Genomic DNA, 144,179 nt, shown 5'->3' with positions numbered 1-144,179 from the left:
ATAGGGAATCACAATTGTGATAAGATATCACGAATGTTGTTACATAGGAGCTGGTTTCTGCCTAAGGCTGACGACCTTCGTGATAGGGGGTCACAATTGTGATAAGCTATCAAACTATTTCCTGCCTGATATACTAAAGTAAAATAGGCATAACTCTTTGCTCTGATATTAGATTAGGGTAAAATTGGTATCGTTGGAAATATAATTAAAATATATTTTATTTGATATATACTAATACACCTTGTTCATAATATACAACAACTTAGGGTCGATTGAAATTGACCCAAGCTTTGACGTTCACTAAAACTTGAATAATAGGAAAGCTTTCAACTTGTAATTGAGTTAGGGAATCTCTATGATCTAAATTCATGCTCAAATAGGTTCCCACACTACATAATTTATTAACACACTAAATTTACATAGGATTCGAGGCTTTTGAAACATCTACATATAGGAATGACAGATTTTCATTCTAGTCCAAAATATGGGGCATTACAATATCTCCTCCTTGTGAACATTCATCCTCGAATGAGACTGACTGATAGGGGATAAAGACAACTGATGTGAGTACTAAGCATGAATGATTGAACGTGATTTCATGGATGACATGACTGAAAACTAAGCATACCATACTGAGCATGAATATTTGATGCTTGGGTAGCTGATTTATGAATGTAGGATTGAGTGTTACGATAAACTGAGTTTCTCAAATTGAGAATGCATATCTGATGCATAACTAATAAGTTGAATCCATGCATATTTGATGCATGATTATATGGCTGACATAATACGTGAATGCATAACTGAAAGAATTGGTAAGATGATCACGCATATCTGATGCGGGAATACATAACTGAACTGACTCATGAACATGTAATGGTAAAGATACAAAGTTTGAACTGAAAAATGAGCATGGAACTAAATACCAAGTTTTCTACTGATATCTGAACATAATAATGAGTAAGATCAAAGAAGAATGCTACCATGAACTGAAAATACTGATGAGTCTGAGATTGATTAATCAATATGTATGAGTGGAAACATAAGAACATAACTGAATTTGGACCTTGACTTATGAACTGAACTGAGCCTGTAATGCATGACATGGATAGTGTATCATATCATAGACTAAACTAAGCTATTGAATACATGGCTTACTGCTGAGTATCGAAGCTAGAGGGTTGGCTTATAAGTGACAGTTCCTCCAAGATAGATTCATCAAAGAAAATGGCATGTTTAAATCATGAAAGTTTAGGGCCTACAATGTATCTCCTCCTTGGGAAAGTATGTCCTTTGAAAAATGCTAAAATTTACAAAGATACTGGGACGATGCTCAAGGCTCCTAGGTACGAAATCATGACTAATTATCATAGATCTGAAACTGAAGCATGATGCACAAATGCATAGACATACTGACATATCTGATTAACTGAGTAACTGGTAATAGAATACTGGGTATGTAAGGCTGAATTATACTTAATCTGAATAGCTGGGCTGAAGCCATAATGTATTATGAATATGAGAAGGGACCAACTAAGTAACATGAGATGATTGATCATGAATTTCATGAAAGCTATATTATCTGAAAATGTAGGACCAAACGTATTGCATGATTTGGAAACATTACATAGACTAAGGTATTAAAATTCCTATAATTGAATAGCTGGTAACTGTATGCTATGTCTGGCAAGATTGAAACTGAACTGAATTTTCTAATATGATTACTGAACTAAAGTTGACATTAGAACTAAGACTGTGACTGGGATCTATACTGGAACTAAATGTTGGGTTCTGATAACTGAATACTGAAACTAAGGTTTTGACTGATACTCATGTGCTTAATTCTGAGACTGAGCACTAATTACTCAGTGTTGAGTACTGAAGCTGTAACTGAGATGGCAACTGAGTTATGATAGTTGCATAATGAAGGCTGACATAAGTCAAGGGTCTGAATATACATTCACACTCTGAACTTTCCAAAGTTCTAAATAATACCTCTTGCTATCCCTTTGCTTGCATACTAATAGGATATTCAAGCCTATCTTCGTATCTACAACCTCGTATAAAATATGCATCCAATTATTTTCTCTTAACATGAAACTTTAACTCTCTCTCATCTAAGCAATTTCTCAACACTTCACTATTCTCTTAAAGAGAGCTCATGAATGGTTAAATTAAGAGAACTTGAAACATGAATGAATACTAACTGAACTTGACACATGACTGAAACTTGAGAAATATAATATCAATAACATGGATTTACCATAAAGGTATGAACTGAGTATATACATAATATAGACTGAATTTATCTGATCAGTGAGGGCATAACATAAGTCATGGAAACTGAGTATATTGGGGAGCATGATACGTGTACATGAGTCATGATCTGCATGGCCTGATTCTGGAATTTCTGAGTTTATGAAATATGATTTGTAACACTGAGTGATCCAGAACTGAACTCCCTATACTGGGAAATGAAAGCACACATAATTCTATGGAATGCATGTGAACATAAGCTATATCCATGGAATCTGAGATATAAAGCAAGCATAGGAACTATGCTGACTGAGTATGGAGCTTTACGCAGAGATAAGGATGGTTTGAGAATTTTCTTCCCTAACTGCATTTCTGTACATACTGGCACTACTACTGGAATCTGAGAGCCAGACTTGGTTACTTAATCTATTATATCTCCCTTACATTGAAGCCATCATCATAAGTCTGCGAGCACTAAACTAATCTCTAAACTGAAATGCAATCGTCATAACATACCTATACTATGATAAATACATGCTCACCTGACTAAACACATAATGTGCCTCTGTTTTCTCAGATACTACTAATATCACATTCATACCTTCATGCTTAATTTTAAGTCAATAAACTTAAGTTTCTAACTCACACTATTCAAGCCTACTGATTTATTATAGCACAACTATTCCCATGAATACATAATCTATTCAATCTGTATATCGTATCCCAACTTGTTTGCTGCTAAAATCCAGGGTTTATGCTTCTAACTCTAGGTCAAATGCTATCAAAAGATTTTGATAAGGGATTTGATAGAAAATTTAAATCTAGGTTTGAGAACGAGTTCTTATGATCATAAATGAGATCCGAACAACTTTGGAACATAACTTAATAGATGGGATACTGTCTGAGAAATCCATATCGTTAGAACTTAAGCTTCACTATTTCTGTTACCTTAAAAGTAACGTAAAGATGACATGAGGGGAGCATGATGTGAAACTACATGGGTTCCTTAGAGAACCTTGCTATAGCACGATTTGAGACATGAAAGAAGGAAAATTGTTCCTAAAACATTTCATAGCCTCCTGCACATACCATGTTGAACCTTAGGCTCTAATACCATGTTTGTAACACCCCAATTTTCTGAACCAAAATGCTACACGGTGCTGATGACCCTAAAGGACCACAAGCTAACCCATGACTGGCATCTGTACCTGTATACTGCATAATATAACTTTAAAATATGGAAAACATGTACTGAAAGACAGTAAGGTTCAACTGAACAAACATCTAATAAGAATAATATCTAAAAATGGTATAACAATACCAAAAAATTCTATAATAACTGTCTGATATGCTGTAGTCTGAAAGCCTCTAAACTGTCTGAGTAAGGATTTGATGGAACATATCTCCAACTAACTCCATCTAACAACTGAAATAAACTGAAATGATAAATGAAGTAATAATCATATAGTCCTCGAATGAAAAGGACTCACTGCAACTCTAAATAATGGAATGCTACTGCTGATCAAGAGCTCATGCCTCTGAACCTATGGTGTAACATTAGAGAAAACACCATAGCGCAATTGCTTCAGTACATCTGAATGTACTGAGTATACGAGTGAGGTAAGCTAAATACAAAGGGTTATATGCATGAACAATATATATGGATATGAATGTTAGAATACATAAATGCATACGTAACTGTAATTGAACTCGTAGAGATACCGACTACTGAGTTTGAATATTGACAACATGAATTTACTGATACTGGGATACTGAAAAATTAAGTTTATTGATATTGATATTAAATCACTAATAAGTGATGGATCTAATACTATATTACTAAATATTGAGAGACTGATATTCCATTACTGATAAGGAATAATTATTTTGGACAGTTTGAATCATGAAGAACTGGTCTGATTGACTGTATCTGTCAGTCCTGATATACTAAAATCTGAAGAACTATCTGAGTTCTTTTAATGAGACTGAGACTACAACTGAGATTGTGGGAAGTAGTTGTCTAATTGACATTCCCCAATAATACATATAGCTAAGTTGGGGTCCAATCTCTACCCCAACTAGAGGGGTGTCAATACCACACTACGAGTAAGGACAGCTGTGAGTGACCCTTATCTGGCAGGTACTCAAATGAGAATGGTGGGAACCCTAAATTGAAAGGTTAATCCACCTCATCAACCCTAATCTTACAGGTTAAGATGTCTTACCCTACGCTGGCTACGTAGTTCTACAACATAAGGATGACTGCTAAGAATCACACCCTAATATGGTAGGTGAGTTCCCATCCGTGGGTTCACTCGGTGCTAACTTTTACTCCCATCTAAAGATTTTGAACATGAATAACTGAAATGAGTTGATTCTAAGTTTACTGAGTTTCATAGCTGATGAAATATATTGCTGTATAAGGATTTATAGAGAGTACTATAGTTACTGATATTTTACTTGGAATACTATAGAATTCTACTTTCTATCTGAATAAGGCTGACTCTACTAGCTGATGAGGTTACTGAGGTTTTGAACTTAATACTATTGATATATGATAACTAGCTGAGAATACTACTCTTTCTGAGTATTGAGTTCATGAGACTTCTAAGAGTACTGAATTATGAAGATTATTGAAGTTACTAAGATCCCTAGAATTTCTGTAACTTTCGATATCACTAAGTACTGAGCTTAGTGAGATTAACTGAGATTTACTTCGATTAACTGGGTTACTGAACTTTCCTGAGTCATATGACTGACTGAGTTCTATAGAACATGGAATGACTGAGAGTATCATGAATCATGACATGGCTCAAGGCATACAACTATAGTTTTCAGGTACGAGTACCCCCAGGACTCGATGTAATGAAACTGACTCACACATGACACAACTTCATCACAAGATCAGAGTCCACAATTCACAAAATCATAAGTAGGGGATATTATACTTTATGTATTTATTCAACATCTCAAACATGGCAGGGGAAAGCATGGATATATTTCATGTGCATAATTCATATCTCCATTATCATACATGCTCCATACCACAACAAAAACAACACATTAATAGCATGGAAATCCATATTGAAGTGTATAGCTAACATATACTTGTTGTTTATATATCATGGAATCATGTAAATATGAATTTGTAGCATCCTAGGCATTTTATCAAATACCTTACATGCATTCTCTAAGGCATAGGTTGATTTCATACTTTCACCATATCAAACCACCCAAAGTTTGTGTCTTTTAACAAATTACCACATATATTCCATGAAAATACCTGTAGATATCATCTTGAAACCTTAGCAATAATCATCAACCAGTACATGCTCCTATCACAACACAAAGTTTACAAAATAACATTTAGAAGCATGATTCTTGAGCTCTATGAACTAATTGAATCCATAGATGAACACTACGCATACCTTAGAAAGAAACCTTGATGATTTGCTGGAGAGTTCTTGAATTGGGAAACTTAATTCTCGATTATCTTTGAAAAAGGCTTGAATCTTGCTTTTGTGAGATGAGTTTGATGGAAACCCTAATCTTTTGGTTAAGAGTTTAAGAGAGAGTTTTTAAGATGCTTAACTAAAGAAAAATGGGAAAAATTATGCCTCTTTAGGGTTATAAGTCATGGAAGGTGAAGGAAAAGACCAAAATACCCTTATGAAATAATTTCCCAGTTGCTGAAAATCATAGCTGGCGACCTTCATGATAGGGCATCACAAATGTGATAAGCTATCATGAATGTTGTCACTTAGGGTCTGGTTTATGCCTAAGGATGATGACCTTCGTGATAGGGCATCACAATTGTGATAAGCTATCATAAATGTTGTCGCTTACGAGCTAGTTTCTTCCTAAGGCTGACGACCTTCATGATAGGGCATCACAATTGTGTTAAGCTATCACGAATGTCGTTACACTGTTTCCAGCCTAATATGCTAGAGTAAAATAAGAATAACTCTTTTCTCTGATATCATAATTAGGAAAAATTTGTATCGTTGTAAAGATAATTCGAAGATATTTTATTTGATATATAGTAAGCCACCTAGTTCGTCATATACAATGAGTTATGGTCGATTGAAGTTGACCCATGTTTTGAAATTCACTAAAACTTGAATGATAGAAAAGCTTTCAACTTGTACTTGAGTTAGGGAACCTATATAATCTAAATTCATAATCAAATAGGTTCCCACACTACATAATTTATTAACACACTAAATTTACATAGGATTCAAGGCTTTTAAAATGTCTACGCGTAGGAATGACAGATTTTCATTCTAGTCCAAAATATGGGTTATTACAGTATTATTTGCCCATAATACACAAAACAATAAATGTAAAACCCCTCCCTTTTTCAATAACAATTATCCAAGCTTCTTCTCTCAAGACCTCAAGGTTTCAAGCTTTAATTTCAAGATTTCTTCAAGAATTTGTTCAATTAAGGTATGTGGGGCTTTGAACAAGGTAAATCTTTCATCCCTGAGGCCAAAAGTATGATTTTCAAGTTGAATTTATATGTTTTAAGTTAGGGTTCATTCCCAAATCTTTATGTATTGAAAGTATAGCATTATCTTCTAATTAAAGGGACTAAAGAGCATAAGACTTGTGCTTATTCATGTTTTAAACTACCACCTCTATACTTTTTTTTGAATTACATTATTTTGATTAAAAATTGTTATTCTCCTTAATTTAATGTTTCCCCATGCTTAAATAAACTTATTATACACAAGTATTGAATTGACCAATGTGTGAGGTTTTTGTAATATGGCTTTACATTACTGTTTAAAGAGTTGTGATCATATTTTATTAATCATTCAGTGCTGGCAGGTTATAAATACCCGATACTACATGTTTATTTATGTTTAAGACTTTTCAAGAAATGAGTTAGTCCACCTACGATTTGATTATTAAACTCAGTTTTTTATGATCTTGTCGAGAACTATGACTTTACATGTTTATAATTACTTAAGAATCTGTATGCATTGTTGTTTACAAAATACAATGACCTCAGCTTATCAATTATCAGTGTATGCACCTGTTAGTATTTTAGTTATGGTTACGAGTAGGATTAAGCACCGTATGGGAAGTGTGCAGGTTTAAGGGCCTCTCCATAAATTGTTTCTTATTGCTAAATATACTCTTAGTTTAGTTATAGCTCCAGTTTGGGTTCTATTCCGATGGCAAGGACAGAAAAATCCTTCTTAATGTGGGTCGGATATTGGACTCCATGATAGCTCACATCGTTTATGGCAGTTGCACAATAGTTCCCACAGTTTAAGTCAGTATTCAATTTATCTCTGTTATGGTTTTCTTGAATAAGTAATAATATTTTAGTAATTATTTAATTAGTTTTACAGATTATTCATAATATTCTAATCATGTCAATATATATTATACTTGGTCTTACAGTATTAATTTTACTTGTTCATGTTTTCATGCTCAGTACCTATACATGGGCCTCAGTTTAGTTTTACATGTTTAGCTTTACATATAGTATTAATGTTTTACCACTTCCCAGCCTTAGTTCTACTTCTCTACAAAAGTGATAATTTAAGAAACTAAGTGTAGTGCTTCACCTGCTTATTAGCTTATGTTTGTTACTTATGTTTTAAGATACTTCAACTTTCAGTTGATTTATGTCTCTTGATGAGTCTACTTGTATTTAGCATCCATGTGTTATGTTTATGCGCCTAATTAGTTTTACTTATTGCATTCACCCTAACTTACTCAATACATTCAGAAATACTAATTAGTATATATGTCTATGTGCCACATTATCTCATAATGTAGGTACTAGTTGTAGCCTACACATTAGGCAGTTTGTAGCTTCCAGCCAGTAGGTGATGAGTTCTCTTAGTTCGAGAATCTTCAGTCAATTATATTTCATGTACTTTATTTGGATTATTCTTATGTATTTGTTAGTTGTAGTTGGAAGCATGTCCCAGCCATCTATAATCAGTATAGTAGAGGCTTCATAGATAGTTAATTAGAGTCATTACATGTAGTTTATGTTTCGTTCTTCAATGTTATTACGATTTAAATTTTATCAGTATTATACTTATCTAGATTTCCTTATGATCATGTTTCCTCTCTATAAATATAGTCTTAATACAATTTAAATTAGATGCTCAAGCAATATGCCAGTTAATAAGTTAGCTTGGGATCACTTGTTGTTCCAAGCGTTGTGTTAATACTAGGGATTAGTCTTGGGTCGTGAAAAACAAGTTATTAGAGCATAGAGTTTAAGTGTCCTAGGGTGTCTATGAAGCCGTGTTAGTAGAGTCTTATAGAACGGTATAGAGATATCTGTAATTTTCTTTGAGAGGTTATAAGGCTGTGAAGAAATATTTCCCTTCTTTCATGTCTTAGATCATGTTGTATCAAGGTTCTCTATGAAACTTATATAGATTCTCATCATACTCCATTCATGTCAACTCTTTCTGATTTTCAAGGTAACAGAAATAGTGAAGCTTAAATTCCTATTGACAGAGTTTTCTCAAATAGTCCCCACAGCCAATTATGGGATTGTATGCAGGCTAAAAAGTATCCCATCAGTGCTTTTAATTTTTAAAGATTAAAAGATTACATTCATGATCATGAAATTACGCACTAAGCCAACGTTAGATGTGCCCTCAGATCCATTTTCAGAATCCTATGACAGCATATGATCTATAGTTAGAAGCAGGAACCCAAAAGTTTTTACAACAGTAAAGTGGGGATAGTATCATTTGAATTTAATAGATTACTTATCCATGACGCTAGTTGTATGAAAGTGGATCAATTATCTTGAAACAATGTACGCAAGAAGTTATGTTTGTTGAATTAATGTTAAGTGTTATGATGTGGGTGTAATCTAGTGGTGTACCTAAGGTGATATGAGAATATAGTATTTCTATGTTTTTGAAATGTGTGTACTTAGATGGAACCTTGAGTTTTTAAGTGCGAATGAGTCTAGAAGTATAGCATATGATATTCTCACCAGCTAAGTTATAGGTTATTATTGTTGATGTTGGATGTTTAGGTGTAATGTTAATTCTTATGGTTTAGGAAAAAATAAAGTTTAGAGATATGATACTAGTATGCTATGAAGGAAGTTATTATGGTTCATTATGGGTTTGGGGATATCCATGTTATGTGTTAGAATATAAGTTTGAATCTTTAATGATTACGCTAATAGAAGGAAGAGTTGAAATTCTTAATGGTGTGAACTCATGGTATGGGAATACTTCTTAAAATTCTAAGTTAGTTAGTGTTTAAGTTATTATATGGTGATTGTTGAGCCGTTAGAAAGATAAGTATTGTACATCAGAAGGACTAGCAATAGGCTTTACACTTTCAGATATTTAAGGGATAGTTTATTATTAATGTGTATTGTTATTTCTTAGGCCCTAGAGTAAAGTGGTTTTAGTTTATTTTAGAGTTTATTAAGGGTTCACGGACTTAAAATGATGGCTTAAAGCTAAGGGGGAGATGATAGAATAAGAAACCAAGTAATGATCTCAGATTCTAGTAGTGATACCAATATCTTGTAGAATAGTAGTAAGGATGGATCATACCAAAACCATTCTTATCTCACTACAATGTTTTGTACTTCAGATATCATAATATCTATTAATGCCTTACATGTCAGCTCCATGATCATAGCACATATTCATGCACTTTTTATAGAATCATATACAGTTCTGATTACTAGTATGACGAGTTCCAATTCACTCTGTAGTATGAATCATATTCCATGAATTTATGAACTCTGAACTTAGGTCATCGAACTCATGACTCATTTACCCATGTTTTACAATATGTTTAGTTCCAGGTACTCATGCTATACTCCTAATCATCAGCAAAAAATTTAGATTATGTTATGTATATCCTTAGTTTAGATCTCTTTAATGATTCCATGTCATAGATATTTTATTCCTTAAGACTTAGTTAAGTGTCAAAATTATGCATCATATTCTTTTATGCTTTTGGTATTTATGTTGTAATCTTTCAGTGACCTCTCCTTAATGGTAAGATAGTCGTAATGAACAATTATTGATTAATTTTTTAGGTGGGAGAGAGTAAATATTTCTCATTCAGAAAAGATTATTGTAAGCTTATTTTAGTTAAGGCTATAATGGTGAAGTAAGATTAAGGCTAAGCTTTTGGTATATGTCATGGTTAGTTGAAAAATTTTGTGTGTTTTTTCTTGGGGAGAGTGTATGGAAGTTATTATTTACAAAATGAGTTAGAGAATGTTGTAGAAATCCAAAGTGGGTTGGTGACCAAAAGTTTATATGTGGATATAATGATAGGCTTGAATGTTATGTTAGTATATAAGTGGATGGGTGCATTGTGTGCTAGTGAATTTCTAGTAAGAGATTAAATTCAGTTGTTGAAGTGGTAAGAGGAATTATTTTTGAAATGACACATATGAAACACACATATAGTATTGAATTCATGGTTTACAATTTATTATGATGTTATGTGTTGTACCTTGTGATTTTAAGCTAGGCTTGAACATGGCAAGAGTATGTAGTTCAACTCAAACTTTGGCTAGAGTAGTTATATTTCCCTATGTAATGATTATAAGTTGAATTAAATGAGCATAGTATTCAAATATACAAGTATGTTTGATGGAGTAGTTTAGAAGTATGGCTAAGCTTGAAAGTTAGAAGCTGCTTTGACTAAGGCCTAGTAAGTTTTATAGTCCTATGTTCAATGTTATAGAGTTATAGCCATGTTACAATTCCTTATTCCGATATCTAATTCAGATCATGAAGAGAATTCTTTGCTCTCTAATCTTATTAGAGCTTTTTAGAAAGAGTGTTAAGGAAATACCCCAGTTGAGTATTAGCTTTAAGTATAATTCAGTTCCTACAGCCAGCAACTTAGTGTAGAAGTGAGAAAGATAAGTTCCTATGGTTTTCCATCTTTCCATCTTATCTTACTATCCGTAGATTAATGAATATGTCTATTCCATGAATTAATTTTTTTGCATATACGCAAATTATCAATTTTGTTCAGTCCATGCATCATATCTATGATTCAGATACTATATCATGATTAAGTTAATCAGTGTTCAACGCATGATATTAGTTTTCCAAGAATTGCAGCTCAGACATTGCGATACCTATTGTACGGCCTTAATATCGTTATCTCATGATTTGTGCATGCATACTATACTTGGTGATGCCATGAAAACCTTTCTTTTGATTCCTATATGTGCTTTGTTGAGGAACAATTGCTAATGTGAAGTTACATACTTTATTCCATCCTTAGTAACTTTTGTAATTTTATCGTATCAATTATCTCCTCGTATTTCAATATGTATGTTCATATCATGACATTCGAAGTGAGCTCAAAACTCTCAGGATGAATCAACTTCTTATAACAAATATAGTAGAGTCATCTAAGAAATCAGTTTCATGATGATAGTTATAATGTTTCTTCCCAGCTATATACTTCATTACCAGACATATCATGTGTAGATTATTGCATACTTCTAAGTCCAACACGTTCATATCCATCAGTCGAGGACAAATGATTTCAATTTGAAGATAATTTAACACCCCACATTTTTAGGCTAGACATTGAACTGTCATTCCTACATGTATAAAACATTCATAGAACTGTCATGATCTTTTTCCTAGTGTGTGAAGTGCTTATGGGGTGAAAACATTCATAGAAATCACTTAGAGCAAAGTTGAACTAAGAGTCTTTGATTCGACCAAATTTTAGTATTTGAATCTACAATGGTTGATTTGAACATGTATAATTTTTTACTTATGTGGAATTTTGTAGTTCAAATCCCTCCAATTGATGGATAATTGAGTAACCTTTCATATGATACAAATATTTTCTTAATCTAATACCCGAGCAAAAAATTATGACCATTTTCCTGAGAAACAGTAAGCCTCCATGATAAGCCCATGACGCATTGGTCTCTCCCCCAAAATAAGGTGCACGGTGCATTGGTCTGTTCCTCGGAATAAGGGTCGTGATGCAGAGTTTATTCCCGCATTGGTTCAGCTTCTTAATGGGAAAGGGGTAATTTGGTCCTTTCTTTTCAACCCCAATCATCACAAACACGATTTATAACATTACAAAGTTAATTATTTGCCCATTATCCTCAAAACAACTCACGTGAAAACCCTTCCATTTCCCAAGAATAATAATTCAATCTTCTTCTCTCAAGAATTAAAGGATTGATGCTTCAATTTTAAGATTACTTTATGTATTCATTCAATTAAGGTATGTAAGGTTTTGAACAAGGTTAGTATTTCATCCTTGTGCCTAAAAATGTGATTTTGAAGTTGAAGTTATATGATTTAAGTTAGGGTTCATTCCAAAATCCTTATGTGTTTAAAGCATAGCATTATCATGTGGTTTCAGGGACTAATAAGCATAACAATTTTAATTATTCATGTTTTACACTACAAGCTTGATATTTCTTTTTTAATTTCATTATTCTGATGAAAAGTTGTTATTCTCCTAAATTTAATAGGTCTGCATTCTTAAATTCACTTATTATACTCATGTATTGAATAATCCAATGTATTGGGTCTCTGAAATTGGGCTTTGCATTACTGTTTTAAGAGTTGTGATCGTATTTTAGTAATAATTCAGTATTGGTTGTTTATGAACACCCAATATCAATATGTTTACTTACGTCTCAAACTTTTTAAGTAATGAGTTAGTCCACCCATGAATTTATTGTTAAACTCAGTTTGTTATGATCTTATAGTGCACTATCAAGTTACATGTTTATAACTACTTCAGAATCTGTTTGCAGTGTTGTTTTCAAAATACCATGACCTGAGCTTAATAGTTATCAATGCATGCACCATTTAGTATTTCAGTGTCTTTCAGTTGGGTGTAGGATTTAACATCAAAAGGGAAGTGTTGGTTCACCTCATCCTACTTCCCTAGACACTACGTGCCAACACAGGTTTTAGGGGCCTCTCCAGAGAATGTTTCTGATTGCTCAATATGTGTTTAGTTTAGTGATCGGTCTAGTTCAGGTTCTATTCTGATGGAAAGGATAGAACATCCCTCCTCAAGGTGGTTCAAACGTTCGACTCTATGATAGCTTACATGTTTTATGTCGGTTACATAATAGCTCCCACAATTTTAGTCAGTATTCAATTTATTTCAGTTCAGGTTTGCTTGATCAAGTATTAAGATTTTAGTAATAATTCAGTCAGTTTTATAGATTATTCATGTTATTCATATCATGTTAATACATGCTATACTTGGCCATGCATTCGCAATTTTACTAGTTCATGTTTTCATACTCAGCACCTATACATGATCCTCAATTTAGTTTTACAGCATGTTCAGCTCTATATGAGATTTACATACAATATTTCATGTTTTACCACTTCCAAGATTTAGTTCTACCTACTCTACAAAAGTGAAGATTGAAGAAACTAAGTGTAGTGATTCACCAGCTTATCACATTATTTTGTTACTTATGTTTTAAGATACTTCAACTTTTAGTTGACTTCAGTCTCTTGGTGAGTCTACTTGCACTTAGAATGCATGTTATAGGATTCTGTACCTAATCATTTTTACTTATTTCATTCACCCCCACATACTCAGTACATTCCAAAGTACTGATCCATATATGTGCAAATGTGCTACATTATCTCATAATGTAAGTATTAGTTTTAGCCTACATACTAGAGAGTTTACAGCTTCCAGCCCGCAGGTGATGAGTTCGCCTATCTAGAGAATCTCCAGTCAGTTGTGGTTCATGTAGTTTATTTGGATTATTCATATGTATTTATTAGTTGTAGTTGCAGGCATGTCCCAACTATTTTTAGTTAGTACAATAGATTTTTCATAGGTAGTTAGTTAGAGTCATTATATGTAATTCAAGTTTCTTTCTTCAGTTTCATCATGATGTAAATTTTATCATCATTACACTTATTTATATTTCCTTATGATCATGTTTCGACATTACAAATTTAGTTTTTATACAATATTAATCAGTTCCTCAAGCAGTGTGCCAGTTCATAGGTAAGCTTGGGATCACTTGTGGTTCCAAGGACCGTGTCACAACTAGGGTGTAGTCTTGGGTCGTTACAATTAATGAATGAACTACTAGATTTTATATTCCATTTGGTTTAATGTTTGCTCCTAAAATGACTACTTGAATTTAATGAATATGGCTTGATAATTCTTACATGAATAATCCATGGATTGGTATTAAGACATGATATAATTGTTGAAACCAATGTTTCATACCTACTTTTGATTTAGTGTAACACCCCAAAAATTTAAGCAAGGGCTAAATGCATGCTTCATGTACATGTAGGATTAACCATCAAGTTTTGACAGTATAAGAAGGGATTTGTCCATGTAGCAAGGGCATAAGTACCCCTTAGCCCGTAAACAAGACAAAAACTTCCTTATCGGTTGATTCCTCATGAAATGATCAGCTTCAAATGAGCATAAACTCTATATTCTAAATAATCTTTGAGCTCTATACCCACCAGGTGATACATATTTGAATTATATTTCGAACACATCTAGTTTCTCCTTAATCTGATATCAAGTTTAAAATTTATGACTATTTCAGTGAAGCACTATCCTAAAGTGAGGTGTCACAAGCCAAACCATGATCGTGGTTACATTTTACAATCATACAATGATTACATCTAATTGAGAAAACCCCTACATATGCAAGTTGATAAGTATACCTTCCAACCACAAGAGGGAACCACAAACGTGATTTGAAACCATGATCCTAGGCACGATCGTAAGTCCCATATATGAAATAGATTGAATCTTTGTACCTATGAACCAAGGCACGACTGTAGATAGATCCCATGTTTGTACTAAGGCTTATATGATCATGTTCATAGGCTCATATGACCATATCAAGATCCCAACCACAATGACAACTCATGATCGTAGGTTGTTCCCATGATCACGGAAAGGTCTCGTACATCCCTTCTAGTAGCTTCACATTTGAATTTTAGAGGGGCACATCAGTCTTTTTTTCTCTTTAAAATAAAAACTAAGTTATGTAGGTTATTTAAAGGCTGATTATTCTGGTTAATATTTCTATAAATCCTCATTAATCAGTAAAATATCTGACACAGTTTTAAATAGAAAAGAAAAGAGGATTTCTTTCCCCAAGGCAGAGCTAGGGTTAATTTTCTTCAGTTTTCCAATTTATAGATGTTCTTCAAAGTTCTCATCTTTGAGTATGTGGGATTTCATCAGTGGGTATCCTTTCATCCATTGAGTCCCAAATTTGACCCAAATCCTATATTTTGTTGCTTCTTCAAAATTTAGGGTTTATGGATATTATCGAATTCCTTAATACCTGTTAGTGAGTCCATTCTTTGTCATTAATTGTAGTGTTATCACATTTCCATTATCAAAAACCCAAATTACATTGTTAAATAAAAAAATTTTAGACTGGTGCTATTAAATTCCTTAATTTTTCCCAGATTATGAACTGGCTTAATAGTTGCATTCTTTATAGATGGTTTGTCATGAACACCCGATGACCTAGGATTTTATGCATATAATTATGAGTAATATATCCTACTATTTACATGTTTTGAATGATTTTAGATATTGTATTTGTTTTCATTCCCCAGATTATTATTATCATTGAGCATTGTAGTTGTCAGTGTCATTAAGTTAGGAGTATCTTTTAGCACCATACATATGGAGGAATGAAAGCTTAGCTATTACTTAGGTTGAGACCTTTAGTAGAAGTTGTTAAATGCTAGAATTATGGTGCTACCATAGGTTTTAAATGATCACCAATCAGGTTAGGCTTGCTAGTTTTATTTTTCAGACATCAGCCTAGTAGATTTATATCTGTCAGGGTTTGTACACTTGTCAAAGTATTGATCACCCTTCTAATTGGGGTTACTAGTTGGACCCCATTTAGCTTTGAGTGGTGTATGTTGATTATATTTATCCTCCACACATCATAGTCTACAGTTTGGATTCAACTAATTGCATGACCTTGAATTTAGTTTTTCAATGTATTGCATAGAAGATATTCATTACTTGTCTTGCATAGGTTTATCAGTTTACATGCATCAAGTTCAGCTGATATTAGTTAGTTCCTATTCCACATACTCGTTAATTTCAAAGTACTAATCGCATACTTTCTTTGTGATATACTGTCTTATAATATATGTTTTGATGCTTAGCACCTAAATTGCACTCACCATTATCTCATACCGCATTAATAGTAGAACTTTAGTGAGTCCTCATAATTCAAGGGCTATGTAATGCCTCGAATCTGTTACCTGGAATGCTACACGGTGCTCATGACCACTAAGGATTACAAGAGAACCCCTAACTGATATTTGTAACTGAATATTGTATAACATCATGTAAAATATGGATATAATAGAGTGAAACATGCCATAAGGTTCAAAATGGATAAAACATAATATCTGAGAGTACAATTTATCAAGACCAAAACATGAACTGAAATAAACTGTCTGAACATACTGTAGTCTGAATAGCCTCTAACTAACTGAACTGTCTAAATAAAGAGTTGATGGGACATATCCCCAACTAACTTTATCTGCTGAAAGAGTAAAATAAATAATAATATCATCCTCGAATGATGAGGTCTAACTACAAAATTTGGCTGGTGAAATTGTGAGTGCTACTGATGCTCTAGTAATTGTGCTTCTAGACCAATGGTATAAAACACCATAGTGCAAATGAATAATTATGATTGAATGTACTGATATGCATGTGAGATTGGCTGAATACAGAGGGTTTAAATACATAAACAATACTAACTGAATATATAACATGAACATGAGAATACAAGCATGAATAAATGACTATAACTAAATTCGTGATTATACTGACTACTAAGTCTGAATACTGATAACATGAGTTACTAATAACTGATACTGAGTGATAGTATGTAATAATCTAGGTTTTGATGGAACTAGCTAAGTTTTGTACTATTCTGAGTAGACAATATCTGATAATCCTAAATTCTATAGAATTATCGAAGTTATATTACGAAGACTGAGACTAAAACTGTAACTGTGGGACATAGTAATCTAACCAATATTCCCCAAATAAAGTAATATAGATGACTTAGGGCCTAATCTGTAATCCTAATTGGAAAGGTGTCAATACTGTGCCAGCGGTAAGGACAAGCTGTGAGTGACCCTTAACTGGCAGGTACACAAATGAGAACGGTAGGAACCCTCAAATAGCAGGTAAGCCACCTTATCAACCCTCAACTGACAGGTTAGATGTCTCAACCTACATTGGCTACGTAGTTATGGAATGCAAGTACTACTTCTAAGAATCACACCCTCTACTGGCAGGTGAGCTCCCATCCTTGGGTTCTCTCGATGCTAAATCCTTCTCCCATCTGAATAGACACTAAAAATTATTAACTAAGTTCCTTTGACTGATGGAATACTACTGAGATTACTCAACTATTGAGCTTTCCTGAGTCACATGACTGACTGAGTTCTATAGACCATGCTAGACTGAGAGTATCGTGAAAACATGACACTGGCTCTAGGAACACAACTAAGTTGTCTTGGAAAAGTACCCCAAGGACATGTTTAAAGGAAACTAACAAGTCATGATGTTCTTAAATAAATGACCAACATCAACAATCATCAATATAATAAGTTGGGGATTTCATGAAGCACATGGTTATCATAAACTTGTACATAGTAGAAAGGAATATAATAAGTATCATAATTTCATACTCTAACATCATAAGCATTCTAACAAACATCTACATTGCAAATCAATAGCATGAGAATCATTTGAACATAAGGGTAAGACATTTATTTATCATATGGGTTACAATTAAGCTATAATACACAATTTCTATCCTCTTAGACATTTTATCAAATATCTTTCATGCACAACATAGCACATAGGTGTAATAATCAAATTACACATTATAAGTAACTCAATTCATGGATTTCAAATATTATGCTAAGGTATTTTTATGAAAAACATGTAAAGATTCCAACTTGGGAATCGTACAACAAGATAAACATGGTTACAAAATAACCCACAACATAAACATCATAATTTATGATTTGAAATAGAGTTCTTGAGCTTTATGGATGAACGAAATCCGTAAATCAACACTATGCATACCTTGGATAGAAGATTCTTCAAAATAAATGTTGAAATCCTTGAAGTTGGATCCTCTATTGGAAACCCTAAGCTTTTTCTGGATTGATTTGAGAGAGAAACCACTATAATTTGGGTGGAATAGGGTTGAATTACATTTTTATGACTTATATAAGCATGGAAAATTGACCCTTTTGCCCTTTAGGACATGATTATTTAATGACTAAAAACTGGGTGTCGATGCTACAAGAGATGTGGTGTGTTGATGATGCGATGTGATACTCGACGCATCATGCCATGATTACATCGAGCCTCAAAAGTTTTTGATATGGCAGCCTGCACAAATTTAAACCCACATGATTGGTGACGCGGCATGCCAAGATCGCGTTGGTCCACTGTTTTGGGGACTCCGAACATTACCTAAACATATTTCAAAAAATCCAAAACTTGTTTGGAAACACCTATTGACCTTCCTAATCATGAATTAATAAAAATACTGGCCATTAAATGACATTAAGATGGTTAAATGACATTTCCAACTTTTGCAGGCCAAAATAGGCTAAGTCTGGGAACTTGGTTAGAATTTTCTAAGTCTGGGACCGCTTGATAAGCTTAAAGGACTGAATTAAGCTCAAAATTTTTGCAGGGTCCTACAATATCTCCCCCTTCGGAATATTCATCGACAAATAATACTGACTGAGAGGGGAAAAGAGATAAAATGATGTATATACTGAACATGAGCAACTGAAACATGATTCCACGACTGATATGAATAATAACTGAATAAACCACACTGAACATGCATATTTGATCCATGTGTAACTGATTCATGAATGCATGACTGAGTGTGCTAATGAACAGAGTTTCTCATAATAAGAATGCATATCTGATGCATGATTGTATGGCTGACCTTATACATGAATTCATGACTAAATATTCAATGGTATTTAGTACCAAGTTTATGATGGAATTCTGAACATGAACTAAATACCATGTTGTAACTTAAATCTAAACATGAACTAGATACCAAGTTGTAACTCAAATCTGAACATGAAACTTACAAACTTAAGAACTTTTACCTAGAGCCAGATCTGACGTAGCGGAGAAGAGGTGAGGGTACTTGGTTTGCATGTCTTCTTCGTCTTCCCAATTAGCTGCCTCAATAGACTGATTTCACCAAAGAACTTTGACTAGAGGGACTTTTTTGTTTGTCAGTCTACAATTCCGATAGTCAAGAATTTCGACTGGAAGCTTTTCATAAGAGAGGCCGTTCTGAACATCTATGCTATTAATAAGGACTACAACTATTGGGTCAACTATGCACTTCTTGAGCAAAGAGACAAGGAAGAGTGGATGAACTGAAGATAGATTTGAAGGCAATTCGAGCTCATAAGCTACCTTGCAAAAGCATATGAGAATTTTAAAGGGACCAGCATATCAGGTACTAAGCTTTCCCTTTTTATCGAACCGCTTTACACCCTTCATGGGAGAGATCTTTAGATAAACATAATCACTAATCTCAAACTTTAGATCCTTTTTGTGCATATCTGCATAAGACTTCTGTCGGCTCTGTGTTGCCCAAAGTCTTTCTCTAATCAACTGAACTTTTTCTAAGGAATAGAATACTAAGTCAGGTCCTAGGACTACTACCTCCCTAACTTCGAACCTACTGATTGGAGATCTATATCTTCTAATATTCAACGCTTTGAATGGAGCCATCCTAATACTTCAATGATAGCTGTTGTTGTATGCAAACTCAATCAAAGGAAAGTGGTTATCCCAACTACCCTTGAAATCAACTGCACACGCCCTTAGCATATCTTCTAAAATTTGAATGGTCCTTTCTGCTTGACCATATATCTGAGGATGAAAGGCTGTACAAAGCTAAAATTAGATACCAAGATACTTTTGGAATTCTTTCCATAACTCTGAGGTGACTGGGTACCTCTATCTGAGATAATAGATAACAGAACACTATGCATTCTGAACAACTCTCTGATGTATAGTTTTTCATAATACTCGGCCAAATAAATACTATAGATTGAAAGAAAATGAGCTGATTTGGTTATCCTGTCAATAATAAACCAAACTAAATCATCCTGATAATGAGTACGAGGCAACCCCATCACAAAGAGACAATGTTCACTTCTTCCCACTTCCGAGTTGGAATATTGAATTACTGCCTGGACCAACTAGGCTTCTGATGTTGTATCTTAACATGTTGACATATAGAGGACTTAGCCAAAAACTCTATAATATCTCTCTTCATCCCACTCCACCAATAGATCTCCCGCAAGTTACAGTATATCTTAGTGGCCCCTAGATGAATAAAGTAGCATGCACTATTCGCTTTTGCAAGAATTTGTTGCCTCAAGTCATCTACACCTGGCACATAAAGATGACCTTGACAATTATAAATAGCATCTTCCCTTTGGGAGAAAACCTCTACATTCTAATCCTTGGCTAACTCTTTAGACATGACAAGACTGGGATCTCTATCTTGCTTTTCTTTCACCTCTGAAACTAGAGATGATTCTGAACTACTCTGAACCCATATGTCACTTTACTCTGAATCGACTAAGTGAATGCCTAGTCAATCAAGCTAATGTATTTCCTGAGCTAACTTCTTCTTACTGTCCTAAACATGAGAAACACTACCCATAGACATTCTATTGGGAGCGTCGGCCATAATATTGGCCTTGCCTAGATGATAAATAACACTTATGTCATAATCTTTCAAGAGCTCTATCCACCTTCTCTAATGAAGATTGAGATCTTTCTGAGAAAAAACATACTGAAGGCTTTTATGATCTTTGAAAACATCTACATGAACTACATATAGATAATGCCTCCAAATTTTCAAGGCAAATACTATGGCTGCTAACTCAAGATCCTGAGTTGGATAATTCTTCTCATGGGAATTAAGTTACCTGGAGTAGTAGCTTATGACATTACCATGCTACATGAAGACACAACCCAAACCTACTATGGATGCATCATAATATACTACGAACCCATTTGGACCATTTGGAAAAGCTAAGATCGGAGTTGAGGTGAGTCGAGTCTTCAACTCCTGAAAACTTATCTCGAAAGGATCTGAACACTGAAACTTAACTTTCTTCTAAGAAAAACTTGACATAGGGGATGAAATAGGGGAGAATCCCCTTACCAAACCATATGTAATATCATGCCAAACCCAAGAAACTCTAGATAACTGATGGAGAGATAAGTCTGGACCAGTTTCTTACTTCTTCACTCTTTCGAGGATCAAAACTAATGCCATCACTAGTAATTATATGATTGAGGAATGCTACTAATCTTAGCCAAAATTTGCACTTACTAAATTTGGCGAACAATTGATGATCTCTGAGAGTGTGAAGCACGATTCTGAGATGGTCTGCATGATCATTCTCACTGTGGTAATAGACAAGTATATCATCTATAAATACTATGACAAACATGTCCAAGTACAGCATGGACACATGGCTCATCAAGTCCGTGAAAGCTACTGGGGCATTGCTAAGACCAAAGGACATGACTAGGAATTCAAAGTGACCATATCGAGAACAGAAAGTTGTTTTTGAAATGTCATATTCTCTGATTTTGAGCTGATGATAGCCTAATCTATGGTCTATCTTAGAGAAATAGTGGGCACCCTGAAGTTGGTCAAATAAGTCATCAATTCTTAAAAGTGGATAGTTGTTCTTGATCGTGACTTTATTGAGCTGACGGTAATTAATGCACATTCTGAGAGAGCCATCTTTCTTTCACACGAATAAGATTGGCGCACCCCACGGGGAAACACTTCGTTTGATGAATCCCTTATCTAAGAGGTCCTTCAACTATTTTCTCAATTCTTTGATTTCTACTGGTGCCATTCTATATGGCGTAGTAGATATCGTCTGAGTATCTGGAAGATGATCATTGCTGAGGTCTATTTTCCTTTCGGGAGGAATTCTAAGAAGATCTTCAGTAAATACATCTGAATATTCATTGACGACTGGGAATTAGTCAAGGTTTGGAGTTCAAAACTAGAGACCTTAGCATGAACAAGATGATTGACACATCCCTTAGATATTATTTTTCATGCCCGAAGGTAGGAAATAAGTTGAGCTCTAAAAGCTGAAGTATTACCCCTCTACTCCAGGACAGGTTCATTTGAAAACAAAAACTAGAAAATTATATTTCTACAGTCGACTATGTCTTAGAACGAATAAAGCCAATCCATGTTGAGAATGACATCAAAATCAGTCATCTCTAATTTGACTAAATCTACAGAGGTGACTTTCTGAAAAATTATAATTGGACAATTCTTGTATATCCGTCGGGATATGATGGTTTTACCTACTGGGGTATAAACTGAGAAGGGCTCTGCTAGAATCTTTGGACTGACTTTGAAATCAACTACTATATAAGGAGTAATAAAAGGCAAGGAATCTCCTGGATCTAGGAAAGCATAAACATGCAAAGGAAAAATATGTAATGTACCAGTAACGACATTAGGAGAATTTTCCTAATCTTATCGGTACTGGATAGCATAAAGATAGTTTGGGTTTTGCACACTAGTAGCACTACAAAAGGCACCCTGCTGATTGGACAATCAGATGGAGCTGAGGAATGGTTTTGCTTATCCGGGAACCTATTTTAGGACAATTACTAACACTGTGGCCTGGCTTGCCACATCAAAAACAAATATTGTTTCCAACTCTGCAAAAACCGTGATGGTGTATGCCATGAGTCTGACAAAGAGGATTAGTTTGGGCATTGCTAACGCTGCCTTGAGACTTAGATCCGGGCACCCTATCTCTATTACCATCCCTAAACATAGGAGCTGGAGCACTGGCTAAAGAAGGATCTAGAACTGATGACTTAGGATAAAACTGAGAACGGTTTCCTCCCTCTGAATTAGGCTGAGCAATGTTGAAACTACCTATCCTTGATCTCTTATTCTTCTTCTCCCTCATCTTAATATTTTTCTCTTTTATCTGTTGGGCAAAAGTCATAAACCTGGCTATGTTCATGTTACTATTCAATATCGCGGACTTGCACTCCTTGACCACACTATCGTTCACCCCAAAAACAAACTTACTCCTCTTGGCCCTTCTATCTGCAACCACATGAGGAGCATATCTGGCTAATTGGGTAAACTTAGAATAATTCTCTTTTACTGTCATGTTGCCTTACTTGAGTTTTATAAATTCTAACACCTTAGCTTCTCTCAGCTCTAGGGGAAAGAATCTATCTTATAATGCGGTGACAAACTTCTTCCAATCTATGGATCCTGCATCAAATGACCTCTCTGATTTCCACATCTTTACCCAAGTGTGAGCAATATCCTACAACTAATATACAGCTAGTTCAACACTATCTATAGCTGACACCACTATTATATCTGTAACCTTCTGAACCTGTCAAGGAATTCCTGAGGATCCTCTTCTGACTTAGATCCTAAAAAGAATGGAGGATTCATTTGGGTAAAGTACAAAATCCAGGCTGCAGCTGAATTAGCCACTGGGTTGCCTAGAATGATAGATGGTCACTTATTCTGAGCATAAACTCATTGATCAAGAGTAGTGAATGCAGATCTAAACTCTACATGAGAGACATACTCACCCAAAGAATATTTGGGCTGACGGGCTGACTGATTCCCAGTTCTTTTACTGGGAGGCATGTTCTGTAAATAGAAGAGAAAGGGATTAAACTAAGAGAGCAACTTGAGATAATGCTCATTGGCATGACATAAATACTAAAAAATTAGAAACTACTCCGAAATATCTTATAGCCTCTCATACATAAGTGTGGTGCACAACACACCCATGTACAAGACTCTACTAGATATGGCTTTCAGACTTCCTAGGATACTATCGAACCTTAGGCTCTGATACCAAGTTTGTAACGCCCCAAATCTGGTACCCAGAATGCTACACGATGCTTATGACCCCAAAGGATTACAAGATAACCCATGACTGATATCTGTACCTGAATACTGTACAATATCATGTAAAATACAAAAATAATAGACTAAAACATGCCATAAGGTTCAAAATGGATAAAACATAATATCTAATAGTATGGTAACATGAACTGAAAAAAACTATCTGAACATACTATAGTCTAAAATGCCTCTAACTGACTAAACTGTCTGAATAAGGAATTGATGGGATATGTCCCCAACTAACTCTATCTACTAAACTAGTGAAATAAATAGTAATATCGTCCCCGAATGATGAGAAATCAATGCTAAATCTGGCTGCTAAAATTTGGAGTGCTACTAATACTCTGGAACTCGTGCTTCTAGACCTATGGAATAAAATATCATAGTGCAAATACATCAGTACGATTGAATGTATTGGTAAACATATGAGGTAGGCTGAATGTGGAAGGTTCAAATGCATGAACAATGCTAGCTAACTATATAACATGAATGTTAGAATACATGCATCAATAAATATTTGTAACTAAATTCATAATGATACTGACTACTGAATATGAATACTAATAACATGAGTTACTAATAACAGATTCTGAGCTATATGGGTTAAGACATGTATTTATTACATGGGTTATAACAGCTTACATGCATAACATAGGGCATAGGTGTACTCATCAATTTACACATCATAAAAAACTCAATTCATGGATTCCAACTTGCATACTAACATAGTTTTATGAAAAACACATAAAGATTCCAACTTGGGAATCGTACAACAAGATAAAAATAGTAACAAAAAAACCAACAACATAAACTACATGATTTATATTTTGAAATAAGGTTTTTGAGCTTTATGTATGAAAGGAATCCATAAATAAAAACTATTCATACCTTGGATGGAAGATTCTTGTAAATAAATAGTTAAATTCTTGAAATTGGATCCTCAATTAGAAAACCTAACCTTTTTTTTGATGGATTAGAGAGAGAAACCCGTATAATTTTTGTGAAATAGGGATTAATTACATGTTTGTGACTTATATACTGGTGTGAAATTAACCCTTTTTCCCTTGAGGACACGATCATTTAATGACTAAAAATTGGGTGTCGATGCTACAAGCGACGTGGTGTATTGATGGCTGCGATGCGATACTCAAAACATTTCACCCTGATCGCATCAAGCCTCAAAAGTTTTAACACTGGCAGGCTGCACAAATGTTGACTAACGTGATTGGCGATGCAGTACACCAAGATCGTGTTGGTTCACCATTTTGGGGACTCCAAACATTATCTAAACATGTTTCAAAAAATTCCAAAAATGTTTGGGAAAACCTATTGACCTTCCTAATCATGAATTAATGAAAATACGGGCCATTAAAGGACATTAAGATGTCGAAATAAGATTGCCAACTTTCGAAAGCCAAAATAGGCTATGTCTGGGACTAAATGTATATCAGAAGTTTTGCGGGGTCCTACAATATCTCCCTCTTGAGAACATTTGTTCTCGAATAATACTGACTGAGAATGGAGAAGAGATAAAATAAAGTACATACTGATCATGAGCAACTGAAACATGATTCTATGACTGAAATGACTGATAACTGAATACATATTACTGAGCATGCATATCTGATGCATGTGTTACTAATTCATGAATGCATGACTGAGTGTTTTAATGAACTGAGTTTCTCACAATGAGAATGCATATCTGATGTATGATTGTATGACTAAACTGATACACGAATGCATGACTAAATATTCAATGGTATTTAGTACCAAGTTTATAATGGAATTCTGAACATGAACTAGATACCAAGTTGTAACTGAAATCTAAATATGAAACTTAAAAGCTTAAGGAGAACTACTACCTAGATCTAGATCTGAGTTAGTGGAGAAAAAGTGAGGGTACTTGGTTCACATGTCTTCTTCTTCTTCCCAATTAGCACCCTCCACAGACTGATTCTGCCAAAGAACTTTGACTAGATGGAATTCTTTGTTCCTCTGTCTACAAGTTTTATAGTCAAGAATTTTGAATAGAATCTCTTCATAAAAGAGGCCGTTCTGAACATCTATGCTTTAAATAGGGACAACAACTGCTGGGTCAACTATACATTTCTTGAGCAAAGAGATATGAAAGACTGGATGAACTAAGGTTAGATCTGAAGGCAATTCTATCTTAGAAGCTACCTTGCCAAAGCAACTGAGAATTTGGAAGGGACAGGCATATCAGTGACTAAGCTTTTCCTTCTTACCGAACCACTTCAGTCCTTTTATTCGAGAGATCTTTAGATAAACATAATCACCAATCTTGAATACGAGATCCTTTCTATGCATATCTGCATAAGACTTCTGTCGACTCTGGGCAGCCCGAAGTCTTTCTCTGAGCAACTGGACTTTTCCTAAGGCATCGAATACTAAGTCAGGCCCTAGGACTGTGGCCTCACTAACTTTTAACCAACCGATTAGAGATCTACATCTCCTAACATTGAACGCTTTTAAAGGAGCTATCCAAATACTATAATGGTACTTGTTGTTTTATGCAAACTAAATCAAAGGCAGGTGGTCATCCCAACTACCCTTGAAATCAACTACACACGCCCTTAGTATATCTTCTAAAGTCTGAATGGTACTTTTTGCTTGACTATCTGTCTAAGGATGAATAGACATACTAAGATGAACTTGGGTACCCAGACCCTTTTGGAATGCTTTCCATAAATGAGACGTGAACTAGGTACCGCTATTTGGGATAATTGGTAACAAAACACCGTGTAATTTCACCAACTCTCTGATGTATAGTTTGGCACAATCCTCAGCCGAATAAGAGGTATAGACTTGAAGAAAATGAGTTGATTAGGTCATCCTTTCTATAATGACCCAAACTAAATTATGTTGATAATGAGTACGAGGCAACCCCATCATGAAGTCTATGTCCACTTATTCCCACTTCCAAGTAGGAATATTGAACTACTGCATAGACCCACTAGGCTTCTAATGCTCTATCTTAACCTACTGATATGTAGAGTACTTATCCACAAACTCTGGAGTATCACTCTTTATCCCACTCCACCAATAGATCTCCTACAAGTTGTAGTACATCTTATTGGCCCCTAGATAAATAGAGTAGCGTGCTTTATTCACTTCTATAAGAATTTGTTGCCTCAATTCATCTACACCTGGCATACAAAGACTACCCTAACAATTCAAAACACCATCTTCCCCTTGAGAGAAAACCTCTACATTCTGATCATTGGCTAAATCATTAGACATAAAAAGACGGGGATATCTATCTTGCCTTTCTTTCACCTCTAAAACTAGAGATAGTTCTGAACTACTCTTAACTCATAAGTCACTCTCCTCTAAATAAACTAAGAGAGCTCCTAGTCTATCAAGATCATTGATTTACTGAGCTAACTTAGCTTATTGTCCTTAACATGAGCAACACTACCCATAAACAGTCTACTGGGTACGTTGGCCACAACATTGGCCTTGCCTGAATGATAAAGGACACTCATGTAATAATCTTTCAAGAGCACTAACTACCTTCTTTGAAAAAGTATGAGATCCTTCTGAGAAAAAACATACTGAAGCCTCTTATGATCTGTGAACATGTCTACATAAACTACATATAGATAATGCCTCTAAATTTTCTAGGCAAATACAATGGCTGCTAACTTAGGATCATGAGTAGGATAATTCAATTCATGGGGTTTAAGATTCATGAAGGCGTAGGCTATGACCTTACCATGCTTCAAAAGGATACAAACCAAACCTACTCTGGATACATGATAATACAATATAAACCTATCTGGACAATCTAGAAGAGCTTAGACTGGAGTTGAGGTTAGTCGACTCTTCAACTCTTAAAAAATTTCTCGCAAGGATCTGACCACTGAAACATAACTTTCTTCTGAAAAAAACTTTAAACAATAGATGAAATAGAAGAGAATCCCTCAACAAACCATTTGTAGTAGCCAGCCAAACCCAAGAAACTCCTGATAACCAATGGAGAGACAGGTTTAGGCTAATTTCTTACTGTTTTAGTCTTCTGAGGATTAATCCTAATGCCATCATAGAAAATTATATGACCAAGGAATGCTATTGATCTTAGCCAAAATTTGCACTTACTAAATTTGCCGAACAACTGATGATATTTGAGTGTGTGAAGTATGATTATGAGATGATCTGCATGATCACGCTCACTGCGGGAATAGAAATATATATCATCTATGAAACCTATGATGAACATGTCTAAGTACATCTTGAACACATGGTTCATCAAGTCCATGAAAGATGCTGGAGCATTTTTAAGACCAAAGGACATGACTAGGATATGGAAGTGTCCATAACAAGAATGGAAGACTATTTTTGAAATGTTACATTCTCTGAATTTAAGCTGATGATAGCATAATCTATGGTCGATCTTAGAGAAATAGTTGGAACCCTAAAATTGGTCAAATATTTCATTGATTTTGGGAAGTGGATACTTGTTCTTGACCATGACTTTATTGAGCTAATGGTAATCAATGCTTATTCTATGAGAACAATTTTTATTTTAGACAAAGAAGACTGGTGCACCCCACGGTTAAACACTGGGTCTGATGAATCCCTTATCTAAGAGGTCCTTCAACTTTTCTTTCAATTCTTGGAGTTCGGTTGGTGCCATTATGTATGGAGGAATAGATATCAGCTGAGTAACTAGAAGAAAATCTTTGTCAATGTCTATTTTCCTTTCGGGAGGAATTCCTAGAAGATTTTTGGTAAAAATATCTGAATATTCATTCACGACTGGGAATTAGTCAAGGTTTGGAGTTTCGGAGCTAGAGTCCTTAAAATGAACAAGGTGATAGACACATTCCTTAGATATCATTTTTCATGCCCAAAGGTAGGAAACAAGCTGACCTCAGAAAGCTGAAGTATTACCTCTCCACTCTAGAATAGGTTCATTCGAAAAGTGAAATTAGACAATTATGATTCGGTAGTCGACTATAGCGTAGGAAGAATAAAGCAAATCCATTTCGAGAATAACATCAAAATCAATCATCTCTAATTTGACTAAATCTGTGGAGGTGACTTTCTAAAATATTATAATCGGACAGTTCATGTATATCCGTCAAGCTATGATGGTTTTACCCACTAGGGTAGAAACTGAGAAGGGCTCTACTAGAATCTCAGGACTGACTACGAAATCAACTACAATATAAAGAGTAACAAAAGATAAGGAGCCTCCTGGATCTAGTAAAGAATAAACATGAAAGTGAAAATTCTGTAATGTACCAGTAACAACATTAAGAGAATTTTCCTGATCTTATTGGGGATGGAGAGCATAAAGACTTTTGGGGTGTTGCCCACTAGTAGCACTAGAAGTGATACCTTACTGATTTGGGCAATCAGATAGAACTGAGGAATGGTTCTACTAATCTAGGAACCTATCTGAGAATAATCTCTGAGATTGTGGCCTTGCTTTCCATATTCAAATCAAATATTGTTGCCAGCTATGCAAAAACCCTGATGGTGTTTGCCATAAGTAAAACAAAGATGATTATTTCAGGCATTGCTAACGCTTCCCTGAGACTTAGACCCTGGTGCCCTATCTCTATGACCATCCCTGAACAGAGGATCTAGAGCACTGGATGAAGAAGGATCTAGAACTGATGACTTAGTATGAATCTAAGAACGGTTTTTTCCCTGTAAATTAGGCTGAACAAAGTTGAAACTACCTATCCTTGCTCTCTTATTCTACTTCTCCCTCATGTTAATCTTTTGTTCTTCCATCTACTGAGCATGATTCATAAGCCTGGCTATGTTCATGTCACTATTCAACAACATGGACATGCACTCATTGACCACACTATCATTCACCCTAAAAACAAACTAACTCATCTTGGCCCTACTATCTGCAACCACATAAGGAGTATGTCTAGCTAATTTAGTAAACTTAAGAGAATACTCTTTCATCGTCATGTTGCCCTACCTGAGGTTGATAAATTCTAAAACCTTAGCTTCTCGCAGCTTTAAGGGAAAGAATCTATCTAAGAATGCAGTGACAAACTCCTCCTATTTTATGGATCCTGCATCAAATGACCTCTATGACTTCCACTTCTTTACACAAGTATGAGCAACATCTTAAAGCTAATATACAGATAGCATATCACTCTCAATAGCTGACACCACCATTATGTTTGCAACCTTCTGAACCTGTCAAGGAATTCTTAAGGATCCTCTTCTGACTTAGACCCTAAATAGGATGGAGGATTCATTCGGGTGAAGTACTTAATCCTGGTCGTAACTGAATTGGCCACTGGTTTGGCCACAACGACAACTGGTCATTCATTCTGAGCAGCAACTAACTGAGCAAGAGTAGTGAATATAGCTCTAAACTTTGAATGAGAGATATGCTCACCTAAAGGATATTTGCGCTGAGGGGCTGACTGATTCCCAATTCTCTTCTTGAGAGGAATGTTCTATAAATTGAGCAGAAAGGGATTAAACTGAGAGATTAACTTGAGATTATCCTCGCTGGCGAGACATGAGTACTGATAATTAGGAAAATCTTCCTAAACATCTTATAGCCTCCTTTACATAAGTGTGGCGCATAACACACCCATGTACAAGACTCTACTGGATGTGGCTTTCAGACTTCCTAGAATATTATTGAACCTTAGGTTCTAATATTATATTTGTTACTCCCCAAATCTGGTACCTAGGAGGTTACACGGTGCTCATGACCCCAAAGGATCATAAGCTAACCCATGACTTATATCTTTACCTGAATGCTATATAACATCATGTAAAATGCAAATTTAATAGACTGAAGCATGCCATAAGGTTCAAAATGGATAAAACATAATATCTGAGAGTATGGTATATCAATACTAAAACATGAACTGAAATAATCTGTCTGAACATAATATAGTCTAAAAAGCCTCTAACTGATTAAACTGTCTAAATTTGGAGTTGAAGGGACATGTCCCCAACTAACTTCATCTACTAAAACCTAAACTAAAATAGTGAAATAAATAATAATATCACCCTTGAATGATTAGGAATCACTGCTAAATTTAGCTGCTGAAATTTAGAGTGCTACTAATGCTCCGGAACTCGTGCTTCTGGACCTATGGTATAGAACACCGTAGTGCAAATATATTAGTATGATTGATGTACTAGAATAGATGTGAGTTAGGCTGAATACAGGGGGTTTAAATATATGAACAATGCTAATTGACTATATAACATGAACGTGAGACTAGATGCATCAATAAATGTTTGTAACTGAATTCGTAATGATACTGACTACTGAATCTTAATACTGATAACATGAGTTACTAATAATTGATACAGAGTGACTGTATCTAGCATTCTAGGTTCTGATAGAACTAGCTGCATTCTGTACTATTTAGAGTTGACTGTATATAACATTCCTGAAATCTATAGTACTATCTGAGTTCTATTACTAAGACTGAGACTGAAACTGTAACATTGAGAAATAGTCATCTAACCGACCTTCCCCAAATAAAGAAATATAGCTGAGTTGGATTCCAATCTGTAACCCCAATTTAAAGGGTATCAATATCGTGCCACCGGTAAGGACAAGTTGTAAGTGACCCTCAACTGGCAGGTACTTAAATGAGAATGGCTGGAACCCTCAACTGGAAGGTAATCTATCTCATCAACCCTTAACTGGCAGGATAGATGTCTCAACCTATGCTAGCTATGTAGTTCTGGAATGCAAGGATTACTTATAAGAATCACACCATCTACTGGCAGGTCAGTTCCCATCCTTGGGTTCACTAGATGCTAAATCCTACTCCTACCTGAATAAACACTGAAAATGATTAACTAAGTTGAACTGGACCAATTTAGCTGAGTTCCATTAACTGAGGGAATACTACTGAAATTACTATATTTCTGAGCTTTCCTGAGTAACATGACTGACTGAGTTCAATTGACCATGCCTTGACTGAGAGTATCATGAAAACAAGACCCTAACTCTCGGCACATAGAAGAGTTTTCGGGTACAAGTACCCCCCAGGACTCGATAGAAAGAAACTGACAAGGCATGACGTCCTTCAATATATGACCAACATCAATAATCCCCAATATAAAAAGTTGGGGATTTCATGAAGCACATGATTATCATAAACTTGTACATGATAGCAATGCATATAATAAGTATCATAATTTCATACTCTAACATCAGGAGCATTCCAACAAATATCTACATTCCACATCAATAGCATGGGACTTATTTGAACATAAGGGTAAGACATGCATTTATCATATAGGTTACAACTAATCTATAACACATAATTTCTATCCTCTTAGGAATTTTACTAAACACCTTACATGCAAAAATTAGTTCATAGCTGTAATCATGAAATTACACATCATAAATAACTCAATTCATGGATTTCAACATACATGCCAATGTAGTTTCGAAAAACACTTAAAGATTCTAACTTGGGAATCATACAATAAGATAAACACAGTTACAAAACAACCCACAGCATATAAATCATGATTGATAATTTGAAATAGGGTTATTGAGCTTTTTCTATAAAAGGAATCCATAAATCAACCCTATGGATACCTTGGATTGAATATTCTTGAAAATAAATGGTCCAATTCTTGAAATTGGATACCCTAAGCTTGTTCTTGATGAATTTGAGAGGGAAACCACTGTAATTTGGGTGAAATAGGGCTGAATTATATTTTTGTAACTAATAAAGGTGTGGGAAATTGACCCTTTTTCCCTTGAGGATGCGGTCATTTAATGACTAAAAATTGGGTATCGATGCTAGAAGCGACGCGGTGTGTTGATGGCTGCGACATGATACTCGATGCATTGCACCATGATCGCATCAAGCTTTAAAATTTTTGGCTCTGGCAGCCTGCACAATTCTAACCATCGTGATTAGCGACGCGGTGTGCTAAGATCTCGTTGGTCCACTATTTTGGGACTCTAAACATGATGTAAATATGTTCCAAAATATTCTAAAATTTTCCAAGAAAAACTATTGACCTTCCTAATCTTAAATTAATGAAAATAATGGCCATTAAAGGGCGTTAAGATGGCGAGATCAGATTGCCAACTTTTGAAGGCAAAAATAGGCTCCACCTGGGAACATGGTTAGTTTTTTCTAACTCTAGGACCCTTTGGGAAGCTTAAAGGACTGAATTAAGCTTAGAAGTTTCACAGGGTCTTACAAGCTATTATTAGTATTTCTTTTTTTCTTTAGTTTTTAGACAATTAGAATTAGTTAGGGGCATGTCTCAGCAACTAGTTTGAGTAGAGGCTTTTGGGCATACAATAAGATGTTCAACTTTTGGTTTTATACTCAAATGTTACTATTGATTTTCTTGTGAATATTTATTTTATCATTTAGTTTAGCTTCCACATATGTTTTATCATCAATTATTTTAAGTATTCTTAGTGTTACGCCTAGCCATGGGTTATCTTGGTGTTAGTTCTGACTCGAAGCATTATTTTATGAGTATGAGGTAGCCTAAGGTTGCAACAAACTCTGTATCATAGCATCATATTTAAAACATCCTTGGGTGTCTAAAAGATGAATTAAATAGGGTTTAATTGTGGGGTGTAAAGCACACCACACTTATGACTGAGAGGCTATGAAACATTTGAGAAAAAGTTTCACTTACTTTATGTTCATATCAGGTGATAGAGTGTGACATCTATTAAAACCTTCTTAAAATGCATTCTCTAATTGTTTAAATAATATGCCTCTATACGGAACTATTGGAAGGAGGAGTGGAAAAGATGATGGGTTAAGAATTAGCAAGCACCACTACTACCTCCAAAAAAAGCTCTGAATGAACAATTCTCCTATGAAAAATTTAGGACAACTTTTATAACCTTAGCCTAGTCTATGACCAACAAGAATAACAACCCGACTATTGCCCTAGTAAACTCAATGGTGAAATAAAAATAACAAGAGTGAGACTACACTCAGATAAACCTTCAAGTGTTATTTGGGTCTATGTTTGAAGAGAATACATATGAAATATCGGATAGTATTTATAAATTTATGGAGATAATGAGTGTTACCCCGACTAAAATTTCTAACCTAGCCACTTATCAGTTGGAAGTACTGGCTCACACCTAGTATAAATAATAGAATGAGAATATGGGTGGATATATAGAAAAAATTTAGTGGGAAAATTTTGTTGTTTTAGTTTTAGATAGGTTCTTCCCACTTGAGCTAAGGGAGGCCAAGCTGAGGGATCCATAAAAATAAAATAGGGTAACATGAGCATGATGGATCATTCTCTAAATTTTATTTAGTTGGCAAGGTATACCCGACTGTGGTTGCAGATTCTAGGGCCCATATGAGCAAGTTTGTGTGTGGTGTTTTTGAGGATGTGCTCAAAGAGAGTAGGACAGTTATTTTTGTGAAGGAGATGGACATATCCAGGCTGATCATATATGCTTAACAAATAGAGGAAGAGAAATCTAAGATTAAGGAAATGGAAAGTAAAAAATCTAGAATAGGTAGTTTTATTTTCTCTCAATAGAGATTAAATCATGGAAATTAGTTTCAGTTCCTCATAAAATCTCTATTTGCAGCACACTTTTTTTTCTAGAGCCCTAGTTCCCATGTTCAAGTAAGATAATCAAGATAGAGAAACAAGATTTATGTCTCAGGGTAGTGTGAGTAGTCTTTGAACTAACCCAGTATGCAAGAAATGTGGTTCAAACCATAAAGGTGAGTGTATGGATGGAATTGATGTTTTCTTTGGGTATGGAATACTAATCCACAGACTGAGGAATTATTCAGTGAATTCTCATAAAGGTATGTATGACCGTCAATAGAGTTAGTTCAACTCTTCAGCAGCTCTAGCAGGCTACCTAACTTAGTAGGTTGAATCATATAGTGTATCTTGAAAACAATTTTAGAAAAAATTCTATGACCTTCAGAGTCTATAGGATCAAGAAGGTTCTCCTGATATAGTCACGGGTACAATACATGTCTTTCATATTCATTTTAATGCATTATCAAATCTTGGAACCATACTTTTTTTTGTAACTCCCTATGTAGCAGTAGGCTTCAGTTATAGTCCTGAAACTCTTTTAGAACTTTTCACAGTCTCTACTCCTGTAAGTGACTCAGTCATAGCTAGATAAGTATATAGAAATTGCCTACTCATACTTTCCGAAAGTCACCTCAATTGATCTAATAGATTCATACATTGTACATTTTGATTTCTTTCTTGAAATGTATTGGCTAGACTTTTGTTATGCCTATATTAATTGTAGAAAGAGAGTAGTCCAATTCTAGTTGCCAAATAAACTAATTCTAGAGTAGAATGGTAGTACCTCAATTCTTATGGGTCTGTTCATCTCTTATCTTAGGGATAAAAATTTGAATTCCAAAGGTTTTATTAATCATCTTGTTTAGGTTAAGGATTTTAAATTCAAAGCCCTAACCCTTGGGTTAGTTCCAATCGTAAACAAATTTTTAGAAATATTTCATAAATTTCTACCCTAAATTCTTCTTAAATGGGAAATTGAATTTGAAATACATGTCCTTAAAAATACCCAACCTATTTCAACCCTACCCTAAAGAATAGCTCCAGACAAACTTAAACAGTTGAAGGAATAACTCATGGACCGTCTTCTAAGAATCATATAAAAAGGTATGCAGATGTTGATTCTTGAGTTCCTTCCACCCAAAAAGTTCAAGAATCCTTTTCTAAATTTAAAGATTTTATATTTATGAGTTTTCATGATTCATGTGAATTGAAATTGAAGTTCATGTGACTATTGAGTTTTAATTCATGATTTAGACTACAAATTTCTAGAGTAGATTCTAGTATGTGATGAATTGTATGATGTTCATGATAAACCCTCTTCAAATTATATGATATTGATGTATTCATGATAATAAAGTATATAATATATGGTATAAACAAAGAATGCTCCCCATATGTTTGATAGAATGCCTAACTAAATAGAATAGTGCCCTCTTTAGTATGTTAAGCATGAAATCCGCAATTATGTGATAACTAGTGCATGCCAAGCATTTGTTGAAATGCCTTAATGAATGTATTATGATAAGTTGCATGCATTACTATCCATGTGTATTCTTTGTTTAACAACTATAAGGTATTAGTATGTATTCCCTATACATTTACATGTTTATGACATACAAGTTATTGATGAGATATTGTATTGATCATATTGTGAATGAAAGTCCATGGTCATGATACGCAAGTGTGGTCCTATCTTATTTATTTATTCTATCGAGTCCTGAGGGTATTTATACTCAAAAATTTAGCTATGTGTCTAGAGCCGATTCAGTCTCAAGATAATTTCAGTCGTTATATGATCAGTAGAATTCATCCAGTACAGAACTTAAGAAAATTCAGTAATCTTAGTACTAGTTCAATCCAGTCTCAGTATCAGTCTAACCCAATTTCTTATTTAGTTTGGACAGCAGTAGTATTCAGTATTCAGTTCAGATTTTAGTAAAGCTTAGTAAGTTAAATAAATCAATAGCATTCCATCATAAATTAGTATTCAGAAGTATTCTATCAAATAATGGAATTAAGTAAACTCAGTCATATTAGTGAAGTGAAATAATCAGTAACAGATTCAGCTCAGTCTAGAACAGTCTATGAATCAGTTCAGTATCTATTCAGTTGGGAGTAGGATTCAGCACCAAGAGAGGGCAGGGATGATGGCTGCCCCATTATTTTAGGAAGAGTCGTTAATAAGAATCCCTGTACTCCAAAACTGCGTAGCCAACACATGATGAGCAGTCACCCATCATATTAATCTTGACTACCTCTTCAGAGTCACCCATTATATTAGGCTTTTCTCCAACCAGGTGTCACCCATTATATTGGGAATGACATCTTGGGTTCAGAGAGAAGTGTCTTTACTTGTGGCACGGTACTGACACCCTTCTATCTGGGGTTATAAGTTAGACCCCAAAGAAGCTAAAAGGGTCATATTGGTTAGATGACTACCTCCCACAGTCTAAGTTTCAGATTCAATCTTAGTAATAGAATAAAGTTGAGAATTCACCCATTATACTAGGCGTGACTACCTTTCAGAGATCACTTATTATATAGGCTTTATCTTAGATTTAGATAATCATATTCGTTATCAGTAGACTCAGAGGTCACCTATTATACAGGATTGATCTCAAATTTAGTTTATTAAGTATTAGGTATCATTACCAATAAACTTAGAGGTCACCCATTATATAGGCTTGATCTCAGATATAATAAATCAGTATCAACATAAGTAAGATTAGATATCAATATCAAAAGACTAAGTTATTCTGTCTCTCAGTATTAGTAAAATCAGACATAAGTACTAGTTGACTCAGTCATCAGTAAGATGGGATTCTGAAAGCAGTATTTAGAGTTCGTATTCCGTGTTACTTCAATTCCAGTTTTGGTTTGTGCATTCACTCATATGTCCTCATTCAGTACTCTCATGTTCTTCAGTTAAGCTATGTTCATGAAAAAGCCCTTGTATTTAGCCTTACCTCATCTAGCATACTAGTATATTAAATGTACTAGTGCATAATTTTATTTTATACTATGGTGTCTTATACCATAGGTTCTGAAGTACGACATCCAAAGCAACCTTAGGAGTCCAAACTCAGTTGATAGCAATAGGCGTATTAGTGAGTCCTCTTCATTAGAGGATGATCCTTATTTTAATATGGCATTAGACTCAATTTTTTTTTAGTATACGAAGGTAGTAAGGAATATGTCCCATCAACTCCACAGTTCAAACAAGTTTAGAGTCTTTTCAGACGGATGTATTAGTATTCAATTTTCAGTATTGAGCATTTTTATATATTTAAACCTTATGGAAAGTTTCCACTAGTTTCCTGCATCTATTTAGTATATTATGCAGTGCTCAAGTATAGATATTAAAAAAGGGTTAGCTTGTGGTCCTTCGGGATCATGAGCACCATGTGGCATTTTGGTTCTAGAAAATCAAGGCATTACAAATGGGTATGACTTAGAGGGTATTGGTCATATATTTGGATATGGGTCGTATGGTTTGTGTTTTTCCATCACTTAATCTGAGACTTAGTAACTAAAGTTGGATCTAAGTACAAGTGGCTCACCATGAGCCTTAAGATGTGTATGAGTCGTACCATCGACTCGTATTGTAGACTGTGCTCAAACATCCTTTGGTTTTATTTTGCCAGGAATATGGTTTAGGGTTTCTAATCATATCTGTTAGGTATGACTGGTTTAGGTAAGTTATTTACTGGACAGTATTGGGTGCAAGGGTGGGGTTGAGGGTATGAGTGGTACCCTTGGGGGGTATAACTGGTATGGATAGTCTTACCATACGACTGGGATTTTAAGTAATTTAAGTTACATGTAATTTTGACATTTCCCTACTAAACCACTAAGACCCCACAACATATATCTCTATTGGGATATGATTTACCATATTATTCTAATCTTAAATAATTAGAAACACTCTCTAATTCACTCTAAGGCTCTACGGTAATGATAGTCTCGGATTTTGTCTAGATGATCAATTTGGGTCTTGTTTGGGTGATTTATCTCCATCACTTTCTTAATATAAGGAATGTACTCCTCCCTTATTATTAGTTCAAACTAAATTCATACTTTGTACAATGTTTCATGGAATTAATATTGTATGGTTTTAGGGTTTTCAAATATATGTTAGGGTTTAGGTATTAGATTGTTGGTTATGGTTTTCCCATATTTTGAATATGTAATAACACTCTTTGATGGTGGTTTGGACAATTGGTTGCATGAGAATGGTTAATTGGTAATTGGAATTGGTTTTGGAAACATGATGCTCCCACAATATTTGATAATATGCCTTTGATAATGCTTTTACTATATTATTGGACTTTTAATGGAACTATTGCGTAGTATGGTTTGGTAATGAAACCATAAATGGCATAAATGGTTTAAATAGTTTAGAATGGTTAAATGGAGTATGGTCATCATGGTTGTTACTAATTAAACATTTTTGTAGGTTATAAGGGATTCCACCAAGTAAACATGTTAATAAACAACATATGGGGTACACAGTATTCCCCCAAGAAAACCTAATAAAGGAACACTTATGGGATACACGGGATTCCCTCTAGTAACCTTGATAATGTAATCTACGGGTACATGGGAATCCCTTCGCAAAAAGGATGACTAGGGACATTGCTTGCAAGATATAGTCGGTATGATGATAGTACTACTTATAGCCTAGGTTAGCAATAATGGAAATGAGGTTTTGTTAGATGTTAATGGTTATAATTAGGCAATAATGGTGGTGTGTGATATCTAATCATGAAGGTTCGAGTCCAAAGGTCAAACACTGGAAACTTATATTTGCCAACATGAGTGTGTAGTGCCTCAAGAACCTATCCCGAGATATCACACGGTTCTTAAGGCCACACGTGGCCTAAAGCTAAACCCTCTAAGCCCGTCATCACTTTCAGAACTCACCATAACACTAATCATTTTAAAATAGGGAAGAATAATTATGTCATGAGCATACTCTGATACAAAGAAATACTATCCTATACAAACAAAATACTAAAAGCACTGTAAATACTTGTACTCTAGTCTGACCAAGCCTCTACTACAAAAACTGAGGAGCCATTGGGGCAGATCCCTAACTGACTTGCCTGAACTGAAAAGAAACAACCATCTTGTGATACCTCGAAAAAAATTTCCATTAAGATCTTGGACGAAAATATGTTGAATTCTGTTCTTTATCATGACTAATAATTTTTATATGTGGAATTTCTTGATATGCGATCCATCACCGCGTAGAGCATCGAATAAGATTTCCAATGATATGTGGATCATCAAAAACAAACACTCGAGCGATGATTTATGATCATTCTGATCTAACCATGAATAGTGGTAAACAGTAAATGTGCAAGAAAAAAATTACTGAGGCCAGATGACATTTAGGGTCAACTTCAAATAACCATAACTCCTTGTACATAATGATCTGGGTAGGCTACTATATATCAAAAGAAATATCTGAAAGTCCTCTTTCTAATGAAATGGTTTCATCCAATTTGTCCATCAGATCAACAAGTTATGGTCGATCTACTTCAGTCTATCAAAATAGTCCATCAAAGGACAGGTTTGACATTATTTGATTTTTAAGGGTATTTTGGTCATTCCCACTCCAATCCATCTGGGTAAACCATGGATTTAAGTCTATTAAGAGCATTCAATAGGGCTCCAAATTGATTTGGGATTCGAGTTGATCATGTTAAAGGCTTTGAGAAGCACCCTTTATTTTCGTGAATAAAGTTTCGGAGTCGGGAGTTCATATTTATCTTCCATTTTTAGGTATGTAATGCTTTGAACAAGATTATCCTTTCGATCTTGTGCCTGGTATTTTTGTTGAACTACATTGACATGAGATTTTACATATTTTACCATGAATTGTAAATATGGTTTTATATCTTATATTATTGTCCATGAGCTATGGGATTATGTCATCCGATATGTGTATGATGTTGAGATAGAATTATGTCCAAAAAGTATTTGATTATGAGAGTGTGATGATTTAATTTGTTAAGCACACTATTTCCTTATCATGAATTTATAATTGATATTGGAAATTGTATATCCCTACTATAGGTTGATGTCTCAAGTGCCTTTAAATGAGAGTTGGATGGCAAATTGAGAAATGTTGATATCAAAGTAGCAATGAGTCTTGGTATTTTTCGGATGGTTTTTATGAGTTAAATTGTTAAAAACATTAGGTATTGAGTCTTCATATCCTTGTCCAAATATCCAGTCGATTATGGTTCAATGCATTGATACCTTGTTGATGTTGAGGAAGTTTAAAATGTTGAAGTTGATGTGTTGAGTTAGGAATCCACAAATTGATATGATTTGATAAATGAGAAAGAGATTTGATTTGGTCTTTATGATAGACCCTTGTGATGTTGTGGTGGATTTTCTAATGCGTTCTGAGCTTGTCGGGGAGTAGTACTTAGGAACGATAGGGAAATTTTGTATTTTCCCAAACCTATGTACCACCGTAGAAAAGAGTATGACACTCCCACCAACAGGGGTTTCAAACATTGGTATTCCGCGTAGCTCACGTTGGGTTATAGGTTATAGGAAACTCCCCTGTCTATAAGAGTCAAGTTTATTGAAATCCTGAGTCATTGTGAGTTTTGATATGGTAAGTCAAGTTGCCTATGATGAACTATAATGATTTATGAGGTTTTTCTCCTATATTTCTTATCTAAGATATTATGAGTTGCATGATTTAATGTCACTCAAGCCAGGTGTGTCATTATGGTCCTATGTACGTTTTTATGAAATTTATGATATCATTTATATTTTGCATGTGCCCCCACATATTCAGTATGTATCTTGTGTTGACCCACATATTTCTCTATGGGATATATTCTTACCATGATGTAGGTTCAGGTACTTAGCCATAGTCACGACTGTGATATTCGAGTGCCTCATCTACGTTCCTTTAATGGTGAGTCTTCATGGTTTGAGGACCAAGATGCTAGTTTTGGTGCTATTGTTTTATGATCCCTTTGGTCTGTTGAGTCAGTTGGTTGTTTGTCCCAATGGCTCATTCATTTTGTTGTATAGAGGCTATGTCAGACTAGTGTATTATCTGGTTGGTCTGTGTATAGACAATGCATATATGTATAGTGTAATGATATTCTGTGCCATGTACGATGTGATATGATATGTACTTATATATCTATCTATAGCATAGCGGGTATGTTGTTTTGTTTGAACCCAAGGGTAGTGTGTTGGCTTAAAGGGTTAGCTTGAGGCTACGTGTAGCCTTGGGCATCGTGTGGCATCTCGGGATGATAGTTCGGGGCATTAAAAACTTGGTATCAGAGCCTAAGATTGTGAAGAGTCCTAAGGAGTCTGACAAGCCGCGTTACGTAGAGTCTTGAGCATCGGTGTGTAGCGTGCTACACCTATGATCAAGAGGCTACGGGGCATTCTAGGAAAAGTCATTTATTTCATTCTACAAGAGCCTATCATGATTGGAACTATTTCCTTCTGCTATTAGTTCGTACGTTCATATGATAGAAAATGTCTTCATGTTGATCTTGTGGAAATAATAACTAACCTCAACCCAATGATCTATTACATGACTGGGTGCAGATGTGGAATAAGGGTAGAGAGGAAGATACCGCTCCGGTGACTTGGCAATTATTCCAAGATTCTTTCTTGGATTGATTCTTTCTTTTTGAGTTTCGAGAAGCTAAGATAGAGAAGTTTATGGATTTGAGACAAGGTTCCATGTCGATGAAGGAGTATTCTCTTAAGTTTAATAAGCTATCGAAGTACGCTCCCAATATGATGGCTGACTTGAGGACTAGTATAAGTAAGTTTCTAATTGGGGTGTCGAGTATGTGGTGAAAGAATGTAGATCTGCTATGATCAATAGGGAGATTGATCTTCCTAGGTCAATGATTCATGCCTAACAGATTAAGTCAGACAAGATAAAGGAAAGTGAAAGAGTAAGAGGGATTAAGAGAGTCAGATCGGAGCAACAGGAGTCTGGTCAGACTGGATTCTCTGGAGGAAGTTGCCCTTAGTTTAAGAGACGTCCATTTATACCTGCACCTTCCTCAGCTAGTGCTCCTATATATCGGGGCAGGCAGGAGCTCAGGAATAGGTCTGTACCTTCCAGGTCTCAGGACAGTGTAAGCAATCGGCCTCATCCGGCTTTATGTGCTAAGTGTGGTAAAGACCATTTTGGGGAGTTTTATATGGGGTAGTGGGGCTATTTTGATTGTAGAAAATTGGGCCATATACTTAGAGACTTCCCATATGCCAGACAACAGAGTCGTGATGCCCATCCCCAGAGTTAGGCTACCAGTGCCCCGCCTCTCATAGCCTATCCAGTTCCTCTTTAGGGTGCTTTATCTAGTACCGCTGGCGGTCAATGCCAGAATTATTTCTATGCTATACCACCTCGTCAGGAGTAGGAGGACTCTCCTGATGTTGTCACTGGTATGCTACGTGTTTTTTATTTTGATGTTTATGTGTTGATGCACCCCAGTTTGAGTTTTTCTTATGTGACACCTCTAGTTACTGTAAATTTTGAAATGGATCCTGAACTAATTGCTGAGCCTATTTTGGTTTCTACTCCATTAGGAGAGTCTATCATTGCTAAGCAGGTGTGTAAGAAATGTCTCATTACTATCTTTCATTGGGTTATGTATGCTAATTTGATAAACTAGATATGGTTGAGTTTTATATAATTCTGGGTATGGATTGGCTTCACTCATGCTATGCATCTATTGATTGTCGTGCCTGTGTGGTCACAGTTTAGTTTTCTGATGAACCTATCCTTGAATGGTCTGGGAGTTCTATGATTCCTAAGGGTCATTTCATATCCTCTCTCAAAGCTAGGAAGTTGATTTCCAAGGGTTGCATCTACCATTTGGTTCAGGTTAAAGACACTAAGTCTGAAACACCGACCATTCAGTCAATTAATGTTATTAATGAGTTTCTTCATATCTTTTCAGAATAACTCCTTGGAGTACCTCTTGATAGAGAGATAGAGTTTGGGATTGACCTTCTTCTTGATACTCAACCTATTTCCATTTCTCCATATCGCATGGCTCCCATGGAACTTAAAGATTTGAAGGAGCAATTGAAAGATCTTTCAGACAAAAGCTTTATCAAACCTAGTGTGTCCCTATGGGGTGTACCTGTCCTATTTGTGCGTAAGAAATATGGTTCTTTGCAGATGTGTATTGATTATCGGAGCTTAATAAGGTTACTATCTAGAATAAATATCCACTCCCTCAAATTGATGATTTATTTGATCAATTGCATGGTGCGAGCTACTTTTTGAAGATAGACCTCAGATCCGACTATCACCAACTTAATGTTAGGGAAAGTTATATCCCCAAGACAGCCTTCCGAACCCATCACGGTCCTTTCTTTTGATGTCTTTTGGGTTAACTAATGCTCCAGCATCTTTCATCGATCTTATGAACCGTGTATTCCGGCCATATCTAGATTTATTTGTAATAGTGTTCCTTGATGATATTCTTATTTACTCCTGAAATGAGGGTGATTATGCGGATCATCTTCGAATCATGTTGGAAACTCTTCAAACTCATTGGTTGTATGCTAAGTTCAGTAAGTGTGAGTTTTGGATGAACTCTGTAGCCTTCTTGGGTCCTGTTGTTTCTTTTGAAGGTATTAGAGTTGATCCTCAAAAGATAGAGGTTATAAAGAGTTGGCCTAGACATATTTCTCCTTCTGATATTATGATACTTCTAAAGTCGGTTTGGGTTGTGTATTGATGCAAAAGGGAAAGGTGATAGCCTATGCGTTCACGCAGCTAGAGGCTCACGAGAAGAATTATCCTACCCATGACCTTGAATTAGCTGCCATGGTTTTTGCTTTGAAAATCTAGAGACATTATTAGTATGGTATCTATGTCGACGTCTTCACAGACCATAAGAGTTTGCAGTATGTATTCACCCAAAAGGATTTGAATCTTAGGCAGAGAAGATCGTTAGAACTATTGAAAGATTATGATATAAGTGTGCTATATCATCCGGGCAAGGCCAATGTAGTAGCAGATGCCATTAGTCGAAAGTCCATGGGTACATGTGGAGATTAGTAAGAAGGAGTTGGCCCGTGAGGTACATCATTTGGCTAGATTAGGGGTTAGGTTATTTGGTGATGCTGCGGGTAGTATAGGATTGCAAAGCAGTTCTGAATTCTCTTTAGTTTCGAAAGTAAAGAAGAAGCAAGACAGGGATCCTACCTTGGTCAGGTTGAAAGAGTCAGTTAAAGACCTAAAGGTGGAGATTTTCTCCCAAGGGGGAGATGGCGTTTTGAGACTCTGAGAAAGATTATGTGTTCCTGATGTTGATAACTTGAAGCAGAAGATTATAGAGGAAGTGCATGGTATACGATACTCCATCCATCCTGGTGAGACCAAGATGTACCATGATTTGAGGGAAATCTTTTGGTGGTAAGGTATGAAGAGAAACATAGCAAAATTTGTGGCAAAGTGTTCCATGTGTAAACAGGTTAAAATAGAGCATCAAAGGACCAGTGGCGTGATGCAAGAGTTTAGCATTCCTACTTGGAAGTTAGAAGAAGCGAATATAGAATTCATATTTAATTTGCCTCCTTCTCGTCACCATCATGATGAGATTTGGGTTGTCGTACATCGGCTGACGAAATCAGCTCATTTCTTGCCTGTGCATTCATCGTATATAGCTGAAGATTATGCTAGAATATATATTCGGGAACTCATCAGACTTCATGGAATCTCTTTGGCTATTATTTATGACAAAGGCACTCAGTTTTGGCAATCTTTCCAGAAGGGTCTCGGTACCCAAATTTGTTTAAGTTCTGCTTTCCATCCGCAAACAGATGGTCAGGCCGAGCGGACCATTCAGACTTTAGAAGATATGTTGAGGGCTTGTGTGCTTTATTTTAAAGGTAGTTGGGATGATATCTTAGCATTAATCGAGTTTGCTTACAATAACAGTTTTCATGCAACTATTGGAATGTCACCGTTTGAAGCTTTGATTGGTAGAAGGTGTAGATCACCCATTAGTTGGTTTGAAGTTTGTGAGGCTTCCGTGACTAGACTGGATGTAGTGTTCGAGGCCATGGAGAAGGCTAAGTTAATTCAGAAAAGGTTGAAAACCACCAAAAGTTATCAAAAATCATACGCAGATGTAAGGGGGAAAGACCTTGAATTTGATGTTGGTTATTTAGTATACTTGAAAGTTTCACCCATGAAAGGGGTAAAGAGATTTGTCAAGAAAGGAAAACTAAGTCGCTGTTACATTGGTCCCTATAAGATTGTGGATCGCATTGGGAAGGTAGCGTATAAGGTTGAATTGCCGAAGGAGTTATCTAACGTCCATCCAATTTTCCATGTTTCTATGCTTAAGAAGTCTATTGGTGATTCAGTTGTGATTGATCCTTCCGAAAGCTTGGGTATTCAAGATAGTATTTCATATGAAGAGATTCTGGTTGAGGTTTTTCACTTTCAAGTTCGTAGGCTAAGAAACAAGGAAGTTCCTTTTGTTAAAGTGTTTTGGCAGTATCAATCCGTGGAGAGTGCTACTTGGGAAGCCGAAGCGGATATGCACGCCAAATATCCCCACCTCTCTCCTACGAATCCTGAGCATGTCAAAGGTATCGTTCTCTTTTGATTTAATCCTTATTGCTATGTTTATCTTGGCATGTGTGTTTTCTACGATATTCAAAAAAATCTAGAATGGAGTATATGCTAGGGCAAGATTATTTTTCTCTATATACTCATTTTTATTGTATTCTTAACCTACCTATCAACATTCGACGACGAATGTTTCCATGGGGGGGATGATGTGATACCCCGGAAGAATTTCCGTTAAGATCTTGAACGAAAATGTGTTCAATTCTATTCATTATGGTGATTAATAATTTTTTTGTGCATAATTTCTTGATATGCGATTCGTCATCACGTAGAGCATCGAATAAGCTTTCCAACGATATGTGGATCATCCAAAACGGACCCTCGATCAATGAGTTATGATCATTCCAATCTAACCGTGAATAGTAGTGAACAGTAAATGTGCAGGAAAAAAATACTGAGGCCAGGCGAATTTTAGAGTCAACTTCAAATGATAATAACTCTTTGCACATAATGATTTGGGTGAGCTACTATATATCAACATAAAGCACTGAAAGTCCTATTTCGAATGAAATTCGTTTGATCCAATTTGGCCATCGAAGCAAAAAGTTATGGTCTATCTACTTCAGCCTATAAAAACAGTCCACCAAAGGATAGATTTGACATTATTTGATTTTTAAGGGTATTTTGGTCATTCCATCTCCAATCCATCTAGGTAAACCATGGATTTAAGTCCATTAAGAGCATTCAATAGCTCATTTTTCTCCAAAAATAACTAAGGCTCAAACCCCAACCCTACTACTCCAAATTTCATCCTTCAATGTCTCTTCATTAAACCGTAGAAATTTCAAATTTATTTGGGATTCGAGTTGATCATTATAAGGGCTTCGAGAAGCACCCTTTATTTCTGCAAATAAAGTTTCGGAGTCGAAAGTTCATATTCAGCTTCTATTTTTAGGTATGTGGAGCTTTGAACAAGATTATCCTTTCGATCTTGTGCCCGGTATTTTTGTTTAACTACATTGACATGAGATTTTACATGTTTTACCATGAATTGGAAATATGGTTTTATATCTTATATTATTTTCCATGAGCTATGGGATTATGTCATCCGATATGTGTATGATGTTGAGATGGAATTATGTCCCAAAAGTATTTGATTATGAGAGTATGACGGTTTAATTGGTTAAGCCTTGATTTATACTATCATTCCACTATTTCCTTATCATGAATTTATAATTGATATTAGAAATTCTATATCCATACTATGGGTTGATGTCTCAAGTACCTTTAAATGAGAGTTGGATGGGAAATTGAGAAATGTTGATATTGAAGTTGCAATGAGTCTTGCTATTTTTCGGATGGTTTTGATGAGTTAAATTGTTGAAAATATTAAGTATTGAGTCTTCATATCCTTGTCCAAATTTCGAGTCGGTTATGGTTCAATGCATTGATACCTTGTTGATGTTGAGGAAGATTAAAATGTTTTGAGCTAAAATGTGTTGAGTTAGGAATCCATAAATTGATATGATTTGATAAATGAGAAAGAGATTTGATTTGCTCTTTATGATAGACCCTTGTGATGTTGTACTGTTTTTCCTAACACGTTCTGAGCTTGTCGGGGAGTAGTACTTAGCACCGAGAGAGAAATTTGGTATTTCCCCAAACCTATGTGCCACAGCAGGGTTGTTTGATGATAATATTATTGGCCAGAGAGCACGATTGTGATTGTTGTAGTATTAAGGTAGTACTCCCTGGCAAAGAGTATGATGCTCCCGCCAATGGGGGTTTCAAATGTTTTTATTCCACGTAGCTCACATGGGGTTGTCGGTTATAGGAAACTCCCCTGTCCGTAAGAGTCATGTTTATTGAAATACCGATTCACTCCGAGTTTTGATGCGGTAAGACAACTTGCTCATGATGATCTATAATGATTTATGAGGTTTTTCTCCAATATTTTCTATCTAAAATGTTATGTGTCGCATGATTCAATGTCACTCAAGACAGGTGTGTCAATATGGTCCGTATGTACGTTTTTACGAAATTTATGATATTATTTATATTTTACATGCGCCCTCGCATACTCAGTATGTATCTTGTGCTGACCTACATATTTCACTATGGGCTACATTCTTACCATGATGTAGGTTCAAGTAGTCAGCCTCAGCCGTGACAGTGATATCCGAGTGCTACATCTACATTCCTTCAGTGGTGAGTCCTCATGGTTCGAGGACCAAGTTACTAGTTTTAGTACTGTTGTTTTGCGAACTTTTTGGTCTGTTGAGTCAGTTGGGGGTTTGTCCCAATGGCTCATTGATTTTGTTGTATAAAGGCTATGTCAGACTAGTGTATTGTTGGGTTGGTTTGTGTATAGACATTCCATATATGTACAGTCTAATGATATTTCGTGCCATGTGTGATGTGATATTATTATACTTATATATATATCTTTAGCGTACCGTGTATGTTGTTGTGTTGGAACCCAAGGGGTGTTTTGGATTAAAGGGTTAGCTTGAGGCTACGTGTAGCCTTAGGCACCGTGTGGTATCTCGGGATGATATTTCGGGGCGTTACACAGCTACTATCAAGGTAAAAATCAGGGACATAGGTCCTCAAACCGTGAGGACTCACCAACTATAAGAATGTAGATGGAGGTACTCATAGATCACTGTTGCTGCTGAGACTGATGACCTGAACCTACATCATGAGAAAATGTATATCACAGAAGAGTATGAGAATTAGTACTTTGGATTATACTGAGTATGTGGGGTTGCACGCAACACTTTTAAACAATATCATTAATGTAAAATAAAATTATGCATGATGACAATCATGATTGTCTTCGCTTGAAGTTCCTGAAACATAATTTCCATAAATCATCGATAATAACACATGCTTAACAAATCTCATAAATCATTGGACTTAACTCAAACTCTTTAACACATGACTTAGAGTGACTCGGTAACTCAAGAAACTTAGACTATTATGGACTTGGGAGTTTCTTATAACCGACATAAGCCATGTGAACCACATGGAGTCCAACATTTTGCCCTCCTAAGGAAGGAACCCCATATTGGCAGGAGCGTTATACTCTTGCCAGGGAATATAACCTAACACTCATCTTTGTGATCACAAACTCGGCTCTTTGAAATTGAAGGAGAGAAACCCTAGCTTTCGATATTTCTTGGAAGAGCTTGGAGAGAAAATGAATTGCTCTTCTCTACATAGATATATATATAGGGGACAAATGGGTAGAAATGACCAAAATACCCTTGATAAAGTTCTTGAATTGGGGCCCAAGTTTGGCCTTGGCAGGACGTTCTAGGATCGTGGTCTTTCACTAAAATTGTAAAATTGGGAAACTGCTCAGTAGTGCGACGCGGTGAAGTTACATTTGCCACCTTGGTCGTGACCTGGAAGGGTCGCGGTGGAATCGCGTTGGTGCATTGGAATTTAAGAATCCTAAAATTGAGCCTTGGCACGACGCGTCAATATTGAGGAGGCTCACTGGGAAATGACAATTGTATTTTGGCTGGCTCCGTGATGTGCTAAAGTGCCAGGTGGCACACTGTCTCACTAAAATGGCTCTAACTCTTCACCCGAGGGTTCAATTTGGTATCGACGAATAGCTTATTCAAATATACACATGATAGAAAGTATAAATTAGATAAATACAACATGGTTTAAGCATCATTCACCTTGGTAGTCATCCATATTTACTTTAAAAGGCAGATTTAGGCTTAAGAAACGATTGGGGTATTACAATATCTCCCCTTTGGTAACATTCGTCCTCGAATGTTGGTAGTTTTGCTCAAGATCAAAGAGGAAACTGGAAATACTTTATGGAAACCATTTTCTTAACTGACTTACTTCACTCTAGATTTTTGAGTACTTCATAGAATGCACGAATCGTAGAATGGATATTTACACAACTGAATATGCTGGATTAGTAGGAAACTGAATTAAAGAAGAATATTACCTTCAGTTTGATTTGAACTTGCAGAGAAAGGATGAGGGTATCTTGTTCATATATCTTCTTCTACTTCCCAAGTAGCACCCTCAACTGATTGATTTCGCCACAGAACTTTAACCAAGGGAACCTCCTTATTTCTTAATCTACGGACTTGATAATCTAGGATCTCGACCGCAACTTCATCCTAAGAAAGACTATCCCAAACATCTAAGCTCTTTGATGGATCAATAACAACAGCAGAATTGCTAATGTGCTTCTTAAGCATAGAAACATGAAAGGCAGGGTGGATAGCTGACAACTCCGTATGCAACTCAATCTCATTAGTAGTTTTCCCAACATCATTCATTACTCTGTAAGGGCCAACATATCGGGGACTAAGTTTCCCTTTCTTGCCAAATGTTTTCACACCTTTCATGGGTGAAATCTTCAAGTACACTAAGTCGCCGACTTCAAATTCAAGAGCTCTTCTTATCACATTAACGTATGACTTCTAACGACTCTAGGTTGTCTTCAACCTTTCCCGAATTAGCTTAACTTTCTCCACGGCCACCAAAACAGCATCAGGACCAATCACGGTAGCTTTACCCACTTTTTACTAACCTATGGGTGATCTAAACCTCCTTCCATACAAAGCCTCAAACGGAGCCATTCCAACGCTAGCATAAAAACTGTTGTTATAATCAAATTCAACCAATGAAAAATGTTCATCCCAACTTTCTTTGAATTTAAGAACACATGCCCCTAACATATCCTCAAAAGTTTGTATAGTCCTCTCAGCTTGACCATCTGTCTGCGGATGAAAAGTAGAGCTAAGATGAACTTGGGTGCCATGACCCTTCTGAAAGGCTCTCTGAAACTAAGAAGTAAATTGAGTACCCCTATCGGAGATGATAGAGAACGAAACTCTATGCAACCTGACTAACTCTCAGATGTACAGCTTAGCATAGTCCTTAGCGATGAAAGATGTATGCACTGGCAAAAAATCCATTGACTTAGTCAACCTTTCTACAAAAACCCAAATCTAATCATGACAACGATGAGAGAGAGGCAAACCGGTCACGAAGTCCATATTCACTTCCTCCCACTTCCAGGTAGGAATGCTAAATTCTTGTATCACTCCGTCGGGCCTTTGGTGTTCTATCTTCACCTGCTCAAAAGTTGCATACTTTTTGATGAAATTTGCTATATCCTTCTTCATTCCATTTCATCAATAAATTTCTCGTAAATCATGGTATATCTTGATAGCACTGGGATAAATCGAATACCGTTCGCCATGTGCTTCGTCCATAATCCTCTATCTCAAGTCATCAACATCAGGAACACATAATCTATTTTGAAGCCTTAATACACCATCTCCCCCTTGGGAGAAAACCTCCGTCTTTTGGTCTTTGACTGACCCTTTCAGTTCGACCAAAGAAGAATCTATATCCTACTTCTCCTTAACTTCCGACACTAGGAAAGATTCAGAACTATTCTGGACCCAAACATTACCCTCAGTAGAATCAAGCAATCTAGTACCCAACCTAGAAAAACGATGCACTTTGTGAACTAACTCCTTCTTATCTTTCTCTACAAGCGCTACACTACTCATGGGTGACCTGCTAAGGGCATTCGCCACTATATTGGCCTTCCCTGGGTGGTACAACAAGCTCATATTGTAGTCCTTCAGCAAATCTACCTATCGGCTCTATCAAAGATTCAACTCTCTTTGAGTAAAAATATACTGCAAATTCTTATGATCCATAAAGACATCAACATGAAACCGTACAAGTAGAGTCTCCAAATTTTTATAGCAAAAACCACAGCATCTAATTCGATATAATGGGTTGGGTAATTCTTCTCATGCGGTATCAACTGCTTGGAGGCATAGGCTATAACCTTACCTTTATGCATCAATACGCAACCAAAACAAAATCTAGAGGCATCACAATACACCATAAAATCATCTACACCATTAGGAAGGGTCAACACAGGGGCTGAAGTGAGTCGAGTCTTGAACTCATGAAAACTCTTCTCGCAAGAATTTGACCACTATAATTTAAATTTCTTTTAGGTTAACCAAGTCAAAGGAGACACAATAGAAGAGAATCCTTCAACAAAATGATGGTATGAGCCAGATAGACCTAAGAAATTCATAATATCAGACAGGGAAATAGGTTTAGGCCAATTCCTCACAATTTCTACCGTTTAAGGATCAACTTGAATACCTTCAGAAGAAACAATATGACCCAGAAAGGCAAATGAACTTAGCAAAAATTCGTATTTGCTAAACATGGAAAATAGCTGATGATCTCATATAGTTTGCAAGACAATTCGGAGATGATTTGCATGGTGGTTCTTTCTTTGGGAGTACACAAGAATATAATCTATGAACACAATATCAAACATATCTAAGTACTGTTTAAACACCTGATTCATGAGGTCCATAAAAGCTGTTGGGGCATTAGTTAGCCCGAAAGACATAACCAGGAACTGAAAATGACCATAACAGGTGTGAAAAGCCATCTTTGGAATATCACACTCTCTAATCTTAGGTTGGTGATAACTGGATCTTAAATCTATTTTTGAGAAATAGCTGGCACCTTGTAGCTGATCAAATAGATCATCAATTCTAGGAAGAGGATAATTGATTTTGAACGTGACCTAGTTGAGTTGACGATAGTCAATACACATACTTAATGAACAATCTTTCTTTTTCAAGAACAGAATGGGTGCACCCCAAAGAGACACACTGGGCCTTATGAAACCTTTATCAAGAAGATCTTTGAGTTTCTCTTTCAACTCCTTAAGTTCTACGGGGGCTATATGATATGGAGGAATAGAAATAGGCTGTATGTCGGGAAAAAGATCAATCTCAAATTCTATCTCTCCATCGGGAGGTACCCCTGGGAGATCTTTCAATAAAACATCAAGAAACTCATTCACAACTCTAATGGACTGAATAGTCGGAGTCTCGAACTTATTGTCTTTAACTCTAACCAAATGATAGATAAAACCCTTAGATATCAATTTTTTAGCTTTGAGGTAGGCTATGAAATGACCCTTAGGGGATATAGACTTTCTGGACCACTCAAAAACTCACTCAGTGGGAAACTAAAACTTGACTATATGGGTACGACAGTCAATAGACGCATAACAAGAGTGAAGCCAATCCATACCCAGAATAATATCAAAATCAAACATGTCTTACTCAATCAAGTATGCAAATATGCCACTGTGAAAGACAATGATTGGACACTTCTTATACACCTGCTTAGCCATAATAGATTCACCTACTGGGTAGAAAGTAGGAAAGGATCAGCAATCGTTTAAGTACAAATCTCAAAATTCACATCCACCAATAGAGTCACATAAGAAAAACTTGACCCAGGGTCCATCTAAACATACACATTAAAATAAAATACATGGATCATACCAGTAATAACATTTGGTGAATCCTCATGCTCCTAGCAGGTTGGTATAGCATAAAAGTGATTTTGATGCTGACCCCTTGTAGTTCTAGATAAGGCAACCTGAGGTGGAGTAGGACAACCTAAAGGGGCTAGACCACTAATAGCCTGACTCTGGGGACGAACATTAGGACTCCCCGTCTAGCGTATTAGCAATCCCTGAATTTGTGGCCTAACCTACCACAACCAAAAAATCCCTTCCGATTAACTAAGCACTCAACAGGATGGTCCCTACCACACTTCGAACATCGGGGAGGATGAGGTTTGTTACTCACACTATCCTGGGACTTGGACATAGGAGGCCTATTACCCTTCTCCTGTACGATTCTAGAGAGGGAGCTCTAGCTGATAAAGGCATTGAAATGAATGAATGGTTCAAGAACTGAGGGCGGTTCCCTCTAAAAAATGTCATATGGCCATACCCCTGCTGCTCTGATCTAACTCTCTTATTTACCCTTACTCTATCTGTCTTCTTCATCTTATCCACTTTAATTTATTGAGCATGAATTATTAGTCTTGAAAGGTCTATATCCCTATAAAGCATAGCAGATCTATAATATTTCACAACATAACCAGATACACCAGCCAAAAACTTACTCATACTTGTTCTAGAATCAACAATCATACCGGGATCATACTTAGATAACTTGTTGAACTTAGGAAAATACTCCTTAACTGTTATGAGGCCCTGTGTCAAGTTCATAAATTCTTCTAATTTTTCTTCCCTTAGCTCTAGGGGAAAGAATCTATCTCAGAACATATCCTGGAACAACTGCCAAGTCATTGGAGCAGTATCCTCCCATTTACTCTTCCTCCACATCTCCACCCAATCATAAGCAACATCTTTCAAGAGATAGAAAGCTAGCTCCACACTTTCTTCCTCCTTTACATGCATAATTTGGGTGATATTTTTCACCTGATCAAGACACAACTATGGTTCCTCACCTACCCTTGACCTATAAAACTTTGGTGCATTCATTCGCATAAATCACGAACCCGAGCAGCCACTGAATTACCTTATTTTAGAGGTGGAACTGTGACCTATGCATAGGTCTGAGCACTGGCAGGAACTGCTTGGGCTAGCTCTTAAAAAGCTACCCAAAATTTAGTGTGAGACACCATCTCACCTAAAGAATCAACAGGTTGAGGTTGTTTGTTATTTCTTTTAGCTCTAAGAGGAGGGATTTTCTGTCAAAAAAGAGCATCATTTAATAGAAGAGAGATACAATTGTAGGCATAATAGGCCCTTGAAAGAAAGAAATGACTTTTCCTAAAATGTCTCGTAGCCTCTTGCTCATAGATGTGCCGTGCTTCACACCGATGATCAAGACTCTTCGTAACGAGGCTTGTCAGAGTCCCTAGGACTCTTTAAATCTTAGGCACTCTGATACCAAGCTTGTTATGCCCCAAGAACCTATCCCAAGACGTCACACCATGCTTAAGGCCACACGTGGCTTCAATCTAACCCTCTAAGGCCATCATCACTTTCAAAACTCACTATAACAATAATTATTTTAAAATAGGGAAGAATAATCATGTCATGAGCATACTGTGATACAAAGAAATACTACCCTATACAAACAAAATACTGAAAGTTCTATACATACTGGTACTCTAGTCTGACAAAGCCTATACTACAAAAGACGGACGAGCCATTTGGACAGATCCCTAACTTACTTGCCTGAACTGAAAAAGAAACAACCATCTACTATCAAGAAAAAAATTAGGGACATAGGTCCTCAAAACATGAGTACTCATCAACTGTAAAAATATAGATGGAGGTACACAAAGATCACTGTCGCTACTGACACTGAGCATCAGAACCTACATCATGAGAAAATATAGAACATAGAAGAATTTGGGAATCAGTACTTTGGATTGTACTGAGTATGTGGGGGTGTATGCAACACTTTTAAAGAATATCAAAAATTTAAAATAAAATCATGCATCCTGACAATAATGACTCTCTTCGATTGAAATTCCTGAAACATAATTTCCATAAATCATCAATAATAACATATGCTTCACAATTTTCATAAATCATTGGAATCAAATCAAAATCATTAACTCATGACTTAGAGTGAATCGGTAACTTAAGAAACTTAGATTATTATGTACTCGAGAATTTCTAATAACTGACATAAACTATGTGAGCTGCATGGTGTCCAACATTTTGCCCTCCTAAGAATGGAACCCCACATCGGCAGGAGCATTATACTCTTGCCAGGGAGTATAACCTCAAACTCATCTCTATGATCACGAACTTGGCTCTTTGGCCCTCAAATCTCAATCCTACGATGGCACGTAGTTCTGGTGAAGTAGGATGCGCTGAACCCATATTTCCCACTCGGTGCTAAATACTCCTCCCAGACTCAGCTTTGAACGCATTAGGAAATCCACCTTAATCAACTTAAAGGTCTATCATGAATACCAAATCATAAATATATCTCATCTGTAAAGCATATAAAACTTGTGGATTCCTAACTCTACTCAAACTCAAACAGTCTTTCTCAACATCAGGTACACTTGCTTATCAAATCATATAAAGTATCAGAAGCTTCAAGAAAACATCATAGGACTCATTCTTGAACCTTAAGCTCAATATCGATATACATTCAATACTCAATATTCTCATGGAAAAGCATAACTCATAACACAGATCTTAAATCACTTAGAAATAATCAATACATAATAACAAAATACAATTCATGGCATAAATTCTCAATTTAAGAAATATGATGGTAAAATAATCATAAATATCAAACATAATCAATTCAAATCTCATAAATCATAAATAAAGAAATTTTGGTGTGAACCCACTTGCAAGGATCGTGAAATTCCAATAGTAAAAATCAATTCTTTGGGCACAAGAATGAAAGGATATTCTTGTACAAGCCCCACATAACTTGGATTATAATTTTAAGATGAAAAGATTTGATTGGAAACTCTTCTTCACACTTTTGAGCTATGTTTCTTCATACCTTTGACTTAGAGAACTTGATTCTTGAACAACTCAGTGAAATATATCAAAGATTCTTGAATTTTCTTAAAGAAGATTTTGATTTGGAATTGACGCAGAGAAACCCTAGCTCTAGATATTTCTTGGAAAAGATTGGAGAGAAAATGAATTGCTCTTCTCTACTTGGATATATATATAGAGTCAAAAATGGATAGAAATGACCAAAATACCCTTGAGCAAGTTCTAGAATTTGAGCCAGAGTTTTAGCCTTGGCGTAAAGCACTAGGATCGTGGTCCTTCACTGGAATTGGACAATTGGGAAACTTCTTAATGTCGCGATGCAGTGAAATCGCATTTGCCACCTTGGTCGTGACTTGGAAGGGCACCGCGACGCGGTGGAATCGCGTTGGTGCACTGGAATTTGGTAATCCCAAAATTGAGCCTTGTCACAACATGTCAATATTGCATAGGGTCACTGGGAAATCAAAATTACCATTTTGGATGGCTTCGCGGTGCGCTAAAGTGCCAGTTGGCACACTGTCTCACTAAAATAGCTTTAACTCTTCACTCGAGGGTTGGATTAAGGTGAATTTGGTACCGATGAAAATCTTATTCAAATATACACATGTTAGAGAGTAGAAATTAGAGAAATACAACATGGTTTAAACATCATTCACCTTGGAAGTCATCTATATTCACTTTAAAAGTCGGATTTAGGCATAAGAAACAATCAGGGTATTACTAAGGGTTGGTCATAAACACTATATATGATACTATAAGGTATATCAGAATCCTCTAAGTACACTTTACATATGTATTATGGATAGCAAAGGGTACTTGTGAATCTTCTACTCTTATGGTATCTCCTGTTCGTCCAACTACATGCATTAGGGCCTTTTAAGGGGGTTACACTAGATCTATATAGCCCATTGGTTGTTCTAGGATGGTTAAGCGACACATACCCAGGTTGATGGTTTTAAAATCATGCTAAACTTGTATCTTTTTCTCAGCTATATATATGTGTATGGTTTGTATGAATGTGGTCGATTTACATGGTTTTACTAAATTTCATTATTTTATCCTTATCTTGATTTCATTATAGAGTTCACCCGCTAATCCATCTTCGAGTGGCTGTATCCCCAAGCAATACAAGAACTGGCCATTCTACTCCTCCTACTTAGTGTTTGGATTCGGGATCATCTATTGGGTTAAAGTTGTGAGCTTACATATTCTGGAATGATCCATTTCATATGATGGACATCTTTTCATATTTTTGTTCTTTTATGGATTTTAGTTATGATATGGTTGGGGGAATGTCCTAAACAGATATTGTTTTTTATTGGTTAGAGTCTTTTGTTGAACTACTATGCGTTGTAATATGTTAGATCTGTATTGGTGTCAACCTTAATATTGGCACCTGTATTGGGGTTGATACAATTGAACTAGATTTATGTTTGTTCCATCCTCTTATTTTATGTTATGGATTCATAATTGGTTATTGTTTTTATTTTTGTAGAGTTATTGGTTGGGTTTCGAACGGTTGGACTCATTTGGGTCGGTCATGGTCATAGTCCTATCCTAGAGTCTGGGTTTGTGCAAATACCCTATCTTGTTATATGTTTGGAATTCATCTGACTTAGGGTATTAATTTTGATGGTTGGGTTAGGTATTAGGGATAGTCCTAGTCCTGGTTGGACTTGGGAATCCCATTACGATAAGGCCCCGGTTAGATCATATCAATTTATCATGATTACATGTACATGATCACAAACCCTAATTAAATTGTTAAATCCATAAGTTTGGACTCGAGTTATTAAATCCTTAGTTTCACCCAGATTATGAAACTTGCATAATAATTGTATTTTTCAGAGATGGTGGGTTATGAACACATAATTACCTAGGATTCATGCATATATTTTTGAGTACTATATCCTCTAGTTTACATATTTTGAATGCTTACAGATAATGCATCTATTTTTAGTCTTCATACTATTATTATTATTATAATTATTATTATTATTAACATCATCATCATCAAGCAATGCAATGGTCAGTCTCATTTAGTTTGGAGAAGTACTTAGCATCAAGAGGATGTAGGGATAAATAATTACACTTATGTTAGCATATGGACTTTAACAGATGTGCATAAGTCCCAAAACAATGATAACACCATAGGTTCTAAATGGTCACCCTTCATATTAGGCTTTGCACCTTTATTATTTTTTATATCAATTTAGTTTATCTATGTTAATCAATTTTTATTCATTTGGTAAGGTATTGAACACCCTTCCAGTTGGGTTACAGGTTAGACACGAGTTATCTTATGTTGGGGTATGTTTGTTATTAGTAGCTCCCATAGTTCATAGACTACACTGAATGTAGCTAATTACATGACCTTGAATTCTATTATTTTGTGTATTACATAGTACGTGTTCATTACTTGGTCTCAAATTAATTTATAATGTTACATGCATCACGTTAAAACTATAATAGTTATTTTCTATCTCACACACTCGTTACATTCAAAGTACTGATCACATCCTTTCTTTATGCTATATTATTTGATAATATAGGTTCTGATACTTTGCACCTAGATTGCACATAGTACTACCTCATACTTCATCAAAATTAGTATTTTGATGAGTCTTCATCATTCAAGGGCTAGTATAAGAATTTTATTTTAATTTACTTCAATTTTCAAAAAATTAGAGTTAGTTGGGGGGCTTGTCCCAGTAACTCATCTTTGAAGAAGCTTTCGGACATACAGTTAGATGTTAAACTTGTGATTTTAAACTCGGTTATTTTTGTTGGTTTTCTTTTGAATATTTATTTCATAATTTAGTACAGCTTCAGCATTAAGTACTTTATTGGTTATTCTCAATATTATTAGTGTCATGTAAGGCCATCGGTTATCTTGGGGGGACTTATGACTCTAAATACTGTATTACGACTAGGGGTAGTCTTTGGTCATAATATTTAGTGTCTTAAAGTATTATTGTTATTTATATCAATAGAGTATGAGTTGATTAAGAATTTGGGTTGTTTCTATTATTGCAATGAATACTTAAGGAATGTAATTGTTAAATGATATCCGAAGTGTTGTCACATATAATGAGGTTATATGACTATACAAATATTATTTCTTATTCTCATTATAGTTGTGATTGCTGTTATATCTATTATTATTGTGGGGTTTATTCGTATTTGGACAACTTTATATTATTGGTTGATATGATTTATTTGCTGGCTCAGGTACCAAGCAAGTCTAGTACATGGATAAGAGCTTATCCCCTGTAGGTTATGATTGGTGGGAAAATATAAGACTCTTAGCATGTATGATTGGTTCGTACAAAGTTTTTGTTAGTATAATGATTCCTTGAGTTGGTCGGGATTATGATTATTGTTATTGTTGTAGATTACATTTTTTCCATTACTGAACCATGTCTATGTGTTTGATTGATAAAAGTGGTTTCTCGTGTTAATCCAAAATGTATTTCAATTTCCATTATAGTTTATTTATTGATCTTTGAGTTGATTCGAATGAAATTAAAAAATACTTAGCATATTAGTTGTTGTTACTCCCATGTTTGAATTAAGGTATGAATATTATTAGAGGCATGGATTATTGATATGGATATTGTTGTTGACTAATGGTTGTACTTGTTACAAGGTTATTGTTATTGTGCTAATTTATTATTAAGGTTAATCAAAATAGATTGTCTTATTATTATTATTGAGATTAATCAAGTAAAATTTATGATAGATGAGATTTAATTTGAAGGGTGATGCATGATTAGTGAGATTGTATGCAAAAGGTATAAGTGAAGTATCAATAGTATATGTTGACTACTAGAATATATAACTAATTCAACAGGAACCAGAATGGTATACTCTCAGGTAGCATAAGTGGGTTATAGTGATGTCAATTAAATTGCATATAAGTTATCATGATTCGTTTATATGATTTCTATATTTTGTTGAAGTTATCCAACCCGCGTCAGCTATTGATACCAACTAGTATGTGTTATTTGTACTAATATTACTCTTGATATACTTTTTTGGGGTATAGTCTGATTGCAGTATTAGTTAATGTTTCTCAGGTGATGTCGGCAGTGATCTAAACATCTTCTACTCTATTCATTTATGGTTGAAATTGTGTGCAAACTTATCTTTCTTAAATTGTATGCTCTTGTACCTATTTAGACTAGGTCCGCAGATTGTTCATTCCATATTTTTTTATGTTGTAAAATTTAGTGGAATAAGGACTTGGGTATTTTGATTCTAATTTGTGGACTTCCGCCTATCTTATTAAAAGGGTGGTAAGGGATTCTCCTACTAATCTGATTAGAGTAGATGACCTCCGAATTCCATAATTTGGAATGTTATAGGTGGTGTTAGTGCCCGAGAAGTATCTATATAAGAACCATATTATCACGTTCCAAATGGCCATTAGTGGCACCCACACTAACCTTCCTATGGGAGAACAATCAAAATCAAACCATTACCAAAGTACTTAGTCAATATTAATCTAATATTTTCATAAAACCATCTGAACAATAATAATACAGGGTTAAGCATCAGTAACGTGGTAACCAAACAATATACTTACTGAAATTCCCAAGACCTGAAAGTCATCTTACAAGAACTACTAACAAAGATCATGTCTAAAGATATATCAAAAAATAAAATAAATAAAGAACTATTATACAATTTTAGAAATGGATTTCCCTTAGAATGGGCATACAAATTTAATAGGAGTAGAATTTAGCACCGAGATGGGCATGTTACTAGGGTTTCATACCCCAGAACTATGTGCCAATGTAGGATTTAGATTTTTCGCTCTTCTACGTAGTTGATAGATATGTGATCACTTATATAGGTTATAATTCCTAGCAAGACTATGACTTCTCTAGCCAACATGAGGATTCCTCCTTAGGGGGGACAAGAATGTTGGACTCCATGAATGCTCACATGGTTTATGTTGGTTACAAGAATCTCGCATATAGAATAAGTTTTCATATTTCTAAACCCTTAATATAAGGTATTTTCTCTACAGCTTTAAAGTTCCTGAGTTTAAAATATTGCTTTACGTAAGCCTTCAGATACAGACTTACAGATTTCACATAGCCTGTATGATTTGAGAATAAGAATAAAATATAGATTTCAAGACTAAGTGTAATGGCTCACAAGATTTATACTATATGCTTTGTTGTTCATGATTTATGATCTTTAGTTTTTGGATTACTCCAGCCTTTGTGAGTCATTTACCTTTAGCATGCATGATTTTATAAGCTGTAATAATACTGCTAACTTATTGAATTCACTCCCATATGCTTAGTACATTCTTAAAGTACTAATCCATATGTATGTTTAGGTTCTACATTGTCTCATAATGTAGATTCATGTTCTCAGTCTCAGCAGCGTGAGAGAATTTCTAGCATCCGATCTACATCTCTACATTTGGTGAGTCTTCATAGGTCGGGGACTTAACTATTTAAATTTCAAATTTATTAGTAGATGATTCAGTATTCATTTCAGACAGTTTGAGTCAGCTGGGGCCTATCCCAGTGACTCTCTAGATTTTGTCAGTAGAGGCTTGTTGGACTACTAGATTTAATTTTAGATTTTAGTTGCAGCATTCAGATTTTTAGTATTTTCTTTATCAAACCGATGTGATTAGTATTTTCAGATATACTCAAATAATTCAGATTGCTTTCCGTATTTATTACCATTTTATATTCTTATTTTCCCTATTTTGAGATTTAGATTTAGTTGAAGGCAGCCAGGGTTAGTTCAGGACTACGTGTAGTTTGGAGCATCGTGTGGCATCCCAATAATCAGATTTTGAGGCATTACAAACTTGGTATCAGAGCCTAAGGTTTAGAGAGTCCTAGGGAGTCACGCAAGCCATGTTACATAGAGTCTTTATCATCGGTGTGAAGCATACCACGTCTATGAGCAAGAGTCTATGAAGAATTTTCGGAAATCATCTCTTCTTTCATAATCTATCGTGTATTCAGTGTCTCTATCTTCTTATAAATTAAGCTTTTACATGACAAAAAAGGCCTCCTCATCGAGCTAACACACGCAGAAACAATAACCAGCCCCCTCAGCTTACAGATCCCTTTGAATGAGAATGTGTCACATGCAGAGTTTTGGGTTGCCTTTAAGGCGCTAGCCCAAGTTGGGATAGCTAATGTTCATGGCAATCGTTAGCTTGTAGTCCCACTTCAGCAAATCGACGACGTAGTCACAGCCAAAATTTAAGATTTTATGAAAATAAATCTGCCAAAATTCTTAGGATCAAAGGCAGGTGAGGACCCATAATTTTATCTACATGAGGTGAAGAAGACCACTAAAATTTTGTATATTTTTGAAGAGAAGAGTGTATAATTGGCATCCTACAAGCTAAAGGATGTTTCATATGATTGGGTAGTGATGGAATAAAAGTAAATGGGAGAATTAAACTCCTATGACTTGGCAGATATTTTAGGATACATTCTTAGACAAGTTCTTCCTATGTGAGATAAGAAAAGCTAAGATAGAAGAGTTCATGAACCTGAGGCAAGGCTCAATAATAGTGAAGGAGTATTACCTTAAGTTTAACTAGTTTACTAAGTATACCACTTATCAGATGGCTGACCCTAGGTCAAGCATGAGTAAATTTATGACCGGTGTATCTGCGTTGGTAGTTAAGAAGTGTAGGACTGCTATGCTCATTGGAGACATTGATCTTTATAGATTAATGATGCATGCTCAGATGATTAATGTAGAGAAGTTGAAAGAAATAGAGAGAGCAAATAAGAAGGCTAGAATAAGGTAGTTTTAGTATAGCTAGACTAGATCTCAAGAAAGGAATCGTTCACAGTTTTTTAACCGTTCATCTATGCGTGCACCATCTTCAGCTAGTGCTCTAGCACCTAGGAATAGATAGGAGCAGTGGGGTAGGTGGTCTATTTTTATATCTTAGAATAGTATGAGTGGGAATCCCAATCATCCCTATGTACTATATGTGGTAAGAATTATGCGGGTGAATGTTTGTGGGGTAAGAAAGGTTGTAATGGTTGTGGCCAAATAGGTCACAAAATTAAAGAGTGCGCACATGCTAGATAGCGAAACAAATATGTTCATCCTCAGACTCAGGCTAATAGTGCACCAGCCCCTCTAGGTCTCTCAGTGCCTCCTCAGGGCGCATTATTTAGTAATTGTGGCGGTCAACACCAAAATAGATTCTATGCTTTACCATCCCACCAGGAGTAGTAAGATTTGCCAAATATTGTTACTGGTATTCTTCGTGTATTTTATCTTAATGTTTATGTATTGATAGACCCTGGGTCGAGTTTCTCTTATGTAACCCCATTAGTTGTAGTAAATTTTGAGATAAGTTTTGAAAAGATCCCTGCACCTTTCTTGGTTTCTATCCTAGTAGGTGAGTCAGTTATCGCCAGGAAGATTTACAAAAAGTATCTTATCACTGTCCTTCAAAAGGTCATGTGATAAGACTTAATAGAGTTAGATATAGTTAATTTTTATCTTAATATTTGTATTGATTGGGTCCATTCCTGTTATGCAACCTTAGATTGCCGCACCTTAGGGGCGAAGTTTCAGTTCCCAGATGAGCCAGTCTTTGAGTGGTCAGGAGATTTAGTGTCGCCCAAGATTTATTTCATATCTTTTGTTAATCCCAGAAAATTAAAATCCAAAGGTTGCATTTACCACCTAATTTGAGTCAAGGACACTAAGTCTAAGACTCTAACAGTTTAGGCAGTCAGTTTAGTTAATGAGTTTCCTAATGTCTTTCCTAAAGATTTATAGGGGTACCCCCAGATAGGGAAATAGAATTCAGTACTTACCTTCTTCCAGATACTCAATGTATGTCTATCTCTTCAAATCGTATGGCTTCTGCAGAGCTTAAAGAGTTGAAGGAGCAACTCAAAGATATTATTGATGAAGGTTACATAAGGCTTACCGTTTCTCCATGGGGTGCTCCCATTTTATTCGTGCAAAAGAAAGATGGTTCTTTACAAATATCCATTGACTATCGTCAGGAGCAAACAATATAACTAGTGGGTTGGGGAGTGGCAGGGGTATCTTGGGCCTGTGTGGTTTGGGATGCCCGTCGCTGACAGGGCCTTGGGCCAGGTCGTGAAATAAGGTCACAGTTAAGAAAAAATACCTTCTTCCTAGAATTGATGACCTATTTGATCAACTCCAAGGTGCAAGTTATTTATCAAAGATAGACCTTAGATCCAGCTATCATCAGCTTAAGGTGAGGGAATGTGATATCCTAAAGATAGCTTTCAGAACCCATTATGGTAATTTTTGAGTTTCTAGTCATGTCCTTCAGTTTGAACAATGCCCTAAGAGCTTTTATGGCTTTGATAAACTGAGTGTTCAAATAGTATTTGGACATATTTGTCATAGTCTTTATGGATGATATACTCGTTTACTCTCGTAGTGAGGATATTCATGCAGACCATCTTAGAATTGTGTTGCAAATTCTTAGAATCACCCATTATTCACAAAATTTAGTAAATGCGAATTTTTGCTAAGGTCATTCACTTTCCTTGGTCATATCTTTTCCAATGAGGGTATTAGAGTTGATCCCCAAAATATGGAAGCCATAAGAAATTGGTCAAGACCTATTTCTCCATCAGACATTTGGTGTTTCTCGGGTATAGCTGGCTGTTATAGAAGTTTTTTTGAGGGATTCTCGTCGATTGCGTCTCCTATGTCTAGATTAACCCAAAAGAAAGTTAAGCTCCTGTAGTAAGATTTCTGTGAAAAGAATTTTCTGGAGTTAAAGACTCGACTCACTTCAACCCCAGTCTTAGCTTTACCTGATGGTTCAGACAATTTTGTGGTGTACTATGATTCCTCTAGATTTTGTTTGGGTTTTGTTCTGATGCATAGAAGTAAGTTCATAGCCTGCCTCTAGACAGCTTAAGCCTTATTAAATGAACTACCCAACTCATAATCTTGAATTAGATGCTGTTGTGTTTGCTTTAAAAATCTACAAACATTATTTCTATGGTGTGCATGTTGATGTCTTCACTGATCACAAAATCTTGCAGTATGTGTTTACCCATAAGAGTTGAATCAACATCAGAGAAGGTGGTTAGAATTGTTAGAGGATTATTATATGAGTGTGTTGTATCATCCGGTCGAGTTAATTTGAGATGTTCATCGTTTGGCTAGATTGGATGTTAGGTTAGTTGAATCAGCTGAAGAGAATGTTTGGGTTCATAGTAGTTCCGAATCTTCCCTAGTTTTAGAAGTGAGGGAGAAGCTAGATATGGATTCTAGTATGGCCAAACTGAAAGAGTCAGTTAAAGACCAAAAGGTAGAAGTTTTCTCCTACGGGGGAGATGGTGTGTTAAGACACCAGAACAGATTATGTGTGCAACCTATTGATGATTAGAGATAGTAGATTATGTCAGAAGTGAATGTTCACATTATTCCATTCAACCAGGAGCCACTAAGATATACCTCAACTTGCGGGAAATCTATTGGTGGAGTGGTATAAAGAGAGATATAGCATAGTTCGTAGCCAAGTGTGCAACTTATCAACAGGTTAAGGTTAAGCACCAAACACCTGGTTCTTTATTGCAAGAGTTTGATATCCCTAGTTGGAAATGGGAAGAGGTGAATATGGGTTTTTTGACTAGTTTAAACCATTCGCGTTGTCAGCATGATTTGATTTGGCTTATTGTATATAGATTGACTAAGTCAGCGCATTTTTTGCCAGTTCACACATCTTACACAACTGAAGTTTATGCTAAGTTATACATCAAAGAGTTTGTCAGACTACATAGAGTTCCCTTATCTATCATCTTTTATAGGGGTACTCAGTTTACTTTAATGTTTTTGAGAGCTTTTACGAAGGTTCCTCGTACCCAAGTCCATCTTAGTTTAGCTTTCTACCCTCAGAAAGATGGTCAAGAAGAGAGGACTATCAAAACTCTTGAAGATATGTTAAGGGAATATGTTGTTGATTTCAAAGGTAGTTGGGATGAGCATTTTCAATTGATTGACTTCTCATATAATAACAGTTACCATTCTAGCATACAGATGACCCCTTTTGAGGCTCAGTATGTAAGGAGATGTAGACCACCCATAGGTTGGTTTAATTTGGGTGAGGTCACTTTGCTTGGTCCTGACGTAGAGTTTGAAGCTATGTAAAAGGTTGAGTTGATTATAGAAAGATTAAAAATAACCCAGAGCCATCAAAAATTATATGCAGATGTGAGAAAAAAGGAACTTGTGTTTGAGGTTAGTGATTTAGTATATCTAAATATTTCACCCATGAAAGGGGTGAAGAGATTTGGAAAAAAGGGAAAACTTAGTCCTCCATAAGTTGGCCCATTTAGAATTCTAAGTCGTGTTGGGAAAGTAGCTTATCAGTTTGAGTTACCTGCAAAATTGTTCGTTGTTCATCCTGTATTCCACCTCTCTAAGCTTAAGAAGTGAATCCGTGGCTCCACTATTATAGTTCCTTTAAAAAGCTTAGCTATTCAAAATAGCCTTTCGTATGAAGAGATTCTAGTTGAGATTTTAGATCATCAGATCCGTTGACTAAGGAACAAAGAATTTCCCTTGGTCAAAGTTCTTTAGCAGAATCAGTCTGTTGAGAGAGCCACTTAGGAAATAGAAGCAGATATACGAGCCAAGTACCCTCACCTCTTCTCCATAAATTTAGATTCAGTCGAAGGTAATACTCTTTCTTAATATAGTTCATTTCTAATCACAAAGTCATCTATACAGTTTTCCTCATGTAAGTTCATACACTCAAAGAATTAGCTCAGAAACTCAGAACGATTTATATTTAGATTCAGAATTTATTTAAGTTGTGAATGCTATCATATATCCTCATAGTCCTCAGTATTCTTAGTCTAGCTAGCCACATTCGAGGATGAATTTTTCAAAGAGGGAGATATTGTAACACCCCGTACTTTTCATAGTTTAATTTAGCATTGATAATGTTAAGCATTGGATTTATGAAAGAGAATGACTTTTCATACATATAGATTTTTCTAGATTTAGACCCTCCAATGTGTAGGAAATTGAATTAGCTTTCCAACGATATAAGATTCGCCTAAATTCAATAATCGAGTAAAACATTATGGATATTTGAATTTCTAGTTGTAAAACACCATCATTTCGGTCACTAGCGGGTGGCAGAGATAGTTTAAATGATGATTGTAAAATTTCAATGAGACCCTGAAATCGTACCGCTTCATGAATAGGGCCAATATCCTACTTGTTAATTTACAGTAAGACTCTGCAATTTCACCGCGTCATGGTGATGTCCCATTTCATAATTGTCACTTTTCAATGAGCCTTTGCGATAATGGCACATCATGGATGTGGCCAAAAAGGTAATTCAGAAGTGTACCGGGATAGCTCCACATCGTGAAGATTTTTTGAGTCCCAGTTGTCAGTTTCCTGTAGGTCAACGCGATAATGGTGCATCATGCCATAGGCCAATTTCGTGAATTTTTCCCAGTCCGAGTAAACTTTTAAAAGTGGGTCTTTGGTCTTTTCTCTAGCCCCAAGTTGTGAATAACAGGTATTTAACCCATCCTAAGCATATTATACCCAATTTTCACCAAAATACTCTTAAACAAAATCCTAGATCATCAAAGCTTACTCCACAAGAAATCCAATTCCTCCATTAATTCTCCAAAGCAATTCAAGATTAAGGATTCCCAATTCAAGAACTTTAAGAAATTATCTCCAAAGACTCAATAGGAGTCCAAGATTTAAGCTTTTCATCGAAGATCATCGATTAATGTATGTGAGGTTTTTCAACAAGGATAATCCTTTCATCCTTGTGCCCAAAACATATTTTAAGTATGAATTTACTGAATCTTATGGGATTTTACATGAAATTGAAGTTAGGGTTTCTACTCAATATTGCTATTATAAGATTATGAGATTTCAAGTGATTTAAGAGTTGAGTTGCATGTTTATGTTCATATTTTCAGGCATATTGCTGGAATTTCAAGATTTTTAGTTGATTTATAAATGTTTACATTACCAAGCATGAATATTATGATGTTTTAACATGAGTTTGAAGCATGGGTCGATAAGCCCTAATTAAAGATTGCTATTTCAAGATTTGTTATGCTATGAGCACCTTATGACTAGAATCTTTTCAAATTAGTGATAAAGATTTGACCTTTTTGTCTCAGATTAGATAACAAATCCACTTTATAGATTTATATTACAGATTTAGCTTTATAGATATACAGGTTGTTTTCATTATAAAACATTATACTATTTTTGAAGTGGATGTTCCTCAGAATGAGCATACAAATTTAATAGGAATAGTATTTAGCACCGAGATGGGTACGTTACTACGGTTTCATACCGCAGAACTATGTGTAAAAGTAGGATTTAGATTGTTCCCACTTCTACATAGATGATAGATATGTGATCACTTAGATAGGTTATACTTTCTAGCAAGAGTATGACTCTTCTCCCCAATGTGAGGATTCCTTCTTAGGGGATAAGAACGTTAGACTCCATGAATGCTCATATGGTTTATGTCGGTTTGAAAAATCTCCCATGGAGAATAATTTTTTCAGATTTCTAAACCCTTAATATAAAATATTTTCTCTACAACTGTAAAGTTCTTGAGTTTAAAATATTTCTTTACATAAGCCTTCAGATACAGACCTAAAGATTTCACTTAGCCTATATGAGTTGAGAATAATAACAGAATACAATTTTCAAAACTAAATGTAATGGCTCATAAGATTTATACTATATGCTTTGTTGTTCATGATTTGTGATCTTCAGTTTTTAGATTACTCCAGCCTTTGTAAGTCATTTTCTTTTAGCATGCATGATTTTATAAACTGTGATAGTATTTATAAACTGTGATAATATTGCTTACTTATTGCATTCACCCCCATATACTAAGTACATCCTCAAAGTACTGATCCACATATATGTCTAGGTGCTGCATTGTCGCATAATGTTAGTTCAGGTGCTCAATCTTAGCAGCATGAGTGATTTTCGAGCATCTCATCTATATCTCTATAGTTGGCGAGTCCCCATAGTTCAGGGACTTGCCTATTCAGATTTCTAGTTTATTAGTAGATTATTTAGTATTCATTTAAGACATTTTGAGTCAGCTGAGGCTTGTACCAATGACTCTCTAGATTTTGTTAGTAGAGGCTTGTCGTAGTACTAGATTAACTTTTAGATTAGTATTTTTCAGATATACTTTGATAATTTAGATAGCTTTCTGTATTTATTAAGATTTTATATTTATGTTTCCCCTATTTTGAGATTGAAATTTAGTAGAAGGCAGTTAGGGTTAGCTCAAGACTACTTGTAGTTCAGAGCACCGTGTCGCATCCCGAGAATCAGATTTCAGGGCATTACAAATTATTTATAGCATGCCATAATTTGGGTTGAGGTGTTCCCCAAATTATAAGTTAAATATTTTAGGCTAGGTTAGTCATAGATAAAACATACGAGAGGTATAATTTGAGGAACTATGAGAGTGGATTGGGTGAATAAAATGACTTTCCTATGTTTTTGCCTTTGCTAAGATTATAAGAAATGTTGGATCTTCATAAGTGAATTTGGGAAAGTATAACTCCCAAAATCAAACTTGACAAAAAAACGTTAGTCCGAAGTGTCAAGGATTAGGGGTGTACTATGAAAAAGCCTAAACTGGATCAATCCCATGTTTTTGCCTAGCCATACCTATAATAGAGAGTGGAAATCCGCTACATATGCAATGCTATAGTGGAAGCCATACTTGGTCTGTCCTACCATAGCCAGCGGATTCCACTATAGTGAGGTAACCCTAAAAGGATTGGTTTACTATAGCAAGAAAAGAATTTATAAACAAATAAAAATACGGAAAGCATTTCATTATTTGTAAATGTATTTTGGGGGGATCTTAGGGAATTTCAGGTTAATTCTAGTGAACTTTTATACAAAATCGTCGTAAAGATAAATTTTTCCTTCTATTAACTCACAATTTTATAATTAACTACTGAAATCACTAGTGTTTACATTATGGAGGATTTAACTTAACATAGCTATATTTCTGGTGCAATAGGGTTAATTGGGAAGAAAACTCTCGGGTTTTGGTTAAGGGTTGCTAATTTACCCTTGCATGTTGATAGTTCACTATTGTAATTATGAAATTTATTGGATTAAGGTGGAATTATGGTACAAAACCCTATAATTTCAAGAATGATCAAGAAAATGGACTTGGGGTTATGGGGTTGTGCTAAAATCATTAAAATGGTTAGGTTATTTGATTTATTATGTGTTGCATTTGTTTTTTAAGACCATAATTAAGCAAAGTTTGCAAGAAAAGGCAAGGCACAAGTTTGTTCGAGCATTTTAGGCTTGGATTGAGGTTGGTGGTGGTTTTATGTGGTTGGAATCCAAATTGAGTAATATGTTATTGTTAGCTATTTCCTTATGTACTTATTACAATTCAATTTTAAAGGAAGTAAAGGCTTAGACAATTACTTAGTGACTAATCATATGTGAATGAGTTGGTTGTACAGATGTAATATTTTAATACACATTGTTTTTTGTTGGTATTATATCTGTGATTATTGTGGGATTCACGTCTATTTTGACATCTTCACTGGCTTCATTATTTATTATGGGATATACTAGTCTTTGGACATCTTCACTGGATTGGTTATTACAAGGTTACAAACACTAGATGTCTAGGATTTTGTACATGGACAAGAGTTCTTCCCCTATATGTCATGACCCATAAGAACCTTAGTATATATTTACAAGTATTAGTGATATTGATGTTCCTTGAGTGGAACGGGTTTTATTGTTTTTTCCATTAATTGATATTATTGTTGATGTGTTATAATTGGTTACTTAAATGAACCAATATATGGTGATTAATGTTCTTATTGTAACTTGTGAATAGATCCTAGAGTTTATCCGGGATAAATTGATAAGTACATATAACATCTCTTATTATTTCTACTCATGTGTTGAATTAAGGTGCAAATGTCGGTTTATGAATCATGGTTTGTTGACTTTAATAGTAATAGAATCATGGTTTGTTGACTTCAATAATAGATTCATGGTTTGTTAACTTGGATAATACTAGAGTTAATTTTGTTGACTTGGTTAGTGTTTAGACTCATGGTGTGACAACCCAACCCCGGTCCTAGTCATGATGGGTATCTCAAGCCTACCGACGGATGGAGACTACCCTTTTTACCTAGTCAACTGAGCACAATAAATATAATAGAGAAAGAAACCCAAATATAATGTTAAAGATAGATAGCTAACTCAATAGTAACTAAGCGTCAATAAAAATAACCACCCACACTTTGTCCACAAATGCCTCTAACAAAATGAAAGATCAACCTAGGGAGGGTCATGCCCCTGACTATAGCCAAAAAGAAATCCAAAAATGATAATGTAATACAACATAATGAAACCAAAAAGTAACAGGCCTTCCAAAAGAAGGAGGTGTGCCACTTTAAGCTTACCAACGAAAGAACCAGAACTACATAACTATAAATAAAATAATTGAAGAACCACTAGGACACTACACCATGAACCGATGCAGTATCCAAAGACGGTTAGTGGGATGAGCTCTAGCATGTAACTCAAAGAAAGGATGATATAATGCCAAAATAAAATCATTTCAAAATTATTCAAAAACCATATGTATACATTCATAAATACATAGATATGATATATCGGAATATAGAAAAAGGTTTTAAAATGGGATTTTTAATAATTAGCCTAAACTGTGTAGCCTTAACCATCCTAAGGAAAACCATTGGCTATATGTGTTCAGCTCCCCTTACTGAAAGGGCGCCAGCGCATGTAAGCTTTATGAAACAGGAAAATTTAAGGAAGGCCCAGCGAATCCATAACCCAAGTCATTCAAAATATAAAATATATATATATATATATATATATAAATAAAGTGTGAACTATTCTCATGGTCAGTAAGACCCCCACGCCAGCAAATGTGGTGTCTAATATCAGTCCCCCCAAGACTTCCACCTTCCAAGGTAAGCTACACAACCTCTTTTAATCCTAAATTCAAACCATTTACAAAAAATCCCATACATTAGCCAAGGATTTTTTTAATTAGGCATTATTGTTGGTATCATTATACAAAATTGTAACTTGCAAGACAATTCCATTATGCCTTTCCAAAACTAATTAGCGAAATTAACTCTAAAGGTTTCAATTTAAAACAAATCCATAGCCACCAAGGCCTTTCGAAAAAAATTTAGGTTCCATTAAACTTTTATGTAATGGAAGGTTTCACAAGTTCAGTAGATTATGTATGTATCTATGTTTCAAAACTAATTTCACAAGTTGGTTTGAGGATAGAACTAATTCCAAACCATTAAACCATTAAATTTGGGAAACCCCTAGTTCCCAATTCCAATTCCCTTACCCATGCATTTATTTAGTTCAAAACCATAAGAATAACCATGAATGACCAATTCACAACCATAGGAAATCAATTTATGAAATAACCATTCCATATCCCTTAACCCATAGTAAAAACCCAACAATTAAATTCACATGGATAATAATTAAACATATGATTTTAGATAAAATCAATTTAGGGAAGAGATACATGCCTAGACACTGAAGAAATTTGGAGACAAAATCACTGATTGAACACTAGGTGCTTAATCCTTAGAAACCCTAGCTTTTCCCTTGCTTTAGATGTTTCAGAAGAGACAATGATATTTATGATTGTGTAATGAAGAATTATAGATTCCTTTAGGGTATTTTAAGTCATGGTAAATAGTGGGGTGGAAGGAAAAGACTATAATAACCCCACTTAAAATATTCAGAAAAATATCACAAGTCTCTACGGGTCAGGTAAAAACTCGTGGTCACTAGTACCGATTCATCACAATGACACATAGCCCTGGACGATGCTCCAGTCCACCTAATAGGAATGTTCATGAGTCATACCCTACTACTCGTGAATAGACCTCAAGACTCATGAATAGACCTTCTGATTCATAAGGGCCAAGTTGTAGGCATAACAGAAACATTAGGCCACCCCACTAGTTTTGTTAGGACTAGAACTATATGACTCGTGAAGATGGCCTACAACTCGTCACATGAGCCATAATCCAAATATTGAACACAATCCCACAAAAATTTTCGAAGTCTAAAAAACTAGGGTATTACATTAACCCCCAGCCCCACCCCACCCCCAAGATCATTCATCCCTCAATGAGGAGTCAAAGCACCCATTAAAACGATAACAAGAAAGAATGCACACATACTCAAAAGAAAAATTTTAATGGCCATAAGAAAGAAAATGAAAATCATATATTAGCAATTTTTGATAGAAAAAGGGTAATAGGAATGGATATTTGGATTTCTTGTCCTCTTTAGCTTCCGAAGTAATGTATTTCACAATTTGATTCCTCCAAAGGACTTTCACCAAACCTATATCCTTAGTCATTAATCTATGCACTTACTTATCTAACTAGGACTTACTTATACGACAAGGAATCTGAAATGCCAACACACTATATAGGGAAAATAAAAGAAGGATCACCCGCACACTTCTTTAACATGGACACATAGAAAACTAGATGAATAGAACCTAAAATCAAAGATAAATCAAACTCATAAAAAACATTCCTAACTATCCTCAAAATATGATATGAGCCAACATAACAGGGACAACGCGTGCTTTTCTTCCCAAACCTCATCACTCAATACATAGGAAAGACTTTAAAGAACACCCAATCACCTACTTTAAATTCCAACTCTATTTGCATCATATCCGTATAAGACTTTTAGCAACTCTGAGCAGTCATAAGTCTTTCTCTAATCACCATTACCTTTTCCATAAATCGGTAAATCAAATCAGGACTAAACAACCTAGTCTCACAAACCTCTCACCACCCAATAGGAGACTTACACTTTCTACAATATAGAACCTCGAATGGAGCTATTTGAATACTTGAATGGAAACTATTATCCTACACAAACACAATAGGAGTCAAGTGATCAACCTAACTTTCTCCAAAAACAATCACACAAGTACTTAGTATTTCCTCTAAAGTTAGGATATATTTTTTTCTTTTCCATTCATTTGAGGTTGGGAAGTAGTGCTACAGTTTACCTTGGTCCCAAAACCTTTCAGAAAAAAATGCAAAAAATGAGAAGAGAATTGCGTACCTCGATCTAAGGTGATGGAAATTAGTGCTCCAAACTGCTTGATAATCTCCTAAATAACAACTTAGCATAAACCTCTCCAAAGTAGTTAATACTTAAAGGCAAGAAGTAAGCAGACTTAGTCATCCTATCCTCAATGACCAAAATCGAAACACACTTATTACAAGACTGTGGAATACCCATAATGAAATATATGTAGATTCTCTCTCTTCTACATACATAACTCTATCTCTTAAGATATCCTATTAGTCCTTAATTATTCAACCTTAACTTACTAACAGATGATGAGAGGTAATTTTACCACTCATTTGTGCTTATCATTCATGAAGATTACCTCATTCTTAATGAATAAATAAGACATAATCATAAATAAATGCACTAATATACTGTAAGCCCAGAGACTGTACCCCAGACTCTAAATTATGCTCATAATCTTGAAGGACCACAAGCTAACCCATGACTGGTACCAACTGCAATAGATGAATAATAATACTGTAAATATGCAGAACTTAGAAGAAAACTTTCCATAAGGTTTAATATTAAAATAAAATTGAATACGGTATATAAATAACAAAACTGAAACATCTATCTGAAAATGCTCTCGTCTGAAAAGCCTCTAAACTGTCTGAAATATGGAGTTGATGGGAAAAGCCCCCAACTAACTCTAACTACTAAAACTGTGCTGCTAAACTAAAATACAGAAGAAAATAATCTTGTCCTTGAACTATGAGGACTCACCACTAACTCTGATTGCTGAAAGTCTAAACTGCTAAGGCTGCTCGGGAAATCGTGCATTTGAACGTCTAATATAAGATTTCATAAGGCAAGAGAAAAATATTCATCAGTACTTTAAATGTACTAGTATGCTAATGAGGTAGGCTGAAATTCATGGGTTAATATGAATGAACAATACTTGCTAAATTTCATGAATAACACTAAATGAGAGTACATGCATGAATACGTATACTGTAACTGATATCGTGACAGCACGTGATACTAAATTTAAATACTGATTAACTAATATCTAAGTTTACTGATACTATACAACTGATAACTGAATGACTATATTTGATAGTCCTAATTTTGTAGAGCTATACTAAGTTCTATATGGAGCTATGTGACTATGTCTGACAATCATGAATCTATATAACTGAACTGAGTTCTCTACTAAGACAAAATCTGAAATTGAGACTATGGGAGGTAATCATCTAACTGGCATGCCCCTTTCTAAATAAATTGGGATCCAACCTGTAACCCCACTTGGAAGAGTGGTAGTATCGTGCCATAGGTAAAGACAAGTAGTTAGTTAACAGTCTCTGACAGGATGCTATTTTGTCAACCCTCGCTGGTAGAAAAACTCAAATGAAATGTATCAAACCTCATAATAACTGGCAAAAAGATATCTCAACCTATGCTAGATACGTAGTTCTTTAAGTCAGGGATTTCTACGAAGGGTCAAATCCACTGCTAGTAGGAATGCCTCGATCCCTGGGTTCGCTAGGTGTTGAATCATACCCCCAACTAAGTGGACACTGAACTAATTTCCTAGTTAATACTATGCCTAACTGAACTGTTACTAAGTTTACTAAGTTTTCGTTAACTGATGGAATACTATTGAATTCTGTTAGCTGACTGAGTTTATTGAGGTTTGAACTAAAAATTGAACTAGATTGGACTAATACTGAGTCTATTGAGTTATACCGAGTCCTGTAATTTACTGAGACTACTACTGATTATGACATGACTTAGAATATTCTATAACTAAAACTGGCTTTAGGTAAACAGCTAAATTGTTAGATATTAAATACCCCCAGAACTCGATAGAATTAAAATAAAGTATCACATGACCTTGCTTAGGATAAAAATGCACACTTGATTCATAATTCATCTATAGATGTATTTTATAAAACACTTGAAAGATATGAACTAGTATACATGCTAACATGACATAATCTCACTATTACATTCACATGAACAACTTATCAAAACCCCTTAGAAGGCACTATATTTGTACATAATACTAATCAAGACATGAGCATCACAATTTCAATACCAAGTTCAAAATTTCAAAACTTTAACATGAATCCACATGATACTATATACATAATAATTATTTTGCACACAAATCCTGCACTTAGGAATGGATTAGAAACCCAATAAACAATATAATCATGAATAGACTTGAATCCAATTATGGAAATCATGAAATCACTTTACTAAAAGTTTTAAAAGAGATTATTGGACACCAAGGATTAAAGCAATCCTTGGATGAACACTTCATACACCTTGGTTGCTAAATTCTAAATTATTAATGGTGGAATCTTGACCCTTGAATTTGAAATTTAATCGCCTACGGTTTTTATTCATGAGCAATTTGTGAAATAATAAGTGTATGTTGCAAATAGAGGGCTGAATTTTGTGTTTTGGAGGGCTAAAGGACATGGGAAAAGACCTAAATAGCCCTAAGGATGTGGCTTTTAATGACTGAAAACTGAACTGTTGACGTATAGATCGACGCATCACATCGATGGGATTGACATAATGCATGGTGCGCCGCATCGAGTCCGCATTTGTTTTCTGGAAATTGCAAGAAACTAATGAAAAAATTATATGTTGACATGATGGACTATGCGACGCGTCAAGATCGTGTCGACCCACTGTTTTGGTCATTCGATCATGGTCTAAACAAGGTCTAAAAAATTTGAAACTTGACCGAAAACACCTAGTGACAATCCTGATCTTGAATCAACCTAAAGAATGATACTTTAAGGTCATAAGAGTCATGAAATAGAGTTTTGAACTTACGATGGCTAAAATAATACTAAGTCTGAATACTTAGCTAAAAGTTTCTAGGTCTGGGACCCTTTAACAAGCTTTTACTAACTGAATTAAGCTTATAATTTTGTAGGGCCTTACAATATCTCCCCCTTGGGATCATTCATCCTCAAATGAGACTGACTAAGTTGAGAATACTAATAGACTAAATTTAGACACTTGATATGCACAACTAAAGTATGACTTCATGATTGAAATTACTGATATACAAAGTTTATCTATTGAATATGCATATCTGATGCATGAGTACATAGCTGAACATGATTCATGAATGCATGACTGGGATTATTGATAAGCTGAGTTTATATAATAAGAATGCATATTTGATGCATGAGTACATGACTGAACTGATTTGTGAATACATGATTGAGTATGCAATGATAATTGATACCAAGTTAGTAGCCATATCTGAACATGATATAGATAAAAACTTATATGATACACTGCGCACCTATGAGCTGAATCGTGACTGCATATCGGGGATCTTAAGCTGAGGCATGATACCTGAACTGAGCTAAACTTACAACCACATAGTTTATTGATCTTGGAATAGTTACACTTCTGAGACTTCAAATAGTAAAACTAGATGGATAGATGGTAAACCAAACCATAAGAACTTGTCCTCCTAACTACTAAACTGAATTGCAAGCTTTGCAGTCTATCTTATGCCGAAAACTTATACTCGACTAAAGCCTATCTTTGACACTCTTTTTACAGAGTTCTAGTGAATTTAGGGTGTAAGGAATATTGACATGGGCTAAATAAAACATCATCAAAAGAAAATCACATCCTGGCAAAAATTTTGTAATATGAGGCGAGGCCTACGAATCATTATCTAAGAGAGAGTCACTAAGCCTTTCTGCCCTACAACTACAAATTTTTAAGCTTAGACATATTCCTCGAATACTCTCTCAACTATACTCTCCACCTTAGTACCGCACATCACCTGAGACTACTGAAAATATTCTCATGGGTGCTGAGCACGAGTCATAAACACACTAACTTGTCTGATTATCTGAATGGCTGATAGCTGAATACTTTGTCATGGAATATTGAAATGTAGTTACTCTGAATAATTGGACTAGAACTGTAGAGTATTATACATATGAGAAAGGGACTAAATGAGTAACGAGAGATAAATGAGCATAAATTCATAAAAACTGTATTATTTGAGATTGCAAGACCAAGCGTATAACATGATTCTGAAATAACATATAAACTGAGTTATTGTAAAACTGATAATTGACCAATTGATAACTACATGCTATGGTCAAGCAAACATGAAACTGAACTGAGTTACTAATTTGATTACTTTATTGGGACTGGGACTGAGACTGAGACTGTAACTAAGACGGTAACTAAGACTGTAACTGAGACTATAATTGGGACTAAATGATGGGATCTAATAGATACATGATAGGGAAAAACATGAAACAAGAATCTGTATAGATACTCATACTCTGTATTTTCTCAACTTCTCATCTCATAAAAAAATCTGATTTCCCCGTTCAGCAACTAAATACAACTCTTTGCTGGCTATTTCCTTGCACACTACACTGGCATTCAAGCTAATCGTTATAGCTACATCCTCATGTAAGACAAGAATGAAAACATCTTTTCTTATCATGAAACACTTACTCTCTCCTATCTAAGCAATCATTTATCACTATATCATTTTGTAAGGAGAGTCAAGTAAAAGGTTAAAATATGAGGACCTGAATTATGTATGAGTACTATTCAAAGCTAGCTCGATACTTAACTGAGGCATGAAAAATAGAATCTCAACATCATGGATTTAGAAAAATATTTGAACTGAGGGTATAAATGACGTAATCTGAATTTAACCGACCGCTAGAAGTGTGACATGGGTCATGGGAACTAAGAATACTGTAAATTATGACGTAAGTACATGAGTCATGAGCTGCACGACCTGAGTCTAAAGTTTTCTATATTCATAGAACATGGTTTGTAACACTAAGTGAACTGGAATTCCTTATACTAGGAACTGTAAGCGCACCTGATTTTTTTCTAATGTCCTTGAATATAAGGCATGATCATAGAGCTAACATATAAGAAGTGAATAGATATCATGATAACTAATGGTTTTTAGAGTCTGAAGTACAATTCAGAGATGAATTTGACTAATCATTATCACTACGAAAATAGACAAGAATATCATTAATGAAGAATATGATGAACATATCCAAGTACTGCTTGAACACGCAGCTCATTAAGCCCATGAAATCTGCTAGGGCATTACTAAGACCATAGGGCATGACTAGAAACTAGAACTGACCATACCTAGTTCGGAAGGTTGCTTTCAGAATTCCACATTCACTAACATAAGCTGATGATAGCCTGACCTGAGGTCTATTTTAGAAAAGTAACTAGCACCCTGAATTTACTCAAATAAGTCATTGACTCTATATAGCGGGTACTTGTTCTTGATCGTGACTTTATTTAACAGACGGTAGTCAATAATCACTCTTAGTGAATCATGCTTCTTATGCATGAATAGAACTGGTGCACCCCAAGGGGATATACTGTGTCTGATGAATCCCTTATCTTAAAGATCCTTCATTTGTTCTTTTAACTCCCTGAGTTCTGTTGGAGTAATTTTTTATGGAGGAATAGATATGTGCTGAGTATGTACGACAAGATCAATTCCGAAATCAATTTCCCTTTGAAGAGGAATTTCATAAAGATCTTCGAGAAACACATCTGAGAATTCACATACTACTTACACTGATTCAAGATTAGGGGTTTTTGAACCAGAGTCCTAGACTGGAATGATATGGTAGAAACATCACTTAGATATCTTTTTTTCCTCGCCCGAAGGTAAGAAACAAGACGAACCCTCAGTGTTAAAGTACAACCCTCTACTCTAGGACAGGCTTATTTGGAAACTAAAGCTAGACATTTCTATTTATGCACTCGACTGAGGCATAGTATGAATGAAGCAAATCCATGCTGATAATGACATTAAAATATGTCATCTCTAATTCCACTAAGTCTGCTGAAGTGACTTTCTGAGATACCATAACTGGGTAGTTCTTGTATACCCGTCTGGTTATGAGGGACTTATAAACTGGGGTAGAGACTAAGAAAGGATCTACAAGAATTTTGGGACTAAATCCAAAATCAACAGCTATATTTGGAGTAACAAAGGACAAAAAAGCTCCTGGATTTAGTAAAGTGTGAACATGAAAATAATAAACTTGTAACGTACTAATGACCACATCAGGAGAACTTTCCTGATATTGTTAGGACTGAAGATCATAGAGTCTATTTAGTTGTTGCCCACTGGTGGCACTGGATGCGCCACCATGCTTATTCAGTTGACCAGAATAAGCTGGGGGACTTTTATGCTTACCCTGGGAACCTGACTAGGGAAAATCTCTAACTCTGTAACCTAGCTTGTCACACCCAATAACACATCATTTCCAGCTCTACAAATACCCTTGTGGTTTCTACCATATTCCTAAAAAAGGGGATTTGTTTGGGCACTCTTTGGCCTTGACATTCTGGCTCTTTTATTATTTCTTTTCTTTCTCCTATGCCTTTCCTCCTTACTCTGTGGAGCATGAGCCATAAAACTTTATAGGATAATAGCTAGCTAATTATTTTGAGAAACTATTGAATGAGCTAAGGCGGTGAAAGCGGCTCTAAACTCAGCATAGGAGACATGCTCATTTAGGGGATTTGTATGAACGTGCGGAGGGGCTGACTGGTTTTCATTACCTCTTTCATTAGCTTCTCTAGAAAATATGTTCTGGAATCATAAGGAAGAGATAAATTCTACTGAGAGTTTATCTAGAGCTCATTCTCACTAGCCTAACTTGAATATTAAAAGAGGGGAAACTTTTCCTAAAACACCTTGTAGCCTCTTGTCCATAAGAGTGGCGTGCTAAAGCAGCTCTGAGATTTCCTAGGTCATTATTAACCTTAGACTCTAATACAAAGTTTGTAACTCCTCGTGTTTAGACTCCGGATGCTACACGGTGCTCATAATCCCAAAGAGCCATAAGCTAACCCTCGACTGGTACCTGATGCAATAGCTAAATAATAAACTTTTAAATATGTGGAATTTGGCAAAAACTTGCCATAATGTTCAATACTAAAATAAAATTGAATACTTTGTAGTAATACCAAAACTGAAATATCTGTTTGAAAATATTCTTGTCTGAAAAGCTTACAAACTGTCTGAAATATGGAGTTGATGGGAAAAGCCCCCAACTAACTCCAACTACTAAAATTATACATCTAAATAGAAATACTAAGGAAAATAATAATTTTCTCAAACTATGAGGGCTCACCACTAGCTCTGATTACAGAAAATCTGAACTGCTAAGGGTGCTCGGGACCCCGTGCGTCTGAACCTATGATATAAGACATCATAGCGAAAGAGAAAAGTATGCGTCAGTAATTTGAATATACTAGTATGCTGCGTGAAGTAGGCTGAAATGTATGGGTTCATATGCATGAACAATGCTGGCTAAATGACATAAATAAAACTAAATGAGAGTACATGCATGAATATATATACTGTAACTGAGATCATGATAGAAGTGGATACTGAATCTGAATATTGATTAAGTAATATCTGAGTTTACTAATACTATACTAATAAAAACTGAATGACTATATCTGATAGTTTTGATTCAGTGGAAGTATACCAATTTTTTTACTGAGCTAAGTGACTATGCCTGTTATTCCTGAATCTATAAAACCAAACTGAGTTTTTAACTGAGACCGAATCTAAAATTGAGACTGTAGGAGGTAATCATCTAACCGACATGCCCCTTTCTGAATAGATTGAGGTCCAACCTGTAACCCCAGTTGGTAGGGTATTAGTACCGTGCCATGGGTAAAGAGAAGCTATGAGTTAACCCTGTCTGACAGGAAGTTCTTTCATCAAGCCTCGCTAGTAGGAAAACTGGAATGAGGTGTATCAACCCTCATAATATCTGGTTTAAAAATATCTCAATCAACGCTAGCTACATAGTTCTGTAATACAGGGATTGCTACTAAGGATCAAACCCTCTGCTCGAAGAAATGCCTTCATCCCCAGGATAGATCGATGCTGAATCCTACTCCCAACTGAATGAACACGGAACTGATTTCCAAGTTTATACTAGGCCTGACTGAATTGTTACAGAGTTTACAAATTTTTTGTTGAATGATAGAATACTACTGAATTCTGTAAGTTGACTGAGTTTACTGAGGTTTGAACTAAATACTGAACTAAATTGGACTAATATTGAGTTTACTAAGTTTTCCCAAGTCCGATAACTGACTGAGAGTACTACTAATTATGACATGACTGAGACTATTCTATAACTAAAATTGGCTCTAGGTAAACAACTAAATTGTCGGGTATTAAAACCCCAGGACTCGATAGTATTAAAATAAAATAAAGCATCACATGACTTTGCTTAGCATAAAAATGCACACTTGATTCATAATGCATCTATAGAGGCATTTTATCAAACACTTGAATGGTATGAACTAGTATACATGATAACATGATATAATCTCACAATTACATTCACATGAACAACTCGTCAAACCCCTAGGAAAGAACTGTATATGCACATAGTACTAATCAACATATGAGAACCACAATTTCAATACCAAGTTAAAAATTTCAATACTTCAACATGAATCTACATGATACTACATACATTATAACTATTTTGAGCATAAATCCTGCACTTAGTAATTGATTAGAAACCCAATCAACATTATAATCATGAATAGACTTGAATCCAATTTTGGGAATCATGAAATCACTTAGCTTAAAGTTTTAAAAAAGTTTCTTAGACTCCAAGGGTGAAAGGAACCGTTGGATGAATACTTCACAAACCTTGGTTAGTAAATTCTTGAAGATTAATGGTGAAATCTTAAGCCTTGAATTTGAAATTCAATTGACTAGGGTTTTTGTTCTTGAGCAATTTGTGAAATAATGAGAGTATGTTGCAAATAAAGGGATTAATTTTGTGTTTGTGGGGGCTTAACGATGTGGTAAAATACCCAAATACCCCTAAAGACACGACTTCTAATGATAGAAAACTGAACTATCAATGACAAAGACAGACGTGGTGCATCAATTGTATCAATGCGATAGATGGTGCACCATGTCGAGTCCACATCGGTTCGCTAGAAATTGCACTGAGCTAAGGAAACAATTATCTGTCGACGCAATGGATGATATGACATGTCAAGATCGCGTCGACTCACTATTTTGGTCTTTCAAACATGGTATAAATGAGGTCCGAAAAATTTGTAACTTGTCCAAAAATACCTAATGATAATCCCGATCATGAATCAACCTAAAGAATGATACTTTAAGGTTATAAGAGTCATGAAATAGAGTTTCCAACTTACGAAGGATAAAATAATACTAAGTCTGAATACAAAGATTAAATTTTCTATGTTTGGAAACCCTTAACAACCTTTAGGGAGTATGTTAAGCTTAGGATTTTGTGGGGTTTTACAATATCTCCCCTATGGGAACATTCATCCTAGAATGAGACTGACTAATCTGAGAATACTAATAGACTGAATTTAGACACTAGACATGTACAGCTGAAGCATGACTTCAAGACTGAAATTCTTAATATACTGAACATACATATCTTATGCATGAGCACATAGCTGAACATGATTCATAAATGCATGAATGGGATTACTGATAAGATGAGTATATATAATGAACATGAATATCTAATGTAAGAGTACATGACTGAACTAATTCGTCAATACATGACTGAGTATGCAACATTAATTAAGAGCAAGTTGGTAGCTATATCTTAACATGATACTGAGTAAATTCAAAGAAAATCTATCACCATAGGCTGAGTCTATGTTTACAGAGAAGAGGAGAGGATATTTGGTCCATATGTCTACTTTTGCTTCCCAAGTAGCTCCCTTAACGGACTGACTTCGCCAAAGAACTTTGACAAGAGGAACTTCTTTGTTTCTCAGTCTATGAATCTGATACTCAAGGAATTCAACTGGGATCTCTTCATAAAAGAGGTTTTTCTAAATATCTATGCCCTCTATAGGGACTACGACTGCTGGGTCTCCTATGTATTTCTTAAGATAGGAAACATGGAACACTAGGTGCACTGAAGCTAAGTTTGAAGACAACTCAAGTTGTATGATATCTTTTCAAAACAACTATAAAATTTGTGAGGGCCGATATATCAGGGACTGAACTCCCCCTCCTTGCAAAACCTCTTTACCCCCATCCATAGGAAGGATCTTCAAGAATATAAAATTATCGATCTTAAACTTGAGATTCTTTAGTGAACACGCGTGAACGAGAAGATGAGAACATAACTGAGTTTGTAACGTGATACATGAACTGAATATCATGAATTAAAATGAGCCCTTGGATACATGGCATACAACTGAGATTAGGACTCGAGGGTCAATTTATGAGTACCCACTACTGCAAAATAGATTTGTTACGTAAAAAGGAGATGGAAGGTTTGGGTCATGAAAGCTTAGGGAATTATAGTATATCTTCCCCTTGGGACATTATTTCCCTCAAAAAATACTAACTTGGCTGAGATACTTAAAAAAAATGAGACAATGTACAGGGCACTTACGAACTAAATCGTGTCTGAAATTTTGGGATCTGAAACTGAGGCATGACACTTGAACTAAGTTGAACTCGCAACCATATGTTTGCTCGATCATGAAATAGTTACATTTCTAAGAATAAGGATAGTACGATTAGATAGAAAGATGGGAAACCAAACCATACAAACTTGTCCTCCTGACTGCTAAACTGAATTATAGGCTTTGCAGTCTAACTTATGCTAAAAAATTATACTCAATTAAAGCCTCTCTTTGACACTCTTTCTATAAAGTTCTAGTGAATTTAGGTAGTAAGGAATCTTGACATGGGCTGACATCCTGGTTAATATTTTGTAATTTGAGGGAAGGCCTACGAATCATTATCTAAGATAGAGTGACTAAGCCTTTTTGCACTGCAACTAAAAATTTTCAAGCTTAGACATATTCCTCAAATACTCTCTCAAATATTCTCACCACCTTAGTACAACATATCACCTGAGACTACTAAAAATATTCTTATGGGTGTTAAGCGCGAAAGCATAAAAACACTAACTTATCTGATTATCTGAATGGATGATAGTTTAATACTTGGTCATGGATTATTGAACTATACTTAATCTGAATAACTGGATTGGAACATAGAGTATTATGCATGTGAGGAAGGGACTGACTGATTAATATGAGATAACTGAGCTTGAATTCATGAAAACTATATTATTTGAGAATGCAAGACCAAGCGTATAATATAATTTTGAAATATCCTATGAAATGAGGTACTGAAATACTTATAAATGAATAATTGATAACTGCACGCTATGGTCAAGCAAACCTAAAATTAAATTGAGTTACTAATCTGATTACTAGACTGAAACTATGACTGAGACTATAACTAAGACGGTATTTGAGACTGTATCTGAGACTATAACTAGGACTTAATGCTAGGCTCTGATAGCTACATGAAGGGGACTAAAATAAATAAAGGATCTTAATAGACACTTACTCTGTATTTTCTCAACTTCTCATTTCATGATTTTTTTTTCCCTCTTCAGTAACTAAATACTACCCCTTGATGTCAATTTACTTGCACATTACCCTAACATTTAAGCCTATCTTCATAGATACATCCTCGTGTAAGAAAAGCATGCCAAAATATTTTATTCTCATGAAACACTTACTCTATAACATCTAAGCAATTGCTCATAACTATATCATTTTGTAAGGAGAGTCCACTAAAGGGTTAACATATCAGGACCTAAAGTATGTATGAATACTATACCATGTTTGATGCTTAACTGAGGCTTGAGGAATAGAATGATAACACCATGGATTTATCAAAAGATCAAAACTGACGGTATGCATAACGTAATCTGAATTTAGCCGGTTGCTAGGAGTGTAACATGGGTCATGGGAACTGAGCATACTGTAAAGCATGACATGAGTACATAAGTCATGAACTACATGCCTGATTCTAAAGTTTTCTATATTCATGGAACATGGTTTGTGACATGGATTGAACCAGAATTCTTTATACTAGGAACTGTAAGTGTACATGATTTTTTGATAACGTCCTTAAATATGAGCCATGATCATAGAGCTGACATATAAGATAGGAATAGATATCATGATAACTAATGGTTTTAAGAGTCTAAAGTACGATTTGGAGATAAATCTGTGTGATCATTATAACAACAAAAATGTCATTGATGAAGAATATAATGAACATATCCTGGTACAGACTGAGAGTATGCTGATCGTGACATGACCGAGTCTACTCATGACATAACAGCTAAATTATTGGGAATTAAATACCTCCAGGACTCGATATCATGAAAATAAACCATCACATGACCTTGCTTAACATAAAAATGCACACTTGATTGATAATGCATCTATAGAGGCATTTTATTAAACATTTGAATGGCATGAACTAGTATACATGCTAAAATGATATAATCACACTATTACATTCACATGAACAACTCATCAAACCTCTTGGAAGGCACTGTATATGCACAAAGTACTAATCAACGCATGAGCATCATAATTTCAATACAAAGTCCAGAATTTCAAAACTTCAACATGAATCAACATGATACTACATACATAATAATTATTTTGCAAATTATTCCTACATGTACTCATGGATTAGAAACCCATTTAACATTATAATCATGAATACACTTGAATCCAATCATAGAAATCATGAAATCACTTTACTCAAATTTTTAAAAGAGTTTTTGGGACTTCCAGGGTGAAAGGAACCCTTGGATGAACACTTCACATACCTTGGTTGCTAAATTCTTGAAGATTAATGATGAAATCTTTAGCCTTGAATTTTAAATTTAATCACCTAGTGTTTTTGTTCTTGATCAATTTGTGAAATAATAAGTGTATGTTTCAAATAGAGGGCTAAAATTCATATTTTTGGGGGCTGAAGAATGTGGAAAAAGACAAAAATAACCCTAAGGATGCAGCTTCTAATGACTAAAAACTGAACTGTCGATGCACAGACTAATGCACCACATCAATGGGATTGACCCGATGGATGGCACACCATGTCAAGTCCACATCCGTTCACAGGAAATTACACTAAGCTAAGGGAAAAAAGATCTGTAAATATGATGCACTATGTGATGTATCGAGATCTCATCTACTCACTATTTTGATCTCTCGAACATAGTCTAAATGAGGTCCGAAAAATCAAAAAGTTGTTTAAAAATACCTAATGACATTGTTGATCATGAATCAACCTAAAGATTGATAATTTAAGGTCATAAGAGTCATGAAATAGAGTTACCAACTTATGAAGGCTAAAATAATACTATATCTGAATACTTAGCTTAAATTTTCTAAGTCTGGGACCTATTAACAAGCTTTTAGGGACTAAGTTAATCTTAGGATTTTTTAAGGTCATACATATCCACTCTTTGTAGGTATAGGGTCGATTAGGTTGAAAGATGTGGATTGAAGTTTATAATGATCCAAACGGAGCAGGAAAAGTGCATCTAATGACTAAGAGCAGAAAGGGCCTTAGGTATCATTGTCGTTTTCAGAACATCGCGATCACTTCAGCTAAGCAAATAATTTACCTAGGGTCAGGTAATGCGATTAGGGTTGGAGGAACACGATCACAGTTGGTTAAGTTTGGCCAAAATAATGTTATCACTTGATTATAGCCGCAACAACAGTTGTGTGATTTTAGTCAAAAGCTCCGTGACCACGATCTAGCAGGAGGAATAAGTAAAGGGCATTATGGTAAATTAGACAGCTAAAGTAAAATTTATATGGGGAATTCAAAATACTTTAGAGGGTGTGGAAAAACCCTAGAATTTAGGAGCGAAAATTTGAGTATTCATTTTATAATTATTGTTTCTAAGGGGAATTAGTCAAATTGATGTGTTGAATCTAAGATTACTTTACCCTCTCTTACGATGAATTCCGTGGATGCAGTACTTGGTAAAATTCTTTTCTCCTATCTAATGAGTAGCTAACTTCTTTATTCTTGGGATTATGTTAAACTAAAGTGCAATTTGTGTATGGGTATTGTTGTGTTTGCATGATTATTGGTTGATGAGTAAGGATTTCACCATTTCCTGAGTATATGAGTTAGAATTTGATGGGTGAAAGCCCCATATCTCCTAATGGATTTGATAAGTTGAAATCCCAAAGTTTAGACACCCTTTATCATCCTCAAAAGAGGGATGAAGGTTAATATTGGGTGACCCATAACATCCTTGAAAGAGGGTTATAAGAGGGAAAGGCAGAAGTAGATAATTAAGCCTACAGTTTGCTCCTTTTTGCAATCTTAGAAATAAGTGTATTAGGAGCATAAATTATGTAAAGATCATCATACTAGAAAGAGGGATGCTTGATTGAGGTTTTGGATGATTACAAATTTCACACTTAGGTTCTCGGAAGAGCCAATGGGTTAAATCGTTGCAGTTTTATCAAAAGAATAACCACAATGACCTTTGACCTAGCCTATCCTTAAGTTAACAACTAAATTTAATTCTAAATTGTCATCAACCCACATACCTTTACCTTTAGGAAAACATAATCCCATTCTTTCCTGCAAAATTTTTGCTTAAAATGAAAGTGTCATCTCTTGATTATTTGCTAAAGATTGTAAGAAAAGTTTCCAAACAAATCCCCCAATTTTATTTTACATGTCATTTTTATTAGAATTTTGGGTAACCTCGTAGTAATTTGAGCACCCATAGGGTTTGTAGTCTACAATTCGCTCTTTGAGATTTGAGACTAATTGAAATTAGGTTACTTAACAATGACCGTCTTACCCCTCAGTTATGGGAGTGAGTTGAGCGTTATAAAAATGGTACCGTTGCCAGGGAGTGAAATATAGATTTTTCTTTTTGTGGTGCTATTTTTACATAGGAATACCTAGAGTGGTAAAATTTAATCTCTTTGTTATTTTTGATCTTTGAGTTAGTAAATATTACGATTCTTAAATCATCATGAGTCATGGGAACTTGATTTGTATTGGGACCAGAGATCATGAAAGTACAGTTCGAATTCCCTCCACCGAGAAGCATTGAATATTTTAGGTTACAAATATGATGATCACATTGCTTCACTTAAAAGGACTCTTCGGGTGTGAAGCTTATGAAGACCCGAATGCGCACGTAAAGGTTTTCATAGAAGTATGTACTCCATTCAAAGTCGCATATATAGCCAAAGAGTCCATCCGGTTACATATTTTCCATTATCTATCATGTGAAATGTGGTACTATGGCTAAGGTCTTTACTAGTCGAATCTATCACTTCATGGAAAACTCTCATGGAGGACATCATAGGTCAATACTTCCCACCATCTAAGAAATTGAATTTGAGGGATGAGAGTTTTTATTTTTACCAATACCATAAAGAATCATGGTACGATGCCTGGGGATAATTTAAAGAAATACATTTGAAATGTCCCACACATGAGGTGCCGTAGAAAATACTCTGCCAAATCTTTTATCGAGAATTTGACCAACCAAATAAGGCCTTAGTGGACAACGCATCCAGTGGATCATTCATCAACTCACCATATGGGATTATTTCAAAAGTCATGGACCAAGTGGCAATTTGGTGTAGGGTTGGGACATAAAGGATACCAAGGTAGCTATAGGGTTTCTCTCCTTGTCCTTTGTATGTAATAATAGGTAAGATAAAGAGAAAGAAATCAATACAAAGATAAGCAAAGTGATGTCCTGCCTCAAACTCCTAATTCAGCATATGTTGGGAGATTTAGTTAAAATTGTAACTGTGATAAATCCGTTAAAAGTTGAAACTTATGATGATAAAGAGGAAGAGGTAATTCCTTTTAACTTAGGGATGAAACATAAGAGATCAAAGGGTTTCCATCTTGGTCCATAAGGACAAGATGGGAATCCAGGTTAGAACCAGGAAAATCTAAGCATGGCACATTTTGAAGGGAGAGAGGAGATCGATAGAAATATTTTGGCGTAAATCTTAAGTAATGTTGAGAGGACAAGAGAAATGGTAAATGAAATGCGAGGTGAATTCTCCATGCTCAACGAAATGGTTATGTATCACTCCTCAACTTTCCAACAACTTGAAGCAAAAGTAAATCAAATGTCAAAGTATCTAATGGAGAGGTAAACTGAAGAAATGCAAAATGTGGAGGCGACAAAGGCTAAAAGAAAAGGCCCCAATGTTGAAGAGCCAAAGTTAATTGAGATATTGATGAGAAAGCAAATGAATAATGACTGGTAAATTGTTTCTATACCATCCACCCCCATTCATCATCCTTTCCAAAAATGGTCATTAATAATGGGAAAGCATGATAAACTAAACAAACTTTTCGATAAATTTTGAAACATTTCTATTAATATTCATCCTACCGAGGTTTTAGAAGACATGTCGGGGTATGCTAAATTTATAAAAGATTTAGTGTCTAATAAAAATATTTTAGAGGATGAAACCATAGAGATTACTTACCATTGTAGTGCCATGATCACAAATACATCTGTTAAAAAGAAGAAGGATCCCGGTGCTTCTACAATCTCATGTAGCATCAGTGCCTATATATTCGCTAGGGCATTGTATGATATTGGGGAAAGTGTAAACCTCATTCCTTATTCTGTATTTCAAAAGCTTTATTTTGGTAAGTCGAAGCCCACCAAAATAAAGTTTCTTATGATCTATCAATCTATTAAGAAGCCTATAGGGATCCTCCATAATGTTCTAGTAAAAATAGACTGGTTCATTTACCCGGCCGACTTTGTTATTGTGGATTGTGCAATGGACGTCAAAATTCCCATTATCCTTAGGAGGCCACTTTTAGCTACCGGGAAGGCGTTCGTGCATGTGGAGTCTGTAGATATGAAGTTTATATAGAAAGGTGAAATGGTATCCTTCAACATATTAAAGACAATAATACAACCAATAGACCTATAAGTCATCTCAAAAATCAATGTATTTGATGGTCAAGTGTCAAACCATGTCAATTTAGGCTTGTTGAATGACCTTTTAGTTGCGGTGCTTTGGAATTATGGAAGAGAAGAAGTGGACGAGTATGATGAAGTAGTAAATTCTCTAGCTGGTCTTGGGTTTCACACCAAGAACTCGGTTAAATTGGATCTTGATCATAAAAACCACAAAAGTCCTCCCACCAAAACATTCATCCTAGAACCACCCAAAATCTAATTAAAGCCATAACCACCTCATCTCAAATACTTGATTTTGGGAGAGGATTAGACTTTGCTAATCATTATTTCTATTGACTTAACTCCCTTCAAGTAGAAACATTGAAGTTGGTGGTGAAAAATCCATTCGGGGCATTGGGTGAACGGTAGTGGATATCATTAGTATAGCTCCCGGCATATGCTCACACAAAATTAAACTCAGGCAAGATAACATACCAGGTGTAGAGCACCAAAGAAGATTAAACCAACCCATGAAAAAAGGTGGTAAAAAGGGAGATTATAAAGTGGCTCGATATGGGAGTGATCTATCCTATATCTAATAGCACGTAGGTGAGCTCGGTGTAATGCATTTTGATAAAGTGTGGTATCACGGTAGTCGAGAATTAAAAAATTATCTGATCCCTATTAGACCAGTCACCAAATTACGTGTGTGTATGGACCATTTCCAATATTGTTCATGGATCAAATTTTAGATAGGCTTGCCGGTAGAGGGTGGTTTTTGCTTTTTAGATAGGTACTCGGGATGCAATCAAATTTGTACCACCCTAGAGGACCAATAAAATACAAATTTTACTTGCCCATATGGTATGTTTGGATTCAAGCGAATGCCCTTTGTGTTGTGTAATGGCCTGGAAGCCTTTCAATGCTGCATGATGTCAATATTTATAGATATGGTTGAAGACTCAATGGAATTATTTATGAATGAATTCTTGGTAGTGGGAAATTATTTTGAGTCAGGCCTCGAATACATGAATAAAGTGCTTGAAAGGTGCATGGAAATAAACTTTGTCTTGAATTGGTAAAAGTGCCAATTCATGGTCAAAGAAGGAATTTTCTTAGGCAGCAAGATCTTAGGAAAAGGCATTCAAGTTGATCTAGCCATGGTTGAGGTAATTTCCAAGCTCCCACCACCTATTTCGGTAAAAGGTGTTCGAAGTTTTCTTAGCCATGCCGGGTTCTATCGTTGTTTCATCAAGGATCTTTCAAAGATAGCGCACCCTATGTGTAAACTTCTTGAGAAAGAATCTAAGTTCAACTTTGATGAAGCATTCTTCAAAGCCTTCGAGCATCTTAAGGAATTGCTCATTTCAGCCCCTATTATTGTGGCTCCAAAATGGTCATCCCTATTTGAGGTAATGTGCGATGCAAGTGAAATTTCATTTCATGCAGTGCAAGGGTAGTGCAAGGAAAAGCTTTTTCATCCTATCTACTATGCGACAAAAACATTGAATAAATCCTAACGCAACTACACCATCACTGAGAATGAATTATTGGTGGTTGTTTATGCCTTTCAAAAATTTTGGGCCTATTTGTTAGGCACGAAGGTGGTGGTGCATAAGACTATTCCTCTCTCAAGTATCTCATGGCCAAAAAAGAAGCCAATGCATTTAATTACATGGATTTTGTTACTACAAGAGTTTCACTTTGAGGTGAAAGACCAAAAATGGTGTGATAATAAAATGGCCAGTCATCTTTGTCGATTAGAAGGCAACAATAAAATGCATTGGGAAATAGAAATCGATGGTGATTCACCTAAAAAGAAAAAGGGATGAGAAAGGATCCCTATATGACCCTTGAACGATCGGTCAAGTAGAGGTTTCGAATCATTAAATCAAAGTGATACTCAAAAAGATGGAAAATGTAGGCTGCACAAATTGGGCAAAGCAACTTGATGAAACACTCTGAGCCTATATAAAGGCCTACAAAACCCCAATAGGTATGTCTCCCTATCAATTTGTGTTTGATAAGGTATTCCATTTACCCGTTGAGTTTGAGCATAAGGCTTTGTGGGCTTTGACAAAATTAAACATTAACAAGGGAGAAACATCCGAGGCCCGAGTGACACAACTCCATGAGATAGAAGAGTTTCAACAATAGTCTTATGAGAGTGCAGAATTGTTTAGTGAGAAAATAAAGAAATGGAATGATGGTAGAATATTGCGGCTAGAATTCTATGAGTGCGAGGAAGTACTCCTCTACAACTCCTTCTTTAAAATCCTCACGTGGAAGCTCCGCTCAAAATTGTCGGGACCATTTATGAGATCTAAAGTCTACTCAAGTGGTGCAGCCGAGTTGAAAGATAATGAAGGGAAGAATTTTGTAGTCACTGTTCAAAAGGTGAATCACTACGATGAGAAAATCTTTGTGGTGGTGAAGGTGGAGTGCATTAGCTTCGAGGATATGATATGGTGAAAGGAGAGAGTCGTGCTACGATATTAAATTAGGTACTTGATGGGGGGCAACCCATCCTTAACTTATTTTTTTTGTTTGTTTTGATGCTTTGTAGGTCCTTTAACATAAATAGTATATTAAGAAAAATAGGGGAAAATAGAGCTGGAAACATATAGTTATGCAAGAAATTAAAAAAACAAAGAAAAAATAGGAGATTTCAGTGTCAGTTACAATGATTGCATCAACGCCATTGCGGACCTATTTACACGATCACGACATCAGACTACTACAATGCCTACTATCCATGGGAACCTTTCTCATCCTTTTTTTTTTAATTATAAATTTACTTTAGTGAAGGAATCTCAATCCTTTGAGTTGGGGTATAGTGACGATACGTGGGATCTCCTAGATATGAATGAACTTTTCCCTATGATAGATTGAGTAATGAACAAAGAATGTAAGGTAAGTTTGAGTACCTGTAGCATTGCAATTAGTAAATTTGGGGTCGCTATTGGTGAAGTCTTAGTAGCCATATGGTTTTCCCATTTGGAGGATAATTGTAAGATGAAGGTTTTGGTGGTAGTCATAGTAAGAAGGTTGTGCGTGGTGCTAATAAATAATACACAACCCTACTCCAACCAAAATGTTTTAAAAAATCAAAAGCATGGACATGAGCAATATTGTGATAAATATTTCTCTCTCTTGGTGGCTCCATAAATTTTTGACTTGTGAATAGTGATCCCTCTTTATAAGAATAAGGGTGACATTCAGAGTTGCAATAACTATAGAGGTATTACGTTATTGAGACACACTATAAAGATTTAGGAGAGTGGTTGAGTTGAGATTGAGGAGGATTGTGGCTATTTCCAAAAATCAATTTAGATTTATGCCCGGGAACTCGATGACGGAGGCAATTCACCTGGTGCAGAGACTGGTGGAACAGTATAGGGAAAGGAAAAGAGATCTAAACATAGTGTTTATCGACTTGGAGAAGGCGTACGACAAAGTCCCTAGGGAGGTGCTTTGGAGATGCTTGGAGGTGAGTGAGGTACCGGTAGAGTATATTATAGCAATCAAGGACATATATAATGGAGCTAAGACTCAGGTGAGGATGGCAGGAGGAGCCTCAGAGCATTTCCCTATCTTGACAGGGTTGCATCAAGGTTCCACTCTTAGTCCCATTTTTTTTTTCTTTGGAGATGGATTTGTTGATGCGGCGTATTCAAGGAGAGGTTCCTTAGTGTATGCTTGTTGCAAATAATGTTGTTTTGATTGATGAGATGCGGGGGGGGGGGGGGGGAATAAAAAATTAGGGGGGTGGAGATGGACCCTTTATTCTAAAGGGTTCAGGTTGAGCTGGAGCTAGATAGAATATTTGGAATGCAATTTTAATGACGTGAGGCAAGAAGGCGAGGTGGTAGTAAGGTTGGATTGCTAGACGGTGTGTAAGAGGGATAGTTTCATGTATCTGTGGTCCAGGATTCAAGGGAATTGTGAGATTAACGAGGATGTCTCCCATCATATTAGGGCGGGATGAATGATGTGGAAGCTCGCCTCGGGGGTGTTGTATGATAGTAGCTGCCACCCAAGCTTAAAGGCAAATTCAACAGGGTGGCAGTCTGGCTGGCCATGTTGTATGGAGCGTAATGTTGTCCAGTCAAGAACACTCACATTCAAAAATTGAAAGTGGGGGAAATATGGATGTTGCGTTGGATATATAGGCTTAATAGGGGTGATAGAGTTCAAAATGAGACTCTTCAAGAAAAAGTTGGACTGGCTTCGATGGAGGACAAGATATGGAATGTCCGATTGAGATGTTTCGGGCATGTGATGAGGAGGGGCACGGATGCCCCAGTTCGTAGGTGTGAGAAGCTTGGTTTGGATGGTTTCAGGCAGGGTAGGGGTAGGCCAAAGAAATACTGGAGAGAGGTGATTAAGCAGGATATAGAGTAGTTACAACTAATTAAGGACATGAACCTAGATAGGAAGATCTGGAGGGCGCGGATTAGGATGGAAGGCTTGTGCCAGTTTTAGTCGTTGGGGTAGGACATTAGTTGGTAGATGTATTATTCTTGCTAGGACACCTTGTTGAATGCTTTATTATGAATGTGTTTACTATTCTTTATTTATTATCCCTTGTCGGTGGCATATTTTTGTCTTGATATCTTGTTTCATGCTTTATTAAGTATTTGTCTATTATTCCTTGTCTTGAGCCAGGGGTCTATCGGAAATAGCGTTTCTAATTCTCTTGAAGTAGTGGTATGGACTGCGTACATCTTATCCGCCTCCAGACCCCACAATATGGGAATACACTGGGTTTGTTGTTGTTGTTGTTGTTGAATAGTGATAAATACTCCACTTTTGTGTCTATCGAGAGGGACATTTGACCTCCCTTAGTCAATTTTGCATGCGATGTGTGGTGAGTAATTAGCATTTATCTCTTGTGTACCTGTGTTATCTAGAACTTTCCTAGGTAGTCTTTCAAACTAAATTTATGTTGTAGGTGGTTGGAGAAATGATCTTAGGCCATCTTTGTGAATTTGCAACCCTTTCTAGCTTGGAAAGCCTACCTATGCATGATTATCATCCCTAGTACCCACTTTAAGCCTTGGGACCTTTCGTTGGCAAACTCATTAAAAATCGTGACGCATTTTTCTATCCCCCTTTTTAACCAAACCCTCCTTGAACTTATCAATGTAAATTGAGGCTAAAAGCGAAAGTTTAGGGTTGTAAAGGTTGATGGAAGAAAGTCTGAGGCCGAAAAGTTGTTACTAAAATGCCTTATGAGCCTAAACCGTGAAAATACATGAATCAAAAAGGAATGAGTCCATCAAAGAAATGAATTTCACAAAAGTTTCAAGAATACGAAGTAAGAGAAAAGTGGTGAACTATGGAATTATAAAAAATAGGCATATATAAAGTAAGAAAATAAAGAAGTGTGGCCGTTGGTAGAAAAGGGAGATTGTCAAGAATGAAGAAGTTGTTAAAGAAAGGGTATAGCAATGTTGCTCCTCAATGATATCCTACCCTAACCCAAACTACATTACAATCTTAAAAAGTCCTTTGAGATCTTTGACCATTTACTTTCCTTGTAGTGGCGATTAAAAATACGGGCAAGCCTATGGTATGACACTTGTTGCATCTAGATTTCTTTTGTGAGGGAGAGAGTACTTGCACTCAAAAGACCTTGTTATATATTTGGTAGTTTGGTGTGTAGAAATTCTCTTTCTTGTGAGGATGGCATTTGAAAAAGCTTAGGTGGTAGATTTTTGTCGCCTCCTGAGAAATGAAGCAAATAGAGTATAACTTAATTGTGGTAAAAAATGAGCCACCTCTAGAGTAGTAGTCATTTTTACTTGGTTGTTCTTTAAAGTCTAACGCATCCTTGAGAACTCCTTAATTAAGGGTGTAATGAATTTAGCTTAGCCTTTTCACAATGAGCTACCTATGATTGAGACTATATTGGAAGTTAATTGGATCTTTAAAGGTACTGTACAATGCTTATTATCTCATGGTAAATGGAAGTATTGCTTTAGGACAAGCAAAAGCTTTATGTTGGGGGTGTTGATGAGTGGTGATTTTACCACTCATTCGCGCTTGAATAAATGAGACATATGTATGATTAAATGCTCTAATATCCACTCTTATCAAGCATAGGGTCTATTATGTTTAAAGATGTGGATTGAAGTTTACAAAGATCAAAAGGGAGCAGGAAAAGTGCAGCTGAACACTTAGAGAAGAAAGGCCCTTGGGTACCGCGATCGCGGTCAGAACACCGCAATTACTGTCAGCTAAGGATATAATTTACCTAGCCTTAGGTAGCACGATTGAAGTCAAAGAAATGTGATTGTGGTCTGTCAAGTTAGTCCAACATAATGCAATTGCTCAATTATAGCCACGACCGCGGTAATGTGATCGCTGCCAAAAGTTTCGCGACTGTGGCCTAGCGGGAGGAATGAGTAAAGCGTATTGTCGTAAATTAGACAGCTCAAGCAAGATTTATATGGATAATTCAAAACAATTTAGAGTGTGTGGAAGAACCCTAGAATTTGGGGTGGAAATTTGATTGTTCAATTTTTAATTTTGTTCCAAAGGGAAGTTAGTAAATTGAAGATTATTTTACCCTCTTTTATTATGAATTCCATGTATGCACTACTTGGTAAAATTATTTTCCCTTATCTAATGAGTAGCTAACTATTTAGTCCTGGGATTATGTTATACTAGAGTGTAATTTGTGTGTGGATATTATTGTGTTTGCATGACTGTTGGTTGTTGAGTAAGGATTTCACCAGCTTGATCTTATGAGTTTGAAGTTTATGGGTGAAAGCCCCAAATCTCCAAATGGGTTTGATGGGCGAAAATCCCAAACTCTAGAAACCCTTTACTATCCTCAAAAGAGGGTTGAAAGTGAATATTAGGTAACCCATAACATCCTCGAAAGAGGGTTATAGGGGAACAAGCCAATGATAGAGAATTAAGCTTATGGTTTACTCCCTTTTGGAATCTTAGAAATAAGTGTATTAGGAGTATAAATCATGTCAAGAGCATCATCCTATAAATAAGGATCCTTAATTTAGGTTTCAGGTGATTATGAATTTCACACTTGTTAGGTGCTCGAAAGATCAAAAGGGTGAAATCATTTTGGTTTTATCAAAAGATTAACTACAATGACCTTTGACCTACCTTATCCTTTAGTTAACAACTAAATTTCATGATAAAATATCATTAACCCATATTCTTTTACCTTTAGGTAGACATAATCCCAAGATTTCCCCTAACATTGTTGCTTAAAACGAAAGTGTCATCTCTTGATCATTTGCTAATGATTGTACAAAAATTTTCCAAACAAATCCCCCCATTTTATTTTACATGTCATTTTTGTTAGCATTTCGAGTAACCTCATAGTAATTTGAGCACCCACAGGGTTTAAGGTCTATAATTTACTCCTTGAGATTCGACCCTAATTTAAATTGGGTTACTTTACAATCACCGCCTCACCCCTCTATTATTAGAGTGAGTTGAGTGTTATCAATAGACAATACACTTGGCCACAAAATTTTCCACATCCTTCTTCATATTGCTTGACCAATTGATATGCTTCAAGTCATGGTACATCTTTGTCAAACTCGGATGAACTATAAACCTAGACTCGTGAGACTCAACCAAAATCCTTTCTCGATTCCCCTACACATCATAAACACACAACCTACCTTAATACCTCAAGATACTATCTCCCCCAATATCAAATTCCCTGAATTTTTCTTAACCCACATCATCCTTGACGTTATCTACATTAGAATGGGATCCAAAGCCTGCTTCTTCTTCTCTTCAGCACCAAGGGATGACTTAACCACCTTTTGAAAAATTAATCCTCCATACTTATAGTCAAAAAGATAAACTCCTAAGTTATCCAACTAGTGAATGTCCTTCACCAATCCTCGCTTATCCTTATCCACGTGAGATAAGCTCCCCATGGGTAGCCTAATAAGAGAATCAACAACAATATTAGCTTTTCCAATATGGTAGTAAAGACTCATGTCACAATCCTTAATCAACTCAAGCCACTGTCTCTGCCTGAGATTAAACTCCTTCTTAGTAATCATAAATTGCTAACTTTTATGATATGAATAGATATCCACATTCACCCATACATATAGTGGTGCCAAATCCTAAAGGCAAAAACTAAACAGCTAACTCTAAGAACTGATTCGGGTAATTCCTCTTATGAACCTTAAGAATTGTAAAAGCATAGGCTACAAACTTACCGTGCAGCATAAAAAAAAACCTAGTCCCCCATCGAACACATCAAAATATAAAACAAAACCCATAGTACCCTCAAGCAGGGTCAAAATTAGTGCAGAGGTCAACTTACCTTTCAACTTCTTAAAACGGCCCTCACAAGTATAAAAGCACCAAAACTTGACCTTTTTCATATTCAATCTTATCAATGGAGCAGTAATAGATGTGAAGCTCTCTACCAACCTTTTATAATATCCAATGAATCCCAAGAAGCTTCGAATTTTGATTGGATTCATGGGTCTTGGCTATTTCTTAATTGCCTAAACTTTCAAGAATCCACCTTGATCCCATCAGAAATACAACATGACCCAGAAAATTGACAAAATTCAACCAAAACTCAATCTTAGAAATTTTAGTAGACAATACAATTTGGAGGTGACTGGTATAATTTCCTTACTCTTAGAATATACAAGTATATCATCAATAAATACTTTGACAAATAGATCAAAAAACTGTCCAAACACCTTATTTATAAGATGAATAAAATCAAATGGAGCATTAGTCAACCCACATATATCTAATATTTATGAGATGATTATAGATATATGTGTATTGACTTGAGTTCCGAGTGTGTATGTGGGCCTATGTCCATGATTATAAAGTTATGATTATTTTGAACACATTAGGGCCGAAGGTCGTGAGATGATATGATTTGGACATCCAAGAATAAATTATTCTTGTAAAGAATGCATTTTAGTTATATATGTATATATATGTGTGTGTGTATGTCTATATACACATCTCTTCAGTATGGGACGAAGGAAGATGCGGTATGATGCTTATGATTTCATTGACAGACTACTAGTGATGGCATGCATAGATTTTTTCCATTCATGATTGTTGTATCGATAATTGATATAATTCCAATTAGATTATAATCTTATTATTGTTGTCACTAATTAAGGTCTAACGCCTACTTCCTATCTAAAAATGGACTTCTTCATAATGATAATTGCCTAATTTAATGAATAAGTTTAATGTGTAAAAAAGGATAATAATCATGTTCTAATGGTTTGACCTAGGTATATTTTGGCCCATGATATGATACTACTATTAGCTCTAGTCATGAGATATTCTAATCCTTTGTATACTTTTATAATTATTTAGTCCCAACATTCACTTGAGGCAATAGAATTATTGATTTACACTCTTTCTAGCCACAATATAAATCCCTGTACCTATTTTATATAAACTTACTAAGGATTTTATATTGATAATGAATTAATAATTATAGAAATATACTCTACCTTATTTCTCTTTTCATGATCATTTTCCCTAGCCTTCATGGGGCTTGTTGTTTACTTTACCCCTCTTCAGCCTTGCACTTTACTTTAACCCTAATGGTTCTCGCTCTTTATTAGTGGCATTGATTTAGATATTACTATGCTATGAATCCCTGAAAGGTCAAAGGATATGATGATGACATAATGATGTTCGACAAGGTCAAATGATATTATGATAATGTGATGATGCCCGATAGGGTCGGGGGATATTATGATGATGTGATAATGACTGATATTGGTAGAGTATATTATGATTATGTGATGATACCAGATAAGGATTGAGGATATTATGATGATGTAATGATGCCCAATAAGTCAATATCTGATTGGGAGTCGGTGGTATGACTCATTTATTGGGTTATTTTTAGATTGGATGAGCCATTATTTAACTATGCTTGTTGAGATGGTATCAATGTGTTATGGTTTAGATTTTCATGCATCAGCCTTATTGGTTTAGTTGGAGGCCAATTAGCCGTTGATGTTAAGTTTTGATTGTTTAGAAGGGAAGTGAGAGTGTTAGTTTTAAAAGGGATACTTGTTGCAAAATCCCCTAGAAGTTATCCCTATTTGTGGAGGTTACATAAGAAGTCATGATTGGTGATTGAGGTCTTAGTACCTCATCCCTTTGAGCTCTTGAGATTCTTTCTATCCATTGACTTTCGAGGAAGAAAGTCCATTAAGTAGTGGAAATTTTAAAGACCATTCAAGTGATTTTTAATAATTCCTTTTATTTTCACTGTTTGAACTTCTCCATAGTATCCCTAAGTCATTTATGACTTGTTAGGACTGATAGTTTGGTTACTGGGCAGTTCATTTGTCTTTTAGAACCAATTACCTTTTTTGATGTCTTCATTGATTTCAAATGGCCACCAAGCAAATACTTTGATAAAACAACCTCAGATACAAATTTTGACTGCGGCAGGAAATCCACAATATAAATTTTAGGGTAGGAAGACATTTGATTTAGTTCCCAATAAGCTCGGACTCATTTCGACCTATTATTCAAAAAGTTGAAAATTTGGAAGTTTAGGTTTAGGACTGACATTTTGTCTAAACGAGCTTTGGATGGAAAATCAAACTTTGACAACAATTCTAAAATTTCAAATTTAGTGTGGTTACATATTTTATTTGCAAAAATTAGATTTCGAATGAGTCTTAAGATGTTGTTGCAAACTTGGAAAATTTCCTAAGTTTTTTTATATTTGGTGCTTGGTGATCGCGCAAGGTGCATGGAGATTGCACTATGCATATTGTGGAGAGGTCATGGTGATCGCATCTTGACAACTTTAGATCAAGGTGTACTAATCACCATATATCAGTACCTGAAGTAGGTCTATTTTATGTATCCCGAGTAGAGAATCGGTTATTTTCTATTCACCCTTGGAGCCAGAAACCCTAATTGCATGTGATAACTAAAAATTGAGTTGTGTGGGTGACTTTCGAGCATTGTAAAACCCCACAAAATCATAATCTTAATTCAGTTCACTTATGCTTGTTAAGGGGATCCCATACTTAGAAGGTTTTAGCTAAGTTTCAAGTCTTAGTTTATTTTAGCCTTCAACATTTTGCAGTCTCATTTCGTGACCTTAACGTCCTTTAATGGTCTATGTTATTGCTAATGCATGACTAGGAAGGTCAATAAGTGATCCCGAACAAGTTTTGGATTTGTTGGACCATGTTTAGACCACATTTGGAAGCCCAAAATAGTGGATCAATGCGATCTTGCCGCACCATGTCACTAATCGCATTGGTTGATATTATTGCAGGTTACCAGGGTCAAAGTATAGAGATTCTATGTGATGATGGTGTGATGCGTCGATCATTGTGTTGATTCAATCGACGTGCTACATCGATAAAAGCGTCGATGCCCCATTTCAGTCATTAAATGTCCGCATTATTAAGGGAAGAAGGGTCAAATTTCCAGCCCTATAAAATTCTAAAACACGGGATGTATCCCAATTCAACCAAAATATAGTGTCTTTCTCAATTTCCTCTCAAGAACAAGTTAGGGTTTTCAATTAAGGATTCAAATTCAATACTCAAATTCAAGAAATTCTCCATCAATCTTCATAAAATCAAGAACTAAAGTATGTCTAGTGTTAATTTATGGATTCCTTTTATCCATGAAATCCAAGATCCCTCTTTCAAATTATAAAACATGATACTTATGTTTTGGGTGGCTTGTAACCATGTTTATCTTGTTGTATAATTCCCAAGTTGGAATCTTTATGTGTTTTTTTTATTAAACTAAGTTTGCATGAAAGTTGAAATACATTAATTGAATTGTTTATGATGTGTAAGTTTATGGATGCACCTATGCCCTAAGTTTTGCATGTAAGGTTTTTGACAAAATGCCAAAGAGGATAGAAATTGTGTATTATAGCTCAATTATGACTCGATTAATAAATGCATACTTTACCCTTATGACCAAGAATGACTTCTATGATATTGTATGCATTATGAGTATTTGATGGAATGTTCATGAGATTAGGTTGATAAACATGGGCTTCATGAAATCTCCAACTTATTGTATTAGGAATTGTTGATATTGATCACGTGTTCAATAAGTGTCAAGACTTGTCAGTTTCATTCTATTGAGTCCTAGGGGTACTTGTACCTAAAAATTTAGTTGTGCGCCTAGAGCTTATTTCAGTTTTCACAATACTCTCAGTCAAGCCATGATTATTAGAATTCAGTCAGTTACTTGACATAGGAAAACTCAGTAATCTCAGTACCTTCGGTAATCTCAGTAACCTTAGTAATCTCAGTCAACTATCGGATCTCAGTCGTATTTCGTCAGTCAATGAAAATTTAGTGAACTCTATTCAAAACCACTAAACAATACTATCAGTAATAGTTTAATTCAGTTTAAATCAGTTCAGTGTCTCTTTAGTTGGGAGTAGGATTCAGCATTGAGTTAACCCAAGGATAGGGACTCACCTGTTAGCCAGTAGAGGGTATGATAATTACAAGAAATCTTTGCATTCTAGAACTATGTAGCCAACGTAGTTGAGATGTACCTTACTAGTTTAGGGATTATACACCTCATCCGAGTTTTTCAACTAGGGGGTTGATGGAAGAGTTCCCCGTCAGAGAGGGTTTACTCACATCTTTTCTTTACCCATGGCACAGAAATGACACCCTTCCATCTAGGGTTACTGGTTGGACCCCACCAGTTCAGTTTTGGGGCATGTCGATTAGATCATTACCTCCTATAGTCTCAGTTTCTGATCCAATCTTAATAAAAGAAATCAATTTAGTTCTACAGTTTCAGAACTATCAAATATAGTCGCTCAGCTTATTACGAACCTCAGCTAGTTTCATCAGAATTAGGACTGTCAAAAATTTTCACCTAGTTAGTAGTATATCAAATATATGAAATTTATGTTACAAATATTCAGATTTTAGGACTGCCAGATATAGTCAATCAGACCAGTTCTTGATAGTCAAAACAATAAAACATAGTCATTCCTTTATCAGTAATATGACATCAGTACCTCAGTACTCAATAGACTTAGTCATTTAATATCAGTAAACCCAAGATATCAAAATTCATGAGTCAATGTTATCAGGATATCAGTTATAGTTATGTATTCATGCATATATTCTCATGTTCATGAGACTCAGTTAGTTAGTATTATTCATGCATATTAACCATTGCATTCAGCCTACCTCACTTGCATACCAATACATTCAAACGTACTGATGAATTTGCGCTATGGTGTTTTATACCATAGGTTCAGAAGCACGCGCTCTAGAGTATCAGTAGCATTCTAGTTTCAACCGTCGTAGTCAACAGTGAGTCCTCATTATTTGAGGATGTTATTATTTGATTATTTTATTTTTTTAGTACTTATTTTAATCAGCAGATGGAGTTAGTTAGGGGATTGTCCCATCAACTCTTTATTAAGACAGCTCAGTTTAAGAGGCTTTCAGACTATAACATATTCAGACAGTTATTTCAGTTGTTTTGGTATTGTGATACCATATTTTCACTTATGTACAAGTATTGAACCTTATGATCTTTTAGTTCATGTTTTCGCATTTACAATATTATTATTATTCAGTACTCAATTACAGATACCAGTCGTGGGTTAGCTTGTGGTCATTTGGGATTATGAGCACCGTGCGGCTTTTTGGGTACCAAGTTTAGGGTGCTATAAACTTGGTATCACAGCCTAAGGTTCAACAGTACCCTAGGAAGTCTGAAAAGTCGCATCTAGTAGAGTCTTGTACGTGGATGTATTATGAACCACACTTATGTGCATAAGGCTATGAGATGTTTTAGGAATAGTTTCCCTTCTTTCAATATTCATGTCATTCCAGTGAGCATAATCTCCAATTATTTTCTTAGTCAATCTACTTATTCCTCTCACTTATAGAATATGCCTTCCAAAGGGGCTAGCAAAAGGAGAATCGGTAATCAATCAGCACCTCAGCCCGTTCAGGAAGATCCCCTGGACGAACAAGTTTCCCCTGAAAAATTTAGGAATGCATTAACTACTCTAGCTAATTCAGTCACAACTCAGAATGAATGGACAGTGGTTGTTCCATCCAACCTAATGTCCAATTCAGCTACAGCTAAGATTCAGGACTTTACCCGAATGAATCATCCCTTATTCTCAGGTTCTAAGTCAGAAAAGGATCCATAAGAATTCCTCTACCAGGTTCTGAAAATCATAGACTTATGGGAGTGACCTCCTGTGAGACTGCACAGTTAGCTTCTTATCAGCTAGAAGATGTACCTTATACGTGGTTTAAATAGTGAAAGGTAGACAGCGGTATAGATGCAGAGCCTATAGAATGGAAAGAGTTTGCCACGACCTTCTTAGATAAATTCTTTCCCCTAGAGCAGAAAGAAGCCAAAGTCTGAGAGTTCATCAATCTCAGACAAGGTAGCATGAGCATAAAAGAATACTCCCTTAAGTTCACCTAGTTAGCCATGTACGCCCCCCATGTAGTAGTAGACAGTAGATCCAGAATAAGTTAGTTTATGTCTGGGAATCAGGTATAGTGGTTAAGGAGTGTAAGACTGCGATGTTGATTGAGGAGATAGACATATCTAGGCTTGTGATCCATGATCAATAGATTGAGGAGAAGAAACTTAAGAAGAAGGAGAAGGAAAATAAGATAGCTACAACTGGTAGTTATAGTTTTTCAACGAGGGTCATAGGGTGGTAACCGTTCTCAGCATAGCCCAAAGTTTTTAGTTCCAGCTCCTTCCTCAGCCAGTGCTTTAGTTCCTAAGTTCAAAAATGTCAACAAAGATAGGGCGCCAAACACCAAATCTCTGAATAGTACAAGCATTATTCAGACTCATCCGCTTTGCGAAGAGTGTGGTAAGTATCATAAGGGTATATGTAGAGCCGAAAGTGATGTATGTTTTGGATATGGAAATTCAGGTCACAAGGTCCAAGAATGTCCTAGGCCTAGCCCTAGAAGCAAGCACAGTCATCCTTCAGCTCAGTCCGATCGCCCAAATCAACAGGGTTCTAATTCCAGCACTATCAGTAGGCAACGCCTAAATAGACTCTATGCACTTTTGGCCCGACAGGTTCAGGAAAGTCCTCCTGGTGCATCCACTGGTATGTACAGGTCACTCATTTATATGTTAACATTTCTTCAGATTCAGGAGATTCTTTTTTCTTTTGTAACTCCTTTCAGAGCAGTCAACTTTAAGGTCAGGACAAATGTTAACAGGACATTTTTCCAGTCTCTACCCCAGTGAGTTAGTCTAACGCAGGTATTTAGTAACTATCCAGTTATGATATCTTAGAAAGTCAGGCCTTCAAATTCTAGTAGTAATGCCAGTATGTGTAGAAAATCAATAAGGGAAGATGATTCCTGACCCATTCCTGCCTTAGTGCAAAGTTTTGTACTTCAACCCTCCAGATACTTACGCATTGTTTACATTTCATTCCCATGAATACAACTTATATCCATGCATTTTTCTTAGAATAGTATGCGCTTCAAGTTCCTTTTGTGAGGAATTTATGTTCATTCAATGTTGCGAATCATGTCCCATGAACACAGAAATTCCATACTTAGGTCATGTAGCTCCTAAATCACTCCTAGTGTTCAGTCAAACTAAGATTATGCCACGTCTATCCTTACTTTAAATCCTTTAGTGAATCTATATTGTTAATGTTCCATTCTATAGGCCTCAGTTACAGTGTCGATTCAGTAATTAATATTCAGTAAATGACTCAGATAGTCCTCCAGAATCATGGCTTTCAGCTATCAGTTACTTAGCCATTAGAATTTAGTACTCCCGTACCAGTCTAATCCCCAGTTATAAAAAATCAGATTTTAGTCTCAGTTATAGTCTTAGTTATGGTTACAATCTCAATTAAAATTTAGCTACAATCTCAGTCCAGTCCTATCCAATCAAATCATAAAATCAGTTTACTTTCAACATTACCGGACCACAGCATATGGCCATTAATCTTTAGTCATTGGTATTTCAGTACCTTAGTTTACAAAATATTTCCAGATCATGTTAGACTCCTGGTCTTGCATTCCTAAGGTAGTACAGTTTTCTGTCACTCATACTTAGTTACCTCATGTTATCAAGTCAATCATTACCTTCTATGCATAACAAACTATAGTTTCAGTCTAGCTATCCTAAATCAAGTACAGTTCAGTTTTACATGTCTAGTATTTAGCTATCCGTCATTCAGTTAATCAGATAAATTAGTATATCCATGCATTTGTACTCATTGCCCATGTGAATCTCTTCAGTAGTCTCAGCTACAGTGCATGAGGTTTAGTCACCTTATCTTAGATGATGTTTCATAGGCCTTGCCTCCTAATACAAAAAAATTCTAGCTATATTGCAATCTCTAATTCAAATATCCTGCTCAGGCCAGACCAAGATTCATTTTCTCCCTACCATCACTAGAACTCTATAGAAAGAATGTTATAGAAATGGTCTAGTCGAGTATAAGTTTTCAGCGTGAGTTAGTCCGCAAAGCCAATAATTTAATTTAGTAATCAAACAGATAAGTTCAGACGATGTGGTTTTCATATTTCCATCTAGTCAAACTATCCAGAGTCTCATGAATGTGATCATTCTTAGATGGACTAACTAGATAGTTGCGTGTTTAGCCCAGTTCATCTATCATATCTTAGTTTCAGATCTCAGATATTCAGATAGAAGGTACCTCATGCACTGCCACAGTTTTTATCATAGCTAAGTGAAGTCTGCCTAGTATTTTTCAAGGGAGATAGTGACCTAAGGGGAAGATACATTATAGTTCCCCAAAATTTTATGAAATAAATATACCACTCTCTCTTTTCGTACCAAATCTAGTTTAGGGTAATCGCTACTCATGAGCTGACCCTCAAACTTCGATCTCAGCTGTAAGCCACGTATTCAAGGTACTTAGTTTAGATCACAATATCCAGCTCATGTATCACGTTCCAAACTCAGTTACATTCACGTGTTTCCGCTCATGCATATCTAGTAATTAATTTTAGGCTCATTAGCATTTTTTGTTTAAGGAAATAGTCTACCTTGAAATTATCCAATTTCCTACACAAATTTCTATGATAAACTTGGTATCAATTACCTTTGCATATTCGGTCATGCATTCATGTGTCAGATCAGTCATGTATTCATGCATTAGATATGCATGTTTAGTATAATATATGCAGCTTATCAGTCATGCCAGTTATGAAATCATGTATCAGATATACATATTCAGAACAAATCTTAGCAAATCAGTGATGTCAGTCACATAATCGTGTTTCAGTTGTTCATATTCAGCATGTAGTACAGCTTATCATTTCCCCTATCTCAGCCAGTCCTATTCGAGGATGAATATTCTCAAGGGGGAGATATTGTAGGACCCGACAAAATCCTAAGCTTAATTCAGTCCATTTATGATTGTTAAGGGGGTCCCATACTTAGAAGGTTCTAGACATAGTTTATTTTATCCTTTGAAAGTTTGCAGTCTTATTTTGTGACATTAATGTCTTTTAATGGTCCGCATTATTGCTAATTCATGACCAGGACGGTCAATAGGTGGTCTCGAATAAGTTTTTGATTTCTTGGAATACATTTAGACCATGTTTGGAAGCCCAAAATGATGGACCAATATGATCTTGGCGTACTGCATCGCCAATCGTGTTAGTTGACATTATTGCAGGTTACTAAGGTTAAATTACTAAGACTCGAAGTGATGATGGCATGATGTGCCGACTATCATATCGATAATAGCATCGATACCAAGTTTTAGTCATTAAATGTCAGCATTTTAAGAGTAGATGGCTCAATTTCCCACCCCTATATAAGTCTAAACCATAGGATTTAGCCCCAATTCAACAATAATATAGTGTCTCTCTCAAGTTTCTCTCAAGAACAAGTTAGGATTTTCCATTAAGGATTCAAATTCAAGAATCTCTCCATCAATCTTCATAAAATCAAGAACTAAGGTATGTCAAGTGTTGATTTATGGATTCCTTTCATTCATAAAGTCCAAGAATCCGCTTTAAAATTATAAAACATAATATTTATGTTGTTGGTTATTTGTAACCATATTTATCTTATTGTATGATTCCCTAGTTGGAATCTTGATGTGCTTTTTTTATGAAACTACGTTAGCATCCAAGTTGAAATCCATACATTGAGTTGTTTAAGATGTGTAAGTTGATGATTGCACCTATGCCCAAAGTTATGCATGTAAGGTGTCTAAAAAAATGCCTAAGAGGATAGAAATTGTGGATTATAGATCAATTGTGACTAAAATAATAAATGCATACTTTACCTTTATGACCAAGAATGACTTCTATGATATTGTGTGCATTATAAGTATTTGATGGAATGTTCATAAGATTACGTAGATGATAGTATGAAATATCTATATGGAATTCCATCCATGTACAACATTATGATAACTATGTGCCTTATGAAATATCCAAATTATTATATTATGAATTGTTGATATTGGTCACGTGTTCAAAAAGTATCAAGTCTTGTCAGTTTAATGCTATCGAGTCCTGGGGGTACTTGTACCGAACAATTTAGTTGCATGCCTAGAGCTAGTGTCAGTTTTCATGATACTCTTAGTCAAGCCATGATCATTAGAATTCATTCAGTTACATGACTCAGGAAAACTAAATAATCTCTGTACCTTCGGTAATCTTAGTAATCTTAGTAATCCTAGTAATCTCAGTCAGTTATTCTATCTCAGTAGTATTCCATCAGTCAACAAATATATAGTGAAATCTATTCAAATCTACTAAAAAATACTTTCAGTAACAGTACAGTTCAGCTTAAATTAGTTCAGTGTCTTTTCTGTTGGGGGTAGGATTCAACACAGAGTGAAACCAAGGATAGGGAATCACCTATTAGCCACTAGATGGTGTGATCCTTAGAAGAAATCTTTGAGTTTTAGAACTATGTATCCTGCGTAGGTTGAGATATACCCTACGAGTTTAGGGATTATACACCTTATCTGAGTTTTCTTACTAGGAGGGGTTCGCAGAAGAGCTCCCTATCATAGAGGGTTTCCTTACAACTTGTCTTGACCTGTGGTATGGTACTGGTACCCTTCCAGCAGAGGTTAAAGGTTGAACCGTACCAGTTTAGTTTTGGGGCATGTCGATTAGATGATTACCTCCCACAGTCTCAATTTTGGATCTAGTCTCAATAATAGGACTCAGTTCAGTTCTACAGTTTTAGGACTATCAGATATAGTCGCTCAATTCAATATGGAACTCAGCTAGTTCCATTTGAATCAGGACAGTTAGACACAGTCACCCAATTAATAATATATTAATTATATGAAATTCATGTTACCAGTATTTAGATTTTAGGTCTGTCAAATACAGTCAATTAGACTAGTTTTTCATAATCAAAACTGTCAAAATAGTCATTCCTTTATCAATAATATGACATTAGTTCCTCAGTACTCAATAGACTTAGTCATTTAGTATCCCAATATTAGAACTCAGATATCAGTAAATCCAAGTTATCAGATTTCATGAGTTAGTGTTATCATGATCTCAGTTATAGTTATATATTCATGCATGTATTATCACGTTCATGTTATTCAGTCAGTTAGTATTGCTCATGCATATGAACCATTGCTTTCAGCCTACCTCACTTGCATACTACTATATTTAATTATACTGACATATTTTTGCTATGGTGTTTTATACCATAGGTTCAGAAGCACGCGCTCCAGAGTATCAGTAGCTTTCTAGATTCAACAATCAGAGTTAGTAGTGAGTCCTTATTATTCGAGGATGTTATTATTTAATTATTTTATTTTTATAGTACTTAGTTTATTTCAGTAGATGGAGTTAGTTGGGGGCTTGTCCCATCAACTCTTTATTCAAACAGTTTAATTTTTGAGGCTTTCAGACTACAGCACGTTCAGACAATTATTTTAGTTTTTTTGGTATTGTTATACCATATTTTCAGTTATGTATCATTATTGAACCTTATGGCTTTTCAGTTCATGTTTCTGTATTTATGATATTATTATTATTATTCAGTGCTCGATTACAGATATCAGTCATGGGTTAGCTTGTGGTCCTTTGGGATTATAAGTAACGTGTGGCATTTCGAGTACAAGATTTAGGGCGTTACAAGCATATCGTTGATGTCTTAGAATTTAAGGTGAGAATCCTACGAATTCCTGCTTCAATTTCTTAGTTAGGACCCAAAGCCCCAATCTAGTTTAGGGCTTGATTCTAGCACAAAATTTGATGTTTTATAACCTATTTATTAAGGGTTATGACTCCTTGTTCATGTATGAATGATGAGTTGACCTCAAAAATTCATTTTTATTAAGTGGGAACCACTTGGGGTTTTTTGTGTCATTTTAGGACCCTAAGTACAATGATTCATCATCGGTATTGTTAGACTCGTATTGATGTGTAGATTATTCTTTTGAAGGTGTGATAAATTTTGGGGCCTATGAAGTAAAGATGGAAGTATGACAAATGATGTAAGGTTTTGCGTTTTGGCTTTTAGGCAAGCTTTTGTCTACTCTTCTCTATAGATAATGTGTGATATATGTTGTATATGAATGTGAATGTTAAATTTGATTATTCACAGGATGACTTAGTATAGAATATTAAAGTTTGGGAATTAGATGAGATTTTTGACCCACAAGTTGAAATATGTAATACACTTTTAGAATCCCATTACCCTCTCCCTAGATTGGATTAATATGTATTATGGATATTATTTAATGCTAGTTTTGGGATGTGTTTTAAGTGTTGGAATCATGGTTAGAATGATTAACTTAAGTTGAGCTTGTCTAGTGATCTTTAAACCGTACTTTGGGTAGAATGAACTTAAATTCCCATATTTTTAATAAAAATTCCTACCTTAGGTTTTGCTTGTGGCTTCCATGTCATCTAGAAATTAAACTAGATACCTTAGCCTAGTTTGGGACATAGTTTTCCTAAATGTTTAATTTGAGGATCAGAAGTGGGATCATCTAGCCCAATTAGTTCAAGACCGACACTACCCATTGTGGACTTAGCTTCAAAAGGTGGGCCTAGGTGAGACTAGTGTGCCTTTAGATTAAGCTTACCTCATGACTTGGTAAATTATGGTGACCTTCCCAAAATTATGATTAATGGCCCCTTGAGAAGATATTTCCCCTTAGTTATGATATTGGGCTTTTAGAGAGGTTATTCCCTCTTAGATATGATGTTGGGACTTCAGATAGGTTATTTCTTCTTTGACATGATGTTTGGCACTTAGAGATGATATTCATGCTAGATATTATAATTGTCCTATAGAAATGATATTCCTTATAGGCATAATACATGAAATATAGATACAAGATGCGTTGTCGTTGCGATATGCCTTATTGTTATGAATTATGATTATTGATGAATTATCCCTCCTAGAAGTGAGATTCCTCTTATGTGAGATAATTATAGATATGCTTCATCGCTTATACAGATTCTATGCTTCATGAGTATGCTATGGCCTATAGTTATGAGATGATTATACATATATGTGTATTGATATGAGGTTTTTATATACATGTTTACCTTAGGCCACAATTATGACATTATGATTATTATAGACACATTACCAAAGGTCATGTTATGATATGAGTTAGGAATTCGAGAAGTAATTATCCATATAAAAGATACATTTGTAGTAATATAAATGTCTGTGTCTATATACATATCTCTCCAATATAGGATGGAGAAAGATGCGGTATGACGCTTATGGTTTCATTGACTGAATATTGGTCATGACCTGCATAAATTCAGTATATTTATGATTTTTTCATATATTATTGAAATGATTCGAATTAAATTATAATCTTACTATTGTTGTCACTAAAGGCTAAAGACAACTTCCTACCTTAAAATGGACTTCTTCACAATGATAACTGCCTAACTTAAAGAATAAGTTAAAAGTGTACTAGAGGTTTGTAATCAGGTTTTAAATATTTGATTGAGGTATATTCTAGCCCATGATTTGACTCAACTATTTACTCTGGTCATGACATAGTCCAATCCTTTCTACGTGGTTATAATGATTTAGTCCCGAGGTTTACATTGGGCAACAGACTTGTGGATTTACACTTTTTTTAGCTACGTCTTGAGTCTGTGCACCTATTGTATATACAATTATTGAGGATGTTATATTGATGATGAATGATGAATTATGGAAATATACTCCCCCTTGCTTCTCTTTTCATGATCATTTATTTTAGCCCTTGTGGGGTTTGTTCTTTACTTTAGCCCAAGTGGGGCTTGCACATTACCTTAACCCTCGTGTCGCTCGCTCTCTATTATTGATATTAATTTGGATATTATGATGATATAATGATGCCCGATAAGGCCAAATAATATTATGATGATTGATGATGCTTGGAAAGGCTAGAGGATATAATGATGATGTGATGATGCCTGATAGGGACATAGAAACTTATGATGATGTGATGATTCCCTGCAGAGATGGAGGATATTATGATGATGTGATGATGTCGGCAAAGGTCAAAGGATATTATGATGATGTGATAATGCCTGGCAAGGCCAAAGGATGTTATCATAATGATATTGATATCTGAAAAGGCCATCGATTGATTATATTGACTGTGTACCTTGCATTAATTCTTGTATGCACATCATCTATCACCAGTATGTACCTATATCTATTAGTCAATATATGATGGTTGCATTGATAAAGGTGATGACTATGCCTAGTATTGTATTATGTTGATTGAACTTTTTGATCCTAGAGTTGTGGGGTAAGCATAAGCTCTAATGGGTGCTTGGTTCTCCAATATTGTTGGTTACTCACGCTATTATTGATATCATTATTATCACTTTTATGATCATTGTTATGTCTAGCTTATGATAGATTGGTCATTCATTCAATTTTGAGATAGAGGTATGAGTACTAAACTTATTAGTACTAAATCTTGATAGGATAATAGTGAGGTCTTCAATGAAGGTATGATGATCTAAGTTATACTTTGAGTTGACCTTATATCTATATATATGTAGCTATAGTATTCTTGTGTATCCTGTCCTATCTTTTTCATATTTTATGTTCATTTCTTGGCCTCATATATAGATATATGATCTTCTTTAATACTTCATTTGTATATTAGCCAGGGGTATACGGTATAGTATTGAGACTTTGAGTATGGCTGAAATAGAATAGTTCATCCTTGATACATTCGTAGCCTTATTATGTTAGTCTCTTGGACATTAATAGGATAGGTTATCCTTACTATCTCATTAGCTATTTTATGTCATTGCTGAATACTTGGGTGTAGTTTCCATTCTATTTATAAGTTTTATATATCTACTTTATATTTGGATCTTCGTTCATAATTTCCTATTGACTGTCATTCATTTCGTATTCATTTTACACTTCTGCGGCCTACAAATCAAAGTATAGGTAATTGTCGTTGATGTGTACATCGTGTGGAGCACCCATGGATCACTAACTTAGAGTGAGCTCCTGACATTCAGAGTATTACTTATCTCTCTCTTATGTATTAGACTAGTTTTCATGTTGTACTTGGAGACAAGTTATATTGATGAAATCTATTTCATCTATTCTACTTTTGTACTCTTATAATATTAAAAGTTTTTGTACTGATACCACTAGGTTTTGGGACTTTATTATGTACTTAATTCTCTTATTGAATCTACTCCACATTTTTTTCTTTATATAATTGACTAGACCATTAGTAGCCAATCCAAACTAGGGGTATTGGCTTACCTACCGATGGATTATGGTAGGCTCCATCATGATGTTAGAAATTGGGTTGTTACAAATAGGTATCAGAGATTAGGTTTCACCAGTGTATTATTACAAGAGCTCCAGTGAATGCATCATCCCTTGAGGTTGATCATTTGAGATTTGAGTCATGATTGTTGATCCCTTACAATCTTATTTTGTGACATTTAATTCATCGAGTAGTCCTCAAACCGGGTTTGGGTCTATTGGTATTCATTAGGGTTCTTGACCAATTTCTATATAAGAGATTTAATTTATCAATTTGGGCCAAGAATATTTCTATGTTATAGCCTTTTGAAAAAAAAATGGGTGCATGGATTTGTTAGAGGACTAGTATTGTCGCTCTATTTAGCATCAACGCACTTGATATTAGTTGGGCCTTTCTCCTCTCAAACTAATAATTATGTGATGGCCATATCGAGAGTGTGTATTAAGACTTATGGAAGTAGATGAGAGTCCATACCATCAATATAGTGCTATTGGTAATTTATCCGAGAGTGGGGATTCTTCTAGTAGAGTTTAGCTCCACTTGCTTCCTATCAGCTCTACAAAAATAGTATTCAAGATTATACATAGTTCTCAAATTAGTTGTGATGATCATATTAGGTATTATCCCCTTCATACCTCACAGAGTTTTGGTACCGTTCTTTGGGTCTTGGCAACTATTTTAGATTATGAGGGGTAGTATCTCAAAGTATTCTATGATCTTTTTTTTAGTTGTGTTGATATAGGACACTAGCTCGGAGAGTGCCCCAAATGTGAGATATTTGATTAGGAAGAGTTAACGTTTATTCCCCAACAGCCTAGAATTATTCGGATAGGCTACGATTGTGGAAGAATAGACATAATTCTAGTGTTTTCTCTTAGTGTTAGTTGGATTGCCTGTTGGGCTTAGTTTGTGTTCTCTCAACGTTGATGCTTTAGGAGTTACTAAGACTCTAGAGAGATCAACTACTAGACTAGAGAGTGTCTTCGACATAGGATTTCTAGTCATTCATCTTAATCAGAAAAGCCATATGATTTTGTAGCATATTCAGCAGGAGATAGTGCGCTTAGTACCTCAGTTGATGATTTAGTTGGTCAGTCCAAGCAGGACCTGTTCAGATTTGTTTTCCTTACGTCTCTTCAGGCATGTGATTGCAGATTTCACCATTGCGGTGTGCTTTATCTCCCATATTTATATTTTATTCCGTGATTTAGGTTTTTCATACCCATTTATGATTACATAGCTTGATGAGTTCATATTGGTTATTATGTGCCTTATTATTGAATTCATGATTATGTGACTACTCCTTAGTTTATTTCTTTTAGTAGTGGATAAAGTAGATCTTTATTGAATTTTTCCCCTATAGGTGTAGCATTTTGCTTTGAGTCCCATTTATCTACGCACATTTGCCTTTTTGTAGCCCTTGAGTGGTACATAATATTGAGGTTCATTTGGGTATCGCCTATTTATTATATTAGTGTATTATTGTTGTTATTGCTATCACTACTTGGGGTTACTAATAGTATTTCATTTTCTTACTTGATTTAATTGATTCTCGCTGGTTATCTATTTAGACTAGTTTTATCTAGTTAGAATATCATTCCTTTTATCTTTTTAAATGGCTTGACTAAATATAGCCTGATAGAATAATTTCTTTTCCATAGTTCAGTGAGGTTAATTATTTCCCCTCGTGGTTAGTTATGTTCAATTAATTTGAGAATGTAATGTGGTATCAAATATAAGTTGACCTCCCATGGTTTTTTATTCGTTTAGAGTTGGCAATTTAGTTATATTGCTTGTTATTGAGTTTGATATTCTTAGACTTTCCTCCGGGGTTATGAAGGCTTTTGTTTTTGCTATCCCTTCCTGTATAGCCCTTTCGTGAGATTGACTAGTTTGAGGTTCGTTCATTGGTTGTGACTATTTCATCTTCTTACAATGTTCTTGATATTGAGATTAAAATATCATCAACTCATCTCATAGGTTTGTTGGGTCCGTTCAGTTGTCATGGGCTGCCCATGTTATTAGTGTGGATATTATATTCTCATTTCTTACTGTGTTATGGTTTTATATAATGGAGATGGATAGTTAGAGACACGTGGTCTTTCCTATGAATATAGAAATTCTTTATCTTGAGTTGTTGATTTTTTGGTGGTGGTCTTGTCTTTGACAATTATTTGGAGATTGGTATACTTCTTCATTGATGATGTAATTCCTAGGCGTATTTAAAAAATCCCCCTTCTAATGCTTGCTCAAACTAATGAGGCTTGGCTAAGTTTTTCTCTTCGTGATAGGTGCCTATGGCTATTCTTGCTGAGATGGAGTGTTACACTAGTTAGATTTTGGCAAAAGTTTTATTTCTTTTAGTTTCGGGGGTATTCTCCTTTACTAATTTGGTTTGCAGCCTTGGGGATTTTTTGAGTATGTTTTGATCGTCCATGCCCTCCAACGGTTATTGAGTGGGTTATTTGCATTTTCAGCTAATTTTCTATCCTTTGGCATGGTTTCTGTTCTGCAGCTATATTTCATGCCCACTTACGGATACAAAGTTGGTTGCTTGTATTTTTAGTAGATGGTTATCCCTATGGTGACTTTTTTGTTGTTCATTTAATTATTGATTTTGGCTTAGCATGATTTAGCTAGGATATGTCGAATTTCGATACTAATGTCGTTTTGGATGGTTCGCAATGACATAGGCTTATTGGTTCAGTTTTGACTTGACACCTAGAAATAGTAATTTAGAATTTATGATTGAATGGGAGTATGAATGCCTACCCGTCCTTAGATTTGGTTTGTGTTGCTAAGACTGGTCAACCTAGCCTCGGTATTGAGATTTTATCTTGGTATTGTAAAGCTTACGTGCAGCTTTCATTTTGGCCTTATCTTAGTTCAAGTTTTACTTATAGGCTCTCTAAGCAAACTCTGAGGTTGTCGATTGGGTCTTTGCAACTTTAGATGGATTACAGTTGATAAGTGCTCAGATGATACCCTATGGACCAAGTATTGGTTCTTTTATCTTTTACCTTAAGTCTCCAACAATTTTGTTTAGGAATTTTTGGTGATATAATCGGTGAATATAGTATTCTTGAATTGGATTAAGTATGGATTTATTCTCAATTTATGGGACACCCTGAAGTGGAATACTCAGTGATGAGTAGTTATACCTTGGACTTCAAAATTTCTTTTTAATTTTCAACCTGACTAATTGTTGAATTGGCATGTATTTCATCACTTAATTATATCCATTTGTATGCCTAAATAGTGCCTTATAATCTTATTCACATGTTTGTCGTATAGACTTCCGTACGTTAGTTTTAGTTTTTTGTGTTCTCTGCGATGAGATTGCGCGGATGAGACTCAAGTAGTTTTTCTCCTGGTTTGGTGGTATGACTCATTAATTGGGTTGTTTTTTCCTTGGATAGGCCTTTATTAGATTATCCTTATATCTAGATAGTATCAATGTTTTATGGTTCAGATTTGCATGCATCAACCTTTTCAGTACAATCGGAGGCCAATTAGTAGTTAGAGTTAAGTGTTGGTTGTGAAGAAGTGAAGTAAGAGTACTGGTTAAAAAAATGATACCTAAGAGTACTGTTTAAAAAAATGATACCTTTGGAAAAATTCATTTCAAGTTTTCCCTCTTTGCGGAGGTTATCTAAAAAGTCGTGCTTGGTGCATGTGTGCCTAGTACCTCATCCCTTTGAGTTTTTGAGATTATTTCTATTCATTAACTTTCAAGGACAAAAGTCCTTTTAGTAGTGGATATTGTAGTGACCCTTCCAATTATTTTCAAAAATACAACTTATTTTTGTTGTTTGAGCTTTTCCTAGCTTTACGAAATCATTTATGACTTGCTGGGATTGATAGTGTAGTTAGGTGACAGTTTATTTGGTTTTTAGAACCATTTCCCTGTTTGGAAGTCTTTGCTAGTTTCAAATGGCCACTGACAAAAAATATCAGCAAAATGATTTTAGATTCAAATTCTGATTATTCTAGTAGATTAACAATATCAATTTTAGGCTAGGTAGACCTTTGGTTTAGGTCCCAATGAATCCAAACTCATTTTGTCCTATTGGTTGGACACTTGAAAATTTGAAAGTTTTGGTATGACACCCATATTTGGTCGAAACGACCTCGAATGGAAAATCTGACTTCTCTAATATGTTTGGAATATTGAATTTAGTGTGGTTAAATATCTCATTTGCAAAAAGTCAAATCCGAATGAGTCCTGAGGCGTTGTCATGAACTTGGAAATTTATCAAAGTTTGCAGATATATGGTGCTTGGAGATCGCATAAGTTGGATAGAGATCGCACTATGGCTATTGTGAAGAGGCCATGGTGATAGCAGCCTAGCGATTTCAGACCAAGGTATGGCAATCACCACATATTTGTACCTGAGGATGGTCTATAAATAGACCCCAAGTCGTGAATTGGGCATATTTTCCTCACCCTTGAGAGCGAAAAAACCCTAAATCTGTATGCTAACTCAAAATTGAGTTGCGTGGGTTACTTACTATCTTGATTATCATTTATTAACACAGATATCCTTGAATTTAAGGTGAGAAAACTTCTAATTCATGCTTGAATTTCTTAGTTTGGATCCAAAACCTTAATTTAGCTAAAGGATAGATTTTACCCCAAAATTTTCTCTTTGTTAACCAATTTATTGAGGGTTATGATTCCTTGTTCATGTATGAAAGTTGGTTTGACCTCAAAAATTTGTTTTCCATAAGTGGGACACACTTGGGTTTTTTGTTGTAGTTTTTGTACCCAAAGCACTATGGTTCAATATGGATATTATTAAACTAGTATTGATGAGTAGATTACTATTTTTATAGTGTGATGGTATTTTGGGGATTTTGAAGTGAAGATGGACGTATGGTAAATGAAGTAACGTTATGCGGTTCGACTTTGAGAGAGGATTCTATCTACCCTTCTCTGTAGATTATGTGTGTTATATATTGCGTATGAAAGTAAATCTTATCTTTGATTATGCATAGGATGACTTAGTATTGAATTTTGAAGTATGGGAATTAGACGAGGGTTTTGACCTGTAAATTGAAATATGTAATACCCTTTTAGAATAATGTTGCCCTCTTCCTAGATTGGACCCATTTTTAGCATGGATATGATGTAATACTAGGTTTGGGATGTTGTTTTAAGTGTCGGAATCATGGTTAGAATAATTAACCATAGTTGAGCTAGTCTAGTTATCTTTAAATTATAATTTGTGTAGAAAAGACTTCAATGCCCATGTTTAGTCGAAATTCCTACCTTAGGTTTTGTTGTGTCTTCCTTTTCATCTAGAAGTTGAACTAGATACCATTGCCTAGTTTAGGTAATAGTTTTCTACATGTAGATTTTGATGATTAGAAGTAGGATCTTCTGACCCATATAGGTCAAGACTTACATTAGGCATTGTGGACTTAGTTGCGGATTTTGGGCCTAGTTGAGAGTAGTGAGACATTATAACAAGCTTACTTCATGACTTGGTAAGTTTTGGTGACGTTCCCCAAATTATGATTAATGTCCTTTGGAGATGATATTTCCCTTTAGGTATTATATTGGGCCTTCAGAGATGATATTCCCTCTTAGAGATAATATTGGGTCTTTAGAGATGTTATTTCCTCATCTGCATAATGTTTGGCTCTTAGAGATAACATTCCTCCTAGATATGATAATTGGAGTATAAAAATGATATTCTTTATATTCATGATCCATGACCGATAGATACGATATGCCTTATTGATGTGATATACCTTGTAGTTACGAATTATGCTTATTGATTCATTATGCCTCCTAGAAGTGATATGCTTCCTATATGCGAGATTATTATAGATATGCTTCATCGCTTATAGAGATGCTATGCCTCGTGAGTATTCTATGTCCTATAATTATGAGATGGTTATACAAACATGTTTATTGATATGTGTTCTGTGTATGCATGTGGGTTTAACGTTGTGATTATGACATTATGATTATTTCCGACACATTATTGGGACAAAGGGCAAGTTATGATATTATTTGGATATCTTGGAATAAATTATCTTTATAAAGGATATAAGGTTAGCTGTATATGTGTGTGTGTCTATATACACATCTCTTTGGTATGGGATGGAGAAGATGTGGTATGAAGCTTATGATTTCATTGAATGAATATTGGTAATGGCATGCATAGATTCGGTACATTCATAATGGTTGCATCGATAATTGATACGATTTGAATTAAATTATAATCTTATTATTATTGTCACTAACTAAGGGTTAAAGCCCACTTCCTATCTTAAAATGGACTTCTTCACAATGATAACTGCCTAACTTGATGAATATGTTAAATGTGTAAATGAAGTTAATAATCATGTTTTAAATATTTGACCGAAGTATATTTTGGCCTATGATTTGACACCGCTATTTCTCTGGCCGTGAGATATTCTAACCATTTCTAGTCTTTTATAATAATTTAGTCTTGAAATTCACTTTGGGGAATGGACTGGTGGATTTACACTCTTTTATGCCCTGACTTGAGCCCATGCACCTATTATATATACACTTATTAAGGTTGTTATATTGATAATTAATGATGAATTAAGGAAATATACTCTACCTTACTTTTTTTTCATGATCATTTACTTTAACCCCAGTGGGGCTTTCCCTTTTACTTTAGCCCTCGTGGGGCTTGCACTTTTATTAGACCTTCTAGGGCTCGCTCTTTATTATTTATATTTATTTGGATATTATGATGATCTGATGATGCCCGACAAGGCCGGAAGATATTACGATAATATGATGATGCCCGTTAAGGCCGGAGGATATTATGATTATGTGATGATGCCTTACAATGCTGGAGGGTATTATGATTATGTGACGATTTCTGGCAAGGCCGAAGGATAGTAGGATGATATGATGATTCCCGATAAGGCTAGAGGATATTATGATGATGTGATGATGCCTGACAATGATGGATGATGTTATAATATTGGTATTGATACCCATTAAGGCTAGGGGAAGATTATGTTAATTCTGTACCTGCATACAATCTTGCATGTGCATCGCCTATCACCAATATGCACTTATGTCTATCAACCGGAATGGGATGATTTCATAGATATGGATGATGACTATGCATTGAGTTGTTATATACTAATTAAACTTTTCGAGCCTGGGGCGGTGGGGACACGCGTAGGCTTTGTCAGGTTTTTGGTTTCCTTGAATAGCTAGTTACTCATGTTGTTATTAGTATTGTTACTATCATTGTTATGATCATTATTATGTCTTGCTTATAACAGACAGGTAATTGATTAAGTATCGAGATCGGGTTATGATTTTAGCCTCTTCTATCTTACAATTTCATTATTATTTGGATTAGTTCTTGATGAGATATATGGATTAGAAACCAAGATTTGTTAGTACTAAATCCTAATAGTATTATAATGAGTCCTTAAATGAAGATATGATGATCTAGCTTGTACTTAGAGTTGACCCTATTTCTATATTTATGTTTGTATAAAGCTATATGTAGCTATGGTATTCCCGTATATCCCGTCGTTCCTTGTTCATAATGTATATTCGTTCCTTCTCCTCATATTTAGATATATGATCTTATTTCATCCTTCATTCATATAGTAGCTAGGGATATACGTTATTGTGTTGGGACTTTGAGTATGGATGAAATATGATAGTTCATCCTTTATACTTTCGTAGATTTATTATGTTAGTCTGTTAGACATGAATGGCATAGGTTATTACTACAATCTCATTGGTTATTTTATGTGGCTTTTGAATACTTGGTTGTAGTTTTCATTCTATTTATAGGTTATATATATCTTCTTTATCTTTGGCGATCAGTTAGCAGTTGCCTGTTAAGTACCATTCGTTTGGTACTCATACTACACTTCTGCCTGTAGATCATATTACGGGTTATCGCCGTCAATGTGTAGGTCATGTAGAGAATACATGGTTCGAAGACTTAGAGTAATCTACTGATGTTCAAATTATTACTTATCTCTCCATTATGTATTAGACTAGTCATCATGTTGTATTCAGAGATAAGTTGTATCAGTGTAATCTATATCATCAATTCTACCTTTTTACTCTTATTATTTTAGAAGCTTTTAGTCTGATACAACCATGTTTTAGGACTTAATTATTTATTTGATTATCTTAGTTCATCTATTCCATAGTCTATTTTATATATAGTTGAGTAGTCCATTACTTTTTGTTCCGAACTACGGGGATTGGCATGCATACAAGAGGGTTATAATAGGCGCCATCATGACTTGAGAAATTGGGTCATGACACCAATTATACAAGGAGTATATGGTGGGGCGACAGAGCTCTACTATCCTAAGACTGCGCACCCTTTGCCTTAAGAACACTACTAGTCAGAAAACAACGGTCACCAGATGGCTTAGTATAGGGAGAACTAGCCAAAGAATATGAACTAGAATTTCCCCAAGCCTTCTTCTTCCTCTACTGTCTACCATATTTCCCACTAGCATGCTGACCTCCACCCTGCTCTAAATACCTAAACTTCTTATTCTGCCTCTCCACCATCTCTGTTTATCTCTTCTTTGCATTCTCTAACTTTTGCATACAAACCACAAGCCTGGATATATCCATGACATTATTCAATATAGTAGTCTTACACTCCAATACTAAGTCACGGGATGACCCAGAAGAAAATTTTCTCATTTTCACCCTCATTGAAGACACCAACTCTGGAGCATAACGAGACAACTGCTCAAAATTCAAAGCATACTCCTTCACACTCATCTTTCCTTCCTTCAGATTAATAACTCCATAGCCTTAGCTTCCCCCAACTCCTGAAGAAAGAAATGATCAAGAATGGCACCCAAAAACTTATCCCATGAAGTTGGCTCCACATTATTACCTCTCAGCTTCTCCCACTCCTTATACCACTGATAAGATACATCTTTCAACTTCTATGTAGCAAACTCCACACCCTCAGAATCTATGGTATGCATCTACCAGAATATTTTCTCAATTTCATTAAAAACCGCTTGATGATCCTACTCAATCACTGAGCCTGTGAAGGTTGGGGGAATCAACCTCATGAACTAGCCAACCCTAGTGACCTCAGAAGAAGGAGAAACAAATCCAATAGGGTCAGACTAATATGATTGAGATTCTATTAACTGAGTAAGAAGATGAATCGACTGGTAGAACTCCGCATTAGAAACACCACCATGAGGCATTAGGATATTAAATTGCATACCATAGACCCGAATGTGGGTGGCTTTAGATATTTGATCCTAATAACAAATATCGTTAAAGAATAATCTTCTTTGTTTTTTAAGTATAGTACAAGTACCATTTTGCCCCCTGTATACCTCAAATATAATTTTTAAACTTTCCATATTTATTTCTCTTTGAAATTTTATTTTTTATTATTTTTACTTTTAATTTTTTCCTTTAATTTTATTATTCTATTATTTATTATTTTCACTTTTTTATTTTTCTTTAATTTCTTATTATTTTTACTTTTTATTTTTTATTTTAATTTTATTTTCATGTTTTAATTCATTTGTCTCAACCTTTATTTTTTTTTCTTTTCTCTTTTTCCTCAAGCATCATCTATTTCTTTTTTTTTTCCTTTTTTTAAATTCATTTGTCATTAACCTTTAATTCTTTTTATTTTTGGTTTTTATCAGTTCTCTTTTTCCCCTCATTTTTCTCTAACTTTATTTTTATTTTTTCCTCTCATTTTTTATTTTCTTCATTTTTTTAATTCTTTATTTTTTTTAATCTTAATTTTTTTTATTGCTTTCTCTCTCTCTCTCTCTTTATTTATTTCTCTATTTTTTTTATCGTTTTTTATTTTTTTTCTTTTAGATTTCACAAACTTTATTTTTATTTTTCCTCTCATTTTTATTTTTCTTAATTTTTTTAATTATTTGATTTTTTCTTGATCTTTAATTTTTTTCTCAATTTTTTTTATTTCTCTATATTGTTTGATCACTTTTTTCTTTTTCCTCAACTTCTATTATATTTTGATAATAAATAAAAATTAGATAATGTGGAAAGGATCTGTTTTTTACATGAAAGCTACTTTAAGGGCAAGAATTGTTGTTACGAAGTTCTTTGAAAATTATTGTGATAAGTTGTGTCTCTAAGGCGAGAGTTATAGAATATTTCATAAATAAAGACATAATGTGGTAGTATCAACTCTTGCCCATGGAGCATAATTTATTATTTGAAAGTCGTTGATCAAAGTCTTGCCACTAAGTCAAGAGTTATATAACATCCCATAAATGAAGACATAACGTGTAGTGTCAACTCTTGCCCATGGAGCGTAATTTATTATTTGAACGTCCTTAAGCTAAGTCTTTCCTCTAAGGCAAGAGTTACGAAACATATCATAAATGAAAACATAACGTGGTAGTGTCAACTCTTGCCCGTAGGGCATAATTTGTAGTTTGAAATTCTTAGAGCTAAGTCTTGCCTCTATTTCAAGAGTTGTAGAATGTCTCAAAAATGAAGACATAACATAGTAATGTCAACTCTTTCTTGTGGGGAATAATTTTTAGTTTGAAATTCCTTGAGCTAAGTCTTGTATCTAAGGCAATAGTTGTTGAACATCTAATAAATGAAAACATATCGTGGTAGAGTCAACTCTTGCCCGTGGGACATAATTTGTAGTTTGAAAGTCCTTGAGCTAATTAAGTCTTGCCTTTAAGGAAATAGTTGTAGAACATCTCATGAATGAAAACTTAACTTGGTAAAGCTAACCCTTGCTCATAGGGAATAATTTGTAGTTTGAAAGTCCTTGAGCCAAGTCTTGCCTCTAAGGCAATAATGGTAGAATATCTCATAAATGAAAATATAACATGGGGGAGTTAACTCTTTCCCATGGGGAATAATTTGTAGTTTGAAAGTCATTGAGTCAAGTCTTGCCTCTAAGGCAATAGTGGTAGAACATCTCATAAATGAAAACATAATATGGTAGAGGGAACTCTTACCTGTGGGGAATAATTTATTGTTTGAAAGTCTTTGAGCAAAGTCTTGTCAGAAAGACAATAGTTATAGAACATTTCATAAATGAAAATATAACGTGGTAGAGTCAACTCTTGCCCATGGGGCATAATTTGTTGCTTGAAAGTCCTTGAGCTAAGTCTTACCTCTAAGGCAATAGTTGGAGAACATCTCATAAATAAAAACATAACATGGTAAAGTCAACTCTTGTCCGTAGGCACAATTTGTTATTTGAAAGTCCTTGAGCTAAGTTTTACCTTTAATACAATAGTTGTAGAACATCTTATAAATGAAAACATAATGTGATACAGTCAACTCTTGACTGTGGGGCATAATTTGTATTTTGAAAGTGCTTGAGCTAAGTCTTGCCTTTAAGATAATAGTTTTAGAACATCTCATAAAAAAAACATACTGTAAAAGAGTCAACTCTTTCCCGTGGGGTCTAATTTATAGTTTGAAAATCTGAGCTAAGTCTTCCCTCTAAGGTAAGATTTATAAAACATCTCAAAAATCAAAATACAATGTGGTAATGTCAACTCTTGTCCATGAAACATAACTTGTTTCAAAATCATAAGTCTTGCCACTACTATGTAGCAGTGTCAACTCTTGCCATGAAACGTAGCTTATTGTTCGAAAGTCGTAAATTTTGTTTTTATAATATGATAGTTTCAACTGTTGCTCATGAGATGTAACCTGAATGAAATAAATCGAAGAAAAGAATAAAAATAATAAAAAACACAACAAAAGAAGAAAAATATTTAAAAACTAAAAATCAGAGAAAATGTAGAAGTTGAGAGAGAATAGAAAAAATATAAAGGTTGATAAAAAAAAAAGAAAGATTAAATAAAAATAAAGGTCGAGAAAAATTTTTAAAAAAAAATCAAAGAAAAATAAAAAAAGTTTTTTATATAAAAATAGATGTTGAAAGGTGTAAAGAAAAAAAAGTAAGGGTTGAGAAAAACTAAAAATAATAAAAAAGAAGAAATGAAAAAAAAATATAAAATTAAAAAGGAAAAAAAGAAGTTGAGAGAAAAAAAGAAAAAAAGTAAGGGCTGAGAAAATTAAAAATAAAAAACTAAAAATCAAATTAAAGTTAAAAAAAATAAAAAAATAAGTGTTGAAACATATACATATGGAGTTGTTATCTATTATGAGGATCATTTATTTAATTTACTCCATTGATCAGGGGCAATTTTGTCCAAAAAATATTATTTAATAGGTAAAAGATATTTTAAGGAAGCTTTTTTGTTTGAGGTTAAAATTTGAAAGTCACCCCAATTTGAGTCTATTTTTTAGATTCACCCTTTCAGGGATCCAAATTGCGTCCAACTTGCGTTTTGTGCTTCCGTGGTTATTTCCGAGCCTATTTGAGTTGTTGCCACTTGATTTGAAGCTTGTATATCCTTCATATATAATCATAATCTATTCCCCAAGCATCATAAATCATTAAAAACTTTAATTAAGAGATCAAAACAACACAACATCCTCCCCGATGAACTAGAACCACGAGCTAAGCATAGGCTAAATTCACATTGACCTTTAACTCATTGTTTTCCCTCTTTTCTTGATCCAACTGACCCTTGAACATTATAAATAAGTTGTTTTACATATAAATACATAATAAAAACCTTAGTAACTCATTAAAAAACATTAGGACCCGACACAAGAGACTAGAAAAATATCTAGCTCAAGCTAGTAACACTAGTTTTCTCGGTTGAATTCTAAATGCTCAAATTGAATCAAAACTCATGTGAATCCACCATTAAACATTGTAAACACATACTTGGACATAGAAATGCTCATTTATATCATTATCAACACATATATGATAAGAATCATCCTAAAAACAAGGCTAAAAAGGCTAGAAAAGTAACTTTAGAATGCATAAATACACCCAACATCACTACCCCACACTTAAAGCCTTATTCGTCCTCGACCAATTATAAACTATAAACACCATGAGCTGAAAAGACTCCACACTTCTACTACATGAAAGACACTCAAGCTAGCACTACAATATCTACACGAATGCAAGTTTCTACACTATTTATACAATTGAAAGCTCAAGAACATTGCTCCAAAAAATTCCTAGCCTTAAGATTTGACTCACGTAGTTGGCAAACTAATGCTTATTGCTCTATTAAAGACATCATACAAATCACCCACATTCATCAAACATGTTCCCCTCACAACAAAAGAGTTACCCATAATCTCTCATAATAATACAATTTATAACGTAATGGGTACAAGAATCAAATCATGCTCACTCTTACAAAGAATTCACAAGTTACACATAATGAATCATAGTCTTTCCCTTAGTGTAATGCCCCACTAATATCGGAATAATGAACTTAGGATCAATTAGGACTTTTCCGGGTTGTAATGTAGGCTAAGAGATGGGTAGGAAATATTTTGTCCAAGAATAGTGACTAACCTGTCTAAGCGCTTTAATATACTACATTATACATTTAAAATCAATCTCCAACAACCATATTACACTTTTTCATCCACCCACACCTATTATTTTCTTGCCCCATCTCGTTTAAGCATTTTCATAAACACTTGGTGGGCGTGTTGTTTGTCCCTTCAAGATTCAATTTTTTTCTCTTTTTACAATCATAGGAATATTTCTAACATCATTTATATCAATCCCAACCACCACACATCAAATATAAACACCAATAACTCTTACCTTGGGGCATTAATTTCAATTTTTTGTTTTTCAATTTCTCAAACTCTTTATTAATTCAAGTTTTCATTAAAGCACCTAGGAGCTTTTTTTGGATCAGATTATAGTCTATCAAAGTAGGGGATTAGGCAACATATGAGGCTACTAAAGTAAATAAGTTAAAGGCTCAATGGGTGTTAACTAGGATAATGCACAAATGGGTTGGATAAATAGAAGGTATAAACTAAGGCTATCAAAGAAATGACTATATCATCTCCTAAACCCACACTCTTTATTTCGCTTTACACACACATCGGATAAGTTCTAGGCATCACATGCAACAAGGAATATACAAAAAAGGCCTTACACGCACATGGAACATGCCAACTCAATAGGATCATCATAGACTCCTAACCAAACAATAGCATGAATTCAAAATTAAGACAACAAATACTAGAGTCACAAATGTGAGCCTAAGAGTCTCAAAAATAACAATTCACTCAATCAACATGCTTTTATCAACAAACCCACTTGCATCATGTAATAAAAAATAACACCAACAAAAATATCTCACTTATTCCTAACCCTAAAAAGAAATTAAAATTGAGATAATATTTGGGAATTTTCCCACCCCACATTTAAAAATCTACTTTGTCCCCGAAGTGAACTTAAAAGTAAGAGATAGAAATACTCCTTCAGGCCTCTAGGCCTAGCTAGTAGCATCTTCAAATAAATGAGATCCATGGAACCCCACACTAAATCTTTGCTATGCTTAAAGATTAAGATTATTCTACTTAGACTTCCCAAAAACCCGTGACTCAACCAAAAAAAATACTACGTGAAGTAAAAAAAAAAAACTAAAAAGTAAAATAGAAAACATACCTTAGCTTGGGTCGCCTCCCAAGAAGAGTCTAATTTAGTATCGCGGCACGACCGAATCAACTTTTCCTCCACCTTGAGGATATAAATTTCAACCCCAACATTGCATCCATCTTTTTGCCTCGCTCATAGGGTGGTGGTAGAAATATTAAGGAATCGAGTAATAGAATATGCAAGGTAAACCACTCGGCCTTGAAGTGAGGTGTATTTTTATGTTGCTTGTCCAGTGTAAAATTAAGAATATAGGATTCTTGTTCCTGATCTTCACACTCTTCCAGTATTTTAAATGATTCCACAGACAAAAAGTTATCGAAACATATTGTAGAATAGTTTTTCGAATGCGGCCCAACAAATCCTATTTCATAATTTACACAATCTACTACATACTCAATTTTATTCACCTTCTCGATTTCAGTCTCAAGATCAAGACGACAATAGTGGCGCTATTATTGTGGTTGCTCCACATATTGGCTAACAACCTTCACATATATTTCTTTGCTTTGCCACTTTAGACATAGTGGCAGTGGTGCCTTCTTAATAATTTCCTTAATATCAGTTTTTGAATACTCAGACTTCCTCGAATTATTTGCTTTCTATTGTGAAGGTTCCGTACACGCACTTTCATAAAAATCTAGACAATAAGCCAAAGGTTGTGTCCTCCAAAAACACAACAAGAATTACCATCACTCGAAAACCATCTATCCTAAACTGACATCTCGAGAAGAGTGTGAGAAAAATAGAAATAACTGAAAATAAAAAGAAACTAAACAAAAACTATTTACAACTGAATTTAGAAAAAATAAAAATAAGATATTTACCTAATAACAAGTCCCCGACAATGGTGCAAAAAACATGACAGTTCCCAAGTGCACACGCAAGTGTACGTGGTCTTATCAAGTAATATAGAGGCTTCAATGAAGCCTGAGTATCGATCTCTTAGGGACTTGCGTTCGTTGCCTAACTAATTATGAAAAAATAAACACCAAGAGTTTTGAATAATTGTAAACTAAAAATAAAATAAACAATTAGAAAAATAAATGTCTTGGGACAATCAATGGAGAAAAGCACAACGTTAAAGCACTTCAAACAATCATACTATGTTATTAAAATTAATTCGTTAACTTGCTTATCATCTTCTTTGATTCGTAGGGTTAATTGCATGATCATAGTTTCCCAACCTATAATCTTTTACCTAATATGGATATTATAACTACATCTTTGAGCAGGAATGTAATTAAAGCTATCATCCTACGTTTGAATCAAGTAAGGAACCTAAGTACATCCCTGTCCTAGACGCTAAGTTTAATTCTTTATTTTATAAAAGAATAAAAATCCAAACTTTGTTTATTCCCATATTCTATCTCCCTATTACCTCTTCTGAGATCAAAAGGTTGACAATATATGTATTTTTGGGTGATCAATTCATAAAATAATAAAAACAAGAATAAACAAACAACCAATAATAATAAGCGAATTAAACAAAATTAATCCAAAACAATAATAATCATATTCTTAGCTTTAACTCCGGAAAGAGGGTTTAACCTTGAATGTAAATATTCATCATCCAATCCCCTTGAATGATGATAGAAACCATGAAAAAAACTAAATTAAAGAATAATAAAATATATAAAGAAGTTGTGGTAGCCTCCAATGATGTTCCAAGTTAATCTAGGGTTTCCAAGAGGTCCCAAGATGCTTAAAGAATTTTTTGGGATGTTATATTTATATTAGACAAGTTATATACCAAGTTGGATTAGGTTTAAACGCTGTTTTCCTTCAGCAGGGAGAAATTTTCCTGATTTCGGTGCTCCCCGTGTCGCGCCATAGTTCCAGGTCATAATTGTCAAAAAATCAATCAAATTCCAGTAGCTAGTCACAATTTCAATGCGTCACGGGGCCTCCTTAAACCCTATTATAATCTACACGCACCTATGGGACAAAAACTTGGGCCTCTTCTTAATCCAGTGATGTTTTGAAGTCACCAATTGGCCATCTGCATAATCTACACGGGCCTTATACATTCCAGGGGTCCAAATTCCGTCCAGCTTGCATCTTGTGCTTCCGTGGTAATTTTTGAGCCTTTTTGAGTTGTTTCCACTTGATTTGAAGATTGTATATTCTTCATATATCTTTATAATCCATTAATCAAGCATTCTAAATCATTAAATACATCATTTAAGAGCTCGAAACAACTCAACATCCTCCCCAATGAACTAGAAAAACGACATAAAATAGGCTAAATTCACATTGAGCTTTAACTCATTGTTTTCACTCCTTTCTTGATCCAATTGACCCTTGAACATTATAACTAAGTTGTTTTACATATAAATACATAATAAAAATATTAGCAACTCAATAAAACACATTAGAACCCAACTCAAGAGACTAGAAAAATACCTAGCTCAAGCTAGTTACACTAGTTTGCTTGGTTGATTTCTAAATGTTCAAATTGAATCAAAACTCATGTGAAACTACCATTAAACATTGTAAACGGATACTTGGACACATAAATGCTCATTTATATCATTATCAACACATATATCATAAGAATCATCCTCAAAACAAGGCTAAAAAGGCTACAATAGTAACTCTAGATTGCATAAATACACCCAACATCACTGAAACACCAACACTTTCCACTGGAAGTACTAAAGAAGGATCACCGACACACTTCCTCAACATCAAAACATAAAAAGCTGGTTATCAAAATGCGAACAAGGAGGCAAATTCCATTCATAAGCCATATTACCCACTCTCTTATTGATCATATATGGGCCTATACAACAGGGACTGAGTTTCCCCTACTTTCAAAACCACATCACTTCCTTCACATGAAACATTTCGAAGAACACCCACTCGCTAACTTCAAATTCCAACTTACTTCTTCTTATATCTGTATATGACTTTTGGAGACTTTGGGTGGTCTTAAGTCTATCTCAAATCACCTTGACCTTCTCCATAGCCTGATGGACCAAAATTAGGACAGAACAACACAACTTCCCCAAACTCAAATCACTCAATTGGAAAGCAAAATATCCTATAATACATGACTCAAATGAGGTCATCCCAATGCTAGAGTGATAATTATTATTGTAAGTGAACGCAATAATAGGTAGATGATCAACCCAGCTACTACAAAAGTCAATCACACAAGCCCAAAATATATCCTCCTATTTTTGAATGGTCTTCTCTTCATTCCCATCTACTTGAGGATGGAAAGGGGTGGTGAAGCTTACCTTAGTTCCCAAAACTCTCTAAAAGAAATGCCAAAAGTAAGATGCAAACTGCGTACCTCGATCTAAAATAATAGAAATTGGGGTACCATGCAACTTGATGATTTCTTAAATGAACAACCTTGCATAATCCTCTACTGACTAATTAGTCCTCACAGGCAATAAGAGAGTAAACTTGGTCATTCTATCCATAATGACACAAATTAAATTAAACTACCTGTGTGACTGTGGGAGACTGATAGTGAAATCTATATTAATCGCCTCCCACTTCAACACAGGAAACTCGATGTCTTGAGTCAACCCACTAGGACTCAAGTGCTCGACCTTGACTTTTTGACACAGCAAATAATTAGCCATAAAAGTGGCCACATCTCTCTTCATGCTATTCCACTAATAGGATTTTTTTAAGTCATGGTACATCTTCATAACACTAGGATGAACAATTTACCTTAACGCGTGGTACTCAAGCAAGATCTTTTCTATTAGCCCATCATAATTAGGAATGTACAACCTACCTTGGTACATTAGGATACCATCACCTCTAATCTCAAAGAACATCACCTTTTGGTGTCCCACATCATCCTTGATCCGTATCAAGATATGATCTAAAACCTATTTCCCTTTCACCTTACCATGAAGAGATGGCTTCACCATCTCTTGTATAATTATACTATCATTTGCAGAGTCTAAGAGTTGAACTCTGAAATTAACCAAATGGTGAATATCCTTCAGCAAAACTTTCTTCTCCTCATCAACGTGAGATAATCTCCCTATGGAACAACTTCTAAGGGCGTCAATAATCACGTTAGATTTTCCTAGATGTTAGTGCTGATCATGACATAATCCTTGAACAACTAAAGCCATCTCCTTGACCGGAGATTTAACTCCTTCTAAGTGAATAAATACTGAAGGCTCTTATGATAATAATAAATGTCAACATGAACTACATACAAGTAATGATCCAAAATATTCAAGGAAAATACCATAGCCAACAACTCCAAATCATAAGTCAGATAATTTTGTTCATAGACCTTCAGCTGTCTAGAAACATAAGTAACCACCTTGTATGTTGTATCAGCACACAACCCAGTCCTACAAAGGAGGCATCATAATAAACCTCGAAAAAGAAGTCAACTTATATTCTAGCTTCTTGAAACTACCCTCATAAGCAACTTACCATAAGAACTTCCACCTTTTTGAGTCAACCTAGTTAATGGGGAAGCAGTAGAAGAAAACCTCTCCTCAAACCTCCTATAGTACCTAGCCAAACCCATGAATCTCTGAATATCGATTGGAGTCATGGGTATAGGTCACTTCTTAACCACAACAAGCTTTTGTAGATCCTCTATAAACCCTTTACTTGAAATAACATGACCCAAAAAAGTTGAAAAATTAACTAGAACTCACATTTAGAAAACATGATATACAACCACTGATCTTTCAAGGTTTGTAGTACAAAGCATAGGTGATGTCTTGATCCAACTCACTCTTAGATTACTCCAAAATATCATCTATAAATACAATTACAAAAAAATCCACAAACTAATAGAAACCTCAATTCATAAGATCCACAATTCCATTAGGGCATTAGTTAAACCAAAATACATCACCAAGAACTCAAAATGACCTTATCGAGTTTGCAAAAAAGCCTTAGAAATATCCATCCCCTAATATTCAACGGATGATAGTAGGATCGAAGCTCAATCTTAGAAAATTACCTAGCTCCCAGAATCTAATCAAATAGTTCATTAATCCTAGGAAGAGAATGCTTGTTGTTTAACATCACCTTATTCAATTGGCAATAATCTATACCCATCTAAAGGGACCCATCTTTCTTATGCACAAAGAGCATCGAAGCACCCTATGGGGAAACACTAGAGTGGATAAAACCCTTATTAAAAAGATCCTTCAACTTCTCTTTGAGTTCTTTCAACTCAACTAGATCAATTTTATGGGGTGGGATACGCATAGAAAAATGTTTGGTAGGAGATCAATACCAAAATCTTTGTCTGTATCGGAAGGAACATCAGAAAGATCATCGGGGAACACTTTGGGATAGTCATTAACCACGAGAATAGATGCTAATGATGGACACTCCGCACAATAAGCTTTAACCTAGATTAAATTATAAAGACACCTCTTGTAAATAATTTTTGGGGCTCTATGATAAGAAATGAGCCTTCTCTTATGCACTAAGGAGCTATTTTCCCACTCGATCAGCAGTTCATTTGGGGATCGAAAACTGACCTTTTAGCTCCTACAGTAAAGAGTTGTATAGCATGATTGGAGCTAATCCATCCCTTGGATAGTGTTAAAGTTGACCATATCTAATTCTATCAAGTCTACCAAGTTCTCACTACCACAGATAGATAATATACAACCCCTATACACCCTTCTAGGAACTTTAGAGTCACCCATCGAGTTAGACATGAAAAAGGATTAGGAATACACTCGAGACCAAAACCAAAATGAATAGCCATATAAAGGGTCACATAAGAAAGGGTAGACCCAGGGTTAAGAAAACAACATATATCAAAAGAGAGAAGTTTTAACACACCAATAATAATTACAAGAGATGCCTCCAAATCCTGATGGGTGGCAAGATCATACAGGCAATTCCAACCGGTGTCAGAGCTAGAAGTAGAAATCTTTGGTGCAGAAGGTGATGAAGCAGAAATTAAGACCTTATTAGCACCAGTAGCAACATTTCTTGAAAAATAGTTCCTATGAATATGGCCTGGCTTGATATGTCTAAAACACTTATTCCTTCCCTCATCCAAAAATCCATAGTGCAACTATAAAAAAATCTGCAAAAAAAATAGGATGAAGCGCTGACTTGGCACCAGTAGCCTTAGATTGGGCACCTTGTTCCTTAAACTTATTATTGCATTTAAAGTGAAAATCACCGAATGACTTAGGTTATTGAGCACTAGTTATAGAATAAGAAATAGAATTGGCCCACTTCTTCTGAGACCAATTTCCCCTTTCTCTACCACTCTGTTGGTGATCTCCACCATGATCCAAATTATGAAACTTCTTACTTTGTCTTCCCCCATCTCTGATTGCTTATGCTTTTCCTCTTTGGTCTGTTGCATATAAACTACAAGCCAAGAAATATTGATGTCAATATTAAAAAATATGGCCTTGCATTACAACAACAATTCTAGAGACAAGCCCAATGCAAACTTCCTTATTTTATCTCTCATGGTCAATACTAGCTTAGGAGACTAACAGGAAAACTGGTAAAATTTCCTGGCATACTCTTTCATTGTTATCCTACCCTATTTTAGATTTACGAAGTCCTTAACTTTTTCCTCCCTCAACTCTTGAGGAAAGAAGCAATACAGAAAGGCACCCAAAAAATCATTTCACACAGCTTACTCAGCCTCATCACCGCTAGATTAATCCCACTCTTCATACAGTAGATACACTACATCCTTTAAATTATATACAGTGAACTCCATACCTTCCATATCAGTAGCATGTATCATATACAAAATATTTTCCATGTCATCTATAAACCACTGAGTATCTTTCTCAACCCTAGTACCAGTGAAAATCATAGGGTTTAACCTCATAAACTGAATAACTCTAGTGTCCTCATAAGAACTCATAGAAATTCCAATAGGACCTGACTAGTGTGATTGAGAGGTCACCAAATGGGTCAACAGATAAATAGAATGGTGAAACTTAGCATTAGTAATATATCCCAGTGGAGATTATGAAGTAATGCCATCAGTGGGGATTGGTGAAACACCAAGAGGGTAGTCGAAAGCAGTGACCCTAAACCGAGTCTGAACTCTATGAATTGGACGACTACCGTCCATATAGTCCTTAAGCGGGACAAAAGAGTTTAACCAAGCAACAAATCTTATTGAGGGCATGTTCTAAATAGAAAAAAATAGAAATTATAGTAGATTTCAATACCCTAGACTCTACAGCCAAAAAGTAGATCACATAAAAGGGAAACACTCCTAAATCTCTCATAGGCTCTCTCTTATAAATATAATGCACTACATAACAATAAATGAAACTCTACTTGACATGACTTTGTGGACATCCAATGATTACAAAACCTAGTCTTTAATAAAAAATTTGTTATGACACTTACCAGGGCCTGGCTGTAACGCCCCAAAATATCATCCCGAGATGCTACACGGTGCCCAAATCTACACGTAGCCTCAAGCTTACCCTTTAAGCCAAAACACTACCCTTGGGTTCAAACACAACAACATACACGCTACACTAAGGATATGTATATAAGTACACATCATATCACATCGCACATGGCACAGAATATCGTTAGACTGTACATATATGGAATGTCTATACACAAACCAACCCAACAATACACTAGTCTGACACAGCCTCTACACAGCAAAATTGACGAGCCATTGGGACAAACCCCCAATTGACTCAACAGACCAAAGGGATCACAAAATAACAGCACCAAAACTAGAAACTTAGTACTCTAACCATGAGGACTCACCACTGAAGGAACGTAGGTGCGGCACTCAGATATCACTGTCGCGGCTGCGGCTGAGTACCTAAACCTACATTATGGTAAGAATGTACCCCATAGAGAAATATGTGGGTCAACACAAGATACGTAATAAGTATGCGGAGGTGCATGCAAAATATAAATAATATCATAAATTTCATAAAATTGTACATACGAACCATAACGACACCCCTGGCTTGAGTGACATTGAGTCATGCAACTCATAACACCTTAGATAGGAAATGTAGGAGAAAAATCTCATAAATTATTATAGATCATCATAGGCAACTTGACTTACCACATTAAAACTTAGAGTAACTTGGTATTTCAATAAACACGATTCTTATAGACAGGGAAGTTTCCTATAACCGACAACCCCACGTGACCTACGTGGAATACCAACATTTGAAACCCCCATTGGCGGGAGCGTCATACTCTTTGCCAGGGAGTACGACCTTAAAACTGCAATAATCAGAGTCGGGCTCTTTGGCCAATTATATGATCATCAAACAATCTTACGGTGGCACATAGGTTTGGGGAAATACTAAATTTTCCTCTTGATGCTAAGTACTACTCTCCGACAAGCTCAGAATGCGTTAGGGATTCCACTTCAAAACATCTCAAGGGTCAACAATGATGACCAAAATCATGTATCTTTCTGAAATTATTAAATAATCATTTCTGGATCGCTAACTCGACTCAAATCAAGAATATTTTCCAACATCGAAACGTATCACCTTTTTAAACCACCACAACATCAATAACACCAAAACAATGCCAAGGCTCATCATAGCCCTTCAATATGCCTCATTTCAAAATCCAGCTCAGATTTTAAAGATACGTGAAACAATAATCAATAGTAGGGATACATAATTCTCGATAACAATTATCCATTCATAATAAGGAAGTAATGGTATAATTGTATGAATCAAGGCTTTAATAATTCAACTCATTGTATATTCATAACACAGTAATTTTAGACACAATTCCATTTCAAAATCATATATGTACCAAATTAAAAAATTCCATATTTCATGGATAACAGTATGAGCTATAAAATCATATTTCCAATCCTTGGAAAAACATGTAAAATCTTATATCAACATAAGTAAATAAAATTCCAGGCACAAGATCGAAAGGATAATCTTGTTCAAAAACCCACATACCTTGAAATTGACCTCCTTATTATGCAATCCTATTCACTTAAACAAGGGATGCTCCTTGAAGGTCTCCAGATGATGAGTTCGATTATTGGATCAAATTTGAATTTCTATGGTGAAATTGGAAGATATTTGGAGCTCAAAATGGACCTAGGGTTTAGTTCTCTCAATGTTTATGATGGAAGAACATGAATTTTTTTGCTCAATATAGGTATAGATGGACAATTTTCGTCCATGAAGTGAAGGCATAATAACAAAAATGCCCTTAAAAAATCAAATAATTCTCGAATTTGTCCTTTGGTGGACTGTTTTGATAGTCTGAAGTAGATCAACCATAACATTTTACTCCGATATCTAAATTGGATGAAACTAATTTCATTAGAAAGAGGACTCTCATATATTTCCATTGATATATAGTATCTCACCCAGATCATTGTGTAGGAGGAGTTATGATTGTTTGAAGTTGACCCAAAAATTCACTCTTGATAGGCTGAAGTAGATCGACCATAACTTTTTGCTCCGACAGAAAAATTGGATGAAACCAATGTCATTGGAAAGAGGACTCGTAGAGCTTTCCGTTGATATATAGTAGATCACCCAGATCATTATGTACAAAGATTTATGATCATTTAAAGTTGGTGCAAAAATACGCCAGGCCTCAGTACTTTTTCTTGCATGTTTTACTGTTCACTACTATTCACGGTTCGATCGGAATGTTCATAAATCGTCGCTCGGGTGTCCATTTTGGATGATCCACATATCGTTGGAAAGCTTATTCGATACTCTACGAGATGGTGGGTCATAATATAAGACATTCCTCTTGGAAAATTTATAATTCATTCTAGAAGATAGAACCCAACACGTTTACGCACAAAATTTCAACGAAAAATTTCCCGAGGTATTACATCATCGCACCTTGGAAATATTCATCCTCGAATGGCAATGAGTAAGTCAGGAATACTATGGAAATGAGGATATCGAGCGAACCTACCTTGCTCCAAACATATGTTTCACACTAGATTTCCGATATTTAAGAAAACATACAAGCTAAGATAAGTATAGTAATAAGGATCGAATCAAAAGAGAATGATACGTTTGACACGTTCCGGATTTGTAGTGAAAAGATGAGGGTATTTGGTATGCATTTCCACTTCTACCTCCCATGTCGCACCCTCAAAGGATTGATTTTGCCAAAACACTTTAACTAAAGGAACTTTCTTGCTTCTATGCTTCCGAACTTGAAAATCTAGAATCTCAACCGAAAATTCCTCAAATGAAAGATTATTCTGGATATCCAAATCCTTGGAAGGTTCAATTACAAATGAGTTACCAATACATCGCTTAAGCATGGATACATGGAAAATCGGGTGAACATTAGACAACTCCGCAGGCAAATCAACCTCATAGGCTACCTTCCCAACACGAATTAGAATGCTATACGGGCCAATGTAATAGGAAACCCTTTCTTTCCAAACCTTTTCACCCCTTTCAGGGATGAAACCTTTAGATATACTAAATCGTCAATATTAAAGTCAAGATCTTTTCTCCTCAAATCCGCGTACGACTTCTGACGACTTTGAGCGGTTTTCAATCGTTGTCAAATCAACCTAACTTCAAACACAGCATCAGGTCCAGTCACAGTAGCTTCACCAACCTCAAACCAACCTATGGGTGATCTACACCTCCTCCCGTAAAGAGCTTCAAACGGGGCCGTTCCAATAGTATCATGAAAGTTGTTATCGTAAGCAAACACAACTAATGGCAAGTGCTCATCCCAACTACCTTTAAAGTCAAGCACACAAGCTGTCAACACATCTTCTAAAGTCTGAATTGTTCGTTCATCTTGACCATCGATTTGAGGATGAAAAGAAGAACTTAAACAGACTTAGGTACCGAGACCCTTCTGAAAAGATTTCCAAAACTGAGAAGTAAACTGAGTACCCTTGTCATAAATAATAGCCAAAGGGACTCCATGAAGTCTGATGAGTTCCCGAATATACAGTCTAGCATAGTCTTCAGCTGTAAAAGATGAATGGACTGGCAAGAAATAAGCTGATTTCATTAACCGATCTACTACAACCCAAATTGAATCATGATGGCGACGAGAAAAAGGTAAACCAACCACGAAATCCATATTCACTTCTTCCCACTTCCAAGTAGGAATGCTAAACTCTTGCATCACACCACTAGGCCTTTGGTGTTCTATCTTAACTTGTTGACACGTAGAACATTTTGACACAAATTCTGCTATGTTTCTCATCATACCGTTCCACCAATTAATTTACCACAAATTATGATACATTTTAGTAGCACCGGGATGAATGGAATATCGCGTGCCATGTGCTTCCGCCATAATTCTCTGCCTGAAGTTATCAATATTCAGAACACAAAGTCTATCTTGAAATCTCAACACGCCATCTCCCCCTTGGGAGAAAACCTCTACGTTTTGGTCTTTAACGGATTCTTTTAACCTAACCAAGGTAGGATCCTTTTCTTGCTTCTCCTTCACTTCCAAAAGTAAAGAGGACTCGAAACCACATTGAACCCCTATTCTACCCTTAGCCTCACCAAACAACCTAACTCCCAACCTAGCCAAGCGATGCACCTCACGGGCTAACTCTTTCTTATCATTTTCTACATGCGCTAAACTACCCATAGACCTCCAACTAAGGGCATCCGCCACTAGATTGGCCTTGCCCGGATGATACAAGACACTCCTATCATAATCTTTCAATAGCTCTGACCATCGTCTCTACCTTAGGTTCAACTCTTTCTGGGTGAACACATACTGTAACTTTTTATGATCCGTGAAGATATCTACGTGTACACCATACAAATAATTTCTCCAGATTTTCAAAGCAAAGACCACAGCAGCTAATTCAAGGTCATGAGTAGGATAATTCTTCTCATGAGGCTTTCACTGTCTAGAAGCATAGGCTATAACCTTACCTTTTTACATTAAAACACAACCTAAACCCACTCCGGAAGCATCACAATAAACCCCAAAACCATCAACACCATCCGACAAAGTCAACCCAAGGGCTGAAGTGAGTCGAGTCTTTAACTCCTGAAAACTCTTCTCACAAGATTCTGACCACATAAACTTCACTTTCTTTTGGGTCAAACGGATCATAGGAGACGCAATAGAAGAAAACCCTTCAACAAAACGATGATAATAACCAGCTAGACCCAAGAAACATCGGATATCAGAGGGAGAAATAGGTCTAGGATAACTCTTTATAGCCTCTATATTTTGAGGATCAACTGTACTACCTTCAGAAGAAAAAACATAACCCAAGAAATCTATCCACCTTAGCCAAAACTCATATTTGCTAAACTTGGCAAACAATTGATGAGCCATAAGAGTTTTCAGCACAATTCAGAGATGGTCTGCATGATCGACCTCACTTCAGGAGTAAACAAGTATGTCATCTATGAACACAATAACAAGCAAATCCAAGTACTGCTTAAACAATCGGTTCATAAGATCCATGAAATACGCAGGAGCATTGGTTAACCAGAAAGACCTCACTAGGAATTCAAAATCACCATACCGAGTTTTGAAGGCTGTCTTAGGAATATCACATTCCCTAACCTTGACTTGGTGATAACCGGATCTAAGGTCTATTTCTGAAAAATAGCTAGAACAATGTAGCTGATCAAAGAACTCATCAATTCGAGGAAGGGGGTACTTGTTCTTGATAGTTACCTTGTTAAGTTGACGGTAATCAATGCGCATACGCAAGGTACCATCTTTATTCCGCACAAATAGAATAGGTGCACCCCAAGGAGATGCACTAGGCCTTATAAAACCCTTATCTAGGAGATCTTTGAGTTGCTCTTTCAAATCTTTAAGTTCAGAAGGAACCATACGATATGGAGGAATAGAAATAGGATGAATATTGGGAAGAAGGTCAATCCTGAATTCTATCTCTCTATCGAGAGGTACTCCAAGAAGATCTTTCGGAGAAACATCAAGAAACACATTAACAACACTAATAGACTGAATGGTCGGGGTTTTAGACATGGTGTCTTTAATCCGAACCAGATAATAAAAGTAACCCTTAGAAATCAACATCCTAGCTTTGAGATATGATATGAAACGACCTTTAGGAGTCACAGAACTCTCGGACTATTCGAAAATAGGCTCATCAAGAAACTGAAACTTAACCACTCGAGCACCACAATCTATAGACGCATAGCATGAGTAAAGCCAATCCATACCCAGAATGATGTAAAAATTAACCATATCTAGCTCAATCAAATCAGTACACATAACCCGATGAAGGATAGTGATGGGACACTTCTTATACATTCGCTTAGCAATAACAGACTCTTCTACCATGGTAGAAACCAGAATAGGTTCAGAAATCAGTTCAAGATTTGTTTCAATGTTTACAACTACCAAAGGTATCACATAAGAGAAACTTTAACCAGGATCTATCAATACATAGACATAAAAATAGAAAAAACAAAGCATACCAGTGACAACATCAGGAGAGTCCTCCTGCTCCTGACGAGGTGGTATAGCATAGAAATGATTTTGGTGTTGACCGCCAACAGTACTAGATAAAGCACCTTGAGGTGGAACTGGATGGGCTGCAGGAAGTGGGGCACTAGTAGCCTGACTCTGGGGACGGGCATCATGACTCCGTTGTCTGGCATACGGGCAGTCTCTAAGTATGTGGCCTAACTTGCCACAACAAAAACAACCCCGCTTCCCCATATAACACTCCCTAAAATGGTCTTTACCACACTTAGCACACGAAGGAGGATGAGGGTAGTTTCTTACACTGTCCTGAGACCTGGAAGGTACCGACCTATTACCAATCTCCTACGTTCCCCGATATATAGGAGCACTAGCTGAGGAAGGCGCAGGTATAGATAGACGTCTCTAAAACTGAGGGTGACTCCCTTTGGAGAATGTAGTCTGACCAGACCCTTGTTGCTTCGATTTGACTCTCTTAATCCCTCTTACTCTTTCTCTTTCCTTTATCTTATCTGACTCAATCTGTTGGGCGTGAATCATTAACCTAGGAAGATCAATCTCCTTGTTAATCATAGCAGATCTATATTTTTTCAACATAAAACATGATACCCCAGTTAGAAACTTGCTCATACTAGTCCTCGAGTCCACCATCATATTGGGAGCGTACTTCGATAGTTGATTAAACTT

This window comes from Capsicum annuum, unplaced genomic scaffold (assembly GCF_002878395.1).
Source record: "Capsicum annuum cultivar UCD-10X-F1 unplaced genomic scaffold, UCD10Xv1.1 ctg82426, whole genome shotgun sequence".
Classification (NCBI taxonomy): Eukaryota; Viridiplantae; Streptophyta; class Magnoliopsida; order Solanales; family Solanaceae; genus Capsicum; species Capsicum annuum.
The sequence above is the reverse complement of the archived record's forward strand: the minus strand, read 5'-3'. Positions refer to the sequence as shown.